General features: G+C 50.7%; 12 protein-coding genes, 1 long non-coding RNA gene and 2 other non-coding genes across 31 annotated transcripts; 10 read left to right on the top strand and 5 right to left on the bottom strand.

The window, feature by feature from the left end:
- Nucleotides 1-2769: 2769 nt before the first annotated feature.
- On the bottom strand, nucleotides 2770-5477 carry Junb (JunB proto-oncogene, AP-1 transcription factor subunit). Its single transcript, XM_021632271.2, has one exon. The coding sequence runs from the start codon at nucleotides 4281-4283 to the stop codon at nucleotides 3249-3251; it is 1035 nt and encodes a 344-aa protein (XP_021487946.1). The 5' UTR covers nucleotides 4284-5477; the 3' UTR covers nucleotides 2770-3248.
- Nucleotides 5478-15145: 9668 nt separating this feature from the next.
- Nucleotides 15146-27590, top strand: Hook2 (hook microtubule tethering protein 2). 5 transcript variants are annotated; one of them, XM_060392322.1, is made up of 22 exons: nucleotides 15146-15960; nucleotides 16426-16511; nucleotides 16581-16653; nucleotides 18488-18538; nucleotides 18631-18726; nucleotides 18888-18955; nucleotides 19291-19353; nucleotides 19740-19820; nucleotides 19914-20074; nucleotides 20154-20294; nucleotides 20940-21141; nucleotides 22070-22180; nucleotides 22279-22366; nucleotides 22479-22548; nucleotides 23137-23274; nucleotides 23355-23442; nucleotides 23640-23674; nucleotides 25213-25295; nucleotides 25381-25481; nucleotides 26861-26971; nucleotides 27042-27113; nucleotides 27203-27590. In XM_060392322.1, the coding sequence occupies exons 1-22, from the start codon at nucleotides 15939-15941 to the stop codon at nucleotides 27350-27352; spliced, it is 2091 nt and encodes a 696-aa protein (XP_060248305.1). In that variant the 5' UTR covers nucleotides 15146-15938; the 3' UTR covers nucleotides 27353-27590. The 5 variants fall into 5 exon arrangements, with proteins under 5 accessions (XP_060248305.1, XP_021487866.1, XP_021487867.1 ...); XM_021632191.2 differs by having other exon boundaries at nucleotides 15147-15960; nucleotides 18631-18763; XM_021632192.2 differs by having other exon boundaries at nucleotides 15149-15960; nucleotides 25378-25481.
- Nucleotides 27591-29951: 2361 nt separating this feature from the next.
- On the bottom strand, nucleotides 29952-36328 carry Best2 (bestrophin 2). The gene is made up of 9 exons (XM_021632263.2): nucleotides 36177-36328; nucleotides 35993-36087; nucleotides 34728-34961; nucleotides 34499-34653; nucleotides 34138-34215; nucleotides 33655-33807; nucleotides 33492-33572; nucleotides 33199-33353; nucleotides 29952-32062 (listed from the first exon to the last, which is right to left on the bottom strand). The coding sequence occupies exons 1-9, from the start codon at nucleotides 36326-36328 to the stop codon at nucleotides 31639-31641; spliced, it is 1527 nt and encodes a 508-aa protein (XP_021487938.1). The 3' UTR covers nucleotides 29952-31638.
- A 5414-nt stretch (nucleotides 36329-41742) lies between these two features.
- On the bottom strand, nucleotides 41743-49645 carry Get3 (guided entry of tail-anchored proteins factor 3, ATPase). Of its 2 annotated transcripts, none has more exons than XM_021632269.2 (7): nucleotides 49342-49645; nucleotides 48509-48656; nucleotides 43672-43820; nucleotides 43440-43590; nucleotides 42733-42840; nucleotides 42444-42641; nucleotides 41743-42066 (listed from the first exon to the last, which is right to left on the bottom strand). In XM_021632269.2, the coding sequence occupies exons 1-7, from the start codon at nucleotides 49500-49502 to the stop codon at nucleotides 41935-41937; spliced, it is 1047 nt and encodes a 348-aa protein (XP_021487944.1). In that variant the 5' UTR covers nucleotides 49503-49645; the 3' UTR covers nucleotides 41743-41934. The 2 variants fall into 2 exon arrangements, with proteins under 2 accessions (XP_021487944.1, XP_021487945.2); XM_021632270.2 differs by having other exon boundaries at nucleotides 48509-48597; nucleotides 49342-49475.
- Nucleotides 49646-50881: 1236 nt separating this feature from the next.
- Trir (telomerase RNA component interacting RNase) lies at nucleotides 50882-54376 on the top strand. Of its 3 annotated transcripts, XM_021632274.2 has the most exons (3): nucleotides 50895-51298; nucleotides 53637-53714; nucleotides 53960-54376. In XM_021632274.2, exons 1-3 carry the CDS (start codon nucleotides 50963-50965, stop codon nucleotides 54065-54067), a joined length of 522 nt encoding a protein of 173 aa, XP_021487949.1. In that variant the 5' UTR covers nucleotides 50895-50962; the 3' UTR covers nucleotides 54068-54376. The 3 variants fall into 3 exon arrangements, with proteins under 3 accessions (XP_021487951.1, XP_021487950.1, XP_021487949.1); XM_021632276.2 differs by lacking the exon at nucleotides 53960-54376 and having other exon boundaries at nucleotides 50882-51275; nucleotides 53637-53713; XM_021632275.2 differs by lacking the exon at nucleotides 53960-54376 and having other exon boundaries at nucleotides 50884-51298; nucleotides 53521-53718.
- A 5803-nt stretch (nucleotides 54377-60179) lies between these two features.
- Tnpo2 (transportin 2) lies at nucleotides 60180-78976 on the top strand. Of its 5 annotated transcripts, none has more exons than XM_021632188.2 (25): nucleotides 60180-60336; nucleotides 61738-61849; nucleotides 63631-63706; nucleotides 63797-63946; nucleotides 67583-67689; nucleotides 67777-67910; nucleotides 68000-68081; nucleotides 68155-68277; nucleotides 68375-68493; nucleotides 70074-70134; nucleotides 70238-70403; nucleotides 70559-70711; nucleotides 71025-71250; nucleotides 71449-71620; nucleotides 72035-72121; nucleotides 72196-72303; nucleotides 72387-72545; nucleotides 74964-75051; nucleotides 75245-75343; nucleotides 75778-75873; nucleotides 76172-76247; nucleotides 76436-76535; nucleotides 76613-76687; nucleotides 76775-76902; nucleotides 76978-78976. In XM_021632188.2, exons 2-24 carry the CDS (start codon nucleotides 61751-61753, stop codon nucleotides 76880-76882), a joined length of 2664 nt encoding a protein of 887 aa, XP_021487863.1. In that variant the 5' UTR covers nucleotides 60180-60336; nucleotides 61738-61750; the 3' UTR covers nucleotides 76883-76902; nucleotides 76978-78976. The 5 variants fall into 5 exon arrangements, with proteins under 5 accessions (XP_021487863.1, XP_021487860.1, XP_021487861.1 ...); XM_021632185.2 differs by having other exon boundaries at nucleotides 76142-76247; XM_021632186.2 differs by lacking the exon at nucleotides 60180-60336 and adding an exon at nucleotides 60494-60650 and having other exon boundaries at nucleotides 76142-76247.
- LOC132656853 (uncharacterized) lies at nucleotides 63954-67205 on the top strand. Its single transcript, XR_009594622.1, has 2 exons — nucleotides 63954-64164; nucleotides 64770-67205. It is a non-coding gene; the product is annotated as an uncharacterized LOC132656853 (long non-coding RNA).
- LOC132646203 (small nucleolar RNA SNORD41) lies at nucleotides 71297-71366 on the top strand. The gene has a single exon (XR_009584321.1). It is a non-coding gene; the product is annotated as a small nucleolar RNA SNORD41 (small nucleolar RNA).
- On the top strand, nucleotides 75088-75162 carry LOC132646213 (small nucleolar RNA ZL2). The gene has a single exon (XR_009584330.1). It is a non-coding gene; the product is annotated as a small nucleolar RNA ZL2 (small nucleolar RNA).
- Nucleotides 78977-79129: 153 nt separating the features above from the next.
- Nucleotides 79130-87606, top strand: Fbxw9 (F-box and WD repeat domain containing 9). 2 transcript variants are annotated; one of them, XM_021632179.2, is made up of 10 exons: nucleotides 79130-81462; nucleotides 82950-83089; nucleotides 83166-83294; nucleotides 84860-84972; nucleotides 85060-85151; nucleotides 86315-86463; nucleotides 86546-86659; nucleotides 86762-86851; nucleotides 86968-87033; nucleotides 87113-87606. In XM_021632179.2, the coding sequence occupies exons 1-10, from the start codon at nucleotides 81054-81056 to the stop codon at nucleotides 87185-87187; spliced, it is 1377 nt and encodes a 458-aa protein (XP_021487854.1). In that variant the 5' UTR covers nucleotides 79130-81053; the 3' UTR covers nucleotides 87188-87606. The 2 variants fall into 2 exon arrangements, with proteins under 2 accessions (XP_021487854.1, XP_060248300.1); XM_060392317.1 differs by having other exon boundaries at nucleotides 79130-81498.
- A 426-nt stretch (nucleotides 87607-88032) lies between these two features.
- Gng14 (G protein subunit gamma 14) lies at nucleotides 88033-88556 on the bottom strand. Its single transcript, XM_060392321.1, has 2 exons — nucleotides 88321-88556; nucleotides 88033-88233 (listed from the first exon to the last, which is right to left on the bottom strand). Exons 1-2 carry the CDS (start codon nucleotides 88411-88413, stop codon nucleotides 88108-88110), a joined length of 219 nt encoding a protein of 72 aa, XP_060248304.1. The 5' UTR covers nucleotides 88414-88556; the 3' UTR covers nucleotides 88033-88107.
- Nucleotides 88557-91953: 3397 nt separating this feature from the next.
- Nucleotides 91954-96753, top strand: Dhps (deoxyhypusine synthase). Of its 4 annotated transcripts, none has more exons than XM_021632180.2 (9): nucleotides 91954-92273; nucleotides 92888-93052; nucleotides 93507-93628; nucleotides 93711-93807; nucleotides 93895-93981; nucleotides 94454-94559; nucleotides 94637-94740; nucleotides 96334-96459; nucleotides 96536-96753. In XM_021632180.2, the coding sequence occupies exons 1-9, from the start codon at nucleotides 92067-92069 to the stop codon at nucleotides 96629-96631; spliced, it is 1110 nt and encodes a 369-aa protein (XP_021487855.1). In that variant the 5' UTR covers nucleotides 91954-92066; the 3' UTR covers nucleotides 96632-96753. The 4 variants fall into 4 exon arrangements, with proteins under 4 accessions (XP_021487855.1, XP_060248302.1, XP_060248301.1 ...); XM_060392318.1 differs by lacking the exon at nucleotides 91954-92273 and adding an exon at nucleotides 92332-92493; XM_060392319.1 differs by lacking the exons at nucleotides 91954-92273; nucleotides 93507-93628 and adding an exon at nucleotides 92330-92493.
- Nucleotides 96653-101895, bottom strand: Wdr83 (WD repeat domain 83). Its single transcript, XM_021632181.2, has 10 exons — nucleotides 101757-101895; nucleotides 101424-101584; nucleotides 101225-101345; nucleotides 101036-101141; nucleotides 100722-100770; nucleotides 100513-100639; nucleotides 97835-97902; nucleotides 97631-97739; nucleotides 97426-97540; nucleotides 96653-96945 (listed from the first exon to the last, which is right to left on the bottom strand). The coding sequence occupies exons 2-10, from the start codon at nucleotides 101524-101526 to the stop codon at nucleotides 96796-96798; spliced, it is 948 nt and encodes a 315-aa protein (XP_021487856.1). The 5' UTR covers nucleotides 101527-101584; nucleotides 101757-101895; the 3' UTR covers nucleotides 96653-96795.
- On the top strand, nucleotides 101846-103255 carry Wdr83os (WD repeat domain 83 opposite strand). Its single transcript, XM_021632182.2, has 4 exons — nucleotides 101846-101983; nucleotides 102093-102198; nucleotides 102714-102811; nucleotides 102882-103255. Exons 1-4 carry the CDS (start codon nucleotides 101934-101936, stop codon nucleotides 102946-102948), a joined length of 321 nt encoding a protein of 106 aa, XP_021487857.1. The 5' UTR covers nucleotides 101846-101933; the 3' UTR covers nucleotides 102949-103255.
- A 979-nt stretch (nucleotides 103256-104234) lies between these two features.
- On the top strand, nucleotides 104235-121878 carry Man2b1 (mannosidase alpha class 2B member 1). 2 transcript variants are annotated; one of them, XM_060392315.1, is made up of 24 exons: nucleotides 104235-104440; nucleotides 105115-105217; nucleotides 105315-105488; nucleotides 106007-106200; nucleotides 107110-107242; nucleotides 107481-107626; nucleotides 109030-109146; nucleotides 110349-110431; nucleotides 110512-110632; nucleotides 110701-110779; nucleotides 111346-111455; nucleotides 111698-111805; nucleotides 112013-112129; nucleotides 112803-112991; nucleotides 115290-115387; nucleotides 115491-115608; nucleotides 119418-119536; nucleotides 119625-119726; nucleotides 119823-119910; nucleotides 120014-120094; nucleotides 120544-120771; nucleotides 121028-121183; nucleotides 121272-121374; nucleotides 121704-121878. In XM_060392315.1, exons 1-24 carry the CDS (start codon nucleotides 104282-104284, stop codon nucleotides 121811-121813), a joined length of 3036 nt encoding a protein of 1011 aa, XP_060248298.1. In that variant the 5' UTR covers nucleotides 104235-104281; the 3' UTR covers nucleotides 121814-121878. The 2 variants fall into 2 exon arrangements, with proteins under 2 accessions (XP_060248298.1, XP_060248297.1); XM_060392314.1 differs by having other exon boundaries at nucleotides 110346-110431.
- Nucleotides 121879-127023: the final 5145 nt, after the last annotated feature.

Below are 127023 nucleotides of genomic sequence, written 5' to 3'. Positions count from 1 at the left end.
ATCTTTTCAAAGAAGCAACCAAAATAGTGGTGGGCAGTTTACTTCCCCTGGATCCTGTCTCTCTAGACTAGGCCCACATCTTGCCATCAGCCATAAGACTTTTTTGTTGTTGTTATTGTTTTCCAGACAGGGTTTTTCCTTGTAGCCTTGGCTGTCCTGGAATTTACTCTCTAGACCAGGCTGGCCTCAAACTCAGAGATCTCCTGCCTCTGCCTCCCAAGTGCTGGGATTAAAGGTGTGTGCCACCACTGCCCAGCCATAAAACACTTTAACAGCTATGATCGTCACAGAGTCTCCTCATTGGATGGGAATAAAAACTAAGATCACCATGTGAGTTTGAGTGTGTGAAGTTCTAGGCTCTGGCCCATTCCCTTCCAGTACTTTGGGCGTGCAAGTGAGACCAAGTGGGCTTCCCTGAGAGGAGCTGTGTGTTTGCCTCCTCGGGTAGAAGGGTGGGGTTAGGCTTCAGCGGTTCGTTGACTCCATGTACTCCAGTGGTGTTGCCATTCTGAGTTCTACTCTCATCTCACAAAACAAGGATGATCTAGGCATTTGTTTTTATTTATGTTTTGACACCAGAGTCCTCAACCTGTCATTCCTTCAGCCTCAGCTGAGCTTTCACTCGTGTATTTTAGTGCCTGTATTTGTCAGCTCACTTATTTTGGGGTCCTAGTTTTAATACCTTCTGGAAGCCATTCATCCCCTTTGGAATCATGTCCCCTCTTTTTACCCCTGCTAGAGATGGAATCCAGGACTGCTTGAAGGACATGTAAGCCCTCCACCAAGAGTCCCACACTTGGAATTTAGTGTGTTCTCTAAGCCCCTGGTTGGGGCTCCCTTGAGGTCATCCACCCACTGTGGTTCCTTCCATTTCAGGCACACCCTTTGGGCTCTTCAGATGACCTTGCTTTAGCTATAAGAAGTAGAGGAGTGTGCATTCCTTCCCTCTGACCCAAGCTGTTTTGTTCAGGGTCTCCACACTACCAGCTCTGTCGCAAAGTTGGCACACATTCTGTAGATCATCTAGCCCACCCTGCTCCAGCAGGCCCCCTGAACGGGTACTCCGCTGCCTAGCTCTCATGACTGTATTCTAATCATATCTGCTTTCACTTAAAAAACAAAGTGTCAGTGGGTCGTGGTGGCCCAGGCCTTTAGTCCCAGCACTCGGCGAAGCAGAGGCAAATGTACTGCTGTGTGTGGTTAGATGACTGCCTAGTCTACAAAGCGAGTCCAGAACAGCCAAGCTACACAGAGAAACTCAGAGAGAGAGAGAGAGAGAGAGAGAGAGAGAGAGAGAGGAAAAAAAAAAAGCTGTGGTTTTGTGCTTGTGAGAATGCAGTGCCTGTGGAAGCCAGGAGAGGGCATTGCATACCCTGAAACTCGAGTCAGAGGGGTCTGTAAGCCAGAAAAGCAAACTTAAAAGCTCTGAAATAGCAGTGGTACATACCCTTAACTCCTGAGCATGGGCTGGAGAGATGGGTCAGCAGCTAAGAGCTACTCTTCCTGAGGCCCTGAGTTCAAATCCAGCAACCGTATGATGGCTCACAGCCACCTCTCATGGAATCTAATCCCTTCTGGTATGCAGGTGTGCATACAGACACAACTCATACACAAAATACATCTTTTAGAAAAATGTGTGTGTGTGTGTGTGTGTGTGTGTGTGTGTGTGTGTGTGTGTGTGCTGGAAGGCAAGTGAAGGTGGGTGATTCTTCCCCTGGACCCAGAGATCAAACTCAGGCACTCAGGCTTGGTGGCGAGCGCCTTTACCTGCTATGCCATCACATCGCACCTACTCCTGTCTGCTCATTTATTTATTTACTTATTTTTCTATCTGCAGTGTGGCCCAAGTTGTCTCAGATTTTTGTTTGGTTGGGCTCGGGTTCTGTTCGTTTTGTTTTGAGAGAGAGACTTACTATGTAGCCTATAGCCAGGGTTGAGGCCAGTTTGCTTTATTCCTTGGTACCAGCTGAGTGGCACGGTTTTCTCTGAGCTGCGGTCTTCCAGCTTCCAGCCAGATGCCACCAGCAACCAGCAGCTTTGAACTTCCACCTCAGCCGCGGGGGAGCGGGCTGTGGTGGCACCAGCTGCCCAAACAACTGCCCGGACAGGACCAGACCTGGCAGTCGCCGGCTTCTGGCCTGGCACAAGGGAGGGGGACACTGGCAGGCGGGCACCGCCCTTCCTGGCGGGAGTTGCCCTGCCGGCGTCGGCAACTAACAGGGAGGCCGCAGTCCCTCTCCGCCAGGGTCGGGTCCCGGGGAGGGGGCGTGGGCGCGGCGCAGCTCGGGCGCCGGCCGGCTAAAAGCCGCAGGGTGGCTCCCGGGACAGGGGAGCGCAGCCCTCCCGCCGCGGCGCGCTGGACCCGGGCCTGGGGCTTTCCGTGCCCCAGAGCCGGCCGCCCGGGAAAATCCCGGCCCCCTTCCCGGCGCCGCGGCCCTGCCCGGCAGAGCGGGGGGAGGGGATTCCCGGAATCTGCCCGGAGACCGCGCTGGCGTCACAGGGCCCGATAGGCCCATATATGGGCAGCGCTTCCTGCGCGTCAGCGGGGAAAGCCCCTGCGCCGGGCGGGGCTCGCCCGCGCGCACAGTCCGCCTTGTCCTGGCGTTTTGTCCCCGCCACGGCCCGCCCGCCCGCGCCGCCCGTGACGCCGGGGCTCGGGACCGGCCGTCCGGACGCGCGCCGACCGGAGACGGCGGCGGACGGCGGCGGGCGCGGCAGCCTGCCCTTCTCCCACCGCCCTCCCGGATTGAAGAAAGACGACCACAGAAATTAATAAAGACAATTTTTTTTTTTACTTAAATAGATTCAATAAAAAGTCAAACACACACACACAAACACATCTTAAAATAGACTCTAGACACGAAGTGCGTGTTTCTTCTCCACAGTACTGTGCAGAGGGGGAGGGCAGGGGGCGGAGGTCCCTCCCCAGTGTCCCGGCAGGCTGAGTACCAGGCGGCGGGACCAGCTCCGCCGCGAGAGCCCCCTTCTCCCCTCTCTGTTAAATACACAAATATATTATATTCAATATGAATTCAGTCTCTCTCCAGGAAAACAAAAAACATACAAAATACGCCGGAAGGGACCCATGTAAACGTCGAGGTGAAAGGACCGGGCGCAGGCGGGCGGGCCGGAGTCCAGTGTGTGCGCGGCGCCCCAGGCCCCCGGGGGAGCGCCCGCGGCCTGCCCCCCTCGCCCGGCCGGGGGCGGGCGCCCAGCCTCCCAGGCCGGGGTGTCCGTGAGCGGCGCGCTCAGAAGGCGTGTCCCTTGACCCCTAGCAGCAGCTGGCAGCCGTTGCTGACGTGGGTCATGACCTTCTGCTTGAGCTGGGCCACTTGCTCGCGCAGGACGCCGGCCGTACTCGACAGCCCCGCATTCTCAGCCTTGAGCGTCTTCACCTTGTCCTCCAGGCGCGCGATGCGCTCCAGCTTCCGCTTCCGGCACTTGGTGGCCGCCAGCCTGTTCCGCAGCCGCTTTCGCTCCACTTTGATGCGCTCCTGGTCTTCCATGTTGATGGGGGACACGGGCGGCGTGGCGTCGCGGCTGCGAGCCTCCGGCACGGTCTGCGGTTCCTCCTTGAAGGCGGAAGCGCCGCGGCTCAGGCCGAGCTGCGCCGGGTGGCCGCCCGCAAAGGGTGGCGCATGTGGGAGGTAGCTGATGGTGGCCGTCGGGTACGAGCTCCCAGTCCCGACGGCAGTCCCGGAGCCCCCAGAGGGTGCAGAGGCGGGGGAGTAACTGCTGAGGTTGGTGTAGACGGGAGGCGGCTCCGGACCGGCATAGACGCCCCCTGGCCCGGCCTGGGGACCCCCGCTGGCGCCCAGGGACACGTTGGGGGGCGTCACGTGGTTCATCTTGTGCAGGTCGTCCAGGGCTTTGACAAAGCCGTCCGCAAAGCCCTCCTGCTCCTCGGTGACGCCGCCCCCTGTACCTCCACCGCTGCCACCCCCACGGGGGTAAAAGTACTGTCCCGGAGGCGTGGGCGTCGTCGTGATCACGCCGTTGCTGTTGGGGACGATCAAGCGCTCCAGCTCGGTGGAGGCTAGCTTCAGAGATGCGCCCGTGTCTGAACCCTGACCCGAAAAGAAGCCGCTTGCCCCACTGCCCTCTGGGCCTGGACCGCGCGCTCCGGGGCCCTTGAGACCCCGGTAGGGATCCGCCAGGTTGAGCGCCAAGGTGGGTTTCAGGAGTTTGTAGTCGTGTAGAGACAGACTGCCAGGGGTCCGACCGTATCCCGCCGCTGCGTATGAGTCGTCGTGATAGAAAGGCTGTTCCATTTTCGTGCACATCCGGGCGGCCTGGGCGGTCTGGGAAAGGTCCCCCTGAAGGGCCGCCCCGGGCCTCGCTGCGGCGAGCGGCGAGTTGTCCTCGGCTGCGGCGGGGCTCGGTGTCCGGTCGCGCGTCCTCGGGAGCTGGAGACCGTCGGCAGCGGCCGGTTGGCAGCTGTGCGTGAAAGCGCTGCCGGGCTTCCGGAGCTTGTCTCGCCCTCCGTGGTGCGCCCGCTCCTCGGCGTCGCTCCCCTCGGCTCCCCGCTCCCCGCGGGATTCAAAGCTGGCCTGGCCACCCTCAAGGTCCCCACCGCTCGGCCCCAGCCCCAAGCTTTTATACTGAATTTGTCAGCTGCGGAAGTGCGCTCCGATTGGCTGACGCGGGAGCCAGGCCCCCGCGGCCCCCTCCTAGAGCGTGGGGAAGGGGAGGAGGCGGCTCGCGTCACTGTCAGGAAGCGCGTGTCCTTGTAAACAGCGGCCACGAGCCGGGTGGCTCTGCGCGGCTGCAGGGGGAGGGGCGACGGAGACACTCAAGCGAAGGGATGCTGAGGGGCCGAGGCACGCAGGGGCTGGGGCTGCGGGAGTACACCCAGTTGGAGATACACAGCTAGTGAAGAGGGAGTGCCTCGGATATACCCGGAAAAGTCTCGCGGGACCCAGAGTAGCTGTGGCTTGGGAACTGACAATACACTGGAAGACCCCAGGAAACAGGGAAGGGACCAACAGGGAGGAATTGTAAACTTTTGACCTAGGAAATAACCAAGGTCCCCGGTTCAAAGGGCTCGAAGGGCTGGAGCTGTCACAGGTGGGAGGAAGGGGTCAGGAAGCGGGGCTCGGGAAGCTATTGTACAAGAAAAGAGTAGGGGTTCTGGAGTCTGTAGATGAGGCTGAGGATTCTCCCATACGTGGAAAAGGGAAGGAATTTCGGAGAGGGCAATTTAGATACGCAGAGCGTGATCAAGGATCCTGGGAACGTGGAACAGAAGGAGTGAAAGATGGGAACCTATGTACCAGAGGTTGGGGGTCCCTGTGGTCACTTGCAGAAATCTAATGGAGCGTTTGAAAGGTCTAAGCTATAAATGTGACGACAAGAGGCCATCCGAGATCTGCCTGAGAAGATGACTCGGAGGATCCCAGCCATGAGGGACTTGTACCAAAGGGGTTGTACCTCGTGAGTGGTAGGCACTTGCATACCCTTTACCTTAGCCCAAAGCCCTCCCTTAGTCACCCTGGGCTCGCCCGATATCCTGTCAGCTTTTGGAGGGCCGACGGGGCGGGAGAGCTGGGGCGCGGTCGCCCAACCCCACTCCCTTCCTTAGAAACAGGCTAGGGAAAGAGAGCCGAGGCAGGAAGTGTGGCAACAGCCCCGAGGGGAAAGAGCCCGGCCCTGTCTCGTCATTGTGAGCCTAGGGGACAGTGCGCCCTGCCCTGGGCCCCGCCAAATTCTGCGCCTGGGAAAAGGTACCCGAGCAGGCGACCCCTGAGGAAGTCACCGCGACAGACGCCTCTAGTCACAGTCTGTTCTCCCCCATCTAGTAATGGTTCAGCCTGCAACTACTGGTGACTACCGAGCCCGGCAGCACGAGGACAGTTCCATTGACCTGCTGGAGGGGGGTGCAGCCTGGGAGCGGGGCCTCGTCACCAAGGCAACAGGCTGGAGTCCGCGAATTAGATGGGGGCGGGGCAGCCCCCCTGAATTTCTCCCCACCATCCATATTAGGGCACAGGAAGAGGTGGGACCAGTGCAGTCTTGGGGCGGCAAAGTAGGAGCCAGGAACCCGAGGTAGCTGCCAGGTCCCAGGGCGCGCCCAGGCCCCCGGACGGCTAGTCCGGACCAGCCTCGACCGCCACCCCCGGGCCCCCCTTCTCCGCCCCCCGGCGGCCTGGCCCAGCCCCTCGGAACTACTCTGGGGCTGAGTCCTGTCCCGCCCGGCCTGGTCGGACCCAGCCTGGCAGGTCCCCGCCTGCCCGCGGGCCTGGGTCGGACTTTGCCCCCGGCCCGTCAGGGCGCGGAGGGGGCGGGATGGTGCTTTCAGGCAGCCCCGGCGCCTGGGCAGGCTGGTACAGGGCTGCCTCCTCCCCTGGGTATGTGCCCTTCCCTTCTGCCAGAAGCTCTAGGGTCCCCTTTCCCCATTCGTTTCTTTTGATACTCTTCTCGTCTGTACTTCCATTTCAGTCGGGGGTGAGGTACCTTTCACTACGCAGAATACCTAAAAGAAGGTCACCTCCCCTTACTAAGGTGTCTCCCTTATCTGTGGACCTTCTTCCCACCCAAGTAAAAGGGCAAATATCACAAAGGGGGGGAAAAAAAAACAATGGAAGAACCCACAGGCCCTTGTCCAGCCATAGCAAGGTACAGGTTTAAATAGCAAGACTTCCAGTTAGGTAGGTGGAACTTCACTTAGTGTAGGAGCCACCAGAGGGACGAGTGAGACTCTCAGGTCTCTGGTAAGATAAAGGGGAGAAGCTTAAGGACAAGGGGTAAGTAGAAGAGTCAGCACTTACCTAGTATGGCACAGAGAAGGAAATCGAAAGAGGCAAAAGAGAAACAGCTATGAAGGACACAGGGGAAGTCCAACAGAGTAGGGGCATTAGAGAGGAAGGAGCTGGGGACATCCCAGTCTTTGAAGGATCCTTGTGACCCTTTAGTGCTCCCTCCCATCTTGCCCTTGTTTGAAGAGCTCCCCTCCCCCACCACAGTCTCAAGGGAGATTCCAGAAGCCGCTGAGTCTGCGGGCATGCTGCCAGGCCTGTGTCTCTTGCCCATGCTAATAACTGCAGCTGACATGTGGCCTGGCCTGAGGGGGTACTGGCCGCAGCGTTGGGGCCAGGGTAGGACGGAGGGCAACATGTTGGGAAGCCAACCTGCCTGTCCCACTGGCCAGGAGGCCACACTGACTCACCATGCCACAGCTGAGCTGGCTAGGCCAGAGCAAAGTCCTGGAGAGAGGCCAGGTCTGCCCAAGGAGGGTCGAAAGGGAAGAGAGTGGGTGGCTGGGGGCAAGGAGGCAAGACAAGGGGAGACACCCAGAGAGACAGAGGGGGCCAGGTTGGTCTTCTGCAGACATGGAGACTGGGAGATACTTAAGACAGGCAGACAGTCTGTCTGAGAAATAGTAATTATTATTTTAATAGCTAACACTTATATGGTTCCTACCATGGGCCAGACACTGTTCTAAAGTGGCTTACATAAAGCCGGTCATTGGCTACTTCCAATGATCCAGGCAGTTTCATGGTGTGTGTATTTCCATCTAACAAATGAGAAGTTGAGGCACGGAAATGAAGGGCCTTTAATCCTGTCTCAGAGCAAGAAATTCTAGACTTGGTACTCAGTCAGAGCTGTATAAAATCAGAGCTCGCGACCTCCTGAATGGTGCAATGGGCATTTATGCAGTACCGGCAACATACAAAGCTGAGTGGGTTTTTTTTTTTTTTTTGCAAAAGGTATATTTTTTCTTCCCCTCCCCCCTAGAGGGAGAAGTAGAGTTGGGCACAGAGAAGCGATACTGGCAATGATGCCACTGTGGGGTCTTCACACTTTCTGCATGGGTGTTTGCAAGGGGTGGGGAAGACACAAGCTAGGGAGGGCAGAGCCGGCCCAGCTGGTCCAGCCGGTTCCAGGCCCCTACCATTCTCACTCTTGTGGCCTGGGCGCCACCTCCTCAAGTAGCCCTGCTGGCGCCAGGCCTGCCCAGTGTGGAGGGTGTGAAGACAGTCCCCTCCCCCACACTGCCTGGGCTACACATCAGCACCCTGGTCTTTGCCAGGTTTCCCCATATCCCTGGTCTGGGACCAGGGGCTACCATTCAAGATAAGGAGGAAGTTCACCCCCACCCACCCACAGGTCTTCTGGGGCTTTTGGTCTTGGCACCAGGGACTTCTCCTTCTTATAGTTTGGTGACCATTCTCCTCCGTGGCCCCACTGACCAGTGCCACGATTGCCACCAGGAAACTGGGCTGGGGGCTGCCTGATGAGTCATCCAGTGGGCAGGCTGGGGCAGGAACCCGCAAGTCAAAGCACCCAGTCTCCAGTCCCTGCCCTTGGGTGTGGACTGGTGGCTGGGCCAGAAGCTAAGAATCAATCCCAGAAGTCTAGGAAGCCCCAGCCTGCCAGCCACCCACCCCCACTTCTGTGGTTTTAGGGGTCCCTCACCCCTCATCTGGAGAGGAAGTTGCTGGGTCTTCTTGGAAACGTGCTCTATCCTCACACTGATTCAACTGGGCCCAGAGGGAGTTTCCCACCAGCTGCCAAAGACTTGGAGGCCCGAGCTCCAAGGTGTCCCCTTTAAGAGAGATATCAGTAGAAAACAACTGAGCCTGCCCAGCAGAGGAAGCGGGAGAGCAGCGGGGAAGTAGGGGTGATGTTGGGAGAGGAAGTGCCGGGATCTCTGGGCCCCACAAAGGGTGTATGGAGGGCGGGGGGGGGGGGGCAAGTGTGGCTGGCCTGTTAGGGCCTGTGTGAGTACATGAGGCCTGCTCAGGGCTTCTGCCTACGTGTTGGTCCAACCCTGTAGGGGGTGTGGGCCTGTTTGTGAGAGTTGAGTTCTGCTTTGTGTGTGTCCTATTGGGTGGGCTATACATGGCGTTGTTCTAACCATGCGTATGGTGCATATTTGTGTCTGGTATGTGTGCACGAGGTACATGTTTTGCCTGATGTGTGTGAAATGTTTGTGTGTGGTTATAGGGCTGGCCTGTGTGTATGTCCTGTTACTGTCCCCCAGCCAAGTCTACATATGCTGCACTCCAAACATGGACGGGGACGGGGAGGGGGGGGAGAAGAAGCACACCTTATGTCTGGTTTTCGTGGTCCATGTGTGTGCATGTGCTTATGAGAGAGAATGAGAGCAGAGAGAGAGAAGCCTGGCTGGTCTGTATGACTTTTGTGTGGTGTTAATGTGGTCTATGGCTGGCTGTATGTGTACGTGAGAGAGCATGAGCCCTCTGTGGTTCATGAACAGGCTGCATCACTCGCTACAGCTTGTCACCATGTCTTGGTGCTCATGTGTTCATGAATGTGGGCTGTGGTCTGTTCCTGCCTCTCCACACTAGTACCTGTCTGTCCAGACCCCCCTGAGAATGTGTCTCTGTACCCCTCATGTTCCATCTGTTGGTTAGGTCTATTAAGAGATGGCTACGGCTGGACATGGTGGCACAGGCCTTTAATCCCAGCCCTCGGAACTCAGATCTTTCCCTTCTAGCCCAGCTAGGACTACAAACTGAACTCCAGGCTAACCAGGGCTACACAGTGAGATCCTGTCTCCAAAATAAATAAATAAAAATAAATGCCCACGGTGACTGTGTGTAAGTCTTCATCTCCAAACACATGCGCCACAATTGTGTTGGTAGGTGCCTGAGCACTACAGGGTATGTAGGTGACTGTGTCGATTCTGTACATCTATGGATGGATGTTTATCTCTCCTGTTTCTGAATAGTAATAATATTGCTTGTGCATGTGGCCTACAGGCTCTCAGTGTACTTTGGTCTTTTACCACAAATGTGCACGTCTCTCCGATGATACCCAGCCTGCGTGCAGAGCTGGTTTATCTGGGTCACACCTATCCTGACTGCAAGCTTTGTTTGAAGTTCTGAGGATTTGAACCCACTGCCTCCTCTGCCTGCTTTTGACCTGTGGAGGCCTTTGTGTGCTCTCTTTCTTCTCTCTACCACTGAGCTCCATCTCCAGAGTCCTGTTTCTGACTTGGCTCTCCCTGTATCAGCTACTGATGGCCGACGTACCCAGGAGATCTGCTTTCCCTGTCTGTGAGTCCCTGGCTAGCACCCTGTGTCACAGGTTTATTCCTCTGGACTGGCTCTCTCAGGGTGACCGTGTATTTGTATGTGTGTACATTCCTACAAAGCACCCACACTTCACCCCCTCCCCCTCAGTCTGGCCACCCTGAGCCATGTTTACTTTGCCCCCAGCCTAAGTCTGCCCTGCCCTGGGAGGGGCTGACCCTCTTGTCTGTCCAGCTAGCCGTCCACAGGATGTTCCCGAGACGCTGTTTCCGGCCACTCGCAGGTCAGGACCCAGGCGTCCAAGGCGGCGAGGGGGTGGGGCTGTACCGTTGGGGGGGTCCATGTCAGGGCATGAGAATGAGGGTGGGGGGCGGGGAAGGGACTAGCCCAACAGGTTCCGCCTCATTCCTGCCCCGCCTCTCACTTCCTGGGTGCCAGCCCCGGGCAGGGGTGGACAGAATGAACCCTATGGCCTCAGAGAGCGTGGGTGGGGCACGGAGTAGGTGTTTTCTGCTGGGCACCTGGACACCCAGGTCTGAGACACCCCTCCCTACCTCTGTGTCCAGCTCCGAATTCGGAGCGTCCCATCTATTATTCATCTAACCAGCACAACAACTCAACGAGCTGGACATAATTTTCAAGTGAGGGAAGAGACAGGATCTGAAGCGAACCGAGCTCTGTGCGCAGCTGAGGCTTCACAAGACCCACAGCCAGCTAAGCAGCCACGTTCCCCCCTAAGCTGGGTGTCTGTGGGGTGCAGTAGGAGCTCCAGTCCCCGTGAGGCCATGCTTTCAAGGGGGTACCCGCTTGCTGTGAGTCAAAAAAAGCCCCTGGATGAAATGAATAAGAAAACGATTTTAACCGTTTCACTGCCACGATAGGCTCTGCCAAAACTTCCTGTGGGCTGGTGGGCGGTCACTGGGTTCCCGGAGCCAGGCCGGGGCAAGGGGGGAAGGGTGGGGAATCTGTTAATTCAGGGATGGGAGAGCGCCCCCAATGACTTTAGCAATAGCCAACGAAAGGGGACCCCTGGCCAGCCTCCTGTCTCCTGAAGGGTGACCACTCACTCGAGGTCCTCAGAACTTGATTCCTAGTCCTTGATGCCCGGAGGGGGGGTCCCAAAGTCCCCTCCCCAGGGTCCTGAGTCATATACAGGGAAAGCCGCGAGGCATGAGTCACCCAGGCAGAGCAGGAGGAGTGAGGCCGAGTGCGGTCTGGGGACCCCAGGGCTGGCCTGAGTCACGCACGCCTTGGCCCTACTGACCCCCAGCCCCGCGGTGCAGAGATCAGGAGTGGGAAGCACATGGTCGGCAAGAGGAAGGGCAGAGCGGGAGGAAGCAAGTGCCGGCTGATCCAGGAAGCTGTTTCCATGGCAACCGGGGGGGTGGTCTCAGCTCACTGGTGGAAGGTCTTCCCAGCAGGGGCTGCCCCGCCCAGCATGCTGGGGAAGCCCCCGTTCGTTTGGCCCTGGGGCCCGAGTTTCAGGTCTGGCAGGAAGGGGTTAACGGCAGTCCCCCTGCGAGTTTCACCTGCGCTGCGAAGTCTCTCATGGTGCCGCACTGGTCCCCGCGCGCTCCCGCGGCTGCCCCCGCGTGCTCACGCACAGCCACCCCACCCCCGGCCTGCACTCGCACGCACGACCGCGTCGGGCTCCACGCACGCAGCGAACTCCTTCGTGTCTCACGTCACGAACGACGCACGCGCCCCCGCAATGCGGGGTGGAGTTCTCCCAGAGGAGAGCCGCGGCCAGCGACCGCAGTGCGCATGTCGATCCCTCCACTGAGTAGGCTGTCTGGGGTGACACCCCCGTCCACACACAAGGTCTCGAACAGTTCTGACCCACAGCATCCCACGGACACAGGCTACACCTGCCGCAGGCCAGCAGAAACCCTGCCCGGCTAGCGCTGAGAACACGGACAGGGTCACACCGTCAGGACGGAGTGGCGCGGCACATCGGCCACATAAGGTGTGTGTAGATACATAAACATAGCCTCATGCACATACAGGCTTTTACATAATGCCACACCGCTGAGGCGAAGGAGAGCAGCCTTTGTCACCTGGGATTTGGACTGTCCCACAGGTACCCCTCAAGTGGAAATTGTGGCTGAGACACAAGGTAGAGACAGCCATGTTGAGTTGTCACAGGGCAACACACAGATATTTTGATTGTTATAGGGGTATGATAAGCCAAGGCCCTTGATAAGGGATCATTATCACAGAAAAACAAAGGCTGGATACAAATGCCTAATAAAAGAATCCTTTTTCTCTACTCAGAAACACAGATTCTACTAAACTGTAAAAAAACATCAAAGCAGTAGGGTATGATAGATCCCAATGCCAACCCGAGGCACTGGCTGTCACATTTCTCACAGAAAGCAACACAGTGACCCAAAAGGATCATACTGAGAAGCCTGTAGATGGCACAGACACAGGAAGACAGAATGACAACAGAACAGCCTCATAGACTCTGCTGGACTATGCAGAGAAACACAAGGGGGGTGAATGAGGCTTCCTGGTACTCCTGCACCGGATTTTTGTTTGTCACTGTGTAACCCTGGCTGGCCTGAGTCTTGTTATGTAGACCAGTCTTGCCTTGATCATAGAGATCTACCTACATTTTGACTCCCTAGTGCTGGGATTAAAGGTGTGAATCACCAAAGCTGGTATTTTTGGCTTGTTTTTGTGACAGCGTCTCACTGTTGACGAGGCTCACCTTGAACTCAGAGAGAGCCAACATGCTTCCTTCTGAATGCTGGGATTAAGAGCAAACACCACAATGCCCTGCGCTTACTGTTTTTAGAGACAGTGTCTGAGGCAGTTCAGACTCTCCTCCAACTTGCCTTGAATTCTGGTTCTTTTGTCTTCCCTTCCCAGGTGTGCCCCCACCAAGCCCAGCTTTTATTCAAGATTATTTTTTAGATTCCTTTTTGTATGTGTATGAATGTTGGCCTACATGCACGTATGTGCACCATCATTATGTGCCTGGTGCACACGTATGTCAAATCTCCTAGTACTGAAGTTATGGGTGGCTATGAGTCAGCATGTGGATGCTGGGAACCAAACTGTATCCTCTGCAAGAGCAAAAAGTGTTCTTATCAGCTGAGCCATCTCTGCAGCCCATACACCCATCATCTAAACTTGTTTGTTATGCAGATTAATGCCCTGAACTTCCTGACAGCCATCAAATCACACACAAACTCCAGGATCCCAAGACACAAGTGGAGGCTAACCCAATCATAGACCTCCCCACCTCACACCTACACAGAGGTAAGCACATTTCCCTTGGATTTAGATACACAAAGTGGTGAGGCAGGAGCATGATAGGACTGCCAGCAGAACTCCAGGGACTAGGTGCAGAGAGACTGTCAGGGTCCCCATGGTAGTTGTGCACAGAAGGATTGCGTATGAGTGAGTGGGTGGGTGCTGTCTCTGGCTGTGGAACTCCGGGTCCCCATCCCAGCTGTGGTGACTGGATCAATGTCCAGATGTGCAGGCTGAAGGGGATGGGCTGGGGTCCAGCTGTGGCCTTTAGGGAGGAGTTGAGTCACTCACTTCCCAGCAGTACAGCCCAGGCTAGGTCCAGCTGTTACTGGAAAGAGGAGGAGGAAGAGGGGGGTCCCCAAACCAGCTAGAGTTTACTGATGCAAACTTGCAGGGCCTCTGGGTTCCTATAAATGGAGTCCTTCAGCTCTCTGCAACTTTGAGTTTCCCTACACCTACAATGGCTTGTCATCCTAAATATGAGGTCAGTCCTAAAGGAAGAATTTATGGCTCCTTTTGCAGAATTAAAGGCACTTGTATCCATGGCATAGTTCCTTGGTCATGAAAAACAGATTGCAAGTCTTCCCTGTTGCCTGTTGCTTTCTTTTCTTCCCCCTTAGATGGTGGGACTCCTTGCTGATCCTGAAGTTACAGATCCTTCCCCAGTACAGAGCACCCTCATTTATGTATGTAAGTATTTATTTATTTTGAGATAGGATCTCTCTATGCAGTCCTTACTATCATGGAACTCACTCTGTAGACCAAGATGGCCTCAAACTCACAGCAATCCCCCTGACTCTGCCTCCGGAGTACTGGGATTAAAGGTGTAGGCCACTATCACACTCAACTCCTAACCTTCATTAAATTTTTTTTTTTGCGTGTTTTTGTTTTTTTGAGGCAGGGTTTCTCTGTGTAGACCTGAATGTCCTGGAACTTCTCTCTGTAGACCAGGCTGACCTCAAACTCAGAGAGCCACATGCCTCTGCGTCCAGGCTTCATTTAAATCTTGCCTTCTTGAACCTCTGGGATTCCTGTAACATCACACCAACATTGGAACAACCTAAGTCACACCCCCTATACCTGGATTCCCAAAATCCTCCAGAACTTCAAAATCCCTGTAACTCCTCACCCCAAATCTTTGTGTCCCAGAATGTCAGCCACACATTCTTGTAGAAATCATGGTTACCAGGTGTGTGTGTGTAGGACAGCGTAACTTTGTTTCCATTTGCCCACTCCGGCCTGGAAGCACAGTCCTCTCTGTCCCCATCACAGGGGACTAGAATCTCGAAAACAAGGTGTGAAGGGGTTGTGGAAGTGTGAAGCAGCCTCCAGGGCTCTCTGGTGTGTGTAGTTGAGAGTCTGAGTGGGTTGTAACCAGAATATCCGTGGTGGGGCAGGTGGCTGATGTCACTGGGACTCACCCCCCCACACAGAGTCTCTGGATCTGGCCTCAGTGAGTTGATGGAAGCTGAACATTACTCCCTCCGACCTGGACCGTCCCAAAGCGGAGCCGGCTCCGCTCCTCCCTCTGGGTACATTTAATAGCCTCTAATTACAGCACCTTACCCCACCCGCATTCGGGGGAGGGGCTTCCAGTAGACCCAGGGGTCAAAGGGCAAGGTCTGGGGCTTTACCCCTGGCATCAAAGCCGGTGTACTTTGTACTGTTCATCTGCAAAACGGCGGGTTTGCAAAATTTTTTAAATAATAAAATTTCTAACATTAAGAAAACCAGGGAATGAAAGCAGCACTTTACTCCTAGGGTCGTGGAGGGCATTCCATTGTCTGTGGATATATAGATTAATGTAATGACTGCGAAGAGCAAGCACTCCACAAATGATGTCTTAAGACTTTATTGTTAAAAATCGGTCTTTCTTTTGTGCCCTCTGTGATCACCTAAGCTTGCTCAACCGGTGGACGCACCCTTTTCCCAGAAGGATGCGTTCCTGCGGTCTGCGCGCCCCCTGGTGGGCTTCAAGTGACCCGCAGCTTTGGCCTAGCCAAGATTTTAAAGCAGGAAGATGCTCAAAGCACCGGGGGCTGGGAAGGAGCTCAGGGAAGGCGACTCCCGGCTGGGCAAGCGCGTAGTCTTTTATTCAGGCTATCTGCCACTTGACCATTCCTGCTCCCGACCATTCCGTGCCTTCTCGAAGGACCCCGGAGTCACTTCTCCCGGGAAGACTCTTTGGAGGATCGTCTTACTCCGCGTCTACGGGATGCATTAATCTTTCTCCGCCCATACCGTAACGCGGCTAAACAGGCCTTCTTTCAGCTTTGGGGAAAGACCCATGAGTGTGCCTGTGAGGCTGGGTGCGGCAGATCCGCCCTGGAAGGATCTCGGGACGACGCCACCTCAAAAAGAAAGGCCGCGGCAGCCCAGGCCACCGCTCTCCCCGCCGGCAGGACTGAGCCACACTGACACCTAGCGGCGGCCTGCACGCCCGCTGGCGTCCCGTAGCCAAGATGGCGAGGCCGAGAGGCGCCTTTGCAAGAGATCATGTGTCTGGGGCGGAGCCTGTGCCTAGGGGCGGGATGGAGCGGGGCGGCGCTCTAGGCCGAGCGGGAGGTCTTGGCTTCGGGCGCTCGCTGGTGGCGGACCCGGAGACAGCTGCTGCGCGCTGGGGCTCCTTGGCCCGGATCGAATTCGATCCGGAGCCATGAGTGTGGACAAGGCCGAGTTATGCGGGTCTCTGCTCACCTGGGTAGGTCGGGGGGCGGGGCTGGGTCAGGTGTGCGCCCTCTCCTCTCGCCCTGTGGTGGTCTTCTTTCCTCTCTCGGGGCTGGAAGGAGGACTAGGTCGTAGGCCGGCTGGGCCGTTGGACTCTGACCTGACCACCTGCTTCTGTCACGTGGGCAGGCCTGAGAGGAAAGAACAGGTGAGGCCCCGCCCCTCTGGGGCACAGACCTGGTCACATGTTAGTCGTGGGGACCAGGTGACTCCTTGGCAACGCCCTAACCTGGGCTGGCCGAGTTTGTCCGGCTGAGTGAAATGAGCCACGCCCCCTCACTGCCCAGATGCCCAGGTGTGTAGAAGCCACGCCCCCTAAGAATTGATCTAATGGTGCTACAGGCCCTGCCAACCCTGTGAAGTGTCTGGGGGAAAAAAGTCTTGGAAGGAAGTTGTTCCAGTTCCTGAATTTTCCTTTGCCCCTTCTGGCCCCCTTTAGTTGCAGACGTTCCAAGTTCCGTCCCCCTGTGCCAGCCCTCAGGACCTGAGCAGCGGACTCGCCATAGCCCATGTGCTGAATCAAATGTGAGTGAGGCTGAGTGGGAGGATCCTGAAGGGCTCCTCAGCCAGCTCATACCACCTTTCTGCCCCTAGAGACCCTTCCTGGTTCAACGACGCATGGCTCCAGGGCATCACAGAGGACCCGAGTCCCAGCTGGAGGTTGAAGGTGACAGGTGGACTCATGGCTAGGGAATAACTAGATGGATCTGAGAGGTGATTGTAAAGGGACAGCTAGACACATGCCCTGCGTGACGGACAGGCCGACCTGCCAGGAAGAGAGCCAGATGTCTGGTGATCAGCAAGCTATTTTTGTTCTTTATACGGAGCACCACAAACTTGCCATCATTCCTGTGTTGCAGGCAAAGGGCATATACACAAACGTTAACTCCCAAGAAGTATAGTGGCAAGTGCTTGTAATCCCAGCTATTTGGCTATGCTGAAGCAGGAGGATGACAAATTCTCCATCAGCTTGGGCAACTTATCCTGTTTCAACACTTTAAAAAGGGATCCAGGGATATAGCTCAGCAGTAGAGAGTGTGCTCACCCAACACAAGGTCCTGGGTTCAACTCCTTCTCAGCAGGGAGTGCCTGTGGTGGGTGGTAGCCAGACCAGGTGGCACAAATGGGATCTTAGCCCTTAGGAGGCAAGAGGATCAAGAATTCAAGGTTAACCTTGGTGGCTACACAGGGAGTTAGAAGTCATTCTGAGTCACATGAGATGCTGTTTCAAAAACAAAAAACAAAAACAACTGCACAGAGGAATGACTTAGTGGTTAAGAATGAATGCTGAGCCTGACACAGTGGCAGACGCCTGTCATCCCAGCACTTGGGAGGCAGAGGTAGGCGATCTCCGTGAGTTCAAGGACAGCCTCTTCTGCAAAGCGAGTCCAGCACAGTCAAGGCTACACAGAAACACTGTCTGGAAAAACCACAAAAATAAATAACAATAAAAAATGAGTTCTGCTCTTACAGAGAACCTGCATTCAGCTTTCAGCACAGACATTAAGCAGCTCTGAGCCATCTCATCTGTAACTTCAGCTCCAGGAGCTCTGGTACTTCTGGCCTCTGCAGGCACTTGTGTTCTCTCTCTCTCTGCCTGTTTCTCTCCACACACACACACGATTAAAAAATAAAATGAATCTAAAAATACCCAACGAAACAAATTCAGATAAATCTATGAAAACAATAAAAGGAGGTCTGTGAGAGCAGCAGAGGATATGTAGGTACTTTTTTGTTGTTTTTTGTTTTGTTTTGTCTTTTTGAAGACAGTTTTTTTTTCTGTGTAGCTATGGCTGTCCTGGAACTTGCTCTGTAGACCAAGCTGGCCTCAAATTCAGAAATCCACCTGCCTCTGTCTCCCAAGTGTTGGGATTAAAGGCAGATGCCACCATTCCTGGCAAGGATTCTATTTTAAGTACTGTGGATAGGCAGAGAATTGTTTTAGCAGAAGAAAGACAACCTGGCTCAGTCATTTAGAAACTGCCCCTGGCTGCCTGGGGAGGAATTCAGTGCAAGCAGCAAGAGTAAGAGATGAAGAGTTGGGAATGCAGCTTGGTGAGCACCAGCTTGCCCAGAGCCTAGCAGTGAGGGGCAGGAAGTGGAATATACTGGTAAGGAGCTGGAGGAGCGGCTCGGTGGGAAGGCCCTCGTCTACCATACCTAAGGCCCTGGATTTGATCACCAGAACTCCTACCCCAACCAAAAAAAGGTGGGAGATGAGAAGCAGTGGGTGCAAGTCATCCAAGCAAGTGATGAGAGCAGTAGTGCCAGGCAGGGAGAAGCCATTGGATTTTGGGACTTTGAATAAAAGATGATGAGGTGGGTACTAAGTGCAGACAGTGCAGGTCAGCTTTGGAGGAGAAGGAAATTTAGAACAGGGCCAAACAACAAGGTGGAACAAGCAGGGAATGAAAATTGAGGCTGGGGAGGAAGTGAGAGCAGGTTTGCAAGGAGGGATTGCTCCAGACCCCCATGCATAGATACCTCCTTGTCCTCCCTAGGTCAGGACACTGGAGAAGCTCTTACAGAGCCTGATGGAGTACTCGAAGGATGTGAGTAACTGCAAAGGGATTTAGGGGGCTGAGTTGGGAGACAGGTTCAGTCTGTGATCCCTCCTCACAGCAACTTCTCCCTGTGTTCTCAGGTCCTGGGGCACCCTGTGTCAGAACAGCACCTTCCAGACATCAGCCTCATCGGCGAGGTCTCAGATCCTGCAGAGCTCGGCAAACTGCTTCAGTTGGTACTGGGCTGTGCTATCAGTTGTGAGAAAAAACAGGGTATGGTATGAGGAGGGCTGGCAGGGAGGAAGCCAGAGAGCTCCCAGAGGAAACCCTGAGGAAATACTCTTTCCTCTCCAACCCATCCCTGGTCTCAGCCTCTCCCCTCCACCTTCATCCCCAGAGTACATCCAAAGAATTATGACGCTGGAGGAGTCTGTTCAGCAGGTAGTGATGGAAGCCATCCAGGAGGTGGGTGAGGGCACCCCCTGTGCAAACCACAAGGGTCAGGGGAGGGGACGTTTCTAGGGTAGAGGTAACTGGGCACAGACCTGGCCTTGCCTGGTAAGATCTGGCCTCTGCCTGGAAGTCAGCAGGTCACATCTTTTGTATGTCAGCTCTCAAGTCAGAACCCTGAAGCCACAAAAGGTTTGGCTTTTTTTTTTTTTTTTTTTTTCTCAGTGGAGGGAGCCTCTGGGCAGGAGTTTTCTGGTTAGGGGGGAGGGGAGGGGGCTTCTAGGCTGAATTGTAGAAGCTTTGAAGGTTGCATTAGAGAACCTAGCTCATCACAGTGTCCCCTTCCACAGCTCATGACAAAAGACACTTCTGATTCCCCGTCACCGGAGACTTATGGGAACTTTGATACACAGGTAAAGATGGCAAAACTTCGACCTCACTGCGGGTCCTCTGGTCTGCTAAGATGGAAAGGCCTGTCCAGGCAGCAAGGGTGAACTTTTGATCCTCCTGGCTCAGCCTCAATTGTAGCTGGGATCACAGGAGAGCACCTTATAAGGGTGCTTGTAATCCTTAAGCTTAATCAACCATCCCAGCCCTCTCTGGGTCTCAGCCTCTTCCCTTGCCAGAGCTCAAGGGTTAGAAAATTACTCTTCTTCTGTTCTCTTAGGGCCCCAGCCTGCTCTTAGATCCTGGGGTTTCCTGACCCCTCCCCAGGATCCCCAGAAATCACAGCTTTTCTACTCCCTCCCCTCTGACTGGACCCCCGAGTCCTTTATCTCCCGCCCACCTTGTTCATCAGTCCCGCAGGTACTATTTCCTGAGTGAGGAAGTGGAGGAGGGCGACGAACTTCAGCAGCGCTACCTGGATCTGGAGCGGCAGGTGGGCGGGGCTGACAGAACAGGGCCACTTGCATAAACCTACGCGCCCAGAACCTGGTTCATGCTCCAGTTCACTGGTCTTCCCTGCCCACAGCTTGTGCTCCTTTCAGAGGAGAAGCAGAGTCTGGCACAAGAGAATGCTGCCCTGCGGGAGAGGGTGGGCCGGTCGGAAGTGGAGAGCGCCCCAGGCCTCACCGCCAAGAAGCTGTTGCTTCTGCAGTCGCAGCTAGAACAGCTGCAGGAGGAGAATTTCAGGTGTGGTCAGCTGGGGGCGGGGCCGGGGCACTGGGGCCAAAGGGCATCCTCCTCATGTGTCTTTCCCCTGACACCCCAGGCTGGAGAGCAGCCGGGAAGATGAGCGGCTGCGCTGCTTGGAGCTGGAGCGGGAGGTCACGGAGCTGCAGCAGCGGAACCAAGCGCTGACCAGCCTATCCCAGGAGGCTCAAGCGCTGAAGGATGAGATGGACGAGCTGCGGTAGGTAGCAGGTCTTGAATGCCTACCACATACCTGTAGCGAATGTGGCAGTGCTATGGCAGTGCCAACTCCAGATGCTGAGTGCACTTACTCGCCATATCTCCCAGGCATCAACATGATACCCTGAGCCACGCAGTGCCACTTAGGCCCACTACAGTGTCCTGGGCTTATTCCGAGAGACCTCCTGGATGCATGGAGCTCCCTGAGTTTACAGTGTCATTAGCCAACACCTGACAACACCTTTTGATAAATACCTCCCCTGCTATTGGATCCCATCATGCCCCGGGATTATCGGATGCCCTCTAAACTACCATCGCAGCCCCTTGGGAATCTACAGTGCCCTCTGTATCTCCAAAGACCTCACCTGTAACCGCATACACTCTCAGAATGCTAACACACCCAGTGAACCCTCTCACAGCCTCTGAATACTCCTCACAGCTGCTCCGTGACCCCAAAGTGTCCTTATCACTCCCTCTATTGACCCACCAGGCCTGTATAGTTCCACCCCTGAGAACCTTTCCTAATGACCCCCACCAGCTCTGCAGACCTAGCTGACGCCTCGAACCCGAACCCTCAGGCTGAAACCCTTCCCTGCCCAACATCCCAGCTGGCCTCTGAATTTTCCACTCCCCATGCCTTTCTCAGACAGTCCTCTGAACGTGCAAGGCAGCTGGAGGCCACTCTGAGCAGCTGCCGCCGCCGCCTGGGCGAGCTCCGGGAGCTCCGGCGGCAGGTGCGGCAGCTGGAGGAGCGAAATGCGGGCGACGCCGAGCGCACGAGGCAGCTGGAAGAGGAGCTGCGCAGGGCGGGATCCCTGCGTGCCCAGCTCGAGGCTCAGCGCAGGCAGGTGAGGCCGTGCCACCCCTGAGCGGCCCCGCCCGTGTTTCTGTATTCCTCTGTCAGCACAGCCCTGTAGCGCCTCCTCTTGTGTTCAGCAGGCGACGCTTTAGAGGCATCCCTGCCAGCCTGCTCTGTAAGCCCCACCGCCTCTCTACGCACCCCTCCTCCCAACTTCTTGGCACCACCGGTCCCTTCTGGTTCCACCAGCGCTTTGGCTGCCTGGTTGCTGCACCTCCCTCCATCTCTGCTGTCCTCACCTCCTCCCCTCTTCCCCCTTTTTTTCTTTTCTTTTTAAATAAATTTATGTGTATGGGTGTTTGCTCCGCCTGTGTGTCTGCATCTCATGCGTGCCTATTGCTCATGGAGGCCAGAAGAGGGCGTCAGATCCCTTGGGACTGGAATTACAGACAGCTGTGAGGGCCCACGTGGGTTCTGGGAATCGGAGCCCCTGTCCTCTGGAGGAGAGGAGCCAGTGCTCTTATTTGTTGAGCCATCTCTCCAGCCCTGTCTTAATTTCTTTTTCTTTTCCTTTCTTTTCTTTTCTTTTCTTTTCTTTCCTTTCCTTTCCTTTCCTTCCTTTTTTTTTTTTTTGGTTTCTGAGACAGGGTTTCTCTGTGTAGCCTTGGTTGTCCTGGAACTCACTCTGTAGACCAGGCTGGCCTTGAACTCATAGAGCCACTGCCTCCTGAGTGCTGGGATTAAAGGGGTGCTCCACCACCACCCAGTCTAACTTCCCTTCTTAAGTTACACTTGATGTATTTTGTGTGTGAGTTTGTGCGTGTGTATGAGTGTGTAAGGGTTCAGAAGGCAACTTGTAGAAGCTGGTTTTCTCTTTCTGCTCTGCGGGTTCCAGGGTTCCAGGGTTCCAGCTCAGGCTGTCTGGCTTGGTGGTAAGTACATTCCTCTGCTGAGTCTCAGGCCCACCCCTCTTGCAGGTACAAGAGCTGCAGGGCCAGTGGCAGGAAGAGGCCATGAAGGCTGAGAAGTGGCTGTTTGAGTGCCGAAACCTAGAGGAGAAGTGTGACCTGGTGACGAAGGAGAAGGAGGTAGGGCTTGAGCCTGCAGCCCAGGCTCCCCCCTTCGTGTCCTGGGCTAGCCCATTTCCCAGGAGGTCCAACTGGCATCTTGCATCCCGCCCCTGTAGCGGCTGTTGGCGGAGAGGGACTCCCTGAGGGAAGCCAATGAAGAGCTCCGTTGCGCCCAGCTGCAGCCAAGGGGATTGACTCAAGCTGGTGAGCTTCAGCCTGGGGTTGGGGTGGCCCGGGCCTGTGCTTGAGTCCTCAGGGATGGTCCCTGAGAGGAGAGCCCCGGGAAGGGGACCTGAAGATTTCTTGTTTTCTTCAGACCTGTCGCTGGATCCTACCCCTTCTGGACCGGAAAACTTGGCAGCAGAGATCCTGCCTGCAGAGCTCAGGTATATTGAGACCCTTTAAGGCGCTGGACTCATCCAGGTCAGGCAAGGCTCTTCCTCAGCCCACTCTCGGAGTCCAAGCCTACCACTGGTCTTGGTTGCCTGGCTTAAGCTTCCCAGTTCCCGCTTCTGCTCTGCTCTGGCCAAGAGCTTTTGTTCAGTACACAAATGAAATCCAACCCATGTGGCTTTGCAAAATTCCTACATCCTAGCCCTGTTTGCTTTGACCTGAGACCCAGGTTCCAGCCCTGGCAGCCCCTACTCGGTCCGGTTCCTTATCCTCTGCTCTAGTAACTTCCACCCCACTATGCAAACCTACAACCCCAGCTTTGCATAGTTGGGTGCAAATGTTTTAATCCCCCACCCTCACGCACCTCCTTTGGAGCCCCGCCCCCTTTGATTTCTCTCATTAGTCCTCCATCCACCTTGCCCAGGGCAGCCCCCAAAGCCAGAGCCACCGGCGCCAGGCCAGGTCCTCAGTACTCCTACCCCAAGGCTGGGCTCTTTTCAAGGCAGCATTCGGCCCAGAGTTTCACCTGATGGGCTGTCCGTCCAGGAACACAGTCCTACTCGCTTCTCCCTGTTCCTCAGAGAGACTCTCCTGCGGCTTCAGCTGGAGAACAAGCGTCTGTGCCAGCAGGAGGCCGCGGACCGGGAGAGACAGGAGGAGCTGCAGCGCCACCTGGAGGAGGCCAACCGGGCACGGCATGGGTTGGAGACGCAGCACCGGTAAGAATCCTAGACAGCTTGTTCGGAAGAGAGATCTACAAGCTGACCAAGTGCGAGTCCTGAGCACCCCTCCCCACCAGGCTGAACCAGCAGCAGCTGTCTGAGCTAAGGGCCCAGGTGGAAGATCTACAGAAGGCCTTGCAGGAGCAAGGGGCCAAAACTGAGGATGTGAGTGTCCACCTCTTCCCTGCCTGGCCCTCTCTTGTGCTCCCCAGTAATCCTCCTTTCTCCCCACCCCCCTGCTGCCCGATGCCCAATGAAGGCCACTGTGAGTACCACGGGGCCCGGGAGGCGCCCCACCGTTACCCACACAGGTTTTCAGACCTTGTTCCGCCGCCTCACTCCCTGCTGCTTCTCTCCCCCAGCCCACTCTGCTGAAGAGGAAGCTGGAGGATCATCTGTAAGTGCGGAGAGCTGGCACTCCTGTGGTGGGAACCCCAGGGGCAGAGGTGTGGAGAATTGTGGGTCAAGAGATCGATCAACCCAGGTCAAGCACAGTCTTCTTTTGTTTGTTTGTTTTGTTTTTTGAGAGGGACGTCGAGTAACTGAAGCTGGCTTGAATTCCTGACCCTCCTTCCTCTCTATCTCCCAAGTGCTGTGTAATTTATTGATTTTATGTATGAGCGTTTTGCCCGCACGTCTACCACTGTGCCCGTGGACTTCAGAAGAAGACCTCCCACCCCCTGGGAGAGCTGTGAGCCGCCATGGGTGCTAAGAAGCACACTTGGCGTCCTCTACAAGAACAGCGAGAGATCTTACCCCCTGTTTTTTTTAAAGATTTGTTTTATTTATTATTTAGTGTTCTGCCTGCATGCCAGAAGAGGGCACCAGATCTCACTATAGATGGTTATGAGCTACCAAGTAGTTGCTGGGAATTGAACTCAGGACCTCTGGAAGAGCAGCTAGTGCTCTTAACCTCTGAGCCGTCTCTCCAGCCCTTAACTCCCTATTTTATCTTATTATAAAACAAGTTCTTCCTGTGGCTTAGATTGGCTTAGGATTTGTAATCCTCCTGCCTCAACCTCTTTTCTGTTATATGCATAGCATTCACCATTATTTCTGGCCCAGAATGTCTTTGAGGAAAAAAAAAATAGGGGCTGGTATGGGCCTGTGATTCCAGCTCAGGAGACAGAAGAAGGAGATCCAGGTTAAGGCCATTCGGGGTTACATGAGACTCAAAAAAACAAAACAAAACCAACCAAACAAACAAACAAACAAAACCCTCTCCCTGCCCACATACATGCATCTGACTTAGTGGTAGAGCACTGGCCTGGTGAATGCAAGGCTCCTGGGTTCATCCATAGAGCCACAAGATGTAAAAAATAAAAATATCCCTGGGGCTGGAGAGACATTTCACTTAAGAGCCCAAGAGGAGCCAAGTTTGAGTCTCAGTCCCATGTCAGGTGGCTCACAACCACCTGTAACTCCAGCTTCAGGAAATCCACACCCTCTTTTGCCTCCCTTTGGCACACAAACACCTGTGGTACAGCCCACACAGGCGCACATATAACACACAGTAAATCCTAAAAACAAAACACCAACCCTGGCTGCTGGGTGGAGAATGAAGCTGAGGTATTAAAAGTGGAAGAGGATGAAGGGATGATAAGTACCAGACCAACTTGGGGACCATGGGATGAAGATATTAGGCAGAGCAAGGAGGTCTTGGTGGCAATAATGAAGCTTCTGACGCTGGGCTACTGCTTGGAGAGAAGAAAAGCCAGTGGGACAGAATTGTGTCTCCGCTACAGAGAATCAGCCTAGAGTTCGGTGATCCGCTGGGGTGGCCCAAGAGCAGAGCACTTGCTAGCATGGACAAGGCCCTGGAATATATTATCCACTACACCATGGATGGACGGACGGACTGACATATGGACAGATGGGCGGGTGGATAGATGGAGATGCCAGCCCAAGGCTATTCTGCTGCTTCCACACCCACAGGCAGAAGCTGCATGAGGCTGATCTGGAGCTGCAGAGGAAACGAGAGTACATTGAGGAGCTGGAGCCTCCCGCTGACAGCAACAGTAAGCGGGAACCAGCAGTAGCCAGGGCTAGAAGGAGCCCAGGGTGCAGCATGGGACTTGGGAACTCTTGTTTGTTCTTCAGCAGCTCGACGGATTGAGGAGCTGCAGGACAGTCTGCAGAAGAAGGATGCAGACTTGCGGGCCATGGAGGAACGATACCGCCGCTATGTGGACAAGGCACGCACGGTGAGGATGCTCGGTGTCCCACTCCTGCCTCAGGTCCTACTCCCCACCCTTCCCATCACATCACTTCACTTCTGCCAGTTTGGACATCTCTGCCCTCTGCACTCAACACCTGTCATACCATACTACATCATATTATAGGCTTCTGCATGCTGCTGCTGCTAAGGGCTATCAAACCAATTGTATCAAAAGGGTCTGCAAAGAAGCTTGGGGGGCCATAGCACAGTGGGAGAGCTTCTGCCTCAAATCCACCAGTGCAGTGCAGGTGACATGGCTCAGTGATAGAGTACTTGTCTATAATCTACCAGCCAGGGTAGGTATGGGTGTGTGGCTCGTAACTACACTTGCCTGGCAGGAGGCCCTGGGTTCAGCCTCTAGCATTCTAAAATATAAGTAAGTATATAACATAAAGCCAAAGTAAGGGGCCTGGGTGGTTTATTTCCAACTATTCTTCAGGCTTAAATAGGTGGAAAGAAAAGAGTCAGGCATGACTTATTATTATAGTATTAATATACTCCTTTAATCTCAGTATAACCATTGGTGCTAATTGTAACAGGATTTTCTTGGACCACCATCTCCCAGTAATGACATGGAGACCTTTTATTATTAATGTTTGGCCTTAGCTTTGGCTTGTTCCCTAACTAGCTCTTGACTTAAATTAACCCCTTTATATTAATCTACTTTTTTTCACGTGGTTCATTACCTCTTCTCAGTACTGGCCCCTGTTTCTTCCTCCAAGTCTAGCTGGCTACTCTTCCCACACACGATTCTTTCCCAGAGTTCCCATCTCTGCCAGAAGTCCTGCCTATCTCTCCAGCCTTTGCTATTGGCCATTCAGCTCTTTATTAAACCAATCAGAAAGTGTTGGAGGGAGTGTTGACAAAATATGATGCAGCCAAAGAATAACAATACCAAAGTCTGGCCTGTAATCAGATTGCTGCCAGTACAGAAATCACTATTTGAGTAATACAAAGACAGCCTTTACACAGTGCATAAAAAGATCACAGCAACCTCTCAGCACTTGGGAGGTAGAGAGCTAAATCTCCATGAGTCTGAGGTCAGCCAGGCTGCATACTGAGACTCTGTCTCAGGTGGATGGATGGATGGATAGATAGATTGGTGGGTGGTGGGTGGTGGGTGGGTGGGTGGACAGATAGAAAAAGATTCAGGTATGCTGGTACCTTGTGACCTAAAGGCAAGAGGATCACAAGTTTGAGGCTTGATCTGAATGAGGCTTGTCTCAAATAACAAAACAAAATAATGCTATTTATATAGCTATGTTACCAAGCATGTGTGAGGCCTTAACTTCAGTCAGTCCCCAGAACTGCGCAAATCACTATATAATCAAGGTTGCTCTCCTGTGACTTTTTTCCAATCCCTAGGTCATTCAGACCCTGGAACCCAAGCAGCGGCCACCCACTGGAGTGCCCCCAGAATTCCAAACCCTGAGGACACAGCTCTGGGAGAGGAACATGCGGATACGGCAGCTGGAGGTGGGTCTCTCCTCTTCCCTTCAAGCAGCCCTCAGCAGCCCCCAGCCCCTGACTCCTGTCTCCCCCGCAGATGGACTGTGAGAAGAGTCGGAGTCAGCGGGAGCAGGAGGAAAAGCTGCTCATCAGTGCCTGGTACAGCATGGTGAGTGGGCTGCCTCTGGAGCTGCTGTATCAGGTTTACACTGCTCACGTAGGCTCACTGAGCCCCTGCCGATTTTACCATCTCTCTAGGGCATGGCCTTGGAGCAGCGAGCTGGGGAAGAGCAGGCTCCAGCCCATGCCCAGTCCTTCCTGGCACAGCAAAGACTGGCCACCAATGCTCGCCGAGGACCCCTGGGGCGCCTGGCTTCTCTGAGCCTTCGCCCCACTGACAAGCACTGACAGACCTCAACTTCCTGGCCACCTGCTGGAGTCCTCCAGCTCCTAAGGTCCCGGTTTGGGACCTTGACCTTGATTGAGGCTATAATTTCTGCCCTTTGATTCCACCTAAGGGAGTGGCAGATGGCAAGTGTAGTCCTAACCCTTTAGCAATGTGATCCTGAATTCTTCCCCTGGGCTTTATGTCTTACCTGGGAAGAGCCTGATTTTATATTTGAAAAGAATAAAGACTTTAAATAAAGACTTTATCTGTCATGAATGGACTCTGGACACCATGGTAAGGAATAAAAAGTGGGCTAGGAACACAGAGTTTGCTTTTTTTTTTCTTTTTCTTAATTTTATTTTAACTGTTTATTCTTGTTTTATATGCACTGGTGTTTTGCTTGTATAGTTGTCTGTATGAGGGTGTTGGAGCCCCTGAATTGGAGTTACAAACAGTTGTGAGCTGCCATGTGGGTTCTGGGAATTAAACCCTGGTTCTCTGGAGGAGCAACCAGTGCTCTTAACCACTGAGCCATCTCTATAGCCCCACAGACCTGCTTTTAAGAAAGACTTGATTTTTGTTTGTTTGTTTTTCTTTTTTTGGTTTTTCGACACAGGGTTTCTCTGTGTAGCCCTGCCTATCCTGGACTCACTTTGTAGGCCAGACTGGCCTCAAACTCATGGAGATCTGCTATAAATATTAACCTTTTTTTTTTTTAAGTCATCTGGGTACAGTCACTTTTGTTTTGCTTTTATCTACATTGTGGATTTTTTTCTTTCATCTTTCTCTACCCCTTCTCTTCTACCCTTTCCCCCCCAACACTAGATAAGAGAGAAAAAAAAAGGATAGAGAGGAAGGAAAGAGATCCCCAAATAAATTCTGCCGATTTGGGAGCAAATAGATATAAATATCTATTTGCTATTATATATAATTAATGTAATATTAATATTATATATAAATTGATATATATCATATATATTTGTTTTGCTTGCACATGACTACTTAGCAAACCACAACCCACAACAACCAATGACCAACCAATAACCCTCTGTGCCTCTCCAGGCCCCTGACATTTACATATACTCTAAAAAGTCCCTTGAATTCCAAATGCCACACAATTTTGGAAACTATTTGCTGCTGTCAAAATTATACCCCTGCCAGAGCGTGAGGCAAATCATAGCTCTCTGCTGTGGTCAATGTGAAGCAGCCTCGGATTCCACACCTGGGATTAAATTGAAACCATATTTTTTAAATATTTCCGTGTTGTTTTTTTTTTTTTTATTTTACATGAGTGTTCTATTTTGCATATACATCTGCATGACAGAAGAGGGCACCGAATCTCATTATAGATGGTTGTGAGCCACCATGTGGTTGTTGGGAATTGAACTCAGGACCTCTGGAAGAGCAGACAGTGCTCTTAACCTCTGAGTCATCTCTCCAGCCCTGTTTTTGTATTTTTAAGAAAACAAAACTCAGGCTGGAGAGATGACTCAGAGGTTAATTAAGAGCACTGGCTGCTCCTCCAGAGGTCCCGAGTTCAATTCCCAGCAACCACATGGTGGCTCACAACCATCTATAGTGAGATCTGGTGCCCTCTGCTGGTGTACATGCAGGCAGAACACTGTATGCATAATAAACAAGTGAATCTTTAAAAGAAAGGAAGAAACCAAAACTCCAAAGTTCTCACTACGTTTACCCCTTTCTGTTTGAATTGTGCTGTGTGTGATGGGAAATTATAAACATTTTCAATGAAATAGGTACTTTTTGGATGAGTGGCCAAGGTTTTCAGGAGAGCTCTTCCTGCTCTGATCTAATCTTTGTCAGTTCCCTGTGCCAAGTCCAGAGCAGCCCTGCCCGCAGCATTGTGCATTAGACCTGCATTACTTTGCAGAGGTTCTTTGGTCTGCACGTTACTCACAGTGATCCACCTGCCTCTGCCTCCTGACTGCTGGGATTAAAGGTAAGTCCCACCATGCCTGGCTTGCATCATGCATTTTGAGATCAGACTTTTAGCGGCTTGGTTTCAGTCTCCTTGCAAATGACTGGTAATTCTCAAATTTGAGGCACCAGGCATTTTGATATTGGACACCTCTAGCTAAACTCTGACCTATGCTATTAGCATGGTACATGTTAGAATCAATACCAGTCCTATCCCTTATCCATTCATTCCTAGGCACCCTGCCACATTCGGTATTCATTTTTTCGTATTTTTAAATGACAAGATCTCTATTGATATAACAATACCTGTCTTTCTTTCATCTGGGTCTCCCCAAACCCCTTCTGTCTTCAAGACAGGGTTTCTGTATGTAACAGCATTGGCTGCTCTGAAGCTCACTCTGTAGCCCAGGCTGGCCTCAAACTCAGAGATTCACCTGCCTCTGCTTCTGGAGTGCTGGGATTAAAGGTGAGTACTACCACTGCCCCGATAAAAAGATCTGTAAAAAAATAAGATAGTGAAACTGGGTGTTGTGGCACATGCATTTAATTCTAGCACCCACAAAGCAGAGGCAAATTGAGGCTCCTGAGTTTGGGGCTAGCCTGGTCTACATATTGAATTCCAGGAGAGCCAAAGCTACATAGTGAGAACCTTCTTGAAGAAACTAAAATAAAATAGGGGCCATAGAGATCTTAGCTGTTCACTGTCTGCTTGGATTTGATTTGCAGCACCCACAGGACAGCCCACAACTGTTTGTAGCTCCAGTTCCAGGGAATTCAACTCCTGTTCTGGCCCTGGAGGGAACCAGGCAATCACACAGACAAAATGTAGGCAAATGCTTATACATGCAAGATAATAATTGCAGCCAGGCAGCAGGGCACATGCCTTTAATCCCAACACTTTGGAGGTAGAAACAGGTGGATCTCTTAGTTCTTAAGCTAGCCTGATCTACAGATGGAGTTCCAGGACAATCAGAACAATGGAGAGAAACTCTATTTCAAAACACTAAAACAACAATAACAAACAAAAAAAAAACAACAAAAAACAAGAAACCCCAAACCACCACCACCACAAAGCAAAACAGTAATTGCCAAACAAAGAGAAAATTTGAGCCAATAAACCTGGGGTTGAGGGACCCCCCGGGAATGAGAAAAACAACTATGATTCTTTGAATTGAAGCCAGGTGCAGATAGTTCTTGAAGGGCAGGGTGAACTGTTCGGAGAAACAACCAGCTGTAACCAATCAATGTATAGAGCAAAAGTGATCTGATTTTCAGGTATAAAAACCCTGTGCTTTGCATGTTTGGAGTCGTCTCCTGTCTTTGGAGGGGTGGCCCTATTACAATTGAAATAAACCTCTTGCTTTTACATCGAGCTGTGGTCTGTGAGAGTTCCTGGGAAGGCCGTGATCCTGAGCTCCTGAGCAGTGAGACTCCAGGTCTTACAGGGTATCTGAGGCGAAGCACAGTGGCAGAGCAGCTGAGCTGCCTGGCTTATCTAGGATTCTGGAGGGCCTGGCTGCATCTCCCAGCACCACACACACAGGACCTGAAGTACCGAGAAATTGCAGGTGCTTGGAGCAAGGGGAAAAACCGTTGCTTTGAGACGGTGGCTACTGCATTAATGAGTAGGCCTGAGAAAATAGCTCCATCCAAGTGTTTGTCTAGCACGCTGAAGGCCCTGATCACCAGGCAGCATTTCTCTATCACCAGTGAATAATACCAAGGGTATACATCAAAATTGGGAGCGGGGGAGGACTAGAACATCAAGAAAGAAGTTAACACTTAAGGCCGATGCTAGGTAGGCAAGGAAGTGAATGTGAGTTCCAAGACAGTCTAGTGTATACTAGGAAATACAGGCCAGACAGGGCTGCTGCACAGTGATACCCTGTATTCAAAAAAAAAAAAAAAAAAAAAAAAGCTAGCCTGGAGGAAGACTCAGATCTTGTAAACGATCTGGCTAGAAACATCACTTCAGTGATAACCATTTATTGGATGCCTACTATAAACCAACTGCTTTAAAGACATCGTTTCATTTATTTTGTTTTCGTCCTCACAAGTTCATGAGGTAGGCACTCCAGTTCCATGGAAGGGAAGAACACAGGCTACTGGCCAGAAGAAGCAGCCAGTCAGCTGACGGTGCTTGGGAAGCCAATCCACTTGAAGAAGCTGGGAGTAGGAGAGAAAAGAACAACAACAAAAAAAAAGCAATAGCAGCTGGGAGAAGGACCCCTAACACCTCCAGCCCAGTGGGAGACACAGCTGGTCAAAATGGGCAGCTCAACTTCCGCAGGCTTAGCTGCAGACCTTGGTGGTCGCCAGCATACCCAGTGCAAGATTGGATGTCCGTAGGGGTCCTGGTCCCTGGGCCTCAGGCCGGACTCTCTTCTTCCTCTCCAATAGGGCTGGGCAGCCAGGGTGGTGCAGGAGCCCGGGGCCCAGGCATGGACACAGTGGTAAAAGGTTCAGCAGTCAGGCCCGGGAGGGGCGCAGGCGGCTCAGGACAAACCGGAGGCTCCAGCTCCGGCTCCCGCAGGCTGGGGTCGAGCAACGGGTCACCACAGCCGCACTCAACGCCTCCGCCATCCCCCGTGCCGGTACACCCGCAGCTGGCTGCGGTGGACGCCTCTGACACGCAGCTGTTCTTACGCCTTAGGAGCGACAGGCGCCGCCCGAGTGGACCCGCAGAGCCCGTCCCCGCTGGCAGGAGGCGCTGCAGAAAGTCTCCGTGCGCCTCTCCCAGCGGGCCGTCCACGCCATCCAGCCGCTGGAACTGCATGTCCTCTTTAGCCAGCCTAGGGATGGACAGGGGTCTTCACTGGGGCCTTGCTCCTTTGGGTTGATTTATTATCTCATTTTAGTTTTCTGGTCCCCCAACCCCTTTGCCTGGCCCATAGGGTTTGTTTGTGTACTGTTGGCTGTCCTAGAACTTGCTCTGTAGACCAGGCTGGCTTGGGCTTCGAATTTACTGAGATCCGCCAGCCTCTGCCTCCCAAGTCCTAGGATTAAAGGCATCCATCACTGCCGCCCGGCTAGTTTTCTGGTATTTGGGTTTTTGTTTTGTTTTTTGCTTTTGTTTGTTTGGTTGGTTTTTTTTCGAGACATGTTTCTCTGTTTAGCCTTGGCTGTCCTGGACTCACTTTGTAGGCCAGGCTGGTCTCGAACCCACAGAGATTTGCCTGCCTCTGTCTCCCCGACTGCTGAAATTACAGGCTTGTGCCATGGCGCCCGTGTTTTCTGGTATTTTGTTTATTTGTTGCATTTTTTTTGTAGGGGAAAAGAGACAAGTGGGCGATGTTTCAAAGGAGGAAGCCCCTCCCCCGTGTATCTGCTGTGTTGTTATGACACAGTCTCACTATGCAGCGAAGCTCTTACTGTCTGAAATTCACAATGTAATCCAGACTGGCCCAACCTTGTGGGTGAATAAACCTGCCTCTGTCTCCCCGTCCTGGTGCTGACTACAGGTGTGTGCCGGTCACACCCGGTCTGTTCTTCTGTCCCTGTCTAGCGCTGTTTGAGGTGGAAGCTAGGACTTGCGTGTTAGACTAGACCCCACCCTCATCCTGGGCTTTTCTTGATCCACAAAGCGAGAGCCAGCTACCCTTTTGTATGACCTAGACATATCTTATGGCGCTACAACCTCAGTCGTGGCCCCCCTCCTTGTCTCTAAAAGTCTTTAGATCTGACCCTGGTCTCCATCTGATGACCATTTCCCACCCCAGGCACAGCCCCGAACTAGATCGCTACACAGCCGAACTCCTGATTTCCTAAGCTCCACCTTCCGAGTACTAGGGTTCCTACGGTGCGCGTGCGCCACCTTCCAGGGCCAAGCGTGGTTACTGGAATCTCCTTTGCCCTGACAAACCCCAGAGACTGAGGACCCTTCTTCTAGGCCTGCAGAGCTCTAAGCCACGCCCACCCCCTAGCTCACGCTATATCGAAGGTGGAGCCCTGGAAGGAGGGCTGCTGAAGCAGAAAGGCGGTGGCCGCGGTGTAGGGCGCGCGAGCCTCAGCGGCATCCCAGTAGAGATCCTTCTCCAGCATGGCCAAGTCATCATACATCTCGTCTACGGCTAGCATCGACACCTGAGGATGTGAACACGCAGGGCCGGGTGGGTGGAGCCCTCTCCATGAGATCAAAGAGAGAAGGGTGTTGAGGGTGGGGCCTAGGAGCGCCTGGGACCGCTCAGGAAGCTCTTCGGGCCGTGCCCACCAGAGACTGACCTGGAAGTTGCGGTCAATAAGAAAGTTGGTCTCAAAGTCGTCGTCGTCCTCTCCGAAAGGGTTAATGAGCTGCTCTGCGACCTGAGTGCGGAGAAGTGAGGCAGGCGGAGCTCGCGGAATCCTCCAACCCCGCTCCTCCGTTCCGCCCTCAGGGCCCGCCCACCTTGAGCCAGCCAGCGTAGAAGAAGAATTGCAGCAAGGTGAAGATGGGAATGCACAGGTCCAGGGTGTGGTCTTTGTAGCCCTGTGCAGGGTCGAGGAACTGACGGCCGATGAGGCAAGCCAGGAAGTAGCTGTACACGGCGATAGTCACTACCTGAGGGTAAATGTAAACAAGATCACTCCTGACCCTCTACCCTCTGTGCCTTTCAGAGTCATGGAAAGATCAGGACTAGCATTGAACATGAGAACGATTGAGTTTTAGCTGGCTTTCATTCCCTAGGCGCTCTCTCTCTCTCTCTCTCTCTCTCTCTCTCTCTCTGAAAGGATGTCTTTATGTAACCTAGTCTGGTTTCAGACTCTGGACCCTCTTGCCTCAGTTTCCTGAATGCCGGGAGTGAGTACAGACGTGCGCCTCTAAGACCAGACCTCCATTTCCCTTAAGAGAAGTACAAGCCGGGTAGAAATGGAGGCGTGGGGAAGTTACCTGGGTGTAGACGAGGGGTATGCTAATCCAGTCGTAGTGAAACAGCATCCCACATTTGCTCCGAAAAACATTCAGCTCCTGTGGGCAGACGCCGGTCATGAAGGGCTTGCACACTGAGCCCAAGCGGAGGTTAAGCCCCCGGATGGAGGGGGTCACATATTAGGAAGGAAGCGGGTGCAGCCAGGAGCTGCAGCTATTTGGTGGTGATGTGCGCCTCGACTGGGATACACGCACTACAGGGTGTCTCCGTGGAAATAAGCGCACCGGTAAGGGTGCTTGGAGGTGCGAGTCAGCCGCCCGCGGCCCACTCCGAAGCGCAGGAGCTCTGTTCTAAGAACGGCTGGCTTCCTCTCAGGCTCACCTCTAGTAGCAGCTTAAGGGCACTGTTGTCGCGGATGCGCCCCTCCCGCCGCGCCTGCGCAGCCAGGCTGGAGAACCACACACAGGGCACCCAGTACTTGTTGTAGGATGAGTTCAAGTTCTCGAACTTCTTGCGTTCCTCTCGGGTCATAAATCCTAGAGGGGTGTGATCCGAGGTTACTCGCGTCGCTCTCCTGTCCCGCCCTGCCATCCTCCGTCCGCGGACTCACCGGCCTCGACCACATGGTCTATGGTGGGGAACCGCTTGAAGACTGCCGTGCTGACAGAACGGAGGATCAGCACCGCGGAGAGCCCTGCGTAGCGCAGCAGAGTGCGCCGGTAGAGGCGGCCGCGGTCGTCGCGCCCGTGCACCGTGCCGGCCACCACGCACATGAGCGCGTCGGGCAGAGGCATGCATAGATACTGGTTCCACCAGCGATGCACCACCAGAGTCACGTAGAAGCCTGGGGGCAAGCCGGAGGGGGAGCTCAGCGAGGATGCGGGGCCGCGAACCTGGTATGCCATTGGGCTTGCGTCAGAGTCCCTTAGAAAAGGCTGGTCACCCTGACCACGCGGGGCATCTGGTCTGAGAACTGGGGATCTGGCCCTGACGCCAAAGAGGTTGGAGCAGGTTGAGGTACCGTACCGTGAGACTGGGAATTGTGATCCTAATATGCAAGTGAAACCCAGGGCTCATGTTAGGGTCATGAAAGAACAGGGAATCACTGGGTTATTGGGACTGAACACCGGTATGGGAAGGTGGGATATCTGCCAGGACATCTAGATAGAGTTATCACCACAGCCACATGTAGATCCCGAACCAGGAAGTTACAAAAGTGTTTAAGCCTGGCAGTGGTGGCGCACACCTTTACTCCCAGCACTTGGGAGGCAGAGGCAGGTGGATCTCTGATCTCTGAGTTCAAAGCCAGCCTGGTCTACATATTGAGTTCCAGAATAGCCAGGGATACACAGGAAAACCCTTTCTGACACACACACACACACACACACACACACACACAGACATTGTCTCAATCAATCAATCAAACACAAACCCACACAGAGTGTGGCCCGATGTGAGAGGTAGACCTGTGCAGGCCGGTCATCCCCCCATGCGATGTGAGGGTCACATGAGGTTTCTGTGGGGCTGGGAGCCAGGCTGGGTCTGAACGGAGTAATAATGTTTGTTTCCTGGAGGGAGAGGACTGAGGATGTGGGGGAGGGGATAGTAATCCAATGCAGACACGACTAGTGACAAGGTGGCGCTCCCACGGGTGGGGGGACCTCAGAGGATACCTTAACGAGGGGATATCCGGTGTCTCAGGATGTAGGGTCATATGGACATCTTCGAGATGTGGGTTCAGAAGTGAGAAGTTCTGGAGGTTAGATATGAGTGGTGGGTCTTGGAGGGGTAGGAATGGGGGTCTTCAAGAAGCGTGAATGGGAAACAGATTTCTCCCTTACACCGGAATAGGATTCTTAGGGGGCGCAACCTCACCAAGTACGAAAGAGACGGGGATGAGGCTGGCGTACTGGTCGCAGTATATGACAAGCTTCTCGAAGTAGCGCTTCTGCTCCTCTGCCAGTAAGAAGCTGCGGGGTAGGGAATGCAGAGGCTACAGGTCCCCCTCCACTCCCAGTCCCTTCCACAGGTCCCCAGCCCCCACTCCAGGTCTTCTCACCGATAGGTGGCGCTTAGCGCCATGTAGAGCCCCAGGAAACAGAGCAGCTCTCGCCACAGGAGCTTGTAGATGCTTCCGCGCCACAGCAGCAGCAGCTGCGAGAAGCCGCCAAAGCGGGCATTCGCCACTCGGGCCGTATAGGTGACAGTCATCGCTGCGCCGGGCCAGTGTGGCCAGCCTGGATCCTGGCCTGTGAGCTAAGGGAAAATGCTGGGAGGGGATGATTTCAGTTGCCGGTGGAGGTGCCAGCGGACAGTGTACTGTCCCTTGCTGCACTAGGGAGGTCCCTACCCACGTCCTGTTACCCCCACCCCACCCCATCCCCAATTCCGGGTCCTAGCTCTTTCCAGAGTGCCCTTCTCCCAGTCTTGCTCTGTCTCCCTCCCCAAGACTACTGGTCCAAGACTCTTGAACTTTAATTTAGGTGCCCCACCTCCTAAACCCTTGGATGAATCTAGTCAACTTTTGAATTGTCTCCCAACGCCCCCATCCCTTTCACCTGCACAACACTCAACCTTCTTGACTTCCTGGGTTTCTAAATTATCAGCTCTTCAAACTCCTGCCCCCCCCCTTGCCCACTCTCTCAACTTTGGTCCCCTCTCTCTATTCCCTTGAGCCTATAGTCTGCCCTGGCAGACTCACAGCTTGGGACTACTGTTCCCCTTATTCGGAACTGCTCTAGATGGAATCTCCATCTAGAGATTCCAGGTCCCCAATCTATCCTGCAGCCTCCCTACCTTCTGATTGGAACCAACTCACTTAACCCTCCAACTCTGACCCCTCCGGTTCTTCCCAGACCGTCTTTGTCTTTGCCTCTCTTCCTTTCTTGCTGCCCTTCCTAGCCTTCCACCCGGCTCCCCAGAGTCCTGCCCAGAGCCTGCCAGCCCAGGGCCCTCTATTCTCCCAAGCCTGGTCCTTCTCACCTGTGTTGAGAGTAGCAGCACGGGGACACACAGAGACAGAGACTGACTGGGAGGGTGTCTTCAGTATTGGGTGGGGCTGGAGGCAGACTCTGTGTGGGGAAGGAGCTGGGGAGTGCGCCTGGGCCGCCCCTCCCAGGTCCATCCCCTTTAGCTGAGCTACATCCTCAGAACTTTGTTTGGAGAAGGTCTGCCAGTTTGTCTGCTGGGCAGGGGGGTGGGGTTGGGTGGGGTGGTGGTGGTGTGTGTGGGAAGTCTGCCCTGTTCCTTCTTGCTCCTCTTTGTCTCCCTCCCTAGTGGGGCGATGGCCCAAGGTATCTGGAAGGGGAGGCTCTCTCCTACACACACACCTACCCCCACCCCCAGCCCAGCAAGACTAGGTCACCCTTCAGCTACCTGTGATAACAAGCTGTCACTAAGGTGCACACACCACACTGTAGACCCAGAAGCACATTTTAGCTTCCTTTAACACAGCCTTATAAACCACAGCTGCAATCCACAGCATCACAGCGACTCTCCAAGACAGCCAGGTATGCTGGCAGCTAAGACAGGAGGACTGTCATGAGTCCCAGGCTAGCCCGGGCTAAAGAATGAGAGCCAGTCTTACAAAGGGAATAGAAGAGCTGGGCATAGTGGCACATGCTTGTGATCCCAGCACTCAGGGAGCCAGAGGCAGGCGGATCTCTGTGAGTTTGAGGCCAGCCTGGTTTACAAGGCAGGTTCAGGACAGCCAAGGCTACACAGAAAAACCCTGTCTCAAAAAAAAAAAAAAAAAAGAAGAAGAAGAAGAAGAAGAAGAAGAAAAAGAAAGGGAAAGAAAAGCCAATAGAGGGACTGAAGTTGCTCAGTGGTTAAGAATGTGTATCCTGTCTTTGTAGAGTTTATTCCCACACCCTGTAACTCCGGCTCCAGGGGACCCACCTGTACGCAGGTGCATATACCCCGTACAGGCAGAGACACATGCGTACACATAATTGAAAACGTAGGGCTGCGGATATGGCTCAGGGCTGAGAACTCACATTGCTTCCCCTTGCATTAGTTTGTACCTACATTGTTGTTTACAAGTGTCTGTAACCCTAGTTCCAGGTTTTTTGTTTTCGTTTTTCTTGAGATAGAGTTTCTCTGTGTCTGGCTGTTCTGGAACTCACTCTGTAGACCAGGCTGGCTTAGAACTCAGAGATCCACCTGCCTCTGCCTCCTGAGTGCTGGAATTAAAGGCATGTACCACCTTGTCCATCTGAAACAAATATTTAAAAAAAATATAGAGAAAGAAAGGAAATCAAGCTGGCTGGCACTGGGGCAGAACACCTTTAATCCCAGAACTTGGGAGGCAGAAGTAGGTGGGTCTCTGAGTTCAAGGCCAGCCTGCTCTACAGAGTGAGTTCCAGGACAGGTAGGGCTACACAGAGAAACCCTGTCTCAAACATTTTTTACAAGGGGAGGGGGAATGGAAATTAATTGTGGTGGTCTATTCCTTTAAATATTTATTTATTTATCTATTTATTTGCTTATTTATTTAATGTATATGAGAGCTCTATCTGAATGTACACCTGAATGCCAGAAGAGGGCATCAGATCCCTGTATATATGGTTGTGAGCCACCATGTGGTTGCTGGGAATTGAACTCAGGACCTCTGGAAGAGCAGACAGTGCTCTTAATATCTGAGCCACCTCTCCAGCCTGGTCCACCCTTTAATATCAGCACTAGAGAGGCAGAGGTAGGCATATCGATGTGAGTTTGAGACCAGTCTGGTCTACAGGTCTACATAGGGTTCCTGAACCTCCCCCCAACAAAAGTATAAAGGTGCACACCTATGTCCTAGCAGTTTTTGAAAGGTGGAGGAAGGAGGATCACTGAGAAGAGATAAAGACAGCAACCTGGGCTATATAGTGAGTTTGGAGTAAGCCTGAGCTTGGTGCATCATGGGATTCTGTATGAAAATTATTTTAAAAAGTGTGTGTGTGTGTGCCTGTGTGTGCATAGAGATGGCTCAGTGAGTAAAGGTGCTTGTATACAAACCTCATGACCTGAGTTTAATCCTGGAACCCATATAAACAGAACCAATTCAACAAAGCAGTCCTCTGACCTACACACACACACACACACACACACACACACACACACACACACACGTTAATGACAAAAATACCAGAGAGAAAGAGACTTTTAAAGTCACATGAGTCACATGTGGCTGTACCCTCTAACCATGCTGGAGCAAGTGCCTATAAGGCAAGTGGACCCTGGAAGCAGCCAGTCCTCAGCTCACAGCCTTCTAGGAGGGCAGAAGAAGGGGCCAGGGCCTGCTTTCATCATACAACAAAGGTACAGTCAATCAAGCCTTCCCATGCTCCAGTCACACACATTCATACTCAGTTTGAAGTCTACTTCCTCTGTATAAAGACACATCTAAACTCACATCAGAAATGTGGGAACACTTCCCTCAGCTCAGTGAGATACAGTCCTAGCGTCCAAGCAGAGCCTTGGTGGTTCCTGACTTTTGTCAGTGTAGTGAACCATATTTGCAAGGGCTTCGGGTATAGCTTGATGCCCAAAGACTTGCCAAGCATTTGTAATGCCTTGGGTCACTTCCCTAGCATCTCGGGAGATGACAATTGGAACCATTCCTACAGTTTCATCAATTAAAATCCCAGTGACATTCACACATTTGTGCATTAATATATCCAGGCAGGCATGGTGGTATATACCCATCATCCCATTTGGGAGGCTGTGTATTCAAAGACAACCTAAGCTACATCATCAGGTCCTGTCTAAAATTAAAAAGAAAAGAAAGAACAAAAGGAAAGAAAGAAAGAGAGAACAAAAGGAAAGAAAGAAAGAAAGAAAGAAAGAAAGAGGAAAAGTAAAAGAAAGGCCTCTTCTTAATGTTTCCTCCTTTATGTGCTGTGTGCAGAAACACCCAGGCATATACTTAAGTCTCATACTCAACAATGCCCTGAACACACAAACATTTGGCACTGATTCGAGACAGTTGTTCTCTCTTCAGAGACATGCCAACAGGAGGGCCACTCCCAGCCTGGCACTCCCACTGCCACCCCCAACTTCAAGGATGTCCACAGCTACTTGGGTATGAGAGGGGCAGAGGCTTAGGGGTCTCATTTGGTAGGGACACTCTATGGTCTCTATGAGTTTCTTGCTATCCACCTGCTGAGCACCAGACGTGGGAATGAATGGCCCAGGGCAGCACCACCCGGAGGCCCATCTGGCCAGGACGCAGTGTTCCCAGGCTGGCAGATGTCTGCCCCACCTGGGTAAATTAGGAACCAGCTTGGGCTGGCCACCATTGAACCTATATCTCCGCTGCCCAGCTGCCCAGCAGCCTATAAACTTCAGTGTAGCTGGCCGGGGTGACACTGGCAGCTGTAGGGCCTGGGGGCTGGACAGGCTGTTCCTGACAGACTGCCCTGATTCCCTGTAGCTCACCCCTTCTTCCCCAGCACACACACCTCCACGCAGTTCTGGACCCCGGCTGGGCTGGAGGGCAGGTTGCCCAGTTCACATGCCCTCTCACTGCAGTAGCACATGACTCTTATTGAGGTCGAAGCCAGATACTGGAGAAAAACCTGTGTAATTCTTCTAATCTACTTCTAGCAAACCAGCAGGGGAGACGGTTCCTGTTTTTCCCACTAGCCTTGAGAGTAAACCACAGCTCTGATGATACAATTTGACAGCTAGATCTGAACCCAGGCAATATGGGCTTGAGGTCTGTGGTCTTTCCCTGTGGCTGCTTCCATGTTTGAATCTGTCACCTTAACGTGCCTATACCAGCTTGCACACACCCTGAGTCCAGTGAGAGGACAAGTCAAGGCTCGTGAATGGGTTCCCCTTACATGCATTCTCTGGCATGCCTAGACCCTGGGTGTACCAGGAACACTTTCTGAGTCATGTCTGTCTTCAAGTACCCTTCTAGTCCTCACACCAAGCTGTGACTTGGAATTTGAAAACACTCAAATACCCTATTTCATTTCCAGTCCCTCAGGTGTTCATTATAGTGGTTGTTCCGCAGGTGCAGAGAAGGGTAGGGGGACATGGGTCTGCCAAGGGCCTTCCACAAGGGTGTGCAACCTGAGAATCTGTGCCACACCTCAGGCCCCCCAGTAACAAACCTCAAACGTCAGGAGGCAGGTCAAACCTTAAGGGAGCCCCAAGCATCTTCCGCCACCCTGCCAGTCCTCATCAGTCCCACCCCAGGGGGGCTGAAAGCATCCAGGAAGGCAGGAACTAGGGGTGTGTGCAGATCTTTAATCCCCAGTCTGGCAGGCCCAGGCTCTGCCCAGGGCGCCCACTAATTCCCAAACTAAACAGCGGGTGGTATTGGGCCCACTGCCTGCTTAATCCTTTCCCTACCAGTGCAGGGATCTTTAGGCTGCCATGGGGCCTAAAGACTCCCACAATCTCGCGTTTTTAAGGAAGGGTGCAAATGTTATAGGCTTTGCAGTCCTAGATAGGATAGCTTTAAGATGGGTGTGGGGGTGGGGTACCCAAGACAGCCTCTTTCCATGACTGTCACTATAAACTCCATTTGCTGTGGACAGACCTGTTTGAGAGGGAGATGAAGACTTGTGCAGAGAACAATCTATGCAGCTGGGCAGAGGTGCTCACCGACCCACACGGCTATTAGCAAAGCAGCTGTTTAAGATTATTTTATTGAGTGCGAGGCAGGGAGAGGTGGGGGGCGTTGTAGCCTCCCCAGGCCCCACCAGGGGGAACAGACCCCTTCCCACCTAAGTGGCTCCCCCTGTACTACGGGGGACTTTGTGCAAACTCTGCCCCATGGGGAAAGAGGAGAGCGTGAAGTGGCAGCAGCAGGGATGGGGGTGCTACTGGGTGCTGGGGGGCTTGTAGGGTTCCAGGAGGAGGGCAGAGAAGGTGTTGACTTTGTCAGCACCTCGAACCTCGTGGGGTAACAGCGGCAGCTTCACAATGTGAAAGTCTTCATACAGGTCTTCCATCTGTAATAAGGTTAGACAACAGGAGGCAGATTGAGGGTTTTACAAGGGTGTGGGAGGTTAGGGTAGAGGCTTCTGGATACGGTGAGTGGGAGTGGGGCCAGCATGTCCAGGAATGGCCTAGATGTCATGCTTCCTAGGCTAGCCCTCAGTCCTCTAGATACAGAAGGCCCAGGCAGAAGAGCACTGCTAAGCATGCACAAAGCCTCAGGTCCTATCCTCACAAGACCAAATGAAGGAATACATGCAAGCCCCTCCCACCCCCCACTACACAAGCACTGTACTATTAACTGAGCTGTAGTCCCAGCCCTCAAAGAGAAGAGTCAGAGAATACGGTATAAGTATTCTTGGCTGTGCTGGGGCTGGGGAGGTGGGCACACCTGGTCCAGGTATTTGGCCTGGATCTTGTGTCGAGCTTCACACATCTTGCAAGGCTTTTCTGGGTCAGGGAAGACAAGCTGGTTGACAATGATGTTGTGGGTGTCAATCTTGCACTTGGCCAGTTCCTGGATCAGCCGCTCCGTCTCATACAAGGACAAGAATTCGGCAATGCACACACAGATGAAGGTTGTCTGTTCCTGTAGGGCATAAGACAAGACCGAGGGAAGGGATCTGGCTGTCCTGATCCTCTGAAGCTCTTACCACCTGCCAGACTGGATCACAACTCACAGGGTCCTTGAACTGTTCACTAACAGATCGGATGACAGGCAATGTCTCTTCTAGCTTCGAGGCTAGCTGGTCAGCATTCATGTCCCCCAGGCCCAGCATGTTGCACATCTGTGGGGACAAAGGGGACAGGCTTGCCACCTTTCTGGGCCCACTGGACCCTCTGCGTCAGCAGCTTGCTGAATCTCTTCCATCAAAGGTGTGGGGCCTGGGGCCGACTCATGGGTTAGGTCTGGGTAACTTTGGCTCTTCCACTTTGTGGGCAAACACAGTCAAAATATCTGACCTCCTGAATTCTCAAGAATTCTCATCTTCAAGAGCCATTGTGTGTGTGAGCAGTCATGTGTTTTATTACAAACGAGTGCTGGGTGTTTAGTAGGTGTGCAGCAGACATTACTATCTGAGGCGGGAAGGAGGCACAAGCATCAAGGCAAGCTCTAGAGGTACACAGGGAAGTGGCCAAGTGTCACAGAACTCACGGAACCACTTTCGTGCCCTCCATTTTTTTTTAAAGTATATGTGTTGGTGAAGTGAGCACTACAGTTGGCAGAGAAGGAGAGGTGAAAAGATCGACTTGAGGTCCCAGCAGGTGAGGTGTGGAGGGAGGCAGTCCACCTCACAAGGAGTTAACCGGGAGACCATGCCTCGTGCTCGGCCTCAGAGAACACGGCCCAGGAAAGACACTGTGAGGAGGGGTGTGTGGCACCTGCCTGGGAGATGAAGGGGCTGATCTGGTTCTTGATCTGCATGAGGCGGCCCAGGCCCCGCTCCACGATGGTGGGGAAGTTCAGGAGCCTGAGTGTGTGGCCCGTGGGTGCTGTGTCGAACACGACCACTGAGAAGTTCATGCCTTTCACCAGCCTGAGGGGAGAGGAGGGTCAGGCTCCCAGCAGAGGCCCTCCCAGCAGAGGCGGGCAACCCTCCAATCCCTACCAGGCTGACCTCATGACCTCGGCGTAGCTCATGGCCTCATCGATGCCGGGGAAGGCGCTCATGGCCTCCTGCATCATCTTCTTGCCCATGCTCAGCATGTTGTCTTCCTCGAAGAACTCATCAGGGAGCTCTGCCACGCCGAGGCTCGGGTCTATCTCCTGGGGGCCGAGGAGACCAGACTCAGGCTGCTGCGATGATGGACTCCCAGGGGGGCCTCCACTCCTAGGTGCAGGCCAGAGGAAGCCCATGTAGGGCTCCAACCACACAGGATCCCAGGTCTGTCCCAGTCAAGTAGGAAATCGCAAACCAGGACTAGGGGAGGCCTTAAGGACAAGCTGAAACCCAAACCCATTGCAGGAATGTGCACAGGCACCCAAAATTTGCCTTCCCAATAAACAACCACAGCTAGCTCCAGCCACTTTCAGATCACGCCTCTAATATGGGTCACCCTTAATGATGATTCTTTAATTTTTAGAAACAAAATCACAATGTAGCTGGGGCTAGCCTTCCTCACCCTCCTGAGTGTTGGGGTTACAAGTGTGTTCCACCAGGCTCAGCTAGCCTCAGTAATTCTCTGTAGGTCACCTTGATCTTGTTTTCTCTCTCTGCCCATTTGCTGTCCCTCTTGGGCAGTATTAACTAGTTTTGGGGGTGGGGTGGGGAGCAGCACTGCAGATAGAACCAAGGGCTTTATACAGGCCAGGCCAGTGCTCCTCCAAGTTACGGCTCCAGCCACTCACTGGGAGATTCTAAGCAGGTGCTCTAGCAGCGAACAATTGCCAAACTCCTTAAAGGTGTTTTTCAGCTGTGCACTTGACTCATGACTCCAGCCTCTGGAGTAGATTTTAGATAGGAGCTCTGAGATACAGCCCCTGCCTTGCCCTGCTCCCTTCTTCAGTCTAGGCTGCGTGGACCACTTCTGCCAATTCTTCCTCTTCTGCTTTTCCATAGCTGTTTGGTATTGCTGCTTTGAGGGCAAAAATATATCTGATCAGTCATCCTTGACCCCCATTCCTAGTGAGAGATCTCCAATGCAGGCCTGGGAAGCCACACTATCCCTACTCCCACAAATGCCTGTGTATTGCCTTGTCCCTCAAATGCCTCCAATCTCATTTGCTGTGAAGAATGAGGCAAGAAAGGCTGCAAGTTCTGTCAATACAACAGAGCGAGCTCAAAGCTGGCTGTAAACTTAGTAAGACACAGACTGAAAACAACAAACCAAAACCACAAATCAAACATAATGGGTCAGGCCAGCTGGTGGTGCACACCTTCAAGCCCAGCTCTTGGGAAGTAGAATTCAAGAGCAGCCTGGTCTACAGAGTGAGCCCAAGACGGCCAAGGGTACACAGAAAGACCCTGCCTCAAAAACCAAAACCAAACCAAAAAACAAATACAACAACAAAAAACCCTCAAACCAAAAAGCCCCGAGCCCCCCCCAAATGAGTAACAGGTCAGTGAGGTGACCCAGCAATAAAGAAACTTGATCCACGAAGATCAGAACTCCCGATGAACTAAGGCATGACTACCTGAGTTCTATTCTGTAACTCTCTGAAAGGAGAGAAAACAAAGAGCTCAGCCACATACACAAGAATAAGGAAGAAACAAAAAACATATAAAGTTGCTGGGTGGTGGCAGAGATGAGCAGATCTCTGTGAGTCCAGGGCAGACAGAGCTACACAGAGAAACCCTGCCTTGAAAAAGAAATACAGAAGTAAATAAAAAGACATATGTATGCATACACTACACACACACACAGGCTGGAAGTTCAGTGGTAAATCTGGCCTATTATGCACCTATTCCTGGAATATAGGTTATTCCTGTACTCCTGGAAAATAGGTTAAAGAAAAACATGAGGTTGTAATGCCTCATCTGCCCCCAAGAAACTCCTGTTCCACATACTTCCTTTTGATTTCTACCCCTGGCAGAGCCTAAGCCAGGGCATTCTGGACAGCTCAGCTTTCAAGAGCTAGCCCTTCTCTTTGGCTCTGGCAAACTCTAGCAGTAGTCGTACTAGGCAAACTCTAGTAGCAGTCTACCACCATTTTTCTCACACAAGCCCTTCTAAAATCAGGGCTGGTGCTATGCTCCTATAATATTCAGCTGCTCCAGAGGCGGAGACAGGAGAATCATCTAAACCCAAGGCTCACCTGGGCAGTGCAGTGACTGTCTCAACAACTGCCCTTTTCCCTTCTCAGCTCCCATCGTGCCAGTTCCTGTTTCCCTCACTAAAACCAAGCAATCTTGGGCACTGGAGGGATTATCAGAGATTAACAACATGGGCTGCTCTTCCAGAGGACCTATGTTCAATTCTCAGCACCTACGTGGAGGCTCACCACCATCACTCCAGTCCCAGGGGATCTAACACCCTCTTCTGGACCGAGGGCACTGTACCTACCTGGTGCACAGACACACAGGCAGGCATAACATCTGCACACGTTAAAAAACTTTAATCAGGGGCTGGAGAGATGGCTCGGAGGTTAAGAGTACTGGCTGTTCTTCTAAAGGTCCTGAGTTCAATTCCCAGCACCCACATGGTGACTCATGACCACCTATAGTTGAGAGATCTGGTGCCCTCTTCTGGTGCACAGGGCATACATGCAGCAGGATGCTGCATAAATAATAAATAAACAAATCTAAAAGAACCAACCAACCATTAATCAAAACCAAGCTTTTTTTTTTTTTTTTTTTTGGTCAGGCACCAGGACATACACCTGTCATCCCAGCACTTTGGAGGAGGATCAGAAGTCCAAGGTCATCCTTGGCAACATATCAAGTTTGAAGTCATACTAGTCTATGTGAGACTCTGTCTCAAAACAAACAAACAGAATAATGAGGATTGGAGAGATGCCTCAGTGGTTAGGATCACCTGCTGCTCTTACAGCAAACCAAAGTTTGCTTTCCAGCACCCACATCAGGCATATCACACCTGTTTATACCTTTAGTGCTGGGAACCTAAAGTCTTCTACAGGCCCTTCATGCATAAGACTTCATGCATACCACAAACAGTCACACAAACACACAAACGAAAGTAAAAAATAAAAGAAGATAGCCTAGTGGACAAAGCATTTGCGCAAGTGTTGGGACCGATCTCCAGAACTCATGTAAAGGTGGATGGGGTAATATGATTCTACAATCCCAGGCCTGTTATAGCGAGATAAGAGGCAGAGAGTCCCTGGTAACTCTCAGGGACTAGCCTGGTGTATACAGCACCTAACAGACTCTGTCTTAAACAAGGTGGAAGAGCAGACACCAGCATCTTGAGAGGTCCTCTGACCTACACAGTGGCAAATGGGTACAGGTGTATGCATACACCACACACACACACAGACAAAAAACAAAACAAAAAAACAAAAACCCAGGCAGACAAAACCTGGTGATCTCACTGCTTTACTTTCAAAATATACCCCAAGCCTAACTCCTCACCCACCCCCATTCTTCCCTGTATTAGACTACCATGTCATTATGACCTCAGGACATCTACACTCTTCTTGTTACTCTTCCCAGAGTCACCCTTGATCTGCAATCCAATTTCTATTTGACAGCCAGACATTTTTCTTTTTCTTTTTGGTGGTGGTTTTGTGTGTGTGTTGGGGGGAGGAGAGGTTGAGATGGGGTTTCTCTGTGTGTAGACCAGGCTGGCCTTGAACTCAGAGAGATCCTCCTGCCTCTGCTACTATTACCTGAGGATTTACTTTTTTTTTTTTTTTAAAGACAGGGTCTTACTATGTAGCCCTTCTGGCTTCAAATTCACAGTGATCTACCTATCTCTGCCTCTCTAGTGCTGGCATTAAAGGTATGTGCCACCATGCCCACAGCCCTTTTTAAACCTGAGAGCTGGGGATTCAGCTGAGCACTGGCCTAGCATGCTGGATGCCCTGGGCTTCATCTCAAGAGGCAGCAGCAGCAGCAGCACAATAATAACAGCAACAAAAGCACAAGTACAGAGCTAGCAGTCAAATGTACTGATCTTCCAGAGGGCTCTCTTTCAATTCCCAGCACCCACATAGGGGTGGGAGTTCACAATTGCCTATAACTTCAGCTCAAGGGAGACCTGATACCTCTAGTCGCTGCACACATAACTAAAAATAAACTAAAATCTTTAAAAGAATAGCTTTGCATATTAAAAAAAATAAAAGTTGGGCTGAAGAAATGGCTCAGTGGTTAAGAGCACTGTCTGCTCTTCTAAAGGACCTGAGTTCAATTCCCAACACCCACATGGCAGTTCAAAACTGTCTCCAATTCCATGGGGTCTGACACTTTCATATCAATGCACAAAGAATAAAATGAAATAAACTATTTTAAAAAAAGAAACATACATAGTTTAAAAAAAAAAGTCTTCTATCAAACTTAGACGCAAAGCCAAACTGCTTGGCAAGCCGGTGTGCACCTCCAGCTGGTGTCTTCCTCCTTTTCCCTCCCTTCCCCTTGCTTGCTTAGTTCCAGTTGATCACCTTCCTCCCTGATCCTTAAAGGTTTCCTTCCCACATGTTCTTCTGGGGCTATGTTGGGGAATGTGTGACAGACACCCAACAGATGAATATGTAGATATGGATGGTCTGGTTGCTGCTGGTAGGTATGTCCCCAAAAGGACTTATGGTTGTGGCTGGAGAGATAGCTCAATGGTTAAGAGTACTGGCTGCTCTTCCAGATGATTTAGACTGGATTCCCAGTACCCAGATCACATGGCTCACAGCCATCTTTTAAGTTCAGTCCCCAGGGATCTGATGCCCTCTACTGGCTTCCATGGGTACCAGGCACACATGCACTCTAGGTAAAACATCCATCACTAAAACAAAGCTAAGAAACCTTGGGAACCTTAGCCAGAGCCGATGCCAGCTTTACTTACCATAGCAAAGAGGTTGTCATAACCTTTGACCTTGGTAGGCACCTTGGAGAACTTCTGGTCAAATGCATCTGAGATGTTGTGAGCTGGGTCTGTGGAAATGATTAGAACACTCTCACGTCCCTTAGACAGCTGGACCGCCAGGCTGCAGCTGCACATAAGAAAGGTGGGAAGATGAGGGGTGAGGAGCCAGCTGTGGGAGTGTGGTTTGTAGCAGGAGATGAAAGGTCAGGCCGACGAGACCTTAAGAACATACTGTGGGTCCTAGGGGGATCAAGTCCATTTAGATTGGACTGGTGTGCGATATTCGGTTGATTGATTTTGTCTGTTTGCATGTCTGTTTCAGCTTTTTTTTGGCACGAAGTGGCACAATCCAGCTGTCCAGAGCACAGATTGCTCACCCTCCCTCATGCCACTTGTTCAGAACAATGTGTTTCACCTCTGAATGGACTGAGACACTGTAATCAAGGGCCTTTTCCACCCCCTTCTCCTTTTTCCCTCTCTGGCATCATACAAGATAGCTTGCCTTAGTGTCACCCCTTCTACTCTGAACTCCCTGGGGGTTACGGTACGGCCGACTGCGGCATTTAAATGCTCCTCTGCACGCCCCACGCGCTGGATTCACAAGACCCAAAAAGGGATAATCCAACTCAGGATGCCAGGCTTGCATCGAGAAGGTATCTTCAGCAGCTGCAGTAACTTCCGGAGAGAACAACCCTGTAGAGCCGGGTTTAGTTCGTTTTGCCCCGATGGGGAAAAAAAAGCCGGTCCCTTTCCTCCCCTTCGTCCGGTGGTACATCCCACCCGTCTTCTTGGCTCCGTCAGAGCCTCCTTACCTGCAGGTGGTCTTACCAACGCCACCCTTGCCCCCGACGAAGATCCACTTAAGGCTGCGCTGCTCGATGATATTGCTAAGCGTGGGTTCCAGCGGCTCGACATCGGGCGCATCCTCGAACTCATCTGCTTCAACCCCCCACCCGGCCACCCCCGCCGCCATCTTGGAGCCGGCTCACGTGATCAATCGGGCACACCACGTGCTAAGCACCTACAGGGGAAACGAGTCTGCCGCATCCCTGTGCCGGCTGGAAGCCTGACTTATTTTCCTCCTGCATTGACATTTAGAGATAGCGGGAGCTATATTTTCACCGTTTTATGCGTTGCGAGATCACCTTGCTGAACTCTTGTCTGTTGTTTTCTCAGAATTCCCCTGTCTTGTGAGCATATTAGTACGATCCACACTATTGCTCTCCACTGATTGGACCCTAAGTCTTGCGGCACTCTTTTCATTGGCTGAATTTTGTCTCACCTCCACTAGTCACGCTCAAGTCCCTGCAGGCGTCAACCTCTCCTTAGCAACCAGTCAAACATCCTGTCTAAGCTATGAGCGAAGTTAGAGCAGAGGTATCTCTTGGCTCGATTCTGTAGGCCCAGTTTCCTTATGGTCACTTCTTTCTTACTTTTTATTCTGAACCTCAACATCTCCTCTGGTCCTCCAGTTAGTTACTCAGGTGGTTGTGAGCCGCCTGGCTTCCGCCGCAAACCAATCAGGAACGAATTGGATAGTTGGCTGAGGGTTGATTAAAAGCAAAAACTCCATTTGTTGCAGGCTATGCATGCTTTTGTCTTGTGTGCCCGGAATCCCTTTGCCGGGCAAGAATGATATCTGCAACAATTCGTCCTTGCAGAGAGAACTTTAATTTCCGAAACTCTTTTTGCGCTTGACTCTCTGCCTTCTCTCTGGGTGTGCTCCAAGTTTAGCAAATGCTTTTTTAATTGAATCCCCGTACTCGGGAAGGAATACAAGGGTCCTTGTTCCCTTGGTACAGTACCCAGCTCAGAACATTAAATCTTGAGAGGGACTCCGCCTAGAAATATGTTTGGCTTCATTCGAGTGCACCAGCCTCTAAAATACTACTCTTATGTCTAATTGCACGCAGCCAGTGGTATCCTAACTTCAAGAGACTAAATTCAGAGACAAGCCCAACCTAGAGATGCTTCCATTTCTAGTAGGAGGTGGCAAGTTAGATATGGTTTCTAGGCCTAGTTAGGGGCTACCCAAGTTCCCAAGAGTCAATTGAGCACACAGTCCCCAAACAAGATCCTTTCAGTTACAGAGTTCTGGTGGCCGGCTGGGATTGTTCTCTCTCTGCCCTTAGAGGGGGGTCCGTGTCCCAGACGATGGTCCCATTTTCGGGGAGCTTTTGTCTGCTTAACTAACTCTTGTGTCAGGCAGGATTAAGGAATCCGAGGAGCTGAAGGGACCGGGCTTTTGGGCTCCACCGACTGGTCGCTAGGTCAGAACCCCTTGGTCCCACCCAAGCTCCGCCCACATTGCGTTGGCTTCTGGGTTCAGACCGCTCTTCCCAGCATGCACTGCTCCAGACGAAGCCAGTCCCGCGCCAAGCGCGCGGTCTGAGAGCTTTTCCCGGAGTCCTTTGCGCGGCACCTGGCGACAAAATGGCTGCCCGAGGGAGACGGGCGGAGCCTCCGGGTCGGGAGGCGCCCGGCCCGGCGGGCGGCGGCAGGAGCCGATGGGCAGAGTCGGGGCCGGGAACGTCACCCGAGAGTGGGGACGACGAGGTGTCGGGCTCAAGTCCGGTGTCCAGTGGTGTGAACTTGTTTGCCAACGACGGCAGCTTCCTGGAACTGTTCAAGCGGAAGATGGAGGAGGAGCAGCGGCAGCGGCAGGAGGAGCCACCCCCGGGCCCGCAGCGACCCGACCCACCGGCCTCCGCCGCAGCGGGCCCAGGGAATCCGAAGAGGAAGGGCGGCCCAGGCCCCACGCTCAGCTTCGTAAGGAGCCGCGGGGGTGGGGGCGGGCGCCGGGGCCCTCGTTGGCAGGGGGAGTCGGGCCCGGGAAGGGGCGTCAAGGTCCAAGGCAGCCCTCCGCCCGGATGCCCGGACGGTCGCGGTCGCTTGCTGAGACTCTTGAGCTTGGATTCCGGACAAGAGGTGTTTCTGGGCGGGAGTGGGAACCACCAGGTCTTACTCGCGGTACCTGGGAACCGGGAAATTGCATTGGAAAGAGCGGTCTGGGGTTAGGGGACCCTAGATGCCAGGGATAATTTGTTCCCACTTTGAATAGTGGGGTCCCACACACGTGTGTGAGGGGGAACAAATTCAAATTCCGAGTCTGCTGTAATTGTTAGACTCAGACCACGGACCATAGCCGGGCGTGGTGGCACCCGCCTTGTAATACCAGCACTCCGGATGCAAGAAGAGGATTCGAAAGTGAGACCCTGCCCCAACTAAACAAAGCCAAACAACCAACAACAGAAAGCAAACCACCGACTTTGTGGCCTTAGGAAGATGAATTGATTCCTCTCTGTGTTATTTTAATTGCTGTCAGTTTACTGAGCACCTTCCCTTGTGCTGGATATTCAGTGGTGACTTTGACAGAAAAGAACGTTGTTTGTTTGGAGCCTGGGTGGCCTACCCTGATTTTCTGTAGTTCTAATGATTGACATCATTGCACCTTTTGATGCGAGCATTCCATGAAGTGGCCCTAGAAAAGTCAGTCAGTACAGACTCTTATACAGAAAGAACTAGACCAGTGGTTCTCGCAGGTTACTCTTAACTATTTAATGCATAGCTAGCCTGGGAACAAGCCCGTTTACCCTCACGTATTTGGTAAAGTCTGTAGTTATTTTGGTTGTTAAAACTCTGAGAGGAGATGCTAGTGACATCAGTGGGTAGATACCAGTGATGCTCTTTAGTATCCCACAGTGCGTGGGATAACAAAGAATGATCTAGCTTAAAATGTCATGGTAGGTTGAGGAGCTCTAGGTTAAATATATTGGACATACACTGCTTTAGTTTTGAGCTTGCTTTGTCTCTGATGTTGAGATGGAGGCTCTGTACTGGGGAGTAGACAGTCCGTCAATTCTTAGATCCCAGTTCTGTGGTTTGGGGCAAGGCTTAAGTTTTCTTTAGGTCTTAAAAGGGCATGTGAGCTGGGCAAGGTGGTACATACATGCAATCCTAGCACTGTGGAGGTTGAGGCAGGAGGATTGCAGAGTTTGAATTCAACCAAGGTTACATAGCAATAATCTGTTTCTAAAAACAACAAAAATTGTGTATATGTGTGTGTGTCTGAGGTCTTAGCTACTCAGGAGCTGAGAAAGGACATGAAGTACGGAATTGAGTTCAGAGCTAGCCTGAGCAACTTAGTGAGACCATGTCTCAAATAAAAACAAGAGGTCTGGGGCGTTAGCTCAGTAGTAGATTGCTTTGAATGCTTGTGATCGCTTGTGATCCTAGATTACACCTGCATCCTACACAAAAGTGGTGATTGGGAGGGAAGAATTCCAGCAGTAACTGATGCGTAGTTGAAGGGTGAGGATAGGATGATGTCTTGGAGGCCCCAGTTAAGGAGAGAAGATAGGATACCAGAGTGAAAATCCAGAGCAAGACTGCTTTTAGAGGAAGTAAAAAGGGACAGGACCTGGGCTGATGGGACAAGTCAAGAGTAGAGGTTGAAGGCTTTTCAGCAGTGGGAGCAGCAGCAGCGTTACTGTCCTCTTCATTAGTCCCTGAGTAGACATTGCAGTCACACCACTAAAACCCGGGCCAGGTTAGAGTGGGAGAGCCAGGGTTGCTTTGTGGTTCAGGGTTCTACCACTGGCCTTGCACCGTCTGATCCTGCATATTGCTCTCTTTTTTGGCAATCCGTCCTACTCCTCCCAGAGACTTGTATTTCTCTCTAAAATGAGGTAGTTATTGCTTCAAATAGCATAACTGAATGAGAGAGGAGATAATATGGCCATAGTGGTCTGTGTGTGGTATATAGGGTTTAGTAAATAGTAATGTTCAATAAAGGAAGCTTTCGCCACCTATGTGGTCCCTGCCCGGATAGGGTGAGGCCTGGACAGAAAGAGTTAGGGCAGAGCTAGTCCCTGGCAAGGTGAGCACTCCTCTGGCCCCCTGGGAGGGTAGCCTGGGGCCCAGGACTGCCTGGGCATGGCAGCCCAGGGCAGGTGCTGAGTCGAGTGTGCTCCTCTCTGATTGCTGCGCAGGTCGGCCGGCTGGAGGAGCTGGGCGAGGCGTCGCTAGGAAGGTGTAGTGGGCCTCAGCACCGCCAAAGGCGGGCCCGGCTCCTGTAACCCTTGCAGTCTTCTGTCCCTTCACCCAGGTGGGCAAGCGCAGAGGCGGGAACAAACTAGCCCTCAAGACGGGAATAGTAGCCAAGAAGCAGAAGACGGAGGATGAGGTGAGTGGGCTGCCTAGGGGTGCCATCCTAACTGCTTTTTCTGTCTAGTCTCAGTGCTTTGGGTGGGTGGGTCTGGTAGGGTGGGAGGTTCCCCAGATAACCTGCTTCTGCTTATTTTCACCTCAAATCCAGGGCCTTTAGGGTGATACTGGGGATGGGTCAGCTGACTAGTGGCATTCTTGACTTGTTCCCGCCTTTTTGGGCATCTGTCTTCCAACTGGTCCTCCCCTCCTCCCACCCAACAGGTATTAACAAGTAAAGGTGACGCATGGGCCAAGTACATGGCAGAAGTGAAAAAGTACAAAGCCCATCAGTGCGGTGATGATGATAAAACTCGGCCCCTGGTGAAATGACCCCTTCCCAGGTGCTCACTCCCTGGGACTCTCTGCGATGTACATAACTATTTAATGTGGTAACGGCAGCGGCCTTCCTGGAGGACTGATACACAGAAGGAAACCAAGGCGCTTCCCGTGGCCGCAGACCATTCTCCAGGACTCTTTTTTTACCTTGAGCACTTGCCTCCTGAGACTCACTAGACCAGTGGTTTACTCTTCCCTCTCTTCCCAGCACCTTGCTTTCTCTGGCTCTGTCTGTCTCTTCTTGCTGTCTCTCTCCTTTTAGCAGTCACTTCTGAGAAGTAAAGAACCTGACTTAGTGCTGGAGTTGTGTGCTTGGTTTCTCTTCTTTGCGATCTTCGAGCTAAGCCTTCCCCACCTGCCGGTGCTGGGGTGGACCCATGGTGGAGGGTGAGGGGAGGCTCCATAGGCATGGGTGAATGCTGCCTGTCTTGGGCTCTCAAGACCTCTTTCTTCCCTCTAGGAACTGACTCTTAAAGTCCAGTCTTGTCAATTTTTTCTTTTTGTTTTAGACAGGGCTTTGCGTGCACAGGGCTTGTCTTCTGCCTCAGCAGTCGTGGGTGGGCATATACGGCCTTCCTGGTCTCCTCACAGTCTCAGGTTAGCTGTGGCTTGGTTTATACTGCTTGCTTAGTACAGATAAGAGTTGAGTGTCTAGCACTCCGCCTTTTGCACTCTAATCTTATGCTTTGGCCCTGAGTTTATTTATTCCCAAGATACCAACCAACCACTCACTATATGCCAAGGCTGTTCTGGGTTCTGGGGACCAGAACACTGAACAGCCTATACTTCCCCTGTCCTTATAGGAGACAGATGGGAAGAAAAAGGAGATGACCTTCAGTGGTTACTATTAACAAGGATAGAATAGTGGCTTATTGGGGGAGGGGGTTTATTTTAGGCCACTTTTTATATTCTTGATTGTAAGCCTAGACTTTAATAGCTGAGCCATCTCTCTAGCTTGTGGTACCATGGAGGCCAGAAGAAAGCAGCAGATCCCTTGGTACTAGAGTTACAGCTGGTTGTGAGCTACCGTGTAGTTGCTAGGAACTCAACTGGAATCCTCTGGGAGAAGAGCAAATGCTTTTAACTGCTGACCCATCTTTCCAGCCTCCTTAGTGACATTGATCATATTTTAGTGGGAGGTGAGGAAGTACCTCAGTGGAGTCCTCTGGCTCTATAAAACCAGGGTGGACAGTAGCAAGCTCTAAGGGGACCTGAGGAAAGGCAGCTATGGTCCAGGAGTGTTGAGATGGTGCCCCGAGTCGTTTTGTCAAAGCAGTGTGAAGGCACTATTCACTCAGTTAACACTATGTAGGAGTTGGGCGTGGTGACTCATGCCTGTGATCTCAAGTATTTGGGAGGTGGAGATGGGTGGATCAGGAGTTCGGGGTAATCCTTGTTTCATGTAGACTCCCCCAAACCACATACGAAGAATAAAGTTGGTCAAGGTTGACAGCTTGAGAAGGTAACATTTGCTCGAGATTCCACAGTTGGCAGGGCAGTCACTGAAGAAGGTCTGGAAAGTGCTTCAAGCAGGAAGAACAGTATAAAGATCCTAAGCGCAGCTGGCACAGTGGTGCACACCTGTAAGTCCAACACCCGTGGAGTCAGGCAAGTGGATCTACAAAGCGAATCCAGGACAGCCAAGGCTACACAGAGAAACCCTGTCTTGAAAAAGCAAAACAACAAAAAAACCAACAACAAAAAACAAAGATCCTAGTGCTTCCTAATACACAGTAATACTTTGCTGGTTCGTTTTCTCCTGGGGAAACCAGCTGTGTTGCTGCCTCCCGGTAAGCCAGCAACAATTGGATCTTAAGCATGTGTAGACACACAAGTAGGCCACCCACAGCAACTTGGCCTCTATTTTGGAGTATGTTGATAAGCAGGGCAAGCTGAAATCCAGGCCCTTCCCTTCAAGAGCCTAACCAGATGTGACTAGGAAAAGTGAAAGGAAATTCAAGTTTAGATGAGTCAGCCCTGGCTTCCACCTATTTTTGTGCCTGTTAGCTGTATGGTCCTGTATAAATCAAGTACTTAGCTTTTTAAAATTAAAAAAATGTTCATTTGTATGTCTGTAGTTGCCATGTGTGCAGATACTATGTGTGTTGAATCTTCTGGAGCTAGAGTTAGAGCCAGCTGTCACCTGATAGGATGCTGGGACCTGAACCCGTCTTACTGAAGAGCACTAAGTGCTCTTAACCACTGACCCATCTCTAGCTTGTCACTCAGCCTTTCTGAAGCTTAGGTCTTTTGTCCTTTTGAGACCAGTTTTCTCTATGTAGTTCTGGCTGTCCATGAGCTCACTATGTAGAACAGAATGACCCCCAACTCACAGATCCACCAGCCTCTGCCTCCCAAAAGCTGGGATTAAGGCTATATACCAACACTGGGCTTTTGTCTATTTTTAAAACTAGGGAAGGATGTCTAGATTCAGGTTGTAAAGAACCTGAGGCTATAGCTCAGGGATGCAGGGTGGTGCTCTATGAGCTTCAACACTGCAAAAAAGCAAAGGGTGATATTTTTGTAGCTGACTGACCCTATGAATAAAACTGCTTTCATTGGTTTCCTGAGAGAAGTTAGCTTATATTTACAGGCTGAGTTTTACAGTTCTGGAGATGGAGCCTATTTTCTGGTGCATGCTGGCAAGCACACTAACCTTGACCTACATCTTGGAGGCCCTGTTTAAAAATTAGACTGAAGCTGGAGAAATGACTCACTGGTTTTGAGCACTTGCTGCTCTTGTAGAGGACCTGGGTTTGGTTCCCCTGAAGCTTGTTACAGGTGGTTCCTTGTTGCCTGATTATAGATCTGATTGATTAGGTCCTCTGCAAGAGCATACTTGATAGCATCTTTCCAGTCCTTGTAACATTTTTAAAAGCTACACGCATATCTACTGTGACACAGGTGTGGAAGTCAGCCGACTTGCCAAAAGTCACTTTTCTCCTTCCACCACGTGGGATGGAATTCTGGTTGTCTGGCTTGGTGCCAAGTGCCTTACTCTGTTGAGCCATCTTTCCAACCTTTTCCTGACACTCCTTTTGAATGGCTGAGATGGGACCCAGGGCCTTGCATGCTCGGTGACTGTATGAAGACTGTATGTGAACTGTAAATATTCTAAACCAAAAGTGTTTGTAAGGAGATGCTCAGGTAGGGAGACTTGTGTAAAATAAGCATTTATGTTCTCCCATCGGATTTAAAGTTGGGCATGATCTGAATGCTTTTAAAGTCAAGAAAATAGTTGACTTCATAGGGCCACTGTGAGACTTGTGTAGAAAATACTATTTGGAATCCTCATGGCAGGGAATAAATGCTAAAGGAGGGGAGGGAGAACCTAGTGCAGGGGCTGAGGGGGGTGGGTGGTTTAAGACCAGCCTGGGCAGTACACAAACACCACATTAAACCAATGAAACAGCCCAGAAAACTTGTCCTGATTCAAAATCTCTTGTGGAGAAAGGGAAGAGAACCAAGCCTCGAATAGTGGTCACGTAGCATGCATGCCTTCAAGAAGCTAAGGCAAGAAGACTGCAATTTGGAGGCCAGCTTGGGTTAACAGAGGTAGACCCTGTGTCAGGAAACTAGATTTTAAAAACGGGTCAGTGTGATCGCATGGTGGATCAAGGAACACGCACAAATGCCTAAGGGCCTGAGTGCAATCCCTAGGGCCCATATGGTGAGAACCAGTCTGCAAGCTGCCACACTTACCATTCGAATACAAACATTTTGGGCAGGGAGGGGGCTGGGGACGGGGAGATTTCAAGATAGGTTTTCTCTGTAACAGCCTGGCTGTCCTGGACACACTCTGTAGACCAGATTCACAGCGATCTGCCTCCTTCAGCCCCGGGATTACAGGCATGAGCCACCACGCCTGGCCACAAACACTTTTTTTTTTTAAAGCAATAAATGAAAAAATGTTACTTAAAAAAAAAAAAAGCAATGTGGTTTGTATTTCATACTCCACATGGCCTCTACCTGGAGTCAATGCCCATGCTTGATCAAAACTCCCGTCCCCATAAAAATATGAAAAAGAAAAACCCCAAACAAAAAGCTGCTGTTCACCATCCCTGGATCCTGCCAATCCTCCAGTCTCCTGTTTAATATCCAGCTGGGAAGAACTCTGAGGTACCAGGCATCACCAACAATTAATCGAATCCTAGACGCACGGCACCATGGGACTTGTAGTTTCAAGGGTCATGAGTGCGTCTGAATAGTGGGGGTTGGGGAAAGTGAGAGAAAGCTCTGCGCATGCGTAGGGCGACTTGCCGCACGTGTCTTTTAAGGAGGGTTTCTGTTTATGTTAAAGTTTTTCGCTTTTCAGGGAGCTTTTCCTTGATTCTCTCAACCGAGAGTTGTAAAGGATTCTTGTTTTTCACGAGTGAACGTTGCCGGGACTTCTTGTGCCAATGGAGAAATGGGCTAAATTGTTTCTCTTCAAGTTGAGGCATACCTGCAGACCTCTGTCCCTCATTTGAAGGTCAAAAAAATCTAGGACAGGGCTGGGTTGTACTTTGGGATTACAGTAATGGTTGGTTTAGTAAATACTGGTTTAGGCAGGGTGCAGAGACAACGAACGAGCGGTACTGAGCGTGCTAAAAAAGCCAAAATTTCACACCATTTACCACCTGAGTGAATAAATATTATTCAAATAATAAGCTTAGCAATAGGTAAGCTTAACTTGGATCAACTATAATGGAGCAAATTATACAATATCCGCCGAAATGGAGGCGAGTCGCGTAAGAACGAGCCCCTTATCGGTAGGGTGGTAAAGGAAGACGGGAAGGCAGTTAGAGGAAAGCACCAGGGTCTCCAGTTCTAAACTACAATGCTTTGCGGTTGAAAAGGAAAACTGTTCTACTGGGTACAGATGGCGGAAGCGCTCACGATATTGTACTTGCCTAAATGCTTTGGGCAAGGACTCTTATCGCACTTTTATCTTCAGGTAGGGAAAGAGATTAGGTCTGTTCACATTAACTAGCTCGTTTTATCTATAAAATTATAGCCAGGGGCTGGAGGGTTGACTTGTTGCTTTTTCGTAGGACCCGGGTTCAAGTGCCAGCACATGTCCATGGCAGCTTATAACCGTCTTATAGCTGTAGCTCCAGGAGATCCAATATTCTTCTTAAAATTTCGCTGCCATCAGACACACTTGATGCATAGACATCATGCATGCAAAGCAAACGCAGCGATTTAAAAAAGTGATAGCCTTGTGTTTTTTCCAGTTCCCTGTAAAAGTGTTCAACAGAACAACAATAAAGAGCAGACAGTTGCTCTTGTAGGAAACCAGCTGTCTCAGATATAAAGTTCAAGCCAAGATATATGTCCTGCTCTGTATTTGTGTGCAGGTCGGTGCGTTTTAGGGGAGCAGAAGAGAACCAGTTCCATTATAATTTATTTTTCTTTTATTTATATATTTTTCCGAGACAGGGTTTCTTTGTCCTGAAACTAGTTCCGTAGACCAGGCTGTGCTGGAGCTCACAGAGATCTGCCTGTCTCTGCCATCACCGCCTGGCTTCATTTTAGTTTATTTTTTATTACTTTTATGATGTACCAGGGAGTAGACTGTTGACTTTCTTCCTATCTCCGCCCTCCCTCCTCCCCCAGTCCTGAGATTACAGTTTTATGGGTCGCCACGCTGGGCTGAGCACAGCTTTTTAGGGAATGCAGTCGGCAGTTAACTGTGGTTGAAGGGTTCTTAGGCCCATTACACACCGAGAGCACCTATGCAATACTAAATTTCTAGCTTCAGCAAAGAGCTGAAGTCAGGGTGCAGTTCAAGAGTATTGGCTGCTCCTGCCGAGGACTCAGATTTGAATTCAGCATCCACATGGTGGCTCACAACCATCTGTAACTCCAATTTTCACGAGCGTCCAATGCCCTCTTCTGGTCCCCAAGGCACTGCACGCATATGGTTTAGGCAAAACACCAGTACACACTAAAAAAAAAAAAAGGAAAAAAACTGCAGTAAGAAAAGGAGATGAGAGTCTGGAGGACCTAATGGCTAGAGAGGCCTAGAGGCGGCACTTATTCTGTCACGTGATCCAGCATGGCCAGGGCCGCGCCGTGCCAGGTCACGTGTGAGTGCTTCGCCCTCCGATTGGCTTGCCTAGGCCAGTTTGAACGGCGTACGGAAGCCGAAGCTGTTCATTTCGGCCGCGTTTTTTTTTTTTAATTTTTTTTTTTTATTCCCTGGCTTTGGCTCCCTCCTTCCGCGCGAGCCTCTGGAGAAGCTGCAGCACTTCGGCGCCGCCGCTGCCTTCCGGGGCCTGGTAAGCGGGCCTCGCTCGGCCGGGGCCCTTTGGCTTCACCTAGCCTGGAGCCTCCCTGGGTTCTGGGCCTGCGCCGCGCGCCGCCCAGGCGTCGGGGTCGCGCCCGGCTGAGAGGCGGGGAACCGGGTTGGGCTAGCTCTCGAGGCCGGCGGAACGGGCCGGGCGGGGGAGGGGGAGCGGAGCCGATCTCAGGGGGTGGGGCCTCGGCGCCCGGGCAGGTTCGGGTGCCACGAGATGCAGGCCAGTGGGGCGGCTGGGGTCGGGCTGGAGGGGCCCTGATTGGGGGAATCGTCGGGGGACGTCGCGAGGATCTGGTGTGTGTGCGGTCCTGTCTCGGCGGGGTTTGGTTAGGTCTGGCTGGGGGGAAACAGGCTTGAAAGTTGGGGAGGGGACTGTCCCAATACGGAGGGGAGTCAGACATAAGCCCAGAGGGCTTTGCTGGGTCGGACTGGGAGGCGGTGGTGGGATCCGTTGAGGGTAGCGCTCCGGGCGGGTGTTTGTGCGGGACTCTTTAAGGGAAGGGAGGCTGCAGGGATTGGACGGATGGGGGTCTCCGACCACTTGTCGGGGGCTTAGGAGAACTTGATTGGGGGAGCTGCCAGAGGTCCGTCAGCAGGAATTACTGCTGACTGGGGCGGAGGGTGAGAGTGAAAGAGGCTTGGCCACATCTGATTGGGCCAGGCATCGAGCACAGGTTCTGGGGGCTTCTGTCGTGGGTTGAGAGGTTTTGACTGGCTCTCAGTCAAAGAGACATTGGAGACCTATTGGGCGGGCATTTCTTGTGTTCTGCTTAAGGGGAGTCACTGGGCCGCGTCTAGGCCAGAAAGGAGGGGGTTATGTGGTGTCTGCCGAGCTTGTAGGGCCGGTTTAGGGGAGGCAGCCGGGATGAGAAGGATCCGGCCGCTTAGGGACCTGGAGGAGCTCAGGAACCTAGGAGACAGCTGCGATCTGGCAGAGCTGGAAGGCTGGATTTGGGGGCAGGGAATCCTCGTGGCCTGAGCCTTCACCTGGAAGACCGCTGGGGCGGGGCCCTCGCTCTCGCTCTGGAGGGAGGCGGAAGCTGTAAGGCCCGAAACCGGGGGCGGCGGTGGCGTGGACCGCCGTAGGAAGAGTTCCACGGTAGGCTCGATGGATTCTTGGCGCCCCCGTCGCCGGTCCTCATGGCCCGCTTTTATATTCCCTCCCCGCCCCCCCACTCGCACTCCCGAGCCCGCGACTGTGTGGCTGAGGATGGCTTAGCTGGAGGGTACCCCGCACCTGGACAGGCGCGGAACCGAGGCCTCCGCTTCTCCGCGGAGAGCGCTTGCGTCTGCGTGCAGCCGCTGCTGCCTCGGGTACTCAACTTGGGTCTCGCACAGAACCCCAGTGACCCAGCGCTGACCCAGGCCCCTACTCCTGCAGTTCGCCTTGCGCCATGGACTGGCAGCCAGACGAGCAGGGCCTGCAGCAGGTCTTGCAGCTTCTCAAAGACTCGCAGTCGCCCAACACAGCTACTCAGCGCATTGTGCAGGATGTATCCTTCTTTCTGGGGCTGATGGAGCGGGGCAGATGTCTACACCTAATGAAGGCCAGAGAGGGAGGGACTGCTTCTTGATCCCCAAATCCTCTCTGCTTCAGGAGAACAGGACATGGATGAGAATTAAAGGTTTAGATCGCTGGGTTCCATTTCTGGAAGTGCAGAAAATGATGGGATGCCCGATGTTCACTGAGCACTTAATCCTTTAACTGTTAGAGTGAGTGCTGTTAACTTTTGTTTAACAGATGGGGACCTGGAGGCTTAGAAAAGGGAAAATGCCTTAGTTAAGCCTCAGCTAGGAATCAGGGCTCCTAGGAACTAGAAGCACAGCCATCTCAGATTTTAGTCCTAGCTGCGTTGTCAGAATGAGGGTGGATGGGGAGGGATGGGACGCTGGAGTTGGAACATGACTGGTTGAGAACTTTTTTTTTCCCTAAGAAAAAAATAACCAAGATCTGGTTATTTAAAATTATAAATAATTCTGGTTAGTTTTGTTACCAGTTTAAGACACTATGAAGAGGGACCTTCAGTTAAAGAATTGCCTCCATCAGATTAGCCTGTTGGCATGGATGTGGGGCATTTTCTTGATTCGTAATTGATGCTGGCCTGGCCCACCCCACTGTGGATCCTAGTGATTTGGGAAGGAGACAGTAAGCAGCCTTGTGCAGTGGTTTCTGCTTCAATTTTATTCCTTGAATTCCTGCTTTGGGACTTCTCTCCATAATGAGCTAGAGTCTTTTACTCCATGATATAGGTCTTGGTCAGTGTTTTATCATAGCAACAGAGAAGCAAATTAGAATAATGAGTTCAGAATCTTAAATGAGATGGTCATGATGGCATATGCCTTTAATCACAGTGTTCTGGAGGCAGAGGCAAGTGAATCTCTGAGTTTCAAGGCAGCCTGGTCTTATGTAGACCCTGTCTCAAGTTTAAAAAAAAATGTTTGAAACTATTGTTTTACTTGAAAGTGGGCCATCTCCTCTCCACCTTTCCCTGCAGTGCTGAGGATGGAAGGGCCTGCAGTATGCTGGCCACTTGCTTTGTCATTAAGTTGCACCCCTAAGTCCTGATCCTGGATCTCAGTCATTCACTTTTTTTCCTCTATTTTTTGCTCTTAGTAGGGCTGGACACTAAATGGCCTCATGCATGCTAGACATATTTTACCAATGAGCTATATCCCTGACTGTTTGTTTTCTTGAGTGACGGTCTTTCTGTATTACAGACTAACTACTTAGAACTGAATGTAGCCCAGGTTGGCCTTGGACTCAGGGTGATCTTCCTGCCTCAGCCTCCCTGGTGCTAAGACTATAGGCATGCACCACAGTCAGGTTGCTTTCAGGCTGCGTCAGAAAAGCAGGTGTCACTGCAGTGCCTAGGTCAGATGGGAGTAGCAGCTGCCAGTTTAAGAGGAGTTGGCTCTTCCTGCTTTCTCCTGCTCTGGTGAGGACAGAAGGGTCATGCAGGAAGTTCAGATTTGGTCCTCCTGAAAGCCTCTGTGATGGTGTGAGGATAGGGATTGGTCAGTGTGTGTCATGTCAGGAACTGGTGGCCTAATTGTATGGTCACTGGCATTCTCAGCCATGTGGCAGTGAGAGAATGGAGGAAAGGCTCATGTCTCTCAAGTTCTTTTGCGTTTTTTTTTTTTTTTTTTAAAAGAAGATCTTGGGATGTGGTCCATGCTGGCCTGCAATTTAAGATCGTGTCTCAGCCTCCCTAGTGCTGGGATCACAGCATGCCTCAATATACCTGGCTTTCTAAGTCCCTTAACAGCCTGGCAGAAACTTAAACAACTCAACCAGTTTCCCGACTTCAACAACTATCTGATCTTTGTCCTGACCAGGCTCAAGTCAGAAGGTATGTTCTCTGTCCTCTGTGCCACACGGATCAGATCTTGCTTCTTTTTCTCACTACCATAGCCCTCTGACCTGAGCACTTTTCCCACAGATGAGCCAACCCGCTCTCTCAGTGGCCTCATCCTCAAGAACAATGTGAAGGCGCATTACCAGAGCTTCCCACCTCCTGTGGCTGACTTCATCAAGCAAGAGTGTCTCAACAACATTGGCGATGCCTCCTCTCTCATCCGAGCCACCATTGGTGAGGGGGCTGTGGGGGTCGTCATCAAGGACACACTAAGGGCTTGCTCTGGGCCAAGAAGCTATTCAACGTGTTGAGGGTGTTGCTTACTGAATGCTCCAGCACCCTCTGATAGCACTGTTACTACTGCCATCTGACTGGAGAGGAAACTGAGGCACAGAGATCATAAAGGGACTTGTCTGGCAAGTAACAGCTTGGAAACAAGCCAAGCAGTTCAGGTCAGTCTTTCCCCCCCCCCTTTTTTTCTTTTTGAGACAAGGTAGTCCAGGCTGGCCTCAAACTTTCCAATCTTCTGCATCAGCCTCCTGAGTGTCTCAGTAACTCATTGTCCACAGTTTTGTGATGTAGTCTCAAACTGTGTGCCTGAGGAACAGCATTTGGAATACTTGCTTCCTCTGTCTGCACGGAGTCATTAGTAATATCCCCTCAAAATTATTCACCTACAATGGGAATTAGTTAATGGAAGAGCCTTGCTGAATTTAGGAAGAAATAGCTGAGAACATTACAGCAGTGCGACCAAGATTTACTAGGGCCATTTCCCCTTCAGGCTTTTCAATGAAGAGATTAATAGGTGATTTCTTAGCAATGTTGTAAGATGTGTGTGTGTGTGTGTGTGTGAGAGAGAGAGGGAGGGAGAGAGAGAGGGAGTGTGTGAGTGAGGGCACATACATGCCATACCTGAGTCTGGAGGTCAGAGGACAGGATGTTTGTTGTTGTTTCCACCTTGTTGAGATGGGTCTCTGGTTTTTTTGTTTTGCTGTACAGTATATTGCAGGCTTATTAGCATAGTAGCTTCCTGTCCTTTCTTCTCTCTCCTGTCTAGAGTGGCAGTGCTGGGGTTACAGATGCACACTGCTGCATCGTCCAGCTCGTGCGGGGTCAGGCCTCGTGAGGCCTCCGTCAGCAGGCTTGGTGGTGGGTGTTTTTTACCTGCTGAGTCATCTTCTCAACTCCTGTTTTGTTTTTTTAAGCCATTGTTTTCCTTAAAATCTGTCAACTAAAAGGTTTTATGTATTACTTATTTGTGTGTGCTATGTGTGTGGAGATTAGAGGACAACTTCGTCGTTGGTTTTCTCTTACTATGTGGGACTCAGGGTTGGAACTCCCAGCCATCAGAGATGGCAGCAAGCGCCTTTAACCACTAAGCCGTGTTCCTGGCCCCTCTGGAGACTATTGGAAGGAGAAGACATTTATACTGCAGGAAAGGACACGTTAAAAATGAATAAAAAGGTTGGGCATGGTAGCACAAAATTTCAGCACTTACTTGGAGTTTGAGGCTAGCCTGGTCCAAATAGTGAGTTCCAGGGAGCCCTAGGTAAGAACTTGTTTCAAAACAAAGAAAGAAAATGGCTAGTCATGGTGGCCCCTGTGTTTTATTTCAAACACGTTTGAAGGTAATAGCAGGTGGATCTCTGAGTTCAGGCAACCCTGATCCACACAGTGACTTCCAGACCTGCCAAGATTACAAAGTGAGACCCTGCCTATAAACAAACACACACACAAATAATAGAATGGAGACAGAAAAATAGTATTGAATTAGAGCTAGTTATTTGGGGCCTGTTGGATTAAAATAACTGTGGCTCCCAGGTATTGAGGAGGCAAAATTGAGTCTATACATGTCCATATTTTTCTCTTAGCAATATAGTATTATTATTTTTTTGAATTTGAGTGGAGTGGGGTGTGTAGGGCCACTGTCCATGTGTGGAGGCCAGAGGGTGACTCTGAAGAATTGTTCTCTCTTACCATGTGGGTCAGGCTATCAGGCTTGGTGGCTTCATACACTCAGCTGTTTTGCCAGCCCCACAATATACTTTTATAACTGTGTATTAGTGATATTGTTATAGGAATTTTAAGTCATCTCGAGGTGATTTAAAGTCTGGGAGATTGGGGATATAACTCAGTTGATACAATATGCTTATCATCTACGGGAGGCTGTGCGTAGCCCCAATGCAAGTACTGTGCCAGTTTCTGTAATGCACTTGGTTTGGCCTCTGTGAGGACCTGGAACTAATTCCTCATAAAATGTGTACTTGCAGAAGTCTTGGTAGAGCTTTAGGACGCTGGTGCTTTTTTGAAAAAGGGTCTCAAACATGGAGTCTTCCTGCCTCAGCCTTCTAAGGGCTAGCCTTACAGTTCTCCACTACAGCACCTAACCACAGCTGGTGTCCTTTCTTCCGCTGAGGGTGAGGCCCATGTTGTAAAAGAGAGGTCTTGTGATATGTCCAAGAGAGTGGATGGGACCCTGGCCCATCATGGGCTGGCATTGTCCTCATAGTCTATCCAATCATTTCGGAGAGACTTGTAAGAGTTGACCCTTTCACGAGGTCTGCCCTTGTGAAACACTGCCATCTTGTGTTGATGAGTGGTGTGTGTGTGTGTTGACTACCATATCCAATTCTTCCTGGCTGTTTCATTGCCCTCAGGCCTAAGATGAAGTACTCACTTACCTGTGGACTTCATTATTCTAAATCAGTTTCTTAGGAAGTGAACATTAGTTCCAATATCAATATATTCCTTTACTGAAGCGAAAATTCACACACACACATATATGCACATTCATGCACATAGATGGGCCAAAGGAGGGCATCAGATATTGTGTTCATTCACTCAGAACATCTGAGCTCTGCTGATAAGGCAGTAGAGCTCCTGTCTCAGCTGATTACTGCACTTGAGTTACACCTGTGTGCCACCATGCCTACTTTTTATGTAAGTCCTGGGAACTGAACTCAGGTCTTCACACTTGCCTAGCAAAGTACTCTTACCAACTGAGCCATCTCTCCAGTCCCCATCCTTGGGTTTCAACTTGTCAGTAGAGTCCTCGCTTCACATACAGGGGCTTTTATGACTTGGTCCCCACCACCTTCCTGCCCACGACCAGTGTGGCCTTTCTTCTGTTACTATACCAGGCCTGCCATACCTTTAGCCAAGACATCTTTGCCCCAGGTGATTGAAGGCCACCTCTTCTTCATCTGTTTTAGCCTCTCTCAGGTCTTTGCATATATGTCAGGATGTCACCTGACCACCATTTAAAAACTGTTCCTCTGTAGCTGGGTGTAATGGCACAGCCCTGTAACCCCAGCTATTCAAGAAGCTGAGGCGAGAGGATCAGGCCTTGCCTTGGGACCTTAACTCAAAAGGTTAAAATAAAAATTTAAAAGCAAGGCTGGGGATTTAGCTAAACAGTAGAATGCTTGCACAGTGCACATAGGGTCCTGAGTTCAATCTTCTGTAGTATAAAATAAAAACAATTGGAAAACTGTTTACTCTTCTGAGCCCTTGGCTTGTGGCTACACAGATCTTTGGCTTATGTATCTTGACCTCACATCCTTTCCCCAGCTCTGAAACTCTCCAGTGGTTTTTGGCAGATGCCGAAATTTAGAACACAGCTGCGTTTGTAGGCTCAGAGGATGTGTGCTAAGTCAGCAAGTAATACCTGAAGAGAGCCTGTAGAGTGCTCACTTGGCACTCATGAGGCCTGGGTTTTTTCCCTAGCACCCCAGAGAAAGGGTCAGGGTGCCATGCGGGGCTTGCATGGGAGAGAAAGGAAAGCTAGTGAGCCAGTCCTTTGTGGGGAGGGTGGAAGGGCTGGTAGGCCCTTGCCCAGCCTGAGCAGCCTCCTTTTCCTGGCTGCCCCAGGCATTCTCATCACCACCATCGCTTCCAAGGGTGAGCTGCAGATGTGGCCAGAGCTGCTGCCCCAGCTGTGCAACCTGCTCAACTCAGAGGATTATAATACCTGTGAGGTAGGCGGCAAGCAGTACTTGGCCTGGCCCAAGCAGGGATTGGAGCTCGGAGTAGGACCCACAGCCGTCTCTCTCCTCTCTGCTCAGGGAGCCTTTGGAGCCCTACAGAAGATCTGTGAAGACTCCTCTGAGCTTTTGGACAGTGATGCGCTCAACAGGCCCCTGAACATCATGATCCCTAAATTCCTGCAATTTTTCAAGCACTGCAGCCCTAAAATCCGGTATGTGAAGGTTCTTGGGGCACAAGCATCTTAGAGTTGATGGGCAGCTATAGAAGTTCATAGTGGTGCATGCCTTCTCTGACCCACAGGTCCCATGCCATTGCCTGCGTGAACCAGTTCATCATGGACCGAGCCCAGGCGCTAATGGACAACATTGACACCTTCATTGAGGTGGGCCACTGGCTGCGGGTGGATGGGGAGAGGCTGAGGGTCCTCAAGCAGCTGACCTCGCCCTTTCTCACAGCACCTGTTTGCCTTGGCTGTGGATGAGGACCCTGAGGTGAGAAAGAACGTGTGCCGTGCCCTTGTGATGCTTTTGGAAGTTCGCATTGACAGGCTCATCCCTCACATGCACAGCATCATACAGGTGTGCATGGCCAACATCAAGGGCAAACGGGTGGCTGGAGGGGGTTGGGGAATCCCCCTCAGTTGGACTAGGTCTCAGCCTCTCCCTATTGCCCCAGTACATGCTGCAGAGGACCCAGGACCATGATGAGAATGTGGCCCTGGAGGCCTGTGAGTTCTGGCTGACGCTGGCCGAGCAGCCCATCTGCAAAGAAGTCCTGGCCTCCCACCTGGTCCAGTGAGTGCTGCAGCCCCATGCCATCGGCCTCTAGCCCTCCCTGTGCTTTCCCCCTGGCAGCTTTTGCTTACCGTAACTTAGGTACTGTGTGTCAGTTTACTTTGAATCCTGTGTACATTGATTTTTAGGTGATATAGCTTTAATGCCTTCAAAAATTAGGTAACAGAAACCAAGGTTATGGCTCCTACCCATCACTTGGAAGGCTAAGGTGGGATGATTGCCACAATTTTTTTTGAGGCTGGATTGGGCTATATAGTGAGTACTCAGCCAATTGGAGTTACATAATGAGACCCTGTTTGAAAAAAAATGCTAGTAGACAAAAAGAGATGAAGAAACAACCCTTCAAACCAAGGCCTCAACCTGGTTGGACCCAGTGCTCAGAGGATGGGAAAGGCATTCTTCCTAGGCACGTGACACTGTACCTCTGGCATTCTTCTTAGGATTTGTTTGTTTGTTTTCTTCCCCCCTTCTGAGATAGGGTTTCTCTGAAACCCTGGCTATCCTAGAACTCAATCTGTAGACCAGGCAGACCTTGAACTTAGAGATATCCACCTGCCTTTGCCTCTCAGTGCTGGAATTAAAGGTGTGTGCCACCGCCGTCCTGTAGGCTCAGGCATTCTTCAGTATAGGAGTTGAGAATCTCTTGAGTGATAGAACAAGAGTAACAGAAGAACTTAACCTTTTCGGGTTTGAGACAAGTGGGCCTGGGAGTGCTGCAGTTCGAGGCAGTGGCACCGTGGCTGGCTCGTGCCTCCTTGTTTTTACCAGTTGGGATCACTTGCCTGTCAGATTATTGATAACAAGTAGGAATTGTGGCTGGAGGCACAGAGGACTTTCAGGAGGAATGAGACACCCTTGTAGAGGGGGGTCAGTCAGGTTTGTATCAGTTTTCATGTCTGAGGTTGTAATGGTCCAGTTGTGTGCAACCGCTCTTTCTGTTTGGTCCCTGACAGCAGCTGTGTCTCAAGATAGTGGAGCAGATGTTTGTGCTTTGTGTAGTGCTAGGTTGCAGCATTGTTAAAGCTTTTCAGGGTTCTGGCATTGGTTGTGTTTGCATCAAGAGCCATTTGGTGGTACTTATTACTAAGAGTGAAAAATGGGGCAGCTGCATGTGGCAGTAAACACTTGCAATCACAGTGTTTAGAGGTCATGATGTTCTTTTATTTTTTTAATTATTATTTTTTAATGTGTATCAGTGTTTTGCCTGCATGTATGTCTGTACCACATGTGTGCAGTGCCCACAGACACCAAAAGAAGGTATTGGATTCCTTGGGTCAGGAGTTAGAGCAACTGAGGATCTTAACTGCTGAACTATCTCTCCAGCCCCAAGAAGGTGTGTGATTTCTAGGCCAGCCATCGCTACATAGAGCCTATTTCAAAAGAGAGAGAAAAAAATTGTGTCTCCTAATCACAGTGGCTGAAAATATGTTGGTGATTCCCTGAAGGGAAGTGAACAGATACAGGACACAGGGATATGGGTGTGTCGAGCAGAGTTTGCCCCTTGCTCACACCTCTATTTCCTCTTCAGGATGAGTACCTCAGCCAGGATTCCCGTATCTTTACAGTCTCTCTCTCGATAGGTTGATCCCTATCCTCGTGAATGGGATGAAGTACTCTGAAATTGACATCATCCTGCTTAAGGTCAGCCAGGGGTGTCCACAGCTGGCTATGGGTGGCCAAGACCATGGGTGTTGGGTTGGAGTCTCTCGCCAGTGCTTAGAAATCTGCCTGGGCTGGTCCCTAGGGGGACGTGGAGGAAGACGAGGCAGTACCTGACAGCGAGCAGGACATCAAGCCACGTTTCCACAAATCACGCACAGTGACATTGCCCCACGAGGCTGAGCGGCCTGATGGCTCTGAGGACGCTGAGGATGATGACGATGATGATGCTTTGTCGGACTGGAATCTGAGTAGGTAGTAGGCCAGCACTGCAGGGAGAGGGTGAGAAGCTGGTGTGGAGCAATTTATGAAGAATTAGTGGTTGCATTTGGTCCAGGGCTAAGATCAAAGCGCTGAACACCTGCCTCACAGGCCTCTGAGCCTGAGCCCTGTTGTCCTCCTTCAGGGAAGTGCTCAGCAGCTGCTCTGGATGTCCTTGCTAACGTCTTCCGGGAGGAACTGCTGCCCCACCTACTTCCCCTGCTCAAGGGCCTCCTGTTCCACCCTGAGTGGGTGGTCAAGGAGTCAGGGATCCTGGTGCTGGGTGCCATTGCCGAGGGTAAGTCTCCTGCATTTGATCAGCACCTGCCTGGGCTGACTTGAGCAATGCCAGTGATGGATGCAGCTCCATAGCACAGGCCAGGCCTCCTGCCTTGCCTTAAGTGCTAGCATTATAGGTTTGAGCTACTGCGCAGCCAGAATTTGAACAACTTTAGCTCTAGTGTATCTGATGTGTCTCCTCTTACCCCTGCTTTTCATGGGCTCTTTGAAATGCCTCCAAGCCTCAGTTTTCCCAACCCTATCATGTTGGGTTGGATGTACCTGGACCCTAGGCTTCACTTAAAAGCTTTCCTGTGTTCTGGTCACTGCAGGCTGCATGCAGGGAATGGTGCCCTATCTACCTGAGCTGATCCCACACCTCATCCAGTGCCTGTCAGACAAGAAGGCCCTGGTACGCTCCATTGCCTGCTGGACACTGAGCCGCTATGCCCACTGGGTAGTCAGCCAGCCACCTGACATGCACCTCAAGCCCCTGATGACGGAGCTGCTCAAGCGTATCCTGGATGGCAATAAGAGGGTGCAGGAGGCAGCCTGCAGGTAAACCTTGACCCCTGACCCATGTCCCTACAGTGGCCCCTCACCCTGGGAAATGATGATGCCTGTGACTGCTGACAAGACACTGAAGTCTGTTGTATTCGTACTGGCTGATCCCGTGTACACGCTCCCTACCTGTCTGTGGTGCAGCTCCATCTGCTACAGTCCATTAAGCTTTCCTTCCTATCTTCCATCCACTAGTGCCTTTGCTACCCTGGAGGAGGAGGCATGCACAGAACTGGTGCCCTACCTCAGCTATATCCTTGACACTCTTGTTTTTGCCTTTGGCAAATACCAGCACAAGAACCTGCTCATTCTCTATGATGCCATTGGCACCCTGGCCGACTCTGTGGGCCATCACCTCAATCAGCCGGTGAGACTCTAGAGACCCTCTGCCCCATCTGTGTGTTCGTTGGCATCCAGAGTCGACCCTGTGTCTTGTAACTTTAATGCCAGGGATATGGCTACAGTTTTGCCAGGCAGGCTGAAGCACTTACCCTGCTTTCAGTCTAGTGGGAGAGATGGACATTTATGAGACAGCATTGTCAGTTCTGTGCATGCATGTGTGTGTGCTGGGGGATGGCCTGTGGGGACCAGGAGGCCCTACGCAGGTTCTTGGGAGTGGGAGGAAGGGAAGGATGTTCTAGGGACAGACAGATAAGTAGAATCAGAAGGGCTTACGATCTTGAACCATGGCCAGGAGCTTGGATCTCATTTTTAAAGGACAGTGTTCCCTTACTTAGGCTGCCATATTCTTCTAGGAAGCCTAATTCCCCACTCTCTTTAGGAATACATTCAGAAGCTGATGCCTCCACTGATCCAGAAGTGGAATGAGCTCAAAGATGAAGACAAGGACCTCTTCCCCCTGCTGGAGGTGAGTGGGCTTAGGTCCTTCCTTCAGAATCCTCCCACATGGCCTGAGCTCACTCTTTCCCTTTTCCCTGCCAGTGTCTATCATCTGTGGCCACCGCCCTGCAGAGTGGCTTCCTGCCCTACTGTGAGCCTGTCTACCAACGCTGTGTCACTCTGGTGCAGAAGACACTGGCCCAGGCCATGGTGAGCACCCTTGAACCCCCTGCCCACTTGCTGTACTGGTCAGGCCCTACACTGCTTTCCTCACCTGCCCCATTTGTATCTAGATGTATACACAACATCCTGAACAATATGAGGCCCCTGACAAGGACTTCATGATTGTTGCATTGGACCTGCTTAGTGGCTTGGCTGAGGGCCTGGGTGGCCATGTGGAACAGCTGGTGGCTCGAAGTAACATCATGACATTACTTTTCCAGTGTATGCAGGTGAGTGGGTACCCAACATACGCTGCTTCCAAGTCGAGTCCGACCACACCTTAACAGGCCAAGGATTTTTCCTCTTCTCTTCTCTTCTCTTCTTCTCTTCTCTTCTCTTCTCTTCTCTTCTCTTCTCTTTCCTTTTTTTTTTTTTTTTTATTTTCCTGGACACAGGGTTCTCTGTGTAGCCCTGGCTGTCCTGGAACTTGCTCTGTAAGCCAGGCTGGTCTAAAACTCACAGAGATTTACCTGCCTCTGCTTCTTGAGTGCTGGGATTAAAGGTATGCAACATCATGTCATGCTCAGGCTCCAAGGAAACTTTTTCTAGACGTAACAGTTTAAACAACAACGGCCATAGATGACCCTGTGGCCAGTCCGGGCCCTGACTATGTCCAGGGAATGTCAGAGAAAAGGAGTCCTTAAAAAAATAAAATTTTATGGGCTGCAGAGATGGCCTCACAGTTAAAAGTACTTGTTGCTCTTGCAGAGGACCTGGGTTTTGTTCCTAGCACCCATATCAGCCATCCATAACTCCAGTTCCAGGGGATTTCATGCCCTCTTCTAATCTTTGTGGGCACTAGGCACACACAAGATACATAGCTGTACATGCAGGCAAAACTCATATTTAAGATAAACTCATTTAAGATAAAAATATATTTTTAAAAGACTGGGCATGATAGTGCATAACTTTAATCCCAGCACTCAGAAATCAGAGGCTAGTCAGTTCTGCATAGTGAAAGCTTGTTTCCAAAATAAAATAATCATTTGTGTGCTATTGAGATGGCTCAGCAGGTAGGGATGCCTACCACCAAATCTATGACAACCTGGCCAGGGAACCCCAGGACTTACATGAATGAAAGAATGAACCAACTCCTATAACTTGTCATCTGACCTTCGCATGTCTGTCAAGGCACATGTGTCTCCTCATGCAAAGATTAAATAAATACAAATTCAAGGGTGTGCAGACATGATGACCCAAATTTGAGCTACACAAACTTAAAAAAAACAAAACAAAACAAAAAAAAAAAAAAACAACAGTAACAACAAAGAACTCTGGATCTACTGGCACGTGGTTGTAATCTCAGTTGTGGGGAGGCAGAGATCCCTGGGGCTTGCTGCTCAGTCACTCTAATTAGTGAGCTCCAGGCCAGTGAAAGAGCCTGTCTCTAAAAGCAAAGGAAGGCTGAGGATTGTCAGTGGGAGAGCTCTTTCCTACCATGTATAAGGCTCTAGCAATCTCCCAACACTAAAATATGGATGGAAGACGGATGCATGGATACTCTAGCAATTGCCAACACTAAAATACAAATAAATGAGTGAATGAATGAATGGTGGCTGGTTCCTCCGGAATAACACTTGGGTTGTTTTGCATTTTTAAGACAGGGTTTCTCTGTGTAGCTCTGTCTGTCTTGGAACTTACTCTGTAGACCAGGCTGTCCTCGAACTCACAGAGAATCACCTGCCTCTGCCTCCAGAGTGCTGGGATTAAAGGCAGGAGCCACCACTGCCCAGCTGACATCTGGTTTTTATAAACAAACAAATGAATGAACCTATGTTGGGTGGTTCCTCATCTGGTCTTTGCCACGCACAGGCGTGCACTCATACCCTGCTCACTCGTACATAAGCACAATAAAACTTGTCAGATATTTTAGTACATGCTGATCTGAAAAATAAAAGTATGGCCCATTTGTAGTGGCTCATGCCTTTCATCCTACCACTTTAGATTTGGAGGCAGAGGCAGGTGGATCTCTGAGTTCTAGGCTATCCAGGGATATGTAGTGAGACCCTGTCTCAAAACAAAACAAAAATAAACCCCAAAATATAGGTACTGGGGAGATGGCTTAGTCAGTAATGTGCTTTCTGGACAAGAACAGGAACCTGAGTTTGATCTCCATCACCCATGTAAAAAAGCTGGGGTTAGGGCTCAAGAGATGGTTGAGGTTAGGGGTACTTGTTGCTCTTCCAAAGAACCTAAGCTTCGTTCCAGCACCCACATCAGACAGTTGACAATGACAACGGCCTGTAATTCCAGCTGTCCAGGGGATCTGGCTCCCTCTTCTAGCCTCCAAGGACACCCGCAAATGTGTACAACCCTCTCACTCAACATGTACACATAATTAAAGATAGAAATAAGTGGGTGCCCCGGGCATGGTGGCAGCTGTAGGTTTTGTAGGTTTGGGATGTGGTGGGCTGGGGATTGAAATGAGTTCTAGAGTATTTTAAAAGAAAATGCTTAGTAATGAACTTCACTGCCAGGTCCTGGCACAAAGGCTACAGTATAGTAGGAGAAGGCTAGTGAGTAAGGGACAGCCCTGCTCCTCAACCAATGTGTGTGGTCAGGATGTGCTCTAGGGACTGCCACCTGAGGTGGCTTTGATAGAAGGAGTGAGAGGAACCTTGTCATTCTGCCACCTCTCTCAACTCCAGGATTCCATGCCTGAGGTCCGGCAGAGCTCCTTTGCCCTTCTGGGAGACCTTACCAAGGCCTGCTTTATCCACGTCAAGCCCTGTATCGGTAGGCTGCCCCCTGTGCCCCTAGCCCATGAGCACTGGCCTCAAGTGATGGAGACCTGCCCTGGGAGGCTCATGACCATATGGGGATGTATTCGTACTGTCTGACGGGGCCTGCCCAGCCAGGTCTGGGAGCTGGGCCCCAATTACCCTTTCTGCTCATTTTTTTCTTTTTTCTGCTGTTTTCTTTGCATTAGCTGAGTTCATGCCTATTCTGGGTACCAACCTGAACCCTGAGTTCATCTCTGTCTGCAACAATGCCACCTGGGCCATTGGGGAGATCTGCATGCAGATGGGTGAGTGCCCTGAAAGTGGCAGGCAGGCTCTTCATTGGTCTGTCTCCACCCTGGGGCCAGAGCTTGAGTCTCACGTATCCCCTAAAGGAACGGGGCAAGGGCATGCTTTAATTTCCCTGATAGGTGAAATCAAATAACTGAAAGGCTGTTTATGAGGTGGGGTAGATGATCTGTTTCTACTTTTGGGCCTCCTGTCCTTAGGGAAGACTTGGCGGAGTGGTCTCAGTAGCTTGTGGGTAGTGACTTTAAAGATTTGCTTTGTGAGGGTCTGTTGTGAGCTGGCGTGGAGCATCCCGAGGAGGTTCTCTGTTCCCACATGCTTTGTGGTGCACCAGTTTGCATGAAACTGGGGTCGTGGAGTGAGGTCAGCCATACCCAGCTGGCCCTCTCTGGGGAGAGTGGGCCACACAAGGCTCTAAATGGCTGCTCCCTAGGGGCAGAGATGCAGCCCTATGTGCAGATGGTCCTCAACAATCTGGTGGAAATCATTAACAGGCCCAACACACCCAAGACACTGCTGGAAAACACAGGTGAGTACCAGGCGTGGGCCGAGAGGGGAGAGTTCCAGGAAGGGTGTTAACATCTGAAATAGGATTCTGGGAGGAACCCAAAGAATAATTTTGGCTTTAGAATATATGGGAAGAGACCCAAGCTGGGCTGGGAGGACATCTTTATGGGCCAAACTCAAGGGCCCAGGATAAGCCACAGGGCCGTTCAGTTGGGGCCTGTGGGGCGGGGCTCGGTGCCTCCTGTCAGAGGCCCCGCCACGTACCGTCCCGGGGCCACTCGGGGTTGCAGGTCGCCTGACGAGTCCCTCTGCCATTCCAGCCATCACCATCGGCCGCCTGGGCTACGTGTGCCCACAGGAGGTGGCACCCATGCTGCAGCAGTTCATCCGGCCTTGGTGTGTGCCTGCCTGGGTGGGGCCTGCCGGGGGTGGGCAGGACAGCTATACTTCCTAGCATACCCCCCCCCATGTATGCATGTGGGAGACTACCCACTGACACCCCCAATCCCGTTCCCTCCATCTATCTTTCATCTTTGCTTGTCCTCAAGTCTATCCACTGACCTGCTGCCCTCCTCCATGGCCAGGTGCACGTCCCTTAGGAACATCCGGGACAACGAGGAGAAGGATTCTGCCTTCCGAGGCATCTGCATGATGATTGGTGTCAACCCTGGGGGTGTTGTGCAGGTCCGGGCAGTGGGGCTCAGAGGGCAGGGTGGGGGCTGGCTTGGACAGCCCCTCACATGGGATCTGTCACATTTCAGGACTTTATTTTCTTCTGTGATGCTGTAGCCTCCTGGGTGAGCCCGAAGGATGACCTTCGGGACATGTTTTATAAGGTGAGGCTCCTGTTGGTCACATGTAAGTCCTGGGGAGTAGACACCACAGGCTTGTCTCAGCCAATTGTTACCCCTGCCTCACTGCAGATCCTCCATGGCTTCAAAGACCAAGTTGGGGAGGAGAACTGGCAACAGTTCTCAGAGCAGTTCCCACCGCTGCTCAAGGAGAGGCTGGCAGCCTTCTACGGGGTCTAGGTGAACCTGGAGATCACCAGGTGAGCAGGTCTTTCAGCCTCAGGCCTGCCAGAGAGTGAAAGGACAAAGGGCCTGACCCTACCTCTCTCCTGCAGGTTTCTGTCTGCGTCATCGTCGGAGGGTGTGCTGGGGAATGTGCTGCTTCCAGAAGTCACTGTGCCCTGGTCAAGGGGGGTTAGGGAGGAGTGAGTGGTACCTAAATCCAGATGCTACCCAGTCTGCATCTGTCCATCTGTTGGTTCACTTGCCCCACCAGGCCTGATGAGTGGACAGGTGGGGGACTCCATGCTCATCCTACAAATAGGGAGGGGGGTGGGACTTCTTGGTGGGCAAGAGTTCTCTGGGCTCTAATCTGGGTCATCTCAGGCAGCCCACCCGGGCCAGTCGTGGGAGGGAGGAATCCGTAAGGCCTACCGAATCCGGTGTCAGATAAGGCAAGGGAATTACAGGTGGGGAGGGGGGTTCCTTGTAGAGAAGCATACACTCACATGTACACATGTGGACACACGCATGTGCAGGCACCACAGCCAGCTAGGCTGCTCCAGCCGCCCCACCATTTCCTCAACTGCATGGAGACAGTAGAATTAGTGAACCCCCAAATTATGCCTATGGCCTTCTGTGTACCTTGCATCTAGAGTATAAGAAGCTTCCGCTGTTTTGCCGGAATTGGTGGTGATTGGGAGGGCTGGGAGGTTTGGGGGACCTCAAGCTGGGCCCCCAGGGCCAGGGGAAGAGGGTGGTCATTTGGGAGCTGCCCTCTCAGCACTTACACACTTTGGACCTGCTCCATACACTTCCTGCCAGCTTCAAGGCAGCCTCATTTTAGTGTGTCCCCATCTTTGTCTTGTCCCAGCCAGCAGCAGAGTGGGGACCATTGGAGCAGCTGGGACTAGCTTGAGGCCACTGTGTGCCCTTTTCCTGTGTCCAAAGGTATTTATTAAGGCACAGGCCTGGGACTAGTTTTCCCCCAGAGAGCTAAGGCTGGCATGCTTTTGTGGATCTCCCGTGAAACAGCTTCAAGGATAGTTCCGGGAGCTGGGGCAACAGCATGTGAGGGTGAGAACAAAGTACAAAGTTTACTGGGTCCAGCAAGCTTTGAAGGCTTGGAGGAGCAGGGTGTACCCAGGGCCTCAAACTTTGTCCCTTTTGGGACTTAGGTTTATCACAGTGTCCACTGGACTCAGACCACACCAGATGGGTACATTGACTGTAAAAATCCTTGAAGAAATTGGTTGAGGATGCCATCAAGGTGGGAGGGGCTTCCCAAGAGGAGGGGGCCATGACTATTTCCAAATTGGCTGTGGAAATTGGTCTTGCAAGGTCCTTGAACATTTTTTCCTCCGTCCCCTTCCTTGCTTCCTAATTCTTTGTGAGCCTGTTATATTTTGGGGGAGTCTTAGGGCCTGCTGTATCGTCCCTCCAAGGACCTGGACCGTATCCCATCTAGGCCTTGTGTCTTCTCTCAAGTTGGTCAGGCCTTGCCTTTATTCCCAGGGACACTTAGTGCACATTCCATAACTCAGCTGGTGGTCCTCATCCCCCTAGCCTGAAACTTGAGCAGGTCTCTGGAAGCCATTTGTAGGTGAAAAAAAACAAAACAAAACAAAAAAAAAAAACAAAAACTTTTTTTAAAGAAAAATACCATTAGCTTTCTGGTAATTCCACTTCTTAGGAGCATCCTCTGCTGGATCTTGGGGTATATTGATGGATTGACTGTCTGATGGAGTTGTGACCCCTCTTTGTTCAAGAAGGGAGTTTCAACTACCTTCAGGAGAGGGGAGCCTGATTCTTGTATTTCCCTTTTTTTATTTTATTTTATTATTTTTTAAAAAATTATTTAATTTTTTAATTTATTTTTTAGTTGGTTTTTGCACAATGAAGTTTCAGTTTAACCTTCCTTGCCCAGGGCTGCTGACACAGACTGACCTTGATCTGCAGCCTTCCTGCCCCCTACCCATTCCTGACTCTTTTATTACCCCATGGGCTCCCAGGTCTATCTATCTGTTACTGTGCTGTGCTGGGGACTGGCGCCTAGGTGGCGTGAGATTCCACTTGTGTAGAACTTTGTTGAGTAAAGGTCAGTTTCTTGTGAGACCCTTGGTGTCTGGTTTTCCGGTCCTTGGCTTTGGTTGTAGAGTGGTATGAAGGACAACCTCTGTGAAACTCCAGTGCCGTGGGAGGTGGTGACTAGTAAACCAGGGGCTCTGCAGGGAATAAGGTGGAGACTAATAGAGCAGGACACCTATGGTTTCTCCTGGCTTCTGAGGGTGTGCACTCACACAGGTGATAGATGGTGGTCCTGGTCGTCTACTTGACAGCAGATGACAGATGAAATCAGCCTGGCCTGATTTAAGACTCTGTCTCAAAAAGTAGAGATGAGTAGAATTTTGTTCATCAAATAAAATTGAGGGATCTAGATACATAAAGCCTTAGTTTTCATTCCTAGGACTTGAAAAGTAAATTGAGTGACAAGGAAGCCTCTATTTTCATCTTTGTAATGTGGGAAGGTGAGTGTTAAAGGTGATTAGATGTACACAGAACTCTGTGCAAGGTGTTCTTGACAAGTAACAACTTGAAAGGCTGCCAGACGTTAACCTTGGTTGCAAAGCCTTAGAGCAGGCACCACTGGGTCACTGGGCATGCTAGAAATTCTTGGAGAATAGCTGGCAGGGCCAGGTGGTGGTGCTGCACACCTTTAATCCTACCACTTGGGAGCAGAGGCAGGCGGATCTCTGAGTTGTAGGCCAGCTGGTCGACAGAGCAAGTTCCAGGACAGCCAGGGACACAGAAGCCTTATCTGGAAAAATTGGGGTGGGTAATGAATGGGACAGTGTACAGAAGACTGAAGCAGGATTGTAAATCAAGAACAACTGGAAATTCTCAGAAGAAAAGCTTTTCACGTATGCCGGGCATGTTGGCTCACATCTTTAATCTCAGCATTTTGGAGGCCGGAGCAGATTGAGATTGAGGCTAGCCTGGTCCATATACTGAGTTTGAGGTGGGGCTACGTAGTGAGAACCTTAAAAAATTTAAAGACACTTAAGTGTTAAGGTTCTACATGGCCAGTTATGACTATGATTATGAGCAGCAGTGACAACAGATTAAACATGATCCTGGCCTGCCTTTAATCCTTAATGTTATTTGGGGCAACCTGGTCATGGTCATTCAACCCCAAAATAAACTTAACCTCATGGAGCCTAGTTGGTGAAATACTGGCTGTGCAAGTTTGACCTCAGTATCCGCAGCACCTACAAAAAATGTTGGGCACAGAAGAGCAATACTCCAGAACTATGGAGCAGGCACAGGTGGATTCCCGAGGCTCACTGGCTGGCCAGCCAGCCTAGCTGAAAGTTATCAGTGAAAGCTCTATTTCAAGATACAAGATGGGCTGAGAGAATTGGCTCCGCACATGAAGGCATTTGTTCCCTGGTGACCTAGTTTGATTTCCTCCAAAATCCACATAAAGGTGATGTGGAACCCACTCCACAGAGTTGCCGTCTAACCAAGTACACGTGTTCTGTGGAAACGCACTCAATTAACATTCAGGACAACAAAAAACTAAAGAGACCTCGGGTCTCCAAATACACACAAAGCATAAACTCTCGACCTTGCGCGGCAGGTGGTCCAGTGGTTAAGATCACTTTCAGCCGGGCAGGGCTCGTGATGCATACTTATTAATCTCAGTACTCTCGGGGAGCAGAGGCAGATCACCTACGGAATTCGAGGCCATCCTGGGTTACATGGTGAAGCCATGTTGAAAAGCACTTGGCCTTGCGAAAAACCCAAGTTGGGTTATCAGCACCCGTATCAGGCGGTTGCCGCCCTGAAACCCTAATCTTCATAGCTCAACGGTTAAGAGCACTGACTGCTCTTCCAGAGAACCCGGTTTCAATTCCCAGCACCCACCTGACAGCTCACAACTGTAACTCTAAAACATGACACCTTCACACAGGCAAAACACCACTATGTAAAATAAAAATGATTCGCGCATGGCAAAACCGAAAGAAGTGAACAGCATGGGATTTCGACATCCGGCTTCCATGCCAGCATCTCGTGTCTGGTGGTTTCTGACGTCATCTAATGAGCGACGGAAGTGATCTCGCGCTGCCTAGGAAACAGGACGCGGCCGAGTAGTAGCCAAACCTGGGACAGCCGCGCCCACCCTGGCGCCATGGAGCTTCCCTCAGGGCTGTGTGGGGATCCTCGCTCTTGTGAGGATGAGTCGGACCCAGAGCCAGATCCCGACCCTGACGCTCAGGCAGAGGCCTACGTAGCCCGCGTGCTCACCCCTCCCAAACCTGGCCTGACCCCGCGGCGCTCGTCGCTGCAGCCCACGCTCTCCTCGTCCCTGGGCGCGCCGGAACGAAAGGCTGCTTCCATAGTCCCAACCGTACGCCTGCCGGGCCTCCTGAGCCTTCCCCCGGAGCTGCTGCTGGAGATCTGCGCCTACCTGGATGCGCGGGTCGTGCTCCATGTCCTGCCGTGCGTGTGCCAAGCGTTGCACGACCTTGTGCGTGATCATGTCACTTGGAGGCTACGCGCTCAGCGTCGCGTCCGCGCACCCTACCCAGTGGTGGAAGGTACGCACACCCCTGGGAACAGGAACTCCTGCTCAGGTCAGGCTTGGGGTGATAGAAAGAGGTATATGGCCTGTGGGTGCGCACAGTTTCTGGAGCAGGCTTCGAGGCTGTCGCAGCTCTGACTGGAAGCAGAGAAATTTTTGGGTATTGCCTTATCCATAATCGACCACAAGGCAGATATTTGGCTTCAAACTTAGAATTCAAAGAGTCCCCGGTTTGGGTTTTGTTAGCCTAAGGCCCTAGCCATGTGAGGAATGAATACTCTAGGACTTACTTCTTGGATTGTACTTGGAGTCAGAATAAATCCAGAGAACCCCCAGTCTCTGGATACAGCCTGATGCGCAAGAAGCAACTGCTGTAGCAGAGTCCTAGACCCTGGAGTGTTGTTATTGATCCGGGACAGGTGAAGCAGAGGTCCTGCATTTCTAGACCTCCCTGAACTAGCCTCGGGGTTTAGGGATTGGGATCATTGATACCAGTAATTTAAATCCTGAGTCTAGCCTGCCATCTTTTCTATTTTATTTTATTATTTTATTTTTGAGACAGGTTCTCATGTAGCCCAGGCTGTCCTTATACTCCCGATCCTTCTTCCTTAGCCTCAACAAGTGTTGGGCTAGCCTGTTATCTTTGCAGAGATGGTGTGTTATTGCTTTTGCTCTCGAGTTTATTGGTCTCTGGAGGAAAAGAAAACTTGAAATTGATGATTTTGAGTTTGTGTTGTTTTGTTTTTGAAGGGTTGTAGGGATGAAACTCAGGGCTTTGGGTGTGCTAGGCAAATGCTTTACCTCCTGGCACATCCATCCTCAGCACAACTCTGAGATATTGTTGTTTCTGGTATTACGAGGTCCTTAGTCTCTTGATTCCTCTAACCTGGAAGAGTTTGATTCTGCAGACTTCTGGAATAGGGAGTTTACCTTCAACTCCAGTCAGATTTCCAAACAGCTTTGATAAAACAGGTGCTTGGACCTCATCCAAAGCACTGAATGGTTGATCTGGGGTTTAGAGTCTGTCTAGGAAGGGAGGGAGAGTTACTAGGGATAGAAGCCAGGGCTCTGTGTTTCTGCTGCCAAGACATGCTTCCCACCCCTTGGCTTCTGTGTCCTGATGGGGCTTTCTGGTTTACAGTTAGAAGTTTAAGAACTGTGTCCTGCACCTGGCTCAGGTGCCTAAGGCCAGAAGGATGGGTTAGTCTTGAGGCCCCGGAGAGAGTGGAGGGTGAGATCGCTGTCACCTGAGCTTGGGTTTGGGGATGAAGGCTAGAAAGTGTAGTCTAGGTTTCTTAGAGCTGGGGAAGTATTCCTAGTCCTGCATGGGAGATGAGTGGTCCCACAGCCTGAGGCAAGGCCAGAGTCTATGCCTGCGTGGCGTAGGGGATGGCATTTAGCTGGCATTCTATCCAGTTGTAGTAAAGGTAGGGCTCCCTGGCAGCCAGAGCTGGCCTCTGTCAGGTGATACCCACTGAGTATCCTGCTCGTGGTACCCCGTAGAGGAGGATTTTGACTGGCCAGCCGCTTGCATTGAGCTGGAGCAACACCTGGCCCGCTGGGCAGAGGATGGACAGCGAGCTGAGTACTTCTGCCTGGCTGATGGTCACTTTGCTTCCATTGATGCAGTGTTGCTGCTCCAGGTGAGGGGGTTAGGTGGGAGGCCAGGCTGGGTAAGGGGTGAGGAACCGCAACAACATCTCCGTGCTCTCTTTCTAGGGTGGGGCACTGTGTCTGTCAGGCTCCCGAGATCGAAATGTCAACCTGTGGGACCTGCGGCATCTGGGGAAGGAGCCTAGCCGAGTTCTGGTAAAGGCCTTGGGCACCCAGGGCAGTAGCACACACAAGGTGAGCAATCTTGGGGGGGGGGTGTCAGGAAGGAGGCTGGGAGGGGCTAAAGTTAAGGGATTGGGTTTTGATATCAGATTGTATAGACTTGACTCTCCCTCTGCTGTCGGTATAACTTTTGGTGAGTTCAGTTTTCCCGTCCAGTGGGTAGATAAGGTAGAAGTGGATTAATATTAATATGCATATGCCATAATTTCAGTCTTCGGTGCACTACGGTGCCCAGTAGGTCATCATGTATACCTCACAAGGCCCAGTGCAGAACAGTTCTAAAGCTTCCCCTGGGGATCAGCTAGACTTCCATGTGACTGTGCTTTCATGAGAAGTGGCTGGTGGAGGACCACTCTACTGATTAAGGTGGTCTGTGCCCGTGGCCTGTTAACACAGTGCTGAGTTCAAATGTCCGCTCTGTTACATCCTGGCTGTGTGGTCTGTGTAAGGAACTCAACCTCTCCGTGCCCTAGTTGCATCATTTATCAAACAGCATATATTACAGTCCCCTTTTCAAAGGATTTGGCAGGGAATATGTTGACTAGATGTCAGCTGACTACACATAGTAACTGATAAGGCAGGAATTGGTTTTGTTTTATTGTTTTGTTTTGTTTGCCCATTTTTGTAAATAGAAAAGAAAGGGCATGTGATTAGTTAGGTTCTGGGGTAGAGACTTCACTTTTCCTTCTTATAACTAAAAATGTATGTGTGTGGGTATCTTACCTGTATGTCTGATCAAGGGCACATCTGGTGCCCATGGAAGCCAGGAGAGGATATTAGATCTCTTGGAACTAGAATGACAGGTGGTTACGAGATGCCATGTGGGTGCTGGGTATCAGACCTGGTCCTCTGAAAGCTCAGTCAGTGCTCTTAATTGTTGAGCCATCTCTCCAACCCTGAGGCTGCAGTCTTAGTCCAGTTGTTCCAGGCCTCAAACCTCCATTAGTGTGGGCCTCTGAAGACCTTGACTTAAACCTTGATGGCTTATGCCCATAATTTCAGCACTCACAGGAAGGTAAAAGTAAAGGATTGTTTTGAGTTGGAAGCTAGCTTGAGCTACCTAATGAGTTCCAGGTCAGCCTGGACTGTAGAGTGAGACTGTTTCAAAGAGCAAAAGAACGAAAACAAGGTATGGAGGGCTGCTAGGATGTAGCTCATGATAGAGCACTTGCCTAGAATGTGTTGAGGCACTCGGTTCTATCCTAGCCTAAAAAGAGGGTTGGGGGACACTGAGAGAGACCTGTCGGTGCTACCTGATAGTCCTGGGGATGTGTGTTCTGGTCCTAAGCCTGACAGCACACTTAGAATTTCTTGTGAGTGCTTCAGTTGTTCCCTCTTCCTTCTGACCCTGGGTTTTGTCATCTGTGGGAAGGGATGACTCCACAGAGTAGGAGTTAGTTGTGTCACTGCAGCCTGTGGAATTGGGCATGAGGGAGGGAAAGCTGTTTGGCCTGGAGTGAATCTGTTCATCTCTTGGGTTTTTCTTAACAATGCTCCCTCTTGGGCTTTGGGAGAGAGAGAGCCATGAGCTGTACAGCTCTTAAAGTCTTTTGTGACTGTCATGCCTGCTCCCACAGGGCTGGGTATGGTCGCTAGCAGCACAGGACCACCGTGTGTGCTCCGGCTCTTGGGACAGCACTGTGAAGCTGTGGGACATGGCGGCTGATGGGCAGCAGTTTGGTGAAATCAAGTGTGAGGAGGCCCGGGCAGGGGGCCTGGGGGGGGGTTAGGGCCCTGCCCAGCCATCACCCCAGCCTTGTGTGCTGTGTGTCTCCAGGGGCAAGGCGGCGGTATTGTGCCTCTCCTACCAACCTGACATCCTGGTAACTGGGACCTATGACAAGAAGGTGACCATCTATGATCCCAGAGGTGAGCCTTTATTCCCAGTACTTAGAAGGCAAAGAGAAGCAGATCTCTGTGAGTTCAAGAGCAGCATGGTCTTATGTAGAACTTACTATGTGTAAGTTCCAGGCCAACTAGGGCTACACAGTGAGACCCTGTCATAAAAACAAAACAACAGAAAAAAATGGTGGTGGGGTGCAGGGGCTGAAGAGACAGCTCAGTGATTTAAGAGCTTTGGCTGCCCTTCCAGAGGATCTGGCTTGGGTTGGGAAGCACACATGTTAGCTAACAACTATCTATAACTGTGATTTGAGAGGATCCATTGCTTTCTTCTGGCTTCCATGGGCACTTTCATGCATGCCATGCACACACACATGTAGGCAAAACCACTCATACACATAAAATAAGGAGAAATCCCAAAGAGCTAAAATAAAAAATCCAAACAACTGAGTCATCTGAAAAAAGAAAGAGCATTGGAGGGTGACCTAAGCCTGCTTGCACTGCAAGTCTTTTCTTTGCTTCTGTGACTTCGTTTGTGCACTGGAGATTGAGCCTGGGGCCTCCCTTGAGCTAGACAAATGCTTTGTCCCTGAACTGTATTCCTCTTTCACTCTTTTCCTTTTGAGACAGGTTCTCACTGTGTTGCTCAGGCTAGCCTCGAACTTACTGTATATCTTGGGCTGACTTCCACCTATTAATCCTTCTGTCTCAGCCTCCAGGCTCCTGAGTAGTTGGTATTACAGGCCTGCACTGTTAGGCCTGGCTGATGATAAATCCTTTCCCCTCTTTCGATCCTGGGCTGGAAGCCAAGGCTTTGTGGTTGCTAGGCCACTGCTTAGCTGCTGAGATGTATCCCCACCCCAGCCTCGACTGACTCATTGAACTCTGGGAAACTGAAGGGACCCTGAGCTGGACTTAGGCTGGGGTGGAATGTGTTTGGCTCTGTCTTGGGAGAAGCTGGTGGGGTTGGAGGAGAAGGTGGCATGGAGACAGGACCAGTGAAGGACAAAAGCCTGTGGGTCCTGGATCCAGGTAAGGTATGAGGGGATGGGAATGGTCAGTTGTCAGGTGAAAGGCTGAGCAGGTGGAAGGTTTTCCCAGGGGAGATGGTGGCCCAGATTCTCAGGTGGGGCTAGAGTCTGAAGGGCTCTGGTGTCCTCCATCTTCCATGGCCCGACATCCCACTCCAGCTGGCTTGGCCCTGGTGAAGAGCCGGAGGCTGCACTCAAGCGCTGTGCTAGCAGTGCTGGCGGATGACAGGCACATCATCTCAGGCAGCGAGGACCACAGTCTTGTAGTTTTTGATCGCCGGGCCAATAGCGTCCTGCAGCGGCTGCAGGTGGGTGGCCCTCCCTGTGGCTCAGAGGACTGCAGCCCAGCCTGCCATTCCTGAACTGCTTTATGCCTTGTCCTTCCCACAGCTGGACTCCTATCTGCTCTGCATGTCCTACCAGGAGCCCCAGCTCTGGGCAGGTGACAACCAGGGCCTGCTGCACGTCTTCGCCAACCGAGATGGCTGCTTCCAGCTTGTCCGGGTCTGCTAGGACCCTGTCTGTACCTTCTATGTGACTCTTTGGGTGTGGAGGGCTAACCACAGGAGAACGCCACCTGAGTATCACCTATCCTTTCTCCTCTAGTCCTTTGATGTGGGTCACCAGTCTCAGATCACAGGGATCAAACATTCTCTGGGGACTTTGTACACAACATCTACTGACAAGACCATTCGGGTGAGAACACTGGCCCATGCAGATGCCTTGCTCCCTTGTAACACCCCCCACCACCCCCCCACATACACACAATGGGCAGGGCACATATCCTGACCTCTGCCACTTGTCTCTCTCAGGTTCATGTGCCCACAGACCCACCTAGGACCATCTGTACCCGAAGCCACCACAATGTGTTGAATGGGGTAAGGTCCTGCCCCATGTAGCCTGCTGGCCTACCAAGAGCCCATGCCATCCCCTAACTCCACTGTCACTGTTCCCTAGATCTGTGCTGAGGGCAACGTGGTGGTAGCTGCCTCTGGTGGCCTGTCACTGGAGGTCTGGAGGCTGCTGGCCTGAACAGCTAGCTGGACATGGCTGTGGATGGATGTATACTGCCTGCCTGGGCCTCTGCTCTGGAGGACCTTCCTGCTATTGGTGCTGCTGCCCTGCTACCCAGGCCCGGGACACAGGAAGCCCTAGGGGTGGGCCCATACCTGTGCCTGTGGAGGTGGCATTCTAGTTTTAGCTACCCAGGGTCCTGTTCCACTCCTGGGTTTTGTTTTGTTTTGTTTTGAGACAGGGTCTCATGTAACCCAGGCTGGGCTCATATTCATAATGTGTTTGAGGCCAGCCTTGAATATCTGGTCATCCCAAGTGTTAGGATGACAGGTGGGCCATCACGCCCAGGGGGTTCCCTGTACTGTTAGGGTTTGGGTGCCTCTCTCCTAGAGGAGAGTGAAGGAGAAATAAATGACCAACTATGCAGTTGTTGGAAACTGGAGTGTGAGCTTTCTGTGAGCACATGTCTGTGCCTGTTTGGGCTTGTACGTGAATGAGTACATGGGAGGGGTAGCATGCTAGAGCTGGGGTGCCTCCTGCTCTGTGCATGCACTCAAGGACCATGGATACAAGTGGACACAGACACTTGTGTCTGATGTAACTTGGTGAGGTGCTTGTGGGCTGTGTGGCATATAGACTCTGACTCAAATCCCCAGTGTAGGTCTTTATGGAGAGCAGACATCTGTTCCAGCCACCCAGTAGGTATATGTCAGGGGGACATAGTGCAGGGCTCTGGGTGCACAGATATTTGCAGCTATCCTTGGGGAAATGGGCATAGAAGGAAGCCTGACAGGTGTGCACTGAGCCCCCAAAGCCTCTGGTGCCCAGCCTCCCACTTCAGCACATACAAGTTGCAACACCAGAGCAGTCATGTTTATTGAGGCCCTTCCTGTGGTTTCCATAGGAAGGGCCGTAGGGGTAGTAGCATTATCATGGGTTCATAGGATAGCACAGGGCTTCTTTTCCTTGAAAGGGTTGGTGGCAGCTGGGATGCCCACAAGGAAGGGGTCGCTCTTGGCCTGTTCTGTGCAGAACTGCAGCAGATCTGTAGCTGCCTTGGACACCTGCAGACCAACCAAGTCAGCCACATTTGGGTGTCCCCCTGCCTCCTTGCCCATCTGTGCCCACCCAAAGCCTAGCCCAACCCTCACCTTTATGCGGTTGATGCCTGCCTCCATCCGCAGTTGCTCCACTGCCCGACGGGCCTGTCCAATGTCACTGCCAGTGGCCACCTTGCTGGACATCTGGAAGAAGGTGAGTGGGGCTGTGCAAGCCTGAGATTCCAAGCTTCTGCAACTCCTTCTGGCTCCCTGGCTACTCCTGGTTCCTGAAGATGCCTGGACACGCTTGGCTACCTGCTCCAAGTCTCAGCTACCCAACTCTGGCTCCGTCCCCAGTGCTGGCCTGGCTGCTTCAATCCTCTTTCAGTCCCTGTGGAGACTTTGAAGCCAGGACCCAGTGAAATGTCACCAGCAACAACAGCAGCAGCTGCTGTGACAGAAGGGGTCCATTCCCCCGGAGGCCCAGTGGCTGCTTTCATGTCACATGTTTCCTGGATCCCCTGGGGAACTGGGCAGCTTGGCTGCAGACCTGAGGGATGTGGGTCTCTGATTTGCTGGATATCTGTGGACTGTCCCCAGCAGAACTCCCTCCCTGCTTTTGCCACCGCCTGAGGCTGTGTATATCCTGGCTAGGCCCTTTCTGAGCTCCAAACTCTTTTTAATAACTCTCCCTCACCCTACCCCTTTTTAAAAATGGGGTTTGGAGACAGGGTCTTGTAGCCCAGGCTGATCTGACCATCATGCCCAAAATCACCTGTGCCTCATAACTCTTAACATTTTCACCCCCAGATCCTTCATTCCAGCTGTTCAGGCATGCATCTCCAAGGCCTTCATCCCTCTCAGGCACTTGCATATCTAACTGCCTCAGGTACCATAATACCAGTCTTTAACTGAAGTTCTCAGTCTGCTTCTTGTTTACTGTTCACATCACCAGCCCTGTCCCACTGGCTGGAATCACAACAATCCCCTGTGTGTCAGTTTTCAGCTTCTCTCTGCCCTGCCTCATCCCTGGCTGTTTTGGGTATGGTGGTGCACACCTGTGAGCCTGTCACTCTTGAGTTTGGCTTGGGCTACATAGTAAGACCCTATCTCAAAAAGCAAAAACAAAAAATCAGAGGTGGGGGTAGGTTGCCACTTCTAGCCTTTTTATCATCCTTCCCCCTTATCTAACCTCAGGGATTATCCTGACATTATTATGTTTGTTTATTCCTTTGTCCTTCCTTCCTTCCTTCCTTCCTTCCTTCCTTCCTTCCTTCCTTCCTTCCTTCCTTCCTTCTTTTCTTTCAGCAATGTATTAGCCTGGTTGAGCGGCTATAACAAAATGTAACAGACTGAATTGTATAAACAATTATTGTATAAACAACAATGAATTGTTGGCTAGGTGGCTAGAAGTCTGAGGTCAAGGTGCTGGCGTTGATTTTTTCTTTAGAGGCTATTGTTTCATCAGCCTCTTTTTAAAAATTATTTTAAAATTGTGTTCATTATCCCAGCCTTCAGAAGGTAGAGGCAGGCTGATCTCTGTGAGTTGAGGCCAGACCTAGTAAATTTCAGGCCAGTCAGTTACATGGTGAGAGTGTCTCAAAAAATATTGTATGTATGTGTTGGGGAGGGGAGTTGCATGTGGAGGTCAGAGGACAACTTTTAGAGTCCATTCTCTCCTTGTACCATGTGGGTCTTGGGCATTGAACTCAGGTAGGCAGGCCTCCTGACAAAGGCCTTTACCCAGTGAATCATAGTCTCCTCAGCCCAGAGGTCAACTTCTTGCTGTGTCTTATCTTCACCTGCTTTCCTCTGCTTGCAAATCATTGGTGACTCTGCTTATCTGAGCATAGCAGCCATTACTATCTTAATCAGAGAGGCTGTGGTTACCTACAGTCAACCTGTGCCCTTATAGGAGGAGGAGGGGGTGAGGGTCATCAGAGTCTCATTTGGAATTCCAGTCACCTTGCTCTCCTGTATGCCGATCCCAGATGTATGCAGTTCTCCCCCAGCTAGTATATATAGGTTAATTGAAGGGGCCCCCTCTATCTATGTATCTCTGTAATCTTTGTATAAAAGGAATTTTCTCGGTCTTCTGGCCTTGGCGAAAATGCCATGTGCTTGGCATTTTTCTCCAGTCACTTTTTCCTTCAGCTAATGTTACCAATTCCTCTACCCACCTTTCACACTTGAGTGTGTGTGTATGTGCATGCATGCACGCACACATGCTTCAGGTCATAGGAAAACTGTAGATGTCATTCTCAGGAGACATCTACCTGGTCCCCAAACTTTATTTTGTGCATATCTGAGCATGTGCATGCATGACGTGCTTGTGGAGGTCAGAAGGTAATTTACGGGAGTCCAAGGCTCTTTTCTTTTACCATGTGCCTTTGGTCACTGAGCTATCCTGCAGGCAGGCCCCAACCAAATGGAACTGCCTGTCTCTGTTGTGCCTGAATCACGATACTCCAAAAGACCATCCCCAGGAGCAAAAGACCATCACCAGGAGTCGAGTCCATTGCAAAACAAATGAGGATCTTTTTATTACAAACTGCAGTTTGGGCTCACGTCCCTCACTGCCGAAGCGGTGAGAGCCAGAGCCAAGAGCCCTGTGCTCAGGTTAGTTGGGTGATTTAAAGATTCTGGTCCCTCCCAGCATGCCCAAAGCAGGGGCGATTCTTGCCTGGCAAGCATCTATTGGTCAAAATGCTGCATTTTGAATTGACTGGCTATAGGAAGGTCCCCAAACCATTAATGATCTGGTGTCCCTCCCTAGGGGGATGGGCTAAATTCCTAGCAACTGTATCTCTAGTGAGTGGGGAAAGAATGCAGTAAGGTGGGTTCTTCCCCTCAGGGCATTGCTGGACTTGTCTGTACCTAGCTAGTCTTAGATCAGGCCTTAAACTTTAATAATAGCTGCTGATTTTTAATCATCTCTGCTTCCGAGGAGCTGGAATTACTGGCATTTACTTTTGAGTCCTGGGAATTGAATGTGCACATCCAATCCACACTTTTGCAAAGCAAGGTCTTTATTGGCAGCTATTTTCTTAGCCACACCACCTTTTGTTGAGGTAGGGTCTCACTGTATAGCAAAGGCTGACCTGGAGTTTCTTCTGCTTCTATCTCCTGATTGCTGGCTGATGTGTGCTCCAAGCCTGGCTTAACCATTTGCCAATTTTAATTTTCTGTTTCATCATTTAGACTATGGACATCAAGAAGACAGAGGTCTTGTCCACAGCTGAATCTCAGTATCCAGCAGATAGCACTATTTAGTGCAGACTACACAAACTGTAGGATTAGTAAGGGGTGGCCATGGCCTAGGCCTAGTGTATCATTAAGAAGATGGATGAGATACAGGTTTAAGTAACAAGGTTCTTGGGGTAAAAAGATGGCACTCATCCCTGCCTCCCCAAAGATGCCGTTGATCCAGTGAAAGGTGGCAGCTATGGCTGGAGGGGGAGAAGAGGAGGCAGTGAAGCTTGTGGAAGCTCTGGGAGGCACCAGAAGAAATTGCTATCCCATTTGACAAGAGGCTGCTCATTAGAAACAATCATCTCACTCATTGCGGACAGGACTATTTGGACAGACAGCTTCCAGATTAGGCACTTTTTTTACTCGGCTTGAAGCAGAGTATGCCCAAAGGGAGTAACAGCTCCTGGAGCCACACGTACGGAATACAGGAGTAAAATGGCCGCTACCACAGCAGCAGGACCTGCCTAGGGTCATGTGACTAAGTGGCTTCCGGTTTCACCCCTAGGCTATTGAGTCGCATTTCCTGGGCTTGGCCGACCGCGCCGAGGGATCGAGCGAGTCCCGAAGCACCTAGGCGGCTGTGACCGGAGAGCTGCGGGGAGCATATGGAGGGGACTCCGCAGGGGGTGCCGCCCGCCGCGGCGCTGGCCGCCGTGCTCAAGCACAGCTCGGCTTTGCCGCCCGAGAGCGCCCAGGTCCATGGTTACGACTTCAACCGTGGCGTAGATTACCACGCTCTTCTGGAGGCTTTCGGCACCACCGGCTTCCAGGCTACCAACTTCGGGCGCGCGGTGCAGCAAGTCAACGCCATGGTGAGGCGCGGGGCGGGGGCGGGACCGCTCCGCGTGGAGTCCCGCGTGAGTCTCTGGGCTGGGCGGGGCGGAGTCCTGGTAAATTAGCGTCCTGGGACGGGAGGCGCTTGAGGGTTAAAAGAAGGGCATTGTAGAAGGAGCTTAACGCCGGACAACTATAGATTCACTTCTTCCCAGTGAAAGGAGACTTGAAAAGAAGATACTTTGTGGTTCCTAAAAGGTAACAAACCTTAAGTGACAGACCTGGACCTGGAAAGGAAGGGCTAGGGTCTGCACTGGGGTTGTGCTTCGGTTTTGTAGTAGCCTTGTATCCCCGAGGGCAAGCAAATTCTGGAATTGAGTCCACGAGGGGTTCCTCGGCTGCAGTTTGCAGGGTTTTTTGTTTGTTTGTTTGTTTTTCTTCTCTTTCCGAAACAATGTTTCTCTGTGTAACAGAGCCCTGGCTGTCCTGGACTCACTTTGTAGACCGGACTGACCTCGAACTCACAGAGGTCCACCTATCTCTGTTCTTGAGCGCGGGGATTAAAGGCGAGCATCGCCAGGCCCGGCTCCTGCCACAGCTGGCTTCTGTGGTTTGGAGTCTTAGTTCAACTTTCCTGTACCCTTATGCCCAGATTGAGAAGAAGCTGGAGCCACTGGCACTAGATGAAGATCATCACCAAGACCTGACCCAAAGCCGCCGCCCGCTCACAGGCTGCACCATTTTCTTGGGCTATACTTCTAACCTCATCAGTTCAGGCATCCGTGAGACCATTCGCTACCTGGTGCAGCACAACATGGTGGGTCCACGTTAGGGCTGTGCCCTCAACCTCCTTGGGCTAGTGGACAATAAAGTGGTTCATTTAAGAGAATTGAAGAGGCTCAGAGATTATTTGCTGCTCTGTGGAAGACCTGGGTTTGGTTTCCAGCATCCATATGGTGGCTCACTAATGTCTATAGCTTCATTTCAAGGGATGTAGGCAAAACACTCGTACAATTTAAAATAATTGTGAAAAAAATGCTATAAGGAGATGGATTTTTCTTTTTCTTTTGGTTTTGGACATACTGGTAGTCCTTAATGCCTCAGCCTCCCGAGTGCTGGGATCATAGCAGTGTGGCACTTTTTCTGGCTCTGGGTCTACTTTAAGCAGAGGAACAGCTGGTTGTGTTGCAGAGCTCATAGTTTGGGTCTGGATGAACTCAGGCTGATGTTAGGAGTGCTGTTTAGGTCAATGGTGTCGCCTGTGACTGCAGGTGGATGTATTGGTGACCACTGCTGGAGGTGTGGAAGAAGACCTCATCAAGTGCCTGGCACCCACGTATCTTGGCGAGTTCAGCCTCAGGGGGAAGGAGCTCAGGGAGAATGGGATCAACAGGTGGGCCCCTGAGTAGCGGTGGGGCCAGAGGAGATGGGCTGAGGATCTGGGTGACTGATGCCTGAATGCCTCCTGTCCCTAGGATCGGGAACCTGCTAGTGCCAAATGACAATTACTGCAAGTTTGAGGACTGGCTGATGCCCATTCTGGACCAGATGGTGTTGGAGCAGAACACAGAGGTAGGGCTGGAAGGCAGGGCTCAGGGAAACTCCCCAAGGCGAGTCAGAAGACATGTGAGGTAATACTGATACTCTCTTCCTCGATAGGGTGTGAAGTGGACACCTTCCAGGATGATCTCCCGGCTCGGGAAGGAGATCAACAACCCAGAGTCCGTGTATTATTGGGCCCATAAGGTGGGTTGGGCTGGGTCAGCTTTCCTAGGCTTTGGCAAGCAACGACTATCTTGTCTTTGCAGCCACCTGGAGTCTCTATAATTACTCTTAGTCTTCCCAAACTTAGCTGAGGCGTGTCAAGCACAGAAAGGCTAGGTAATTTGTCTGTTGAATGATGGGTTCTCCTAGCTATGCCCCTACACTATTGGGACCACTTAGGTGTAGTGCTTAGGAAGTCACTGGGCCTGACCCAGGGTACTATCTCTCAGAGACAGTGGAGGATAATGAGCCACTGCTCAGTGTGCCAGCGCCTTCTTAGAGACCCTAATGGTTTTCTTCATGTCTGCCTCTACATGTAAAGCAGAGGGTCATGTCCACCAGAAAAATCAAGCAGCCTGCTCAGGGAGGCGGGGAGGGATGCCTCTGGGTTGGGGATCAGAGCTTTTTCTGGGCTATGAGCTGTAGCTGCTAACGGGTCCTATCTCCACACCAGAACCACATTCCTGTGCTGAGCCCTGCACTCACAGATGGCTCATTGGGTGACATGATCTTCTTCCATTCCTACAAAAACCCAGGTTTGGTCCTGGACATCGTTGAAGGTGAGGTACCAAGCCCCTGGGAGAAGGGGGAGGAGGGCCCACTGAGGCCAAGGCTTGACCTCAGCCGTCTCTCCCAGACCTTCGACTCATCAACATGCAGGCCATTTTCGCCAAGTGCTCTGGGATGATCATCCTGGGCGGAGGTCTGGTCAAGCACCACATCGCCAACGCTAACCTCATGGTGAGTTGGGTAGCCCTTGGCAGGCCATCTCCACCCTCTGTTACAGACATATGGCATGCTAGGAATGGACAACAGTGGTGGACTAGATGGGCTAGTGGGCTAGAATCCCTGTCTTCGCTACGTTGGGGTGAGGCAGTCAGACAGCAATAATGACATGCAGCCGGGAGTGGTGGTACACACCTTTAATCCCAGCACTTGGGGCACAGAGGCAGGTGGATTCCTGTGAGTTCGAGGCCAGCTTGGTCTACAAAGTGAGTCCAGGGAAGATAACAGCTGTACAGAGAAACCCTGTCTCTATCATACCACCCCAAAATAAGAGACATGTTTGTGATGTGACAATAATTCTAAGGACAGAAGTAATGTTAGGCAAGGTGATTGTAGTCCCAGGCACTTAGGACATGAGGTAGGAGGAAGACTTGTACATAGGTCAGAGCCAGCCTGGAATGCTGTGATGTGAAAGGAGTGCTGTGCAATAAAGGGAGTGTTGGAACAGGCTTCTGGAAATGTGACCTTGAGCCTTATGCTTTTGTATGGGAAGAGCATTCTCAGCAGGGGAACAGCCAGTGTAAAGGCACAAACGCATCTGAAGTAGCCAAGGACCAGCTTGGAGTGGCGCCATGAAGATGGCTTAGAGGTTACACTGCAGAGCTAGCTGGGTCTGTGGGACAAAAAGAGGGTTTTGAAATTTGCTCTGCTTGAGGACAGGACTCAGGAGGCCCCCTGGTGGCTGTGGGTCTGAGGCACAGTACAGTGCTGCTGTGGGAGCAGAGGTGGGTGTGGGCTTCTCTGCACTTGGTTGGTGGCAGCCTCTGCCGAGTGGAGGGTGTTGACGGCTTGGGTGTTGACAGTGTTTTCTCTTTGATGCCCAGGCTGGTCTTTTTTTTTTTTTTTTTGCCCAGGCTGGTCTTGACTATTTTAATCGAGTATCATCTTGCCTTGCCCTGCCTCGTTTCTGGAAGCACAGGCCTTTGTTAGCATAGCTGGCTTGAATGTCCCTTAACCAAAATGCTTGGTAACACCAGTGTATTGGATTGGTGTTTTTGTTATTTTATATTTAAAACCTAGAAGGAAATCATGGGCAGGATTTAAACGTGAATGGCATATAGTGTGAAGGTAATTTCATACACCAAAAAAAGACTTAAATTATGTGTATACAGGTATGTCTATATGTACTTGAAGTAAAGTGCAGGTGCCTACAAGTCCAAAGGAACTTGGGTTCCTTTGGGTCACCTGGAGCTGGAGTTACATATAGTTGTGAGCCCCCTGACATGAGTTGTGGGAATTGCATTCAGGTCCTCTGTCAGCATGAAATCCCTGAGCCATCGCTCCAGCCCTATACACTCTTTACTTTGCCTGTGGTTTAACTGTCACATGGGGTGCTTAGAAATGGTACATTTTGGTTTAGGGTGGGAAAGCTTGTACCCAGGAGGTGGCTGTCTTGCAAACATGGACAACCATCTGTCCTGTAATGTCAGGCACTGATGGGCCCTTCCTGAAAGGTCTCAAGGCCTTCCTGTGTATCATAACCTCAGTCTCCTTGGTTCTGTTGTCCCTCTCTTTATGGCTTCTGACCTGGCCCTCCTCTGCCCACAGCGGAATGGGGCTGACTACTCTGTTTATATCAACACCGCCCAGGAGTTTGATGGCTCAGACTCAGGAGCCCAGCCAGATGAGGCCGTCTCTTGGGGCAAGATCCGGATGGATGCACAGCCAGTAAAGGTAGAAGCTGGCTGACCGGGGCTCAGGGCCCACAGGCTGTCTCGGGGCTCCCAAAGCTCACTCAGGTTCTCTACAGGTCTGCGCTGATGCTTCCTTGGTTTTTCCCCTGCTGGTGGCTGAAACATTCGCCCAAAAGGCAGATGCCTTCACAGCTGAGAAGAATGAGGATTAAGAAGACTGTGAAGACTGGGGATTCTTGCCACACCTTTATTTATTAACTTTACATAGCAGCCCCTCCATGGGCCCACTCCTTGGTCAGCAGCATCTCTAGAATAAATGGTCTTTTTGTTGGGTCTTCTGAGTTGGTCTGGGTCCTTGGTGTCAGGTCCATAAGACTCAGCCTGCTCCACCCTCTGTCTCATAGGTCTCTTCTCGCCAGTACTGGATGCTGCCACCCATGGCAGTCAGCAGGCAGGGTTCCGTGGGATGGTAAGCCAGTGACTGCACCACACTAGAACCCACAGGAAGGGCCAGCACCAGGGCACTCTAAGGAATGAATGGTAGGGAACCATGCCTGTCAATCAGGCTGTCTCCCTAAGAGCCAGCCTGAAGTCCTCAGTCACCTGACTTCTTTTGGTGGTGCTGAGAATGCTAGGCGAACCTTGCCACTGAGCTTATACCCTTGGCCCAGAGACTCCCAGCTTTGGATATAGAAAGGCCCTGGCTCAGTCTTTCTTGTGATCCACCTGAAACCAACTGTAGCCACCACCTCCAAGTCCTTTAGCATATGCTGTTCTCTTTGCTTGAAATATCTGTCCTGCTTTTCCCTCATTCCTCTTTCCAATTCCAGTTGGGGAGGCAAGATGAATTCAAGCCCATCCTGGGCTACAAAGTGAGACACACCTCCACTCCCCTGCCAGAGGTCCCAGCTCAAATACCTGATGTTACTGCTTTTTTCAGGCCCAGGGATGTCTGAGGAAAAACATGTAGTTATGTCCAGGCAGGGAGTGCAAAGGGAAGGCTCACCTCTACTAGGTCCCAGAAGAACACCTTCCCATCCTCAGAGCAACTGACCACATGTGTGTCACGCTCGCTCAGGCAGCAGTCCAGCTTGTACTGCTGGTTCTTATGGCCAACATACCTAGCAGTGGAGATGGGCAGAATCAGGGAGGCTTGTTCTGCCTAGCCTCAGAAGTGGAGTAAAGGGGAAAGGCCAACCATGGAGACTTACTCGCCTAGCAGCTCCCCAGTGTCTTTGTCGAGAAGCCGCAAAGTTGAGTCCAGGCTCGATATCAGAGTGCACTGCCCATCCCGGCTGAAGCAGGTGCAGGTGATGGGGCCTGGGAGACAGCATGGCAGGCAGATGATTCTAGGTGCTCTTGCCTGTCCCACCCCCTGCTTTGACTGTCCCACTGGCCTCCTGGGCCACACTCACTGCCCACGTAGTCTGAGAAGACCTGCCCCATCCTCAGGTCATAGCGCCTCACACGGCCATCCACAGAGCTGCAAGAAAGGGTAGGTCCAGTCTAAAGCATTGTAGCCTTCTGCTCCAGGGCAGCCTGTGTCCTCGTACATTCCTGGCCATCTAGGAAAGTGAGCAAGGTAAAGATGCTCTGCTTTGTGACTCAGATTCGGGGGACAATTTCGTCCCATGCAAAGAACCTTCTTTCCCAAACCCAGAGCTCTCCAGGGCCCACACCTCCTGAATGGGACAGCAGTCAACCCTACCTGTCTCTGGGTTTTGCATCTGCACATCTGACCAACTGTAGCTCAGGAATATGCTTTATAATGTTACATGTTTTTTCAAGACAGGGCTTCTCTGTGTAGCTCTGGCTGTGCTGGCCCTCACTCTGTAGACCAGGCTGACCTCTTCACATGCACAGGCCCTGTTCTACTCTCAGCATGCAGACAAACCAACCAAAACCATGCAGTAGAATGTGCAGCCTAAAACCTGCTATCCCTGGCTAGGTCCTGAAATCAGCCTACTGCAGATACCAAAGCAGTTCATATTCTCAGGGTGTGCTCCTTCCGCACATACAGCACCACCACCATCTTACTTCTTATATGTATGAAGGCTTTGCCTATACTCCCCAGTCCTTAATGCTCAAGCCTCCCACCCCAAGGAGCTTTCCCCCTACTTTTTTTTTTTTTTTTTTTTTTTTTTTTTTTTTGAGACAGGATCTCATACAGTCCTGGCTGGTCTCACATTCATTTTGTGACTCAGTCTGTCCTTGAGTTTCTCTCATATGGGAGGATGACCACACCTGGTGACAGGAAACTCTGGAAACAGCCACTTCATGCCAGTCTTCCCCTTAAAGAAATATATCCTTTCACTACTCTCAGAAAAATAAATGTCCAGATGCCTCCTGCAGGCCTTCAGACCCTGTTCCTGCCATGCCCCCAGCTTCTCCCATCTGGCCTAGTTGCACCTGCCAAGTTCATCACTTTGGGACACCTGCTTGCTCTCCCTCCGGCCAGCCACTAGGTGGCTCTAGTCCACCGAAACTTGCTCTCATCAGGCCTTCAGTGCCACCAATCCTACCACTTCTGCCACAGAAAGCTGCTGACTCACTTCCCTTGTCCTGGATGTGATTAGATTAGTTGCACTTCTGTTTTCTTTCTTTTGTTTTTTTGAGACATGTTTTCTCTGTAGCCCTGGCTGTCCTGGAATTCACTCTAGTTAGCATCAGAGGCCAGCCTGCTTCTGTCTCCTGAGTGTTAAGATAAAAGCCATGTGCCACTACTGCCCAGCTCTATACAGGCTGACCTTTAACTCTTGGTCCCTCTGCCCTGGCCTTCTCATTGCTGTACATCACCACACCTGGGATAGTTGGCAATTAGTTATTTTTTGTTTGTTTTTTGAGGCAGGGTCTCTAGCCCTGGCTGGCCTGGAACTCAAGAGATCCACCTGCCCCTGCCTCCCAAATACTGGGATTAAAGGCATGTCTACCATGCCTGGGTTCATGGTTGTGTGTGTATATATTCATTTTTTGAATTTATTTGTATCTTACATGTATGAATATTTTTGTCTGCAAGTATGTATGTACATCATGTGTGTGTGTCTGGTTCCCTGGGTAGGCCAAAAGAGGGTTTTGGAATCTCTAGAATTGGAGTTACAGATGGTTGTAAGTAACCATGTGGATGCTCAGAATCAAACCTGTGTTTTCTGCAAGAGCAACAAGTGCTCTAAACTACTGAACAATCTTTTCAGCCCTCCATGTGTTGGAGTGACCCACAAATACTATAGTTTCTGGCTATGAAAAACTGTCCTTTGACTTCTGTTGATACATCTTCCCCATAGTACATGTACCTCCCATACAGATGCACATACACTATTTATTTTTAAAATTTCTTATTTTATGTGTATTTGTGTTTTTGCTTGCATGTATGTCCGTGTGCCATGTGCATGACTTGTACCTGCACAAGTAGGAAAGAAGGTATCAGATCCCCTGGAACTGAAGTTACAGACAATTAATTTTAAGTCATCATATAGGTGCTGTTAATTGAACCTAGGTTTCTCTGCTAGAGCAGTCAGTGTTTTTAACCATTGAGCCATCTCTCCATCCCCCATAGTTAACAAAAATACATCTTAAAAGACAAAACTGTGTTCAGCCTTTTGGGATACTTAATGATTTACAGTATGAAGTGTTGCCTAATTATTTGAGCTGGGCCAGGCTTTGTGGTACATACCTATAATCTCAGCACTCAGAAGGCAGAGCTGGGAGCATTGCCACAAGGTCAGCTGCAGGACAGAGCAAGTCCCTGCTTCAAAAACAATACATCTAGGCTGGGGTTCAGCATGGTGGGTCATTCTTTTTTTTCTCTCTCTTTTTTTTTTTTTTTATGTAGCCTTGGCTATCCTGGAACTCTTTGTAAACTAGGCAGGCCTCGAATTCAGAGATGCAAATGCCTCCTCCTCCTGAATGCTGGGATTAAAGGCCTGTGCTGCCATGCCTGTCATGGTTCATTCTTCTACTCTCAGCACTTGGGAGGTAAAGGCAGGAGGATTTGAAATTGAAAGACACCCTGAATTATACTGTTTCAAAAAAACCAAACCATGGCTACTATGACCTCCAGTTGCCAGGACAGGAGCGGGGTCCTGGGCCTACTCACCCTGCCAGGATCTCATGGTCTGACACCTTTACACTGGATATGCCATCTCTGGCTTCATCTAGTGTCTGTACTGGTTCAGGCTTCCGAGAACGGCAGTCCCAGCATCGGATACTGGAATCGATAGAACCTGTAAGGCCAATATGAGGGTGAGGTCAGGTTCAGGTCTCTGGGCAGCAACCAGTTTCTAGCTGTCCAGGTCCCAGACTTACCAGACAGGATGACTGTGGCCTCTTCGTTAAATTGAACTGTGTTTACCTTCTGAGAAACAGGAATTACTAATTTAGAGGGCGGGTCTTTCCAAGACTGGATAAAGGTGTGGTTCCCAGTGCATGTTAGAGCAAGGGCACGTTACTGGTAGGGAAGGTGAAAGATTCTGGGGAAACTGGAAGGAAGACAGTGCCCAGTGACTGCTTGGGTATAGGAGATGGTTAGACTGTAACGGAAGGATCTTCCTCATATCATCTACGAGCTAATATGGATCTCCACAATGCACACGTTAATGAGTCTTCTGGCTTGTACTCACTCCAGCGTGGCCCCGAAATTTGCGCACGACCTGCCCAGATGCCACATCCCACAGCACCACCGTCTTGTCCCCACCACCAGAACAGAGATGGCTGTTGTCAAAGGAGCTGGCGGGCAGGAAAGAGAAGGTCAATATCAACTCATGATCCTAGCCTCTGTGCTCCTTAGCCCACCCTGGCTCCAGGCTCACCCTGCCGCATCCAGCACTTCGTAGCCGTGGCCACTGTACGTCCGCAGCAGCGTCCCACGGAGCGGGTTCCACAGCTTTAGGGTTTTATCGCTGCCGCAGGTCAGGCAGTAGTTGCCATCAACTGGGGAACAGCAGGCAAGGGTTACCAGACCTCCGGCCTCAGGTAGCAGGAGGCCCGGGATGAAGACAAGGGGCTTACCATTAAATCGCACGGCTCGCACCGCGCCCTGGCCGCAGTCCAGCGTCTTCAACCGTTTCTGCGGCAGCTCCGGGGGCCGCGGCTTTGGCTCAGGAAAAGCCATACTTCAAATCAGCTGCCCGCAGTGCTACCTTCTGTATTGACACTGTTTTCCTTCCAGGCTTTCAAAAAAAAAAAAAAAAAAAAATCCTCGGTCGGGTGTAACCTTATTATTGTCCCCAGGATTTATTTCCTGCTTTGCACTTCCGTGTTCAAATTTCAGTGCGTTAAATAAAGTGTTTGGGATACTGAAAGCCCCTTTTAGTCTCTCCTCCCCCCCCCCATACTTCCTACTTTCCAGGAACTATTCTGGCCTTATTCTCCGTTCTCTGACGAGCAGTCCTGGTCTCCGCCATTGGGAACAGAAGCGCTAGGCTACTGGTGTTACTCTAAAAGCCACCCTTCATTCTCACGCCGGAAGCTGCTGTTCCAGCAGTGAAAGAAGGACGGCGTAGTAGTCTTCAGTTTGCTATGTCCACCAACAATATGTCCGACCCACGGAGGCCCAACAAAGTGCTGAGGTGAGCAGTCCAGCAAGACATGGCAAGGCGTCTCTGGTTTTGGCCTTGGGTCCAGGCCAAGTTGGCCCAGGTGGGACTTGATCGCTCCTGACCCTTGAACATGTCGCAGGTATAAGCCTCCGCCGAGCGAGTGCAACCCGGCTTTGGACGACCCGACTCCGGACTACATGAATCTTCTCGGCATGATTTTCAGCATGTGTGGCCTCATGCTTAAGGTGGGCGGGGTTGAATTTCCCTGGGTGTCTGTTGTTCCGCCTGAAACTGAGGCTGGGGGCGGGTTCAGAAAGAGGCGAGTCCGCTTTCTGGGCTGGAGGTGGGGAAGGGGGTTGAGGTCAGCAGGGAGTGGAGCCGGGGTGACGCTCCCAAAATAGGGTAAGTTGGGATTGCAGTTGTTGATGTGTACTTAGCCAAGCGAGTCTGAGGGTGGAGCCTGATTTTGAAGCAGTTAACAGACCAGTTGGGGGGGGGGGGGCGGGGAGGCACGGTGTTAGCATATGGGAGTGTTAAGAACTTTTAAGTCTGAGAGGATGTGGTGGGGTCTGATACAGGACACACACACATCAGGATCAGAAGCCTGCTGCTTGGAGTAGGCTCTGAAGGGTTGGTATTGATGTACTTCTTGGGGACAAGGTCGGAACTACAAGTGGAACCTGATGTACGAAGTTCTAGGCTGTGGGGGCTCCTTGGCATACTGCTCACTGATTCGGTCTCCTCACCCACCTTTCTTCAGCTGAAGTGGTGTGCTTGGGTTGCCGTCTACTGCTCCTTTATCAGCTTTGCCAACTCCCGGAGCTCGGAGGACACGAAGCAGATGATGAGTAGCTTCATGTGAGGATCTGGAGTAGGGGACGGGGTCCCATGCCTGCCCTCTGAAACTGACACCTCTTTTCTGTCTCAGGCTCTCAATTTCTGCCGTCGTGATGTCTTATCTGCAGAATCCTCAGCCCATGACACCCCCCTGGTGATGTCACCTAGAGGGGTTGGATCCCGGACCCCTATCCGCCTTCTCTCTGGCCTAGCCTTTGACTGCCACCACCCTGCCCTCAGCTGCTGTCCTAAACTTGCCTGAGTATGGTCTCTGGACTCCCAGCTGAATGGAGGGAAGTTGGCCCTTTCTTTGAGGTCCTACTTCTGCTTTAACAGAGGAGTAAACCCGCAGACTTCCCTTGTATCTTCCCTCCCCTGGCCACTGTTATGGGAAACACTGTTCATGTTTCTAAGTATTCACTTGTTTTCTTGTTGAAACCAATTGATATAAAAATTTCCACTCTGGTTGGCTTGTATTACTTCTCCTTTGTTCACGAGGTGCTTTGCCCAGTTAAAGACCCATATCTCAGCTTTTTTTTTTTTTTTTTTTTAGTTAATGTTCGTATTTCACAAACTTCTTGTCTTAGGTTAGGCAATAGAGGCAAGATAGTTATTTCCACACTTGGGTGACTGCTGGCCCCGCTATCCTAACTAATCTAGGCTATGATTTTCTGTTCATTTATTTATTTACCCACTTTTTACTTCTGGAGTTCTGGGTATAATAAAATCCAGGGCTTTTATACATGCTACACTGGTACACTACTACAGAGCCATATTTCTAGGTTTTATGATTTTTGTATTGCTATATAGCCCTGGAAGGCCTGTAATCACACAGTCCGGGATGACAATAGCCCTGCCCCACTCTCCCACATGCTGAGGTTACAGCTGTATACTGTATACTCTGGCGCTGGGTTTTCTTATTAGAGCAACAGAGTAATGAATAGACCGTTTAGAGCTGGGAAAGGTATGAAAGACGCGGTGTTCTCCCTTCCTTATAAGGCCCTTCCAGTTCACAGGAGGGTCAGCCTCTGTCCAGACCTGCCTGGGTGCCTCATCTCTGACATTCCGGTGGCAGTTTGTTTAAAGTCCCAATCCCACAGGCAAACCGGAACCGTTTTCGACCTCAGCTTCTGCCTTTACTAGGTCCCTTCAGGACCCCCGCCCTACAGAGACTAATACCTAGAATGCCATCTACACTTTCCATTCCATAGGAAAAGCTGTATCCTTTGCTCACACTCACAAAAAGGCATATCAAAACCCTAGAGCTAAAGTATTCTGCCAAAAAGAGTCCTGGGTGGAATGGGAATGGGGACAGATCCAACACTTCCCTGTGCTCCTAAATCCTCAATAATAAACTCTACAGCCACAGGTCTTACATGGCTCAGGCCCTGCCCCCTTCCGCACCGATTGGCTGGTTTGGGTTCTGGGGGCGGAGCTTTCGTGGGGATTTAGCTAGGCTAGGGAAGCCGCGGAAGCAGTGTCGCCGGAACCATGGGCTCCTCGTCGCTGGCCTCTGGTGTCCGTGCTGGTGGCTGGAGCTCTAGGTGGCTCTGGATGAGCTCCTGCATCCTATATTCGCCTGTCCTGCCTGTTTCCTCTCTGTTTTGGTTATTTCTGGCCGCTCCTGGCGCTCGGGCCGCGGGCTACGAGGTGAGCTGGGGCTCCCTGGCGAAAATTTATTTGGCCTAGAGTTGAACTAGAGGGGTGGGCGGCACTGACTGCTGCGTGCATTGGGTCTCTGAAAATGTCTGGCGCGAGCCTGAGAACAGGGTTGAATGTGATTGTATCCACCGCCCCGTGGCTCCAGGTGGCCGGCTTGGACTTTGCATGCACTTAACGGTGATTGTTGGGAGAAGTATGAGCAGCCACTTGCGAACAGGACCCTAAGCTTTGCACAGGTTCTACTTAAGTGGTTGCCATGGTTCTACTTAAGTGGTCTTTCAGCTTCCTGGCTCCTTCCATGTGCAAGTCGCCTCTCTACACCATGCCTTCTGTCCTAGCCTGACAACTAGGCTAATATGGCTCCTCCTCCCAGGGTGGTTGCCTGCTGATCGACCTAAAGTATGAGATCTGTGCTGTGGGGCTTGCACAAAGTAACAACTGGTTCTATGAGCACAGATGGTAGCTTTTTGACCTCTCTATGTCACTCCAGAGTCAAAACTTGTGTTTGTACCACGTGTCTGCCTGCTTAGTGATGGTGGAGGTCCTATCTATGGTCCTGAACACGCCAGGCAAGGGTTCTACCTCAGAGGCCCCAACCCACCTGCCTCTCAAACTCTAGGTTACTGACAGGAAATGCGTATGTTTTGGGGGTCTCTGTGCAGACATGTCCCACAGTGAAGCCAGGCATGCTCAATGTGCACCTGTTACCTCATACCCATGATGATGTAGGCTGGCTGAAGACAGTGGACCAGTACTATTACGGTGGTGAGTAGAGAGGTGGGGGCCCCTCTAATTTTCTCAGGGACAAGTATCAAGACCTACCTTCTAGTGGCTCCTCACTGTCTGACCTTCATGTCCACAGTCAAGAATGACATTCAACATGCGTCTGTTCAGTACATCCTAGACTCGGTAATCTCCGCTCTGCTGGCGGACCCCACCCGTCGCTTCATCTATGTGGAGATGGCCTTCTTTTCTCGTTGGTGGAAGGAGCAGACCAGTGCAACACAGGACACCGTACAGGAGCTGGTGCGCCAGGGTGAGCCTGCCCCAAGAAGTGAAAGGAGAAAGCCCAGCCCAGTGTGTGCTTGCACAAACCTGTGTCTGAGAGAGTTTATGCATTGATGTGCTTATTTATTTGTTTGTGATTATCTATTGGACAGTGTCTATTACATAACCCTGGCTGGCCTGGAACTTGATATGTAGACTGTCCTGGCCTTGAACTTGTATAGACCCTCCTGCCTCCCTGCTTCCCTAGTGCTGGAACAAAAGGCGTGGGCAACCAGGCATCTCTGAGATTCTTATCATATCATAGTGTGCACACACTGTACCCAGAGTTCTGCTGCTTAGAATCTCTCTTCGTGTGGAGAACCGTGTCTCACAAGGCCCCCCCTCCAGGGGCTCCAGAGGGAAGCCAGCCATGCAGATCTAAGCACATGGCGCAGAAACTCCCCTTCTCCCCAGGCTTCTGTGTACAGTGTGGTCTGTTTTCTTAGCTTTGCCCACAATGGCCCCACTCCAAACAGCTACCCTTCTCCCCTTGCCTTTCTTGAACAGGGCGCCTGGAGTTTGTCAATGGAGGCTGGGTGATGAATGATGAGGCAGCCACCCACTATGGTGCTATTGTGGACCAGATGACACTTGGGTTACGCTTCCTGCAAGACACATTCGGTAGCCATGGGCGTCCCCGTGTGGCCTGGCATATTGACCCTTTCGGCCACTCTCGAGAACAGGCCTCCCTGTTTGCCCAGGTGCCAGCCATCCTATTCTCTTTTGGACTTGCCCTGAACTTACTCTGATTCTTCCTTAGCTGCTCAAACCCTGCCCTTCTCTAGTAATCTCTGCGACTAGACCCTGGCTTGTTGAGACCCCACCTCTCAGCTGAATTTGGCTCCTGCGAGTCAACTTCAGCCCTAGTCCATGTCCTAGGGTAGCACAGGTTTAAACTGCTTTGTCTCTGTCCTGCTGGTTTGGTCCCTTCCCTTGATTTGCCCTTATTAGAATTTGGACTCTACCAGCCTGTGAGGATTGAGACTGCTTTCTAAACCAGTGACTGGTGGAGACGCCTTGCTTTAAAACCAGCCCCTTGTCTGTGCTGACCTGTCTCACCTGAGATGTAGAGAATGGGAAAGCCTCCTTTTGGCTTTGACATAACTAGGGAGGTGAAAGTGGGTTTTGGCTTTAGAGCTGCCTCTTTGTTCCTGACGCTCCTTGTGCTGGGAAATAAACATCCAGGCTTTGTGTCTCGTGCCTGTAATGCCAGCACTTGGGAGAATGGTGCAGGAGGGCTGTGAGCCTGGGGGCAGCATTGTCTGAACACGGAGACCCTGACTCAAAATCTCTAGCTTTATTTCTTCTTTTCTTATTTGTTATCTCTGGGTGTTCTGACTGCATGTATGTCTGTGCACCGTGTGTATAGTGCCCACAGAGGAGCACTGTGGGGTCTCCTAGAACTGGAGTAATGGATGGTGTGAGCCACCATGAGGATGCTAGGTATTGAGTTCTGGTCCTCTGGAAGAGCAGGTAATGATCTTAACCACGGAGCCATCTTTCCATCCCTGAAAATCCTAGTTTTAGTTGTGCACACTTTCTCTGTGCTGATTTTCCCAACGAGCAAGAAGGCCCTGCACTCCTTTATTCCATCTCTTCTGCACTCCCAGATGGGTTTTGATGGCTTCTTCCTTGGGCGCATTGACTATCAAGATAAAATTGTTCGAAGGCAAAAGCTGAGGATGGAGGAGGTGTGGAGGGCCAGTGCCAGCTTACAGCCCCCTGCTGCTGACCTCTTTACTGGTAAGTGGGTGGGAGAGTAAGGAAGTCACATAAGACCTCAAGCTCAGAAGGGTCCCGGTGTGATTTTTGTCATAAGCTCTGATTATCTTAAGAATTTTTAATGATTTTTGAGTGGGGCTCAGTGTTTGTGTGTGTGTTTGTACCAACGCTTTTGATTTTGGAAGTTTATCCTGGGTGAGGCATGACAGGCTCTGATCCCAGAGCAGGTCTAGCTTACTGAGTCTGGTTTGGTCTGCAGGTGTGCTCCCCAACAATTACAACCCTCCTAAGGACCTATGCTGGGATGTGCTATGTGCAGACCCTCCCGTAGTGGAGGATCCAAATAGTCCTGAGTTCAATGCTGATAACTTGGTCACTTACTTCCTGGAACTGGCCTCTTCCCAGGTAACATAGATATCCAGACCATGTCCATACTGTGCAGCCAGGCACCCAACCTTTCCCTACTCCCAGAGGGATGCCTCCAGGGGACTTCTCTTTGGGATTTTTCCTTGTTAGAAGGATACATGAGGGGCTGGAGAGATAGCTCAGCACTTAAGAGCACTTGCTACTCAAGTATGAGGACCTGAGTTCGGATCCCAGCACCACACAATAAGTATGTAACCACATACTCCTGTATGAGAGTTATCTGGAGCCCTAGTGCTCAGGGCTGTAGAGACAGGAGGACCACTGGGGCTTCTATTCAGCCTAGCGAAGAAAATGCCAGTCCCAGGTTCAGGGAGAGATTCTGCCTCAAGGAAAGAGGCAGAGGAGAGTAGGAGGAAACTCTCTTCTGACAAGTGCATGTGTGTATAGGCACATGCATCCCTCACAAATATTTGTACACACACACACACACACACACACACACACACACACACACACACTGAGAGAGAGAGATAAGCGCATTAAAAAAAATAACAGAGATGTGGGGTCAGCTGTAGTGGTGCACACTTTAATACCAGTACCTTGGGGGTTGTGTGGGGAAGGCAGTCAGAGCTCTGAGAGCTTGAAGCCAGCTTAGGACTACATAGTGAGAGCCTGTCTGAAAACAAAACAAATAAACAAACCAAAGAGGTGGTCCAGTGAGATGGCTCATCGGATAAAGGAGCTTGCCGCCATGCTTGACAACCTGAATTTAATTTCCAGAGCCTACTTGGTGGAGGAGAGCAGCAAATCCTGTCAGTTGTTCTCCAACCCCTAAGCTGGTGCTCTAGCATGCATTCCATACCATAGGTCCCTCCCATAGTAAATAAACATTGAGAAGGAGCAGGAGGAGAGAGTGTGGCTCAGTGCCTTGTAACCTCATCCGGGTACTGGACTCTAGAGTACCTCAGCAACTACTGGCTGTTTTTGTTGTTTTCAGACAAGGTCTTATGTAGCCCCAGCTGGCCTCTAAGCTGCTATGTAGGTGATGCTGGGTTTGAACGTCTGCTCCTCCTGCCTCCGTTTTCTGAGTGGTGAGAGCAGACATATGCACACCATGTCTGGGGGCAGGGCTAGGACTTGGTGCATGCTGGGCAAGCAAGTGCCAGCAGAGCTCCAGCCCCAGCCCTGCACTGCATGCTTTTCTGTTTTCCTCTGCTCCTTTGTGCCAGAGTCCTCGTGTGTTTGTGGGTTTCATTGTGTGTTTGTGGGTTTCGTTGTGTGTTTGTTTGTTTTTCGGTTTCTGTACTGGGCATCTAACCTGTGGTCTTGAGCATGCGTGGTTAGACTGAACTATATCCACAGGTCCCCACATGTAGTTTTGCACACTTGGGCACAGGGACAGTCCAGGACACCCTGCCTGAGGATTGCCTTTTCATCTACAGAAACACAATTACCGAACCAACCACACTGTGATGACCATGGGTTCAGACTTCCAATACGAGAATGCCAACATGTGGTTCAAAAACATGGACAAGCTTATCCGGCTGGTCAACAAGCAGGTCAGTGTGCCTCCCTGTGTGTGTTTCTCAGCTCTCTATTGCTGTCATCAGTGCCTGAGATGGTCAAGTAACAAATGGAAGAGTCAAGCGTAGGGGTGCACCTGAGTACTAGGGACACCAAGGATTGCTTAGAGTTGAAGGCTAGCCCAGGAAGACAGAAGGATGTGCGCATGCACACACACAGACACACAGACACACACACTCACACACACACACAGGACCCTGTCTCAACAACAAAAACATACACACAAACCAAAATAGGGAAGTTAGTTTTAGTTCGCCCACCCTTTTTTTTCTCTTTTCCTTTTTTTTCTTCATTTTTGAGACAAGGTTTCCTGTGTAGCCTGGGCTCTCCTGGAAGTCTCTCTGTAGACCAGGCTGGCCTGATCTGCATGCTAATGCCTCCCGAGTGCCGGGACTAAAGGTGTGTGCCACCATCCCCGGCACAATTTTGTTTTCTAGAATTGTGTGCAGGCAGGGGCACATGGCCTCGCTTGTCCATGGAGGACGATGTTGCCCGTCCTGCTCTATTGGTCTGTCTCATTCCCGAGACTTGAACCTAGAGCTAGTCTGGCAGCCAGCAGAGCTGCACTGTCCTCCTCTCTGGGCCCCCTGAGTGCTGGCATTCAGATTCATAGGTGGCTCTCCCTAGGTTTCCATGTGGGTTCTGCAGATTGCACTCAGGTCATCATATATGTGTAGCAAGCATTCTTACCTGCTGAGGCATCTCCATAGTCACTTCAGGGTTTTGAGACAAACGTTCCTGTAGGTTAGATTGGTCGCAAGCTCAGTGTATGACTGAGGATGATCCTGAACTCCCAGTGGTCCTGCCTCTACCTCTCAAGTGCTGGGATCAAAGGTGCACAGCACCAGAACCATCCTCATTCTTATTTCTGGTTTTCTGTTCCTAGTTAGTTGTTTCTCCTCTTCCTGTCTCCTTCCCCCTTTTCTTCTACTTTCTCTTCTTCCTGCCTCCTTGTGTTTTTCGTCTTAAAAAATTATTTATTCAGTTATTTTATGTGCATTTTGTCTTCATATGTATCTGTGTACCATGTACATGTCAGGTATAAACAAATAAACCTTACAAACAAACAACTCTTGAAAACGAGAACAACGAGGAACTAGAGAGCTCAGAAAGGTGGATGCCCGCGGGCCGCGGGAAGGTGCAGATCCCAAGGCTCACACTCCCTTTGCCCCAGCAGCAGGAAAATGGGAGCCGGGTCCATGTCCTCTACTCCACCCCTTCGTGCTACCTCCAGGAGCTGCACAAGGCCAATCTCACCTGGTATCTGGGGAGGAGACTGGGGAGTGGGGTGGGGTTGGCATGCTCCGTGGGCTGTGTCTGCTCTCAATGTGTCCGTGCAGGTCAGTGAAGGAGGACGACTTCTTTCCTTATGCGGACGGCCCCCACATGTTCTGGACTGGCTACTTTTCCAGCAGGCCCGCCCTCAAGCGCTATGAGCGCCTCAGCTACAACTTCCTGCAGGTGAGTGCGCTTATGGGGATCCTGGAGGCCCAGAGGAGCCTCTTTCCAACATCTCTCTTTTTCCTCAGGTGTGCAACCAGCTGGAAGCACTGGCAGGTCCCCCAGCCAACGTGGGACCCTATGGCTCAGGAGACAGTGCACCCCTTAGTAAGTGTCACCTGTCACCCATGGGATGGAATGGGGCAGGAGAGCGTATGATTGACACTGGAAACCAAAATCATCCCCAGGACACACTTGACTTTTGGTGGTGACAGGGATCGAACCCTAGACCTCTTGAATGCTAGACAGCACTGTGCCACTGAGCAATGAACTACATCCCTAAACTTGAGCTTCTTTCTTGCTTTCTTGTTGCATTTGTGTTATGTATTTTTGTATTTATGTTTCTGTGCATGGGTCTTTGCCTGCATGTAGATTAGTGTAGTGTGTGCATATCTGGGGCCTTTGGATGCCAGCAGAGGGTGTCAGGATCCCCTAGAACATCTGAAGTTACAGATGCCCGCGGGCACCATGTGATGTCGGGAGTCAGAACCCTGGTCCTTGAAAGGTCAGCCAGAGCTCTCAGCTGCTGGGCCACCACTCCAGCCTTCCAGAGCCATTCTTCACTCTCCTAAGAACCCTGTTGGCCTGCATCAGACCCTTTGTGTGTGTGTGTGTGTTTGGCGGGGGCCCAGGGGAGTGTGGGAGTCAGCCTCTGACTGCTGTTGTGTTGGCAGAAGAGGCAATGGCGGTGCTCCAGCACCACGACGCTGTCACTGGTACTTCACGGCAGAAAGTTGCAGATGATTATGCACGTCAGCTGGCAGCAGCCTGGGGACCCTGTGAGGTGTGAGGGCCAGGCCATGAAGAAACCGGGAAGGGGCGTGGTCCGGGTGATGGGTGGCCTCAAGGCACTGGCAGGAGCAGGGAGGAGGAGTGGGGAGCCTGGAGGGTCTTCTTGGAAAAGAAGTGGTGGAGCCTACAGGAAATGGGCAGAGTATAAATAGGAGAGGCGTGCCCTTGTTAGGGGCACAGCCAGCCTTCCAGGGGTGCAGATCTTGGTGCAGGTCTTTTGGTGATCTTCACCAGGTTCTGGTGAGCAACGCTCTGGCGCAGCTCAGCGATTACAAACAGGACTTCTCATTCTGCCATGAGCTCAACGTCAGCATCTGCCCAGTCAGCCAGAACTCAGAGCACGTGAGTTGGGGTTGGGAGCAGGTGGGGCAAGACCCCAGAAGGCGAAGCGCGGTTGTGTGATTTATTTTTGGAGGGCCGTTCTGGGTAGGGAGCTGGGACAGGATAGTCCATCACAGGGGCGAGGCTAGAAGGCCAGGGCTGTGTGGGAAGATGCCCTGCTGGATGGTGGGTGTGGAGGTCTGCTGTGACTCTGCCCTTCTGCCGTAGTTCCTCGTAACTGTTTACAACCCCTTGGGGCGGAAGGTGCATCAGATGGTCCGGCTGCCTGTCCGTGAAGGCCTCTTCACTGTGAAGAACCCTAATGGCAAGACTGTGCCCAGCAATGTGAGCTTGTACAGTGAATCCTCCACACGTGTCCCCGCATCTCGTGTTGCTCTCTCCTTGAGTGTCTTCCGGGGACACCTCTGGGTGTCTCCCACCTGTTCCTGAATAGCAGCCTCCTGAGAAACATCTCCCTCCCACAAGAGACGACCTTCTCAATGTCCCTACTGGAATTCCCCTTTCTTCCTTCCTCCCTCCTTTTCTCCTCAACCCTTCCTCCTCCTTCCTTTAGCTAGGCTTTCACTGTGTAGCCCAGGTTAGCCTCCAATTTGTGATCTTCCTGCCTTAACCCACTGAGTGTTAAGATTGTAGGTTGGGATCACTCAGTTTCCCCAGCAAATTTTCTGTTTATGCATAGCCCCTTACCCCAGGAGGCCTCCTTTTCATGAGTCTCAAACCCATGTCTTTCTCTGCTTTTTTCTCTCAGACTAGTAGTCTCTGTATATAACTTTACCTTCCCCCCTTCCTTCTCTCCTTTTTCCTCTTCTCCCTCTCCTTCCTCCTGTTTCTTTTTCCTTAAGTGAGGTATAGGATGTGCTGGGCAAATGCTCTCTGCCCTCTCCCCATCACACTTAGGTTTTCTTCAATCTACTCCATGCCCTCTGAGTTTGATGCTTGGCTCATGCCTGGTTTTCTAAGTGTCTTGGCTGCTGATGGGCATCTTCTTTTACTCAAGGTGCTGATGCTTCCCAGCTCTTACAGTGAGAAGTACCAGTGGGAGCTGCTGTTTTCGGCCTCAGTGCCTGCTCTGGGCTTCAGCATCTACTCTGTGACCAAAATTACTGGCCATAAGTTTTACCAGGAGCACAGCCTGCAGGCCAGGCCCAGGAAAGCCAGGTCCCATGCCTTATCCATTGAAAATGAGGTGAGACTCTACTTGGATCCCCTGTCTTGCCCCTGTGATAAATTTAAAGTGTTATAAAACTACTTGGATTCTGAGTCAGTAGGTTCTGGGTCCTTGGTTTACATCATTGAGGAGGGTGACCTTTGAGTCTCAGTTTCCTTTCTGGAGCAGTTGTGTAAATCTACGTCAACTGGAGATTGATACAGATATGTTAGAGCCCATGGCAGGCAGGTGTTGAGTGGTCAGGGAAGGCTTCTGTGGTGAGGAGACAGTTGAAGTTGGCATTATGTGACAGTTACAGAGCACCTGCCTAGCATCTGCAGAGCCCTGTGTTCTATCTCAGCACCTCAAAAACACGTAAATCAAGAGCTGGTGTCTTAGGGCTTTTACTGCTGTGATGAAATACTGTGACCAAAACAAGTTGGGGAAGAAAGGGTTTATTTTTACTTACACTTCCAGGTAACAGTCCATTACTGAGGGAAGTCAGGACAGGAACTCAAGCAGGGCAGGAACCTGGAGGCAGGAGCTGATGCAGAGGCCATGGAGGAGTGCTCCTTGTTGCTCTTTGTGGCTTGCTCAGCCTGCTTTGTTGTAGCATCCAGGCCACCAGCCCAGGGATGGCACCACGTACAATGGCCTGGTCCTGGTGCCATCAATCACTAATTTAGAAAATGTTCTGCAGGCTTGCCTACAGCCTTCCTATCTTAGAGAGGCAGTTCTATAAGGTTCAACTGAGGTTCCCTCCTCCCAGATGACTCTGGCTTTGTGTTGAGTAGACATAAAAACTAGGCAGCACACTGGTGAGATGGCTCAGCAGATTAAGAGCATGCATTGCTCTTGCAGAGAACCCATGTTTGGATCCCAGTTGCTAGGTCCAGCAGCTTACAACCAGCTGCCTGTAACTTTAGGTTCAGGGACACAATGCCTCTGGCCTTTCAGGCACCTGCAGTGTTCACGTTATTTCATCCTCCCTCAAAAACTAAAAATAGTAAAAGTTCATCTTCTAAAGAGAAAATCCTGACTGGGTGTAGTGGTATACACCATTAATCCTAGGATTCAAGAGGCAGAGGCAATTGGCTCTCTTTGAGGGAAAGACCAGCCTGGTCTACATATTGCATTTCAGGACAGCCAGGGCTTCACAGAGAAACCCTGTCTAAAGAAACAAAACAAAACAAACAAGAAATTAAGAAAATTCTCAAACCCAGGTAAGCGAAAAAAAGAAAAGCAGACTGTTTTGAGACTTTGCATATTTGCTTTGTTGGCTCCTTCATAAAAAATACCAAAAAGTGTTCGAGGAGGATGTGGGCCTCAGTGCCATTTGTCTGTAGCCTGATGCTTGGATGGCAGAGCTAGCATTGGTGGGGCTTGCTGGCCGCCAGTGTTGTTGAGTTGGTGTGCTCAACGTTCACTGAAAACTCTGTCTCAAACAAGGTGAACAGCCTGGTCTACATAGTGAGTTCAGTCTAGCCAGAGCCACATAGTCTGAACCTGGCTCAAAAAAATAAGAAAGAAAAAATAAGCAGTATGGTAGAGAGCCATTGACACCCAGCCAGCCTTAGTCTCTGGCTTCCACATGCTTGTACAAGAATACATACACACACACACACACGCACACATGCACACTTGCAGACATACAATAAAACAAAATCATATGATATTTCTATAAAGTAAGTCCATGCAAGTCTCATTATGATATGTTCATTGTTACTATTCAGTGTTTCTTCAGATACTAAAAGAAATAAAAATAGTTTGTCTTTTTTGGAGGGGGTATTGACAAAGTCTCACAAAGCTAAGCCTTGCCTTGAACTTGAGAAGTTCAAAATGACATTGAACTTCTGATCTTCTTCCCTCTTCATCTTGAGTGCCACTGTGCCAGATTGCAGGGTGCTAAGGCTCAATCCCAGGGCTTCACCCATGCTAAGCAAGCACTCTGACAACTGATGTGTGATTTGCTGTTGCAACATGAAAAAATTTCTGTGGGCCACTAAACCTTATGGGTTCTGGCATTTGGCTTATGAGTCAGACGATATATTGGTCAAGCTCTGGAGCAAATGAGTACGGGGATCAATTTCCGATGCCATAGTTGGCCTCTGGTGCTGTGGGGTGAACAGACTGGATAAGTATAGAAGTGGGGGTTTCTGCAAAGGGCCGGGTTAGACCTAGGGGTTCTCGGTGTGTAGAGAAGTGGCCAGGTAGAGGCTAAAGCTGGTGGAAGTAGCTGTTAGAGTAGTGTTTGCTTACAGGATCAGGTACAGCTGAGTGAGATGAGGGACGGCTGGAGGAGACACTTCTTTGTCTGTGCTTTCCTTCCCCATGCAGTACATACGGGCCACATTTGACTCTGGCACAGGGTTACTGAAGAATATTGAGAACATGGAAGAGAAGCTCTCGCTCCCTGTGAGGCAAGGCTTCTTTTGGTGAGTACGGGCTGCTGTGTCAGCAGGCCAGGGTTCACAGGGCTGGGGCTGGGGTGCATGGAGCTGAGGTCCCCTTCCTGACGCTCATTTGCTCTGGTTCTAGGTACAATGCCAGCACTGGTGATGAGCAGAGTTCTCAGGCCTCTGGTGCCTACATATTTAGACCCTGGCAGCTTAAACCACTGCCAGTAAGCCGTTGGGCGCAGATTCGTCTGGTGAAGGTCTGTGACCAGGACCGTGAGTGGGTTTTGTGGGTCAGATGTAGGGTGTGGTTGGGAGCTGTTTTATTATAATTGTAAGTATTGTGTTGTTTATTTGTGTCTGTGTGTGTTTTGTGTGCACATGTGTGGAAGTTCAAGGAGGGAATGTACCGCATGGGGTCCTAGGATAGAGTGTGGGTCATCAGCAAGCTCCTTCACCCACTGAACCTCCCTGGTCTCCAAGACAGGGTTTTCCTGTGTAGCTCAGCGAGCCTCAAAAGTCTTAATCTTTTGGAGTGCTAGGGTCACAAGAGTGCAATACCATGCCTGGATTTTCATTTTCTTTTTATTGTTGTTTTTGTTTTTTGAGACAGGGTTTCTCTGTGTAGCCTTGGCCTTCCTGGAACTCACTCTGTAGACCCGGATCTCACAGAGATTTCCTGCCTCTGCCTCCCAAGTGCTGGGATTAAAGCTGTGTGCTATCACCGCTTGGTGCTTGGCTTTTCCTTTATGTATGTGAGTAAGACCCCAGGCTCCTCCTGCTGATGGATGAGAGTCACTTATATAAAAGTCTGTCTCAACATGTTCAAATCCATTCCTATCTTTGGAAATTGTATGTGAAAGGTGTGGTAAAATCTAATTGCTTAAGAATTCACCAATGTCTATAAAGTGGGTTTGTGTCTTGGAATGTAGTTTAGACCACTTGAATATGCATTAAGGCCTGAGTTTTAGGTCCACACTGCCACAAAAGAGAGGAGCTATGGCAACAGCACCAGGGTGACTGCGGCAGGGGCATCTCAGTTAAAGGTAGGCTATGTAGTGGAGCGCTCTCTATCTCACACACACACACAGACACAGACACATATTTGTAAGTGCCCAGGCTTACTTATGGGCCAAAGTCACCCGATATGGCTGAGAGGAATTCAACCAGGCCAGGTTGGAGGGGCCACAGCACCATTGAGGTGGTGACAATTTTATTGAGAACAATCACACTTTTTATACCTTCATCAGAAACAGAATATAATGGCAGTTGCCAGGATCAATACAGTTGTAGTTGTCAGGATACAATGAAGTTTTCAAGCTATACAGGATACTCAAGGTAGTGTCTAGGACCAATTGTCCTGTCAAGCTTTTATGCTTCCTTGACTACTAAGGGAGCATACGGAAAAACACAAAGAGGCCGAACACTTCACTGCTGGAGGGAGTTATTGGTCTCTCAGGAACGGGAAGGCACATGGGGTCCCAGCAGCCATGGACTCTAACCTGAAAAACTTTATGACACATGCTTCTCAATGCATCTAGGCCAGGCCGATTCCATGGTTCTCTCTGTGTGCGTATACATAGAGATAGCAACCAGAACATTTATATGTGGGTTGTTAAATGACTACTAATATTTAATTTTGACTTATATTTTAGTAAAGCAGTGGTTATTCCCTAACCAGCAATATACCCGAAGAGCCACACAGAGAGACTAGGATTTATTTAATTAGCCCTAAGCATAATGCTGCACAATAACTACTCCATTCTAACCCTCTAAGCTAGTGTAGCTTCCCATTGAGATTTCCCACATGATGCTTGCTTTTTTTTTTTTTTCCCTTTTTTTTCTTCAGCTCAGACAGCGAGAATGGTGGTTTATTGTACACGAGTTACACTTGGCCACAAGCGAACAGAACTAGTCCAGAATGAGAAAGGCCCAGGGCAGAAGGCAAGCGGGACTGTTTTGGTTGTAGGGAAGGCAGCCTGCTTCTCAGGTGGTCTCGGCGAGAGGGTGTTCCAGAGGCCATTGGAGACAGTATTGCCGACAGGGGCTCACAGTCCCAGGCCGACAGCTTCACCAGCGTCCTGGACTTCAGCATCCTTCACTTCTGCAGCCTTCATGGTCCCAAGTCTATTTACTTGGACCTCTGCCTCATCTTTCTTCTCTTGCGCTTCAGCCTGCGCATTCGCTTCTTCCGCCACTTTGCTCTCATGGTGCAGGAGTTTCAAGGAAGATGGCGCTAAGGCCAAGAGGGATGCTTGCTTTTTAATCATATCCTAGGTCCGGTTCATCCTGATGTCTTCCAGTCCTCTCCTCATGGATCCATTCCCTCCTTCCTATCCTCCTCCCCTCTTCAACCTAGGTGTCCCACCCTGTCCTCTGTATCTCTCAGCATTGGCTAGTTGGCTTTTAATTAGCATTTCAGAGAACAAATGGTAGCATGTTTACATAAACTTGAGAAAAGAGATACTTAGAATAAACCTGACAGTGCAGTGTCTACATTGAAACCAGACAGTATGGTTGAGAAATCAACATTTGAATGAACAAGCATAAACTGTACACAGTCCACAAGAACATTTTGCCAATAATCGGTGGATATTTGATAATTCACACTTAATTTTCTTGAGACTCTCGGGTGTCCCCTGGTGATTTTCTGATGTGTCCTTCTAGGGAAAGGAAAGGAGTAGAACAGGCTTAGGAGGCTCATATTTGATGTGATTCCCCTCTAGGCGAGTACTACATACCTATTTTAGGATATGGTTTGGGCTATTTTAAAAGAGTTAGGCATGCTTACAGCAAGATGAGATTCTTTTCTTCTGGGTCATGCATGGTGATGCACACTTTTAATCTCAGCACTGAGAGGCAAAGGTAGGATGATCTCTGATTTGAGTTCAGCCAAATCTAAGTAGTGAGACCCCCATCTCAAAAACCAAAACTCAAAACCAACCACCACCACAGCAACCAAAACAAACAAACAGAAGAAAGAAAGAAAGAAAGGAAGGAAGGAAGGAAGGAAGGAAGGAAGGAAGGAAGGAAAGAAGAAAGGAAGGAAGAAAGGAAGAAAGGAAGAAAGGAAGAAAGGAAAGAAAGACTAACAGCATGTCTGGCTGGGCATCCAGGAAAGGTGGAAGTCTCACATTTGCCAAAATGTCTTCTGTCTTGTTCTTGCCCCTCTAACTTCTTTAATGTTCAGCCTGTCTCGTGGTCCAAGATAGACACCCAGGTTCCAGCCTGTGCATCTGTATTGCCAATGAGAGGGAAATGGTCAAGAACACGTTCATACTACCTTGATCATTTTCCATGGCAGATTGTGGCCATACAGTCCCTGATAGCCACAGAGAAGGCTAGATGTGTGAACTAGAATCCTATTCTAAGGAGGGAAGGCGGGGCATGGCGGATAGCAAGAATGTATGGATCCAGTGCAGGGCTGTGTGGCCTGTTGGGCATGGTAGCACAACTTGCAATCCTAGCACTGCAGAGGCTGCAGGATCTAGCTTTTCAGTTTTGACTGCCTGTAGAGTTTGAGGTTATCCTGATGTGCTTGAGATCTCAAAATAAAATAAAATAATTATGAGGGCTGGCCAGGCTCTGGATTCCAGAAGCAAGGGTAAGGAGTAAAGGTTGGGGGTTGAGGTTGGTCGGAGGAGCTGGTGAAATGGCTCAGTGGGTAAAGGTGCTCTCCATCAAGTCTGGCCACCTGTGTTCTATCCCTGAAATGTACATGGTGGAAAGGAGAACCACTTCCTGCAAGTTGTCCTTTGGGCTCCACAAAGCAAAGCGAAGCTCAAGAGCAGTGAGAACATCGCATTGAGATAGTCTGAGAGATGGGTGTTAGTGTAAATTTTGGGGAGGATTCATAGTCAGTTGACTTTTTTTTTTTTTTAAACAGGGTTTCTCTGCATAGCCTTGGCTATCCTGGACTTGCTCTGTAGACCAGGATGGCCTGGAACTCACAGAGATCCTCCTGCCTCTGCCTCCCCAAGAGCTAGCATGAAAGGCATGTGCCACCAGTCCTGGTTGCCAATGTGGCATTTTTAACCTGGCTGACACAAACCATCCTGTGTGCCCACAGACAGCCTTGGTGCAAGAGGTGCACCAGAATTTTTCAGCCTGGTGTTCCCAAGTGGTTCGCCTGTACCCAGGACAGCGTCATTTGGAACTGGAGTGGACAGTGGGACCAATCCCAGCAGAGTAAGAGCATAAGCTTTTCTGTAATGGGGAGCAAACATGGACTGGTGTTTAGGAGGAACTCACAAGGTAATTTTTCCATTGACTATAGAGATCACTGGGGAAAGGAAGTCATCAGCCGCTTTGACACCCCAATGAAAACGAAGGAACAATTCTACACTGACAGCAATGGCAGGGAAATCCTGAGGAGGAGGTGGGAAAGGGCATGATGGGGAGTCTGTGATGACATGAGTGTGGGAGGATGAAGAGGAAGCAGGACCCAAATGTGATCACATCACACCCTTCCCAGGCGTGATTATCGACCCACTTGGAGATTAAATCAGACTGAACCAGTGGCTGGAAATTACTATCCTGTCAACACTCGAATTTACATCACGGTACCTGCCCTGCTACTGCCTCAGACTAGGAGGCATCTCCCAGATAGCTGGGGCAGGGTGGGCTCCCAGTCAGGCCCCACCTTCTCAATCCTCTTACATGTAGGATGGGCACATGCAGCTGACCGTGCTGACCGACCGCTCCCAGGGGGGCAGCAGTTTGAAGGATGGCTCATTGGAGCTCATGGTGAGAGGGGAGCCCCATCCAAGCTGGGTTCTCCCATGGGACCCACCCAGACCTAGCCAAGCTTGCAGGCTGTTGTTGGTACCTGTTCTCTGCCTGTGGCCTTGGTCCCACGCTCTTCCCTTTTCCTCCCTTTCTTGTGCTGGGATTAAGGATCCCAGCATCACTATGCCTGGTTTGGGAATTATGTTTCTAAGTTCCATTCTCCCTTTTACGCAGTCCCTATTCTGGCCTTGGCTTGTCCTGTGACAGTGCTCTTCTGAGGCACTTACTTTTCTTTGTCTTGGGCGTTTGTCAGTTGGGTCTCACTTTGCTGGGATCCCCTGCCAACCCCTGACCTTTGTCTCCATTGTTTACTCTTCAGTTTCTGTTGGAATTCCTGCAAGTCTGTAGCCAACTTCTAAGCTGGATCACTTGCTAGACCCTCACTCTTTACTGGCCGCTCCTCACAGGTGCACCGAAGGCTGTTTGTGGATGATGATCGAGGAGTGGTGGAGCCCCTAATGGAGTCAGGAACCGGGCAGAGGGTGTGCGGGCACCACCTTGTGCTTTTGAGTTCTGTTAGAGAAGCGGCTGCAAGGCACCGGCTGCTGGCAGAGAAGGAAGTCCTGGCCCCTCAGTTGGTGCTGGCTCAGGGTGGTGGCCGACTGTATCACCCCCACGCAGCACCAAGAATGCAGGTGAGGGACAGCGAGGCTGGCAGAAAGGGAGACCTGGAATGGTGCCAACTGAGCCCCTCTTTTCAGGAGTGAGTTCCTCCTCAGTGTAAGCATTTCCCCTTCAGGAGCTCCACCCTGTTGTAAGCTAGAGGCTTCAGTCCTGAGTCTCAGCTCAGTGCCCCTTCCCATTCAGGGTCAAGCTTCATTTCCTGCATGTCAGCGCTGACTGCCAGCCAGGCTCTGACCATCCCCTGGACTTAACCCTTCTTTTCTGCAGTTCTCCGGACTCCGCCAGGACCTCCCTCCGCAGGTGCATCTGCTCACGCTGGCCCGCTGGGGCCCAAAGACGCTGCTGCTGCGCTTGGAGCACCAGTTCACTGTGAGAGAAGACTCAGGTCGAAACCTGAGTGCCCCTGTAACCTTGAACTTGAAGGTGAGGAGGGGCTGAGCTGAGAAAGACAGGATAGAGGCAGGCAAGACCTGAGCTTGGTGGATCAACTAGATCCATCTGTTCCCTGCAGAACCTGTTCCAGGCCTTCACCATCACACACCTGAAGGAGACCACACTGGCAGCCAACCAGCCCCTGTCCAAGGCTTCCCGGCTCAAGTGGATAACGAATACTGGTGAAGACCTGGGGCTGGTAGCTGAGAGTGGAGCGTGAGGAATGCTGGCTAGAATGGGGTAGTTTGAGGACAGGGCGCTAAGAACGCGCTGTGGTCCAGAAGAGCAGCAGTGCAGCTGGAGTGTGGGGCATGGGATTTTGTCCCGAGGATTGTGGATGGTGTGTGTTACCTTTGGGGATCTGAGAACAGTGATTAGGAGCTGGGGAGGGTTTGGTGTTTGGATATAAGGAAGGGGTTTAAAGGTACTGGGTGTGAGGTTCTGGGGCAGAGTTGTGAGGTAAGAGTGTGTGGTTGTGTTCAGGCCTCTGTTCTCTTCTGCCAATCACCAGGTCCCATCTCCTACCCTGATGCCTCCAAGTTGGACCCTACCTCAGTCACCCTGCAGCCTATGGAAATACGTACCTTCCTGGCCTTGGTTCAGTGGCAGGAACTCAGCTAGGTGTGCCAGGAGGAGGCCTTCTTTTGCTGTAACCACTCACAAGAGTCATTAAAAAGCTCTACTAACACCCTGGTCACCCAGTAATTGTGTATTATTTTTGAGGAGGAGACGTGACTTTGAGATTAGGGAGGTTAGCACACTGTAGCCCAGCCCTGCCTGGAGGTTACCTCCCCACTGGAGTGATCACCCTAGCCTTCTGTTTTCTCCCCAGCTCACTGATTGCTTCCCTATCTGCCTACTTTGATCATTTGTCTGCACAGGCCCTCACACAGCTGTCTGAGGAAGCAGTGAGGATTGGCCTGGGCAGTACGTGGTGTCAGAAAACCAGTTGCACCCTGGGTCTCTCCTAAACCAGCCTTTGATTCAGATCTAGGCGTGGAATCTGGGAGGTCCTGGAGGAAGTAGCCACTGGAAGCATGTCCAGGCCTTAGGCTCCTCCCAGGTAGCTGAAGTTATCACTCCTCCCTGAAGAGAACCTCCTGAGGTAGAGCCTAGTGAGATCTGTCCTTGGTGTGTTCTGCTGCCTGTTTGGGTGCTGGGGCTTGAGAAGCGGCTCTGACTGGATGTACACACTGTTCCTCCAAAGAGTTTGAGGTTAGCTGCCAGCAACTGCAGTGGCTAGCAGCCGTAACACAGCCCTGAGGAACCAATGGCACTGGCCTTTGTGGCCCATGGTGACCTGTACTCATGTGCACACATCCACACGTAAAATGAAAAAGCAAAACAAAGCACTTTTTTTTTAAAAGGGCCATTTTCTTTCTTTCTTTTTTTTTTTTAAGTTTTTGTTTTCAATACATCCCAACCAGAGTTTCCTTTTCTCTATTCCTCCTATTTTCTTCTACCCTACCTCCCCTCTTCCTAGCTCTCTTTCTCCACTCCCCTTCAGAGAAGAGCAAGCCATCCAGGAATATCCACTGTATAACAATATACAATAAGACTAGGCACAAACCCTCGTTCTGAGCCTGGATGAGGCAACACAACAGGAGAAAAGGTGTCCCAAGAGGACAGGAAATAGTCAGAGACTATTGGGATTTTGTCTTGAGGATTTTGTCTTGAGACTTCCACTGTTGGGAGTCTCACAAAACGCCAAACTAACAACCATAACCTATGCAGAAGACTAGGGCAGACCCATACAGGGGAGAGGTAGCTGTTGTGTAATACAGCTCTCATTGCATAGTTAGTGAGATCCTGTCTCTCTCTCAAGTCAAAAAATAAAGACTTGATGTTGTGCCTTATGTCTGTAATCCCAACATGAAGGAGGGTTAGTAGAATTACTGTATTAGGGTGCTCTAGAAGAACAGCACTTAACAGAATTTATATAATGAATATATATTCATTATACACACATGCACACACAAATATGGAGAGAGAGAGAATGAAAAAGTATTTATGGGATTTAGCTAGGTGATAGCAGTAAATGCCTTTAACCCAGCAATAAGGGCAGAGGCAGGCAGATCTCTGAGTTTGAGGTCAGCTTGGTCTACAGAGTGAGTTCCAGGATAGCCAGGATGTTGATGATTATTAATATTTAATATTGATTTATCTTTAGTTAAATTAGTTAAGCAGTGGTTATTCCTAAACCAGCTGTATACTCAAATCACCACACAGAGTCTAGGGTTTATTTAAATAACCTAGAGCACAATGCTGGGCAATAATGACTTCATCCTAAACCTCCAAACCTGCATAGCTTCTTCCCATTCAGATTTTCCACATTATACCTGCTTTTTAGTCATAGCTTAGGTCTGGTTCATTTCACCTGATGTTTCCAGGTCCTCCCCCTCTCCCTCGCCTCTCTCCTTTCTCTTCTCTCCTCCCACTTTACTTTTCTCCTCTCCTCTGGACCAGGATGTCCCAGCATATTCTCTCCATTGCTCAGCATTGGCTGGTTGTTTTATTGAAAATACAGAGAACAAATGGTGACATGTTTACACAAACTTGAGACAGGTGATGCTTAGAGTAAACATCACAATGCAATGTCTGGATCGAAGCCAGATAGTGGGGTAGAGAAATCTTGTTCATGTGAATGAACAAGAATGTACATTCCACAAGAACATTATACCAACACCAGGGTTACACAGAGAAACCCTGTCTCCCCCACACACATACAAAAAAAGCATTGGTTCTCAATCTTCCTAATGCTGTGACCCTGTAATAGAGTTCCTCATGTTGCAATGACCCCCAACCATAAAATTATTTTCATTGCTACTTCATAACTGTAATTTTGCTACTGTTGTGAATTGTATAAATTGTATATATCATATATCTCATATATGACCCATGTGAAAGAATCATTTGACCCCTACAGGGAGTCAAATGAGATGTACAGGATGAGACTCGCTGCTTTAAAGGCTCCGGGAGATGGGTTAGAGGGGAGCATCCCAAACCCCTCTATAGCCTAGTGATTTGCACTCACCAAAAATGGGCTTGATAGGGATCTGGGCAGGGACTAGGGATGAGGAGTATTGTTACTGGTTGTGCCTTTTGAACAGAATTCCCAAGTCTCCTAGAAAGGCCACCAGGACACAGGCTTGCACAGTGGTTGTTTCTTAGCTTTCTGATGACAGGGACTGGCCTGGGTGGACAGGTAGGCCAGAGGTATGTTGGCCTTGTAATGTTTCCAATATTAGCACCAACAATTTGATATTAGAGTTAGACGGGAACACTGAATTCAGTTGTGGACACAAAACACACCCCCATTTTTCTAAGTCTCCATCTTGAATAGGCCAGATCTGCTAAGGAGGCCCAAATGGGGCTCTCTGTTTTTACCCATCAGATCAGGCCTGACATCCCTAGGGGTGGCTTGGGATAAACAATGTCCATCCCTTCCTTATAACAAATAATGTCCCTTCCTATGACAAAACAAAGTTCCATTCCACCAAGTTTACCCTGAGGAGCTGGAACAGGGTCTGAGACCTTAGCACAACTGATGGAAGTACCACTGATGCTGTAAAACCCAGCATATAGGCAGCAACACCTGTTGTTTTTAACAAAATATCAGTTTGATTATACCAGTAGAGACTCAGGAGCCAGATGCTGGGGTGAAAGCCTGCTAGCCCAGAGAGGCAGAGAAAGCACCCAGTTGACCTTCCTCCACAGCTGATGTTCCAGAAGGAAAAAGAATGTTCCTTCCACAAACTCAGTGTCCCTGCAATCTCCTTCCTGTGTGTCTTTTCATCCTCCCAACTTCTTATCTTCACTCCCTGTCAAGTGGTTGCCACCTCTTCACTTACTGTTGGCTTTATTTAATCCTGTTGAAGCAGAAAGCTCTTAGAAACAGTTTTTTAAAGTAAACAACACAATCTCGGGGTTCACAGTATGATCAAATTTCCTGCAACATTACACTTGCCAAAATAAAAACAAAGACCTAATCCATCAATGTCTGTAGTTCTGGGGATGTCTCTAACCTGCTTTTTGGCTTCTGTAGTTCAGCTCTGGATAACTCTCCTCTTAACTCAAGTGTGTCAACCCAGAACATGGTTTTTCTACTTAAGACCTCATGCTGAGAAAGACTTGGGATCACTGGGAAGACTTTCTCTTGACTTACACATTCACTTTAGCCCCTCAATACCACAAGGCCACATTCATTTATGGTAGAATCACATACTCTTTGATAGAGGTGGCTGGGTACTAATAAAGTGAGGGTCCAATGATACTCCCAACCTCCCTTCTAAGAAGAAATGCCAACAGTCCACAGTACAGCTGTGAAGATCTTTTGTAAGTAGCCATGTTGGGGGTTGGTCTGTTCCTATGTATTCTAATGCTAATTACTGTCTTCCAAGAGCTGGTTGCCACCCAGAGGACCACATTCTCCTGTACACAGTCTTTGTTGTTTAAACTTTGGTCTATCTAATTTAAAGTTAATTGGTTAATAAAATAGCAAGAAGCCTGTAACTGGGCAGAAGAGAAATAGGTGGGGCTTAAGTGCTGGGGTCAATTGGGGACCACAAAGAGGAGAGAGAGGAAGGAGAAGATCTAGCAACAGGAGAAGAAAACTCAGAGATGGAAGATGCCATGGGGCAGTATGGACCATGAACATGTGGCCATGAGGGCTGGCCTGATAGAACAGAAGCTACATAGATAGGAATGATTAAACCAGCTAACATGGGGTATGTAGCTGGGAAACAGCAAAATAGCTTAGAGGGTTGATACCTGCCCAGTTACTATGCTTTAAAAGTTTTATAAATCCCAGAGGCCCCTGTCTGGTATATTTGGGAGTTACCTTGGGTGGGGAAGCCCATCTAGAGTCTAATATACCACAACACAGCCCCATGAGGTTTTCTGGAGAACATGGTTGTTCTGCTCAGGATTGTCCTGTGCCACATGGGGCCAGTGCCTTGGGCATATTTCTATGCCAAACTGTTTCAGTGGTTGGACTTGGCAGGGAGAGCCAGAGAAGCACCCTGTTTGGAAGACAGCTTGCTGTAGTACTGCAAAATCATAAACATACATCCCAGAAACATTTCTGACTCTGTTCTGGCTGGCATGTAAAGCCCAGCCACAAAAGCAAGACCTTCTCTACACAAAGATCTTTCAAGTGCTCTAGCTGAGGCTAGCTCTGAATGAACTGATTATTCCAGGCTAGCCTTGAACTTAGAATTCTCTCTCCTCATTCTTAGTGCTGCAATTACTCACTAAAACTTTTTAAAGTCTCACTATAAAAGCAGAGTGTGGCAGTAACTGCCTTTAATTTTAACACTTGGGAGGCTAAAGCAGGCAGATTTGTTAGTCAGAGGCAATTGTGGCTATGTGATGAGACTCAGAAGTCTCACTCTGGTGTCTAGAAGGGGAGACAGACGGAAAAAGAAGCGCAGTTATGAGTTACGCAGTGCTGAGCCCCATTTTCTCACATGCCTTGGAAAAATGATTCTCCAGAGGGTGGCAGTGGTGAGTGGCTCTTTGGAGGGTGATTTGGAACAGTTGCCATCATTCATTGGGCTCTCTATGAATGTGCTTCTCCAGAATTAAAACAAAAAATTTAAATTTGTGTATATGTGCAAGTACATGTGTGTCTTTGCTCATGCATCACACATATGTGCATGTGGAGGCCAGAGGACAACTTGCAAGAGCCATTTATCTCCAGCATGTGAACAGCAGGGAACTTGTCAGAAAGGAGGTATGCACCTTCACCCACTGAGCTATCTCATGTGGTCCTTTGCGACAGGTTTCCTGAATCCCAGTTTGGCCTCAGATTTACTACACACCTAGGAATG

This window comes from Meriones unguiculatus, chromosome 10 (assembly GCF_030254825.1).
Source record: "Meriones unguiculatus strain TT.TT164.6M chromosome 10, Bangor_MerUng_6.1, whole genome shotgun sequence".
In the NCBI taxonomy this organism is placed as follows: domain Eukaryota; kingdom Metazoa; phylum Chordata; class Mammalia; order Rodentia; family Muridae; genus Meriones; species Meriones unguiculatus.
The sequence above is the reverse complement of the archived record's forward strand: the minus strand, read 5'-3'. Positions and strand labels throughout refer to the sequence as shown.

Bases quoted from the DNA above. Each gene is read 5' to 3' on its own strand.
- Junb (XM_021632271.2), bottom strand. From the start codon at position 4,283: ATGTGCACGAAAATGGAACAGCCTTTCTATCACGACGACTCATACGCA.
- Hook2 (XM_021632190.2), top strand. From the start codon at position 15,916: ATGAGTGTGGACAAGGCCGAGTTATGCGGGTCTCTGCTCACCTGG. The intron at 19,354-19,739 runs GTAAAGATGGCA...CTTGTTCATCAG, and splicing joins ATGGGAACTTTGATACACAG to TCCCGCAGGTACTATTTCCT. The intron at 25,296-25,377 runs GTAAGCGGGAAC...TTTGTTCTTCAG, and splicing joins GCCTCCCGCTGACAGCAACA to CAGCTCGACGGATTGAGGAG.
- Best2 (XM_021632263.2), bottom strand. From the start codon at position 36,328: ATGACTGTCACCTATACGGCCCGAGTGGCGAATGCCCGCTTTGGCGGC. The intron at 34,654-34,727 runs GTGAGTCCGCGG...ACACCCCTCTAG, and splicing joins AGACCATGTGGTCGAGGCCG to GATTTATGACCCGAGAGGAA. The intron at 33,808-34,137 runs GTAACTTCCCCA...ATTTACCCTCAG, and splicing joins TACCCCTCGTCTACACCCAG to GTAGTGACTATCGCCGTGTA.
- Get3 (XM_021632269.2), bottom strand. From the start codon at position 49,502: ATGGCGGCGGGGGTGGCCGGGTGGGGGGTTGAAGCAGATGAGTTCGAG. The intron at 43,591-43,671 runs GTCAGCCTGGTA...CTCTCCCCTCAG, and splicing joins AGCTACGCCGAGGTCATGAG to GCTGGTGAAAGGCATGAACT. The intron at 42,841-43,439 runs GCAGGTGCCACA...TTGTCCCCACAG, and splicing joins TCAGCCCCTTCATCTCCCAG to ATGTGCAACATGCTGGGCCT.
- Trir (XM_021632274.2), top strand. From the start codon at position 50,963: ATGGCTGCCCGAGGGAGACGGGCGGAGCCTCCGGGTCGGGAGGCGCCC. The intron at 51,299-53,636 runs GTAAGGAGCCGC...CCCTTCACCCAG, and splicing joins CAGGCCCCACGCTCAGCTTC to GTGGGCAAGCGCAGAGGCGG. The intron at 53,715-53,959 runs GTGAGTGGGCTG...CCCACCCAACAG, and splicing joins AGCAGAAGACGGAGGATGAG to GTATTAACAAGTAAAGGTGA.
- Tnpo2 (XM_060392316.1), top strand. From the start codon at position 61,751: ATGGACTGGCAGCCAGACGAGCAGGGCCTGCAGCAGGTCTTGCAGCTT. The intron at 75,874-76,171 runs GTGAGTACCAGG...CTGCCATTCCAG, and splicing joins GACACTGCTGGAAAACACAG to CCATCACCATCGGCCGCCTG. The intron at 76,536-76,612 runs GTCCGGGCAGTG...GTCACATTTCAG, and splicing joins ACCCTGGGGGTGTTGTGCAG to GACTTTATTTTCTTCTGTGA.
- Fbxw9 (XM_060392317.1), top strand. From the start codon at position 81,054: ATGGAGCTTCCCTCAGGGCTGTGTGGGGATCCTCGCTCTTGTGAGGAT. The intron at 83,090-83,165 runs GTGAGGGGGTTA...CTCTCTTTCTAG, and splicing joins ATGCAGTGTTGCTGCTCCAG to GGTGGGGCACTGTGTCTGTC. The intron at 86,464-86,545 runs GTGGGTGGCCCT...TCCTTCCCACAG, and splicing joins GCGTCCTGCAGCGGCTGCAG to CTGGACTCCTATCTGCTCTG.
- Gng14 (XM_060392321.1), bottom strand. From the start codon at position 88,413: ATGTCCAGCAAGGTGGCCACTGGCAGTGACATTGGACAGGCCCGTCGG. The intron at 88,234-88,320 runs GTGAGGGTTGGG...GTTGGTCTGCAG, and splicing joins CAGGCATCAACCGCATAAAG to GTGTCCAAGGCAGCTACAGA.
- Dhps (XM_021632180.2), top strand. From the start codon at position 92,067: ATGGAGGGGACTCCGCAGGGGGTGCCGCCCGCCGCGGCGCTGGCCGCC. The intron at 92,274-92,887 runs GTGAGGCGCGGG...CCTTATGCCCAG, and splicing joins TGCAGCAAGTCAACGCCATG to ATTGAGAAGAAGCTGGAGCC. The intron at 93,808-93,894 runs GTAGGGCTGGAA...CTTCCTCGATAG, and splicing joins TGTTGGAGCAGAACACAGAG to GGTGTGAAGTGGACACCTTC.
- Wdr83 (XM_021632181.2), bottom strand. From the start codon at position 101,526: ATGGCTTTTCCTGAGCCAAAGCCGCGGCCCCCGGAGCTGCCGCAGAAA. The intron at 101,346-101,423 runs GTAAGCCCCTTG...GCTGTTCCCCAG, and splicing joins GCGAGCCGTGCGATTTAATG to TTGATGGCAACTACTGCCTG. The intron at 97,541-97,630 runs GTAAGTCTCCAT...CTCCACTGCTAG, and splicing joins ACTGGGGAGCTGCTAGGCGA to GTATGTTGGCCATAAGAACC.
- Wdr83os (XM_021632182.2), top strand. From the start codon at position 101,934: ATGTCCACCAACAATATGTCCGACCCACGGAGGCCCAACAAAGTGCTG. The intron at 101,984-102,092 runs GTGAGCAGTCCA...AACATGTCGCAG, and splicing joins AGGCCCAACAAAGTGCTGAG to GTATAAGCCTCCGCCGAGCG. The intron at 102,199-102,713 runs GTGGGCGGGGTT...ACCTTTCTTCAG, and splicing joins TGTGTGGCCTCATGCTTAAG to CTGAAGTGGTGTGCTTGGGT.
- Man2b1 (XM_060392314.1), top strand. From the start codon at position 104,282: ATGGGCTCCTCGTCGCTGGCCTCTGGTGTCCGTGCTGGTGGCTGGAGC. The intron at 105,489-106,006 runs GTGAGCCTGCCC...TTTCTTGAACAG, and splicing joins ACAGGAGCTGGTGCGCCAGG to GGCGCCTGGAGTTTGTCAAT. The intron at 121,375-121,703 runs GTGAAGACCTGG...GCCAATCACCAG, and splicing joins CAAGTGGATAACGAATACTG to GTCCCATCTCCTACCCTGAT.